General features: G+C 46.0%; 8 protein-coding genes across 14 annotated transcripts; 4 read left to right on the top strand and 4 right to left on the bottom strand.

Annotated features, from left to right (window-relative positions):
- Positions 1–11,603: 11,603 nt before the first annotated feature.
- Positions 11,604–24,397, bottom strand: Znf3 (zinc finger protein 3). Its single transcript, XM_041649244.1, has 5 exons — positions 24,311–24,397; positions 20,709–20,835; positions 17,483–17,574; positions 16,723–16,849; positions 11,604–13,516 (listed from the first exon to the last, which is right to left on the bottom strand). Exons 2-5 carry the CDS (start codon positions 20,761–20,763, stop codon positions 12,447–12,449), a joined length of 1,344 nt encoding a protein of 447 aa, XP_041505178.1. The 5' UTR covers positions 20,764–20,835; positions 24,311–24,397; the 3' UTR covers positions 11,604–12,446.
- A 10,911-nt stretch (positions 24,398–35,308) lies between these two features.
- On the top strand, positions 35,309–38,304 carry Cops6 (COP9 signalosome subunit 6). The gene is made up of 10 exons (XM_041649007.1): positions 35,309–35,448; positions 35,657–35,779; positions 35,971–36,102; positions 36,451–36,539; positions 36,632–36,694; positions 37,061–37,108; positions 37,444–37,558; positions 37,636–37,728; positions 37,824–37,924; positions 38,057–38,304. The coding sequence occupies exons 1-10, from the start codon at positions 35,319–35,321 to the stop codon at positions 38,195–38,197; spliced, it is 1,035 nt and encodes a 344-aa protein (XP_041504941.1). The 5' UTR covers positions 35,309–35,318; the 3' UTR covers positions 38,198–38,304.
- Positions 38,305–39,072: 768 nt separating this feature from the next.
- Mcm7 (minichromosome maintenance complex component 7) lies at positions 39,073–46,636 on the bottom strand. 2 transcript variants are annotated; one of them, XM_041649000.1, is made up of 15 exons: positions 46,480–46,636; positions 45,084–45,163; positions 44,269–44,433; positions 44,058–44,182; positions 43,801–43,981; positions 43,396–43,533; positions 42,943–43,092; positions 42,645–42,759; positions 42,430–42,561; positions 42,111–42,194; positions 41,609–42,002; positions 41,248–41,331; positions 40,424–40,592; positions 39,556–39,665; positions 39,073–39,431 (listed from the first exon to the last, which is right to left on the bottom strand). In XM_041649000.1, the coding sequence occupies exons 1-15, from the start codon at positions 46,508–46,510 to the stop codon at positions 39,230–39,232; spliced, it is 2,160 nt and encodes a 719-aa protein (XP_041504934.1). In that variant the 5' UTR covers positions 46,511–46,636; the 3' UTR covers positions 39,073–39,229. The 2 variants fall into 2 exon arrangements, with proteins under 2 accessions (XP_041504934.1, XP_041504935.1); XM_041649001.1 differs by lacking the exon at positions 46,480–46,636 and adding an exon at positions 45,595–45,754.
- A 124-nt stretch (positions 46,637–46,760) lies between these two features.
- On the top strand, positions 46,761–52,511 carry Ap4m1 (adaptor related protein complex 4 subunit mu 1). Its single transcript, XM_041649006.1, has 15 exons — positions 46,761–47,004; positions 47,096–47,184; positions 47,558–47,664; positions 47,744–47,840; positions 49,066–49,176; positions 49,260–49,340; positions 50,011–50,073; positions 50,150–50,216; positions 50,306–50,359; positions 50,466–50,572; positions 50,669–50,763; positions 51,042–51,086; positions 51,759–51,809; positions 51,905–52,016; positions 52,108–52,511. The coding sequence occupies exons 1-15, from the start codon at positions 46,947–46,949 to the stop codon at positions 52,330–52,332; spliced, it is 1,362 nt and encodes a 453-aa protein (XP_041504940.1). The 5' UTR covers positions 46,761–46,946; the 3' UTR covers positions 52,333–52,511.
- Taf6 (TATA-box binding protein associated factor 6) lies at positions 52,497–64,351 on the bottom strand. Of its 4 annotated transcripts, none has more exons than XM_041649005.1 (15): positions 64,325–64,351; positions 58,047–58,262; positions 57,729–57,815; positions 57,462–57,615; positions 57,216–57,272; positions 56,986–57,105; positions 56,281–56,426; positions 56,101–56,178; positions 55,897–55,998; positions 55,602–55,784; positions 54,998–55,072; positions 54,772–54,897; positions 53,653–53,826; positions 53,282–53,479; positions 52,497–53,036 (listed from the first exon to the last, which is right to left on the bottom strand). In XM_041649005.1, the coding sequence occupies exons 2-15, from the start codon at positions 58,200–58,202 to the stop codon at positions 52,656–52,658; spliced, it is 2,037 nt and encodes a 678-aa protein (XP_041504939.1). In that variant the 5' UTR covers positions 58,203–58,262; positions 64,325–64,351; the 3' UTR covers positions 52,497–52,655. The 4 variants fall into 4 exon arrangements, with proteins under 4 accessions (XP_041504939.1, XP_041504936.1, XP_041504938.1 ...); XM_041649002.1 differs by lacking the exon at positions 64,325–64,351 and adding an exon at positions 61,309–61,352; XM_041649004.1 differs by lacking the exon at positions 64,325–64,351 and adding an exon at positions 61,223–61,342.
- On the top strand, positions 61,685–67,812 carry Cnpy4 (canopy FGF signaling regulator 4). Of its 2 annotated transcripts, none has more exons than XM_041649008.1 (6): positions 61,685–61,882; positions 64,863–64,989; positions 65,083–65,179; positions 66,060–66,182; positions 66,946–67,063; positions 67,147–67,812. In XM_041649008.1, the coding sequence occupies exons 1-6, from the start codon at positions 61,768–61,770 to the stop codon at positions 67,284–67,286; spliced, it is 720 nt and encodes a 239-aa protein (XP_041504942.1). In that variant the 5' UTR covers positions 61,685–61,767; the 3' UTR covers positions 67,287–67,812. The 2 variants fall into 2 exon arrangements, with proteins under 2 accessions (XP_041504942.1, XP_041504943.1); XM_041649009.1 differs by lacking the exon at positions 61,685–61,882 and adding an exon at positions 62,172–62,330.
- Positions 67,813–69,074: 1,262 nt separating this feature from the next.
- Mblac1 (metallo-beta-lactamase domain containing 1) lies at positions 69,075–70,206 on the top strand. The gene has a single exon (XM_041648834.1). The coding sequence runs from the start codon at positions 69,145–69,147 to the stop codon at positions 69,925–69,927; it is 783 nt and encodes a 260-aa protein (XP_041504768.1). The 5' UTR covers positions 69,075–69,144; the 3' UTR covers positions 69,928–70,206.
- Positions 70,207–79,011: 8,805 nt separating this feature from the next.
- On the bottom strand, positions 79,012–113,826 carry LOC121446352 (NXPE family member 3-like). Of its 2 annotated transcripts, XM_041648929.1 has the most exons (6): positions 113,693–113,826; positions 108,556–108,854; positions 88,039–88,781; positions 86,965–87,047; positions 82,288–82,500; positions 79,012–79,736 (listed from the first exon to the last, which is right to left on the bottom strand). In XM_041648929.1, exons 2-6 carry the CDS (start codon positions 108,610–108,612, stop codon positions 79,204–79,206), a joined length of 1,629 nt encoding a protein of 542 aa, XP_041504863.1. In that variant the 5' UTR covers positions 108,613–108,854; positions 113,693–113,826; the 3' UTR covers positions 79,012–79,203. The 2 variants fall into 2 exon arrangements, with proteins under 2 accessions (XP_041504863.1, XP_041504864.1); XM_041648930.1 differs by lacking the exon at positions 108,556–108,854.
- Positions 113,827–114,840: the final 1,014 nt, after the last annotated feature.

Raw genomic sequence — 114,840 nt, 5'->3', positions numbered from 1 at the left:
AGAAGAGCAAAGGAAGGGCTCTTTCCCTTCTTATGTCCCCTCTACTTCCTAACTAGCTATCCAGCCTCAGACCTGTGAAAGAATTGATAAGCTGTAGCAGGTGTGGTGGCTCAACCAGTGAAGGTGTCTACGGTCAAGTCTGACAACCTCAGGACCCACGAGATGAAGGAGAGAATCACGCCAAAAAACTGTTTCTGTCATCCACGTGCTTGGTGCACAGAGATACACTTGTGTCCGTGAATTCTATAATTTTTAAGGTTTGAACCATTTATAAGATGGGACTGGAGAGATGGCTCAGTAGAGCACTGGCTGCTCTTCCAAAAGACCAAGGTTCAAGTCCCAGCACCCACATGGTGGTTCACAACCATCTGTAGCTCCAACTCCAAGAGATCTGCCACCTCTTCTGGCCTCTGAAGGTACCAGGCACTCATGTGGCCCACAGACGTACATGTAGACAAAAAAACCCATACACATAAAGTTAATTTAGTCATTAATTTTAAAAGAAAGAATAAAGGCTGAGCATGGTGGCACATGCCTTTAATCCCAGCACTGGGGAGGCAGAAGTGGGTGGAACTCTTCAGTTTGAGATAAGCTTGGGCTACACAGAGAAACCCTATCTCAACAAAACAAAACAAGATAAAGAAAATTTGTAGGGCCATATTATACAGGTCCATATTTCTACATTGTATGGCAGCCAGACTTTCAGGCCCCAGTTCGCACAGAAGGCGGTTACCTACCCTTTCCAGACAACTGTCAACTGTCCAAAACAAAGGGTCAGGATCTCTAATGTCGCTCTGCTCCTTCTTTGTAATTATGGAAGATCGCCTGGGGAAGAGGTGTAAATTCAGTCTATGTGACAAAGCAGCCATAGTTGCAGATGTGACCTATGTCCTGCTACCCCGGAAACAGGATGCTGATGAATTTCCCTCAGTTTACCTTTAGATATAAAAGCTGTTTGGAAAATAAACGCGGAGGAATTTTCGGGATGTGAACTCAGGATTTCATGAGGGATCACTGAAAATTCCGCCCCCCCCCCCCATCAAAGATGCGAGTTGTCTCAATTCCCACACTTCCCCGCTGGTCTAAGGAATCATTTATGGTCCAGGTTGATCCTGGACCACAACAAAATTTTTTTTTAAAAAAGGAGTAAGGTGGAATTTATTAAAATTTACAGCTGGGCAAGGCAGCAAGCAGCCTCCTATATTCCAACATGTTTGGGAGGCTGAGGCTGAAGGATTGTGAGTTGGAAACCAATTTGGACAACATAGTAAGATCTCTTTTTAAGATTTACCTTTATGAGTGTATGTCTGTCTGTGAGTGCTGTGTGTTTCAGGGCCTGTGGAGGCGAGAAGAGGATGCCTGATCCCTTGGAGCTGTAGTTACCAGTGGTTGTGAGCCCCTGATATGGGTGCTGGGAATACAACACAGGTCCTCTGAAAAAGCAGCAAGTGCTCTTTGCCACCGAGTCATTTCTCCAGTCCCAAGAGCCTATGTTTTGTTTAACAAAATATCTATAAAATTGTTTGCTCTATGAAGGATCCTGTTAAAGAATAAAAGGCCAAGCTGCAAACTAGTAGAAAATACTTGGAAAGGACACATGATAAAGACCTGTCTGTCCTCATTGCCAGAAGAGGGGTTTTTGTAAAATACGTTAATTCTAAGTTTTCGAAAAATACAGTTTCGCCAAGTTAAATTTCCATTAACAATGTTCAAAAGTCCCAAGTTCTCCAAATTCTGATAATTGCTACCATCTTTTTGTGACAGTAGCCACGCCTGTCGCTGTGGTTTAGATTTACATTTCTGTCAAGATTAATGATCTGGAGCATTTTTTTTTTTTTCAAGCCAAGTGTGGTGACTCTGTCCTGTAATCTTAGCGTTTTGGAGGTGGAAGTAGGAGGATCAAGATTTCAAAACCAGCCTCACCTGCACATCTCTACCCCACTGAAATTCAGTCTGCAGTCTGCACTGCTGGAGACCTGTGTCAAAAACAAGACAAAACATTTCTCATGTAACTATGGGGCTTTTTTGGAGAAAAGTCTATTCAAGTCTTTAGCTCTTTTTAAGTTGCTTAGGTTGACAGCGAACTTGGATCCTCCTGCCTTTCCTAACCTCATAAGAAGTTGGGATTGCAAGTCTGCATCCCCATGTTAGGCAACCCATTATTTGTCTCATGTTAGACTCCTGATTTACAGGTGCTTTTGTTCTTCTGAGAGGTTAGCCCTGTATCGGATACCTGGCTAACAGTCATCTTTCTGCAGCTTACTGACTACTGCTGTGTAGTGGGTACTCTAAGGGATCCTCCATCTCTGGAGTGGTGAGGGGTAGGGAAGGTGCTAGGCAGCTTAAGAGCTGGGATTTAGTAGAGGGTCCCTAAGTCACATAGAAGCTGCCATAGAAGGAGATTAAACTGACTTTTATCGGGCTCCTGAGCAATTGCAAGAGGATATAGTTAAACTAGAAAGCTTGACTCTATTTTGTGATGTGGCGTCTCACTTGCACACACGCTTCAACCCTTGTGCTATTGGATCTTCACCAGATGTCAGGTCAGTGAGGCTTCGCAGTCGGGGCTCTTAGCCTCCAGAGCTGTGAGCAAAATAAACTTCTCTTCTTTATAAATAAAGCAAAAAAAAAAAAAACATTGTCACTCTCAGGACACACAACTATCATTCTTCCCAACTATGAAGCAATACATAGTTGTGGTAGGATGGTATAAGGATAAGGATATAGGGGAAAATTACCCCATCACAATGAGGGAATCAGGTATATTAAGAGCAAGGGATGGGCTGGGCAGTGGTGGTAAACGCCTTTAATCCCAGCACTCGGGAGACAAGGATGGATCTCTGTAAATTCAAAGCCAACAAAGCTAGTTCTAGGATAGCCAGGGCTACACAGAGAAACCCTGTCTTGAAAAGCAAAAACAAACAGAAACAATGGATGGAGGAGGCACACTATCAGGAACACTTGCAGTAACTACAGAGGCACCTGGTGGGAAATTCTTAACTTGGTGGGGATGGAAGCTGGTGTGCACTGTGAATTGGAAAAGGTTCCACAGAAAATGTACAGTAGGGATGGTGGGGCTCAGGTGGTGTCGACGGCCATGTTGGAGGAGCTGCAGTTGGCAGTGGAGCTTATGGACTACAACTCACCAGGCAGCAAAGGTATGATGGGTGCACCCTGGAAAGGCAAAACCAGTGGGATGGGAGTGGGGTTTCCAGAATGCTCCTTGCTGCTGATGTGTTCTTGCTGTATTTGGTATGGTGTGATTATTATGTAACAGGATCCCACTGCATCTGGTATAGTGTTATTAGTGTTATTGCTTGATGGGAAAATCCCACTCCTCACTAGGCAATTTGCTTGCAGATCATAACGAAGATGAGTTTTAGAGCAATGATGAGCTAGGCAGTGGTGGCGCACACCTTTAATCCCAGCACTTGGGAAGCAGAGGCAGGCAGATCTCTTGAGTTCAAGACCAGCCTGGTCTACAAAGTGAGTTCCAGGACAGCCAGGGCTACAAAGAGAAACCCTTGTGTAAAATAAATAAATAATAAGAGCAATGATGCTTAGTTGGATCAATGATCTAATTAGACTTTCTGAGACAGCCTAAAAGATACAGATGGCTAAGAGTGAAAATGATTAGTGAAATGGTTTAGGTTATTCTGCCAGTTGCTCCAATAAGAGATACTAAAAAGGCAAAGATAGGCTAGAAGTCACCTTCCCCTTTGTTAGATGTGAGATTTGCCGAGAATGGAAAATAAAGAAAAAAAAGTCTCATGCATTATAGACCCATGAACTCTGCCTGTGGGGAAGCAGGCTGATGATCAAAGGAAACAGTTATGTCCCTACACCCAGGGTTAGGCCTGGTTCCTCGGTCATGTAGGTTAAAGAATTAATCACAGGCCCCAGTATGCACCCCGAATAAACGAAGTTGTGAATGGAAATTAAATGACCTATTGTGTGTACAAAAATAAAAGAAAAAAATAGATGGTTAGCTAGAAGACTTGAGTAAAGTTTTGTGGAAGAGAAATAGGATAGAAATCCTGTATGCTGACACACAGCTCCTGTCAGTACAAAAGGATTGGCTGAAATATACATGGCTTGCTGAAAACTATTTTTTTTTTTGATTTTTCAAGACAGGGTTTCTCCGTAGCTTTTGGTTAGACCAGGCTGGCCTCGAACTCCCAGAGATCCGCCTGCCTCTGCCTCCCGAGTGCTGGGATTAAAGGCGTGCGCCACCACCACCCGGCTTGCTGAAAACTATTAATCAAATATATAAGAATCATTGCTTTGGGATGAAGATGCTATGGTGGGAAAATTAATACAAAGAAAAATGTTCACTGTGGGCTTCTAAGAAAAATATGTAATTTGTAATCAGAATGTTGATTTCCTTTTTTTTTATTTTTTATTTTTTTATTCTTTTGGTGTAACAGTCCAGGCTCTCCCGGAATTCACTTGGTAGGTAGACCAGGCTGGCCTCGAACTCACAGAGGCCTGCCTCTGCCTCCTGAGTGCTGGGATTAAAGGCCTACGCCACCACCACTTGGCTTGTGATTTCCTCTTGTGTAAAGATTTTTGTTCCTGGAAAATATGTAACTTGTGAAGTAATCTTTTCTTGCATAGAAATTTTTGTCTTAGGTCGTATAAAAGGGATAAGAGAAAAATAAACAGAACAGAAGAAAGTAGCCTCCTTGCCTAGCTTGCATGAGGCTGGGCTCAGTCCCCATTGACAAAATAGAGAATGAAACAGTGAAGTTCCCACGGGAATTCCTTAGGTGGGTAGAGTGAGAGGACACTCGGGGAGAGCAGGTGCCACGGAGGCATTAAAGTGTTCTTGGTACTATGGTGGCTTCTGTATCATCAGGGCAAGGTCTGGGGCGGTGGCGGGGGTAGGAAGGCTGTGAGGGAGTGGAAAGGGGCCCAGGGAACAGAGAAGTAGGCAGGGCTGTGAAGTGGGTGGGGAAACCCTGTGGCATGATACAGAATTTAGACTTCTGGGCAGTGAGATGGCTCAGTGGGGAAAGGCACTTGCCTCAAAGCATAGCAACCTGTTCGATCCCGTGGACCCAGGGAGTGGAATGAGAGAATCAGTGTCTCAAAGTTGTCCTCTGGTCTGTTCATGTGACCTCGCACTACACACATAAGTTAATAAATATTAAAAAATTAATTTTGGCTTTTCAACCAAGGAAGGAGACACAGAACTACACTAAACATGCTGTCAGTGTAATTCACACACACAGTTACAATGTGAGTATGGCATTCCCTGTTATTAGCTCATGTGTTGTGTTTGAATTGATGGCACCGTTTGGGGAAATAGTGGGAATAGGGAAACTTTGGGAGGTGAAGCCTAGCTGGAGGAAATGGGTGGCAGGGTCCATTTCAACCCCTTCTCTCTCTTCTTCCTGGCTGCCATGAAGTGAACAACCCTCTCCACACATTCCCACTGCCATGAATCAAGGATTGGTTTCTGGCCAGACTGAGCAGGTAATTGGGTTTGTTGAAGGACATTAGCTGTGGATTTGTGGCATAGGCAAAGCACTTTTTTGTTTCACTGTTTATTCAGATCTTATCTGTTCAGACGTGAGGAGTAGATTCCAGCATCACAAAGACCTCCAGGGACTAGCATCAACTCCTTTCCATAAATGATCTCTTCTACCACCTTCCATGGAAACCTTAGGTCATTGAAGTCATAACAGGGCCAGAAATGGTCTAGTTCACTGGTTTGTTTGTTTTGTTTTTTCAAGACAGAGTTTCCCTGTGTAGCCCTGGCTGTCCTGGAACTCGCTCTTTATACCAGACTGGTCTTGAACTCACTGAGATCCACCTGTCTCTGCCTCCCCAGTGCTGGGATTAAAGGTGTGTGTCACCACCACCCATCCAAGTTCACTGTTCTTAAAAAGTATTTCAACTTTTTCCCCCCCGAGACAGGGTTTCTCTGCAGCTTTGGTGCCTGTCCTGGAACTAGCTCTTGTAGACCAGTCTGGCCTCAAACTCACAGAGATCTGCCTGCCTCTGCCTCCCGAGTGCTGGGATTAAAGGCGTGCGCCACCACTGCCCAGCAAAGAATTACAACCAAACCCAGTATCTTTTCTTGTTTTTGGAGACAGGGTTTCTCTGTAGCTTTTGGAGTCTGTCCTGGAACTCACTCTGTAGACCAGGCTGGCTTCAAACTCACAGAGATCCACCTGTCTCTGCCTCCCGAGTGCTGGGATTAAAGGTGTGCACCACCAACCGCCCGGCCTAAGTATTTCAACTTTTTTTTTAAATATTTATTTATACAGTGTTCTGTCTGTGTGTATGTCTGCAGGCCAGAAAAGGGCACAACACCTTATTACATGTGGTTGCTGGGAATTGAACTCAGGACCTTTGGAAGAGCAGGCAATGCTCTTAACCACTGAGCCATCTCTCCAGCCCCAGTATTTCAACTTTTTAAAATGTATTTGTGTATGTGTACAGGTACCAGCAGAGGCCAGTGGAGGGCCTGAGATCCCCTGGAGCTAGAGTTACAAGTGATTGTGAGCTGCCCCACATTGCGTGCTGGGAGCCAAACTCAAGTCCTGTGGGAGAGCAGCAAGTGCTCTTAATCACTGAGCCATCTCTCAAACCCCTGTATTTCAATTCTTAGAGTGTCATGGGTAGAATGGATTATGTACTGGCCACAGACAGAGGAACAGCTTTGATGGTCTTAAAAAGTTTAAATCTAAAAATCCACAGCTCTGAAAGCAACATAAACAGATTCTAAAATGTCTGACCTCATCTGTTAAATTTCCATGTATGGAGAGGTAATGTCAATTCATCATGTAATACTTAATTTATACAATAAAAGAATAACCTGCAAGAAGGAAAAAAAGGCCCCAGAATTGTGAACTATGCCTGTGAAACTGTGAGCCAAGATTAATCTTCCATTTTATCTATGTCAGCTATTCGGCCAGGGCACCAGTACAGTAAGGAATATGTGGGTAGGATGAAGAGTGTAAGAGAAAGAATGCAAAGACCCGCTGTGAGGCTGGTACCAGAGTCCTGGAATGAGGTAACAAAGACCCATCTGAGGAAATGGAAGAAGGGATGATCAGATGTTGACTGAGAAGCTGTAGGGATGAAAGGGATAATTCCCATGTTTGTAACCCGCCTCAACAGGCAGTTGGTCCTAAGAGTTAGTATTCTAAGGTGGGAGAGATGGCTCATCATTTAGGAGTGGATACTGCTTGTGATGGCTTGAACAAGAATGGCACCCATAGGCTCGTGTATTTGCATCCTTAGTAGCCTTGCTGGAGGAGGTGTATCACTGAGGGTGGACTTTGAGACTCTCTCTCTCTCTCTCTCTCTCTCTCTCTCTCTCTCTCTCTCTCCTTGCTGTCCGTGTGGATCAGGATCCACATCTACTGCTCAGTGTGCTTGGCCTGTTCCCTGCCATCATGGTCAGGGCCTAACCTCTAAAACTGTAAGCAAGCCCCCAGTTAAATGCTTTTCCCAAGGCAACATACCAGGTGGTGGTGGCACATGCCTTTAATCCCAGCACTTGGGAGACCTTAGTCATGGTGTTTCTTCCTGGTAACAGAACGGTAATTAAGACACTGTTCTAGCTGGGCGGTGGGGGCGCATGCCTTTAATTCCAGCACTCGGGAGGCAGAGGCAGGCGGATCTCTGTGAGTTCCAGACCACCCTGGTCTACAGAGTGAGTTACATACAGGTCAGGCCCCAAAGCTACAGAGAAATCCTGTCTCAAAAATAAAATAAAATAAAATATAAAAAATACAAGAGGTCACTATTTCTTTACCTTTACAGGACCTAAGTTTGGCAGTTGTGAACCCATGTCAGACAGTTCATAACTGCCTGTAACTCCAGCTCCGCGGAATCCAGTGCCCTTATACAGCTTCTTTGGGCTTATACTTAGGTGTAAAAATAAAATCTTAAGAAAAAGCAAAATAGCTGGGTGGTGGTGCCACACATCTTTAATCCCAGCACTTGGGAGGCAGAGGCAGGCAGATCTGAGTTCAAGGGCAGCCTGGTCTACCGAGCAAGTTCCAGGACAGCCAGGGCTACACAGAGAAACCCTGTCTCAAAAAAAAAAAAAGCAAAAGAATTGTTATTCTAAAACAAACTTCTGGTAACCACAATTATCTTTGTGTGAAAATAAGTCTATACAATTTTTGATTCATTACTGACATTTTAAATAACGCACCTAGCTGGGTGCATCATTTTGGTGGGGGCAGGGTTTCATGTAGGTCTCTGGTTAACCTCAACCATATATAACTGTGCATACCCTTTAACTCCTGACCTTCCTCAGCGTTGGGAATAAGCCATGCCCAATTCATACATTGCTACAGCTCAAGCCCAGGACTTTATCACATGAAGCAAAAATATTCTACCAACTGTGTCTCTAGCCCTTGAACTTTTTTTAAGTGAAAAAAATAATAAAATAGGGCTGGAGAGATGGCTCAGCGGTTAAGAGCACTGACTGCTCTTCCAAAGGTCCTGAGTTCAATTCCCAGCAACCACATGGTGGCTCACAACCATCTGTAATGAGGTATGGTGCCCTCTTCTGGCCTGAAGGCATACACACAGACAGAATATTGTATACAGAATAAATAAATGTTTAAAAAAATAAAATAAAAGACTCAACTGTCTAAGCAATTTACAACAAAAATGTCTGTGGAGAGCTTTTTAAAACTCTTTTTAACCGGATATGACAAATTAATTCCAGAATTTAAAAAGGTTGCAACAGAATTTAGTTTAAGGATAGACTGGGCTCCATAACAAGATACCACCTAAAGCACAAACCAAAGCAAAATAACTTTTTCCTCTTCTTTTCATTTCGTATTTTTTGCTAAAAGAGAAACAATTCAATAAGAAGCTTATCATCATCACTTCATGGTTCATCCTGTTACTGAAAAGTGCACGTGAACCTGGGCTCTGTGCTGTTAGAAACTTGATTATATAGCATACTTTCCCAGTATCATCTGAATGGGATCTCAGAGATGTCACTGGAGATGCAGATGCAAGGATTCAAAACCAGATCCTAAGCAGGTGTGACAGCATATGCTTGTGATCCCAGCACTTGGGAAGTAGACACAGGAAGGTCAGCTCAAGGTCAGTCCTGGCTCAAAAACCATAAAAGTAAAATAAAATAAAAATGCCTGAATCAGAGAGATGGCTCCACAGGTAGAGGCTCTTGCCCTTGTCAGGCCTGGTGACCTCGGCTTCATCCCTGGGACCCACACTGCAGAAGAGCCAACTCCTCCAAGTTGACTTCTGACCTCCATATGCATAGCATGGCACATGTATGCATGCATGAACACACACCAAAAATAAATGCAAAAAAAAAAATGCTGGGTTGAGGTACTTAGTTCTTGCCCAGCATGAAAGGGACGCTGGATTTGATCCCCAGAAAAGGTGGCGATCAAAACAAACTTCTTTTGCTATGAATGAAAATGTTCACCATGACAGACATAGTGATGCACACCTTTAATCCCAGCAATCGGAAGGCAGAGGCAGGCAGATCTCAGTGAGTTCGAGGCCAGCCAGGTTTATAGAGCAAGTTCCAGGACAGTCAGAATTTCACAGACAAACTCTGTCTCAAAAATAGCAAAAGAAAAAAATGTTCTTCAAAGTTTTGTTTGATAAAGAATTACGTGCTGCTTGAAAAGGCAGAACTAGAAGCTGATTGTATAACTGGAAAGGAGGCAGACTCGGCTCAGCTTAATTCCCAGTAGTTAGAAACAAACAATGGAATGTTCTCCTTACTAACTTGTCCAAGCTGACCTTAACCTCATTTTATAGTGCAGGAAGGCTTGGAACTTGGGATCTTCTTCCATCAGCCCCCCCAAGTAGTTGACATTAGAGACCTGAACCATTAGGCCTGGAAATGTCAAAGGAGCCAAAGATGATCAGTTTCAAAAACTTGTGAAATTAAAGACACATATTAGATGACCCGATACAATATCCTACCAACAAAAAAAAGTGAGTTCGTGGGTTTTTTTTTTTCAAAGACAGGGTTTCTTTGTGTAGCCTTAGCTGTCCTAGAACTAGCTTTGTTGAACTCACAGAGATCCACCTGCCTCTGCCTCCCAAGTGCTGGGAGTTCACAGCCATCTTAATGCTAACCTCTTCATCCCATTCCCAGCCTGCCACTCTCCATAGCCATATCTTTCTACAAACACCAAACCAAGACAGAGATGCTCCTTGCTCCAAAAGAGCCAAGTACACTTTTAGTTTTCGTTGTCAGTCTTAGACATTGTATCACAAAATGACTACAGCTCATGAAATTCTGATTTGTTGTGAAGGTGGGAGTAGCTGCAGACGTCTATATAGTCTACAAGAGTGTCTACAAGAGTTTGAGAGAGCTGTGTCAGACAAGAAAAATCTCACGTTTATGACAAAAGGTGGTTATCAAAGTTTACTTTTGGGTTCCATTTATGGTTTCTGTGCTATTTTAACTGACATAACTTTGATTCCTATACAAACACACACTCCATCTCCTCTTCTGAGAGACTATTCTGTTTAATGGTGTATTTCTTTTAAGCTACAGGTTGAGCAGGGTTGGAAAAATATGGAAAGCCATCTGTTGGTTAGAGCACCACCCGAACCCAGCAAGGTGCCCTGCTGCCAAGCTTGGGCCTCAGCGCCCCTCTGAATTTACTGTTTGTGTACTCTCAAGTAGCTGAAGTCAGATGGAATCTGGAGAGGTGCAGCTGCTGAGGCCAGATGTTAGAGGTGAGAGGGCAGGACAAGCTAGGTAGATGAGCTCCCTACAGCATCCTTAATAACTAGAGGTTGACATCAAATTACCTTTCAACACAGGAATAGGAAGAAAGGGGGCAGGAGTCAGGCCAGTATTAAATGCTTCTGATCTACTGCTCCAGTGAGATTCCTTCCAGTCAGTCCTATTACAAGGGAGGATGTGGGGTCTGCCTACAGTGTTGTGTATAGTGTTCTGTCTGCATGCATGCCTGTATGTTAGAAGAGGGCACCACATCTCATTATAGATGGTTGTGAGCTACCATGTGGTTGCTGAGAACTGAATTCAGGACCTCTGCAAACGCAGTGAGTGCTTTTAACCTCTGAGCTGTTTCTCTAGCCCCCAGACTGCTCATGAAAACATGTTATCACTGCTTCAAGAGTTCCAAGGGTCAAAAATCCATTGCCATTGTTCTTGAGTTCTCAATAGTCCTCATTGTCCGCTATGTTCAGAGTCCGGTTTTATCCCAGGCTTTTCCAGACCCAGGCCAGCTGGTCTTGGTGAGTTCCCAGTAGAACATCCCCACTGTCTCAGTGTGTGGGTGCACCCCTCGCGGTCCTGAGTTCCTTGCTCGTGCTCTCTCTCCTTCTGCTCCTGATTTGGACCTTGAGATTTCAGTCCTGTGCTCCAATGTGGGTCTCTGTCTCTGTCTCCTTTCATCGCTTGCTGAAGGTTAATATTCAGGAGGATGCCTATGTTTTTCTTTGGGTTCTCCTTATTTAGCTGGCTTTGTGGGAGCCTAGGCAGTTTGGATGCTCAACTTACTAGACCTGGATGGAGGTGGGGGTTCCTTGGACTTCCCACAGGACAGGGAACCCTGATTGCTTTTCGGGCTGAGGGGGGGGACTTAATTGGGGGAGGGGGAGGGAAATGGGAGGCGGTGGCGGGGAAGAGACAGAAATCTTTAATAATTAAATAAATAAATAAAAAGAGTGGAAAAAAAAAAGAGTTCCAAGGGTGGTCACTACAGACCCTTGTTGGGGTCCTTCCCCCAACCTACCCCCAATAAAATGATCCCATTACCATCAAGTTTCCTAAATTCATGAAGTCATGTACCAAAGCAGCATATTCCTTGTCCTATCTCAAAACTGGATTAGCAAGAGTGGCTTGGAGATGCAGCTCCTGGCCTGGCATGGTTGTATATACGCCTGTAATCCCAGCACTTCAGAGGCACAGGCAGGCAGGTCTCGCCGAGTACAAGGCCAGCCTGGTCTACACAGTGAGTTCAAGAAAAGCTAGGGCTAGACCTAGCTCAAAAAAAGAAGGGGGGGGGGAGGGAGAAAAAGAAATACAGCTTGTTTCCCTTTCTAGATGACCCAGAATATCCTTCCCTCTGTCTTCTGTGCTCACCAGATTGACCCCAACTAGTGGAATCCTTGGAATTCTATTACTAATAAATGTCCACCCCCAACTCAGAAAGGCTCTTCTGGTGTGAGAAAACTGGTTTAGTGCAAACCCTTCCTTAAAAGGGGATGGCTGGTCCCCAAGCTTCCTCCCTTTCCCAGTGCTTAATCTGCTACTTGCCTCACGATTTTTCAAGACTAGTATCCACTCCTGGGAAATCCTGCTCATCACTGTGCCAGGATGTCTTTCCCAATCTGCCCCACTCTGAGTGAAAGGTTTGAGGAGGGAAACATCCTAAATTGGTGCTATTTATAAAGTAAGGCAAGAGCTCCTTAGACTCAGGAAGTGAGGGAAATGGGATATGGCTCTTTCATGTGGAGTCTCTGACGTTTAATTCAGCAGAAACCCTGAGGGAATTTCTGCTTACACCCATTACACTCAAAGGCTTCTCTCCAGTGTGAATCCTCTGATGGCGAACAAGAGCTGAGCTATACCTGAAGGCTTTCCCACACTCGCTACATTCATAGGGATTCTCCCCTGTGTGGATTCTTTGATGCTGAATAAGGCCTGAACTGTAGGTAAACTTCCCCCCACACTCCATACATTCATAGGGCTTCTCTCCAGTGTGAATTCTCTGGTGCTGATAGAGGTGTGAGCTCTGGCTGAAGGCCTTCCCACACTCATTACATTCATAGGGTTTTTCTCCAGTATGGATTCTCTGATGATGGATAAGGGTGGAACTCCGGCTGAAAGCCTTCCCACATTCGTTGCAAGCGTAGGGCTTCTCACCAGTGTGGATTCTCTGATGGTGAGTAAGAGTGGAGCTCCAACTGAATGTTTTTCCACATTCATTACATTCATAAGGTTTCTCCCCAGTGTGGATCCTCTGATGTAGAATGAGAGCAGAGCTACAACTGAAGGTCTTCCCACAATCTTTACATTCATAAGGTTTCTCTCCAGTGTGGATTCTCTGGTGCTGAATAAGATGTGCACTCTGGCTGAAGGCCTTTCCACATTCACTACATTCATAGGGCTTTTCCCCAGTGTGAATTCTCTGATGTTGAATAAGGTCTGAAGTTCGATTAAAACTCTTGTTACATTCATCACACTTATGGGGTCTGTGTCCCATGGGAAACCTCTGGTGTGAAATGAGGGTGGAATTCACAGTGAAGCTGTTCCCGAACTCATTATACTTGTCATTTCTTTGTCCCATATGGGTAAGCTTTTCCTCAACTGTCACTTGATGGAACTCCTGTATTCTTCTATTCAGTCTTCCAGCAGAGGAGTTCCCTAGCTGTCTCTTCAGATTGACTTCTTGTTCATAGGCTTCTCCAAACTTAAGACCCTGAGAAACATCCGTTTGGAACTGTCCCAACATCATCTCATGTGACCCCATGCCTTCAGAGATTACTTGGTCATTTCCAGTTTTAGATTCACAATCTAGCACAATAAAAAAAAATTCAAGTGTCATGTTATTTGTGAGAAAAAGAATAAAAGTCAGAGAACAAGATAATCATGTGTCTGACATTTATAGTGCTAAAAGCACATGTCCCTTTGCTGGCCTGAAGAAAGGCCTTCCAGCCTGTATGTATAACTAAAGCAAAGTAGGGCAAATGGGCTAAATAACCAGAGAAGGAACAAGGGAGAAAGAACATCAGTGAGAAAAGACGTGAACCCAGAGGAAGTCAAGGATGTGCTGGGGATGGGAGGAGATAGGCTACTTTGTTGGGAATAAAAACTAGGTAAGGGAAGCTGAAGAGTTGGCTCAGAGGTTAAGAGTACTTATTGCCCTTGCAGAGGGCACAGGTTTGAGTTCCACTGCCCACATGGAGGCTTACAGCTGTCTGTAACTGTAGTCCCAGGAGATTCAGTGCTCTCCTCCGACCTTTAGAGGCACCAGGATCACATGTGGTACACACATACATGTAAGCAAAACATTCATACATATAAAAGAATAAAATAAAACAAACCTAGGTAAGAAAGACTTGTTACTTAATGAAGTGCCAAAGTCTTCAGACAGTCAGAGGCTGTGGACGTGTCTGGGAAGATGGCAAGAAGAAAAGAAGGAGGAGGATGGTTGAAGTAATGAGTCTAAGAATGACAGGAAACTGAAGGGGGTGACATGTGTTTATTAATTGTAGCACACAGTAGGCTGAAGCAGAAAGACCATGAGTTTGAGACCAGCCTGGGCTACATAGGAGACACAATCCAAAAAAGGGGAAGCCTGATAGGTGGAGCAAGTGTATAAGGAGCTTAACAGACAGCTGAAGAGAAAGGCAGGAAAAACACAAGGAGCAGAGGACAGATTAAGAAACCCCCAGGTGAGAACTAACCTGTCTGTAGTCCAACCCCATATACCACCAAAAAGACAAAACAGTTTTAGCCCAGCTCTGGGCTGTAGCCCAAAAGGTGATGTTATGTTGCAAACTATGTATATAAATAATCTCCATGTCTGCATTCTCATTTTCACTGTTTACCGAGTTCCTACAGGAAACTCTAGGCATGGAGGATGATTCCACTGGGTCCATGTAGTATTTTTAGTTTGTCAGTATTTTGGAAAATAGACAGACAGGGTAAGGACTCACTCGAACAGACCTCCCCCGGCAAAGCCTTCTCTTTTTTTTTTTCGAGACAGGGTTTCTTCTCTTTTCTCAGACCCCCCAGTTCCCATTCCAGCCAAGAGACTGTGGAAGGACTCAGAAAGAACCCACTCATAGGCACAGACATGGCCATATTAAGTGTTCCCTGAGCACAAACCTAGCCCCCAGGTCTGCAGGGGACAGAAGGAAATGTATTTGGACATCTCAGCTGGCAGTTAGGAAGATACCCTGGTGCTGCTTGGAAAATATGTTCTCACTGAAAGTGAGGTAAGAGGCAAGTAACTAACCTGAAACATTAAGAAGGTAATTTCTACTTAAAACAAGTAATTGATTTTGTTTGTTTATTCTGAGACAGGGTCTCAATATGTAGCCCTGGCTGTCTGTCCTGGAACTCACTATGTAGACCCAGCTGGCCTTGAACTAACAGAGCTCTACCAGCTTCTGCCTCCCAAATGCTGGGACTAAAGGTGTATAGCAATGCATTTCCTTTAAAAAGTGTGTGTGTGTTACTGGTGGTAGTTTTGGAACCCCCTGCTGTCGCTGTTAGGAACTGAACTGTAGCCCTTTTAACTCCTGAGCCAGCTCTCCAGCACCACAACAACACATTTCTGTACATGGTACATAAGCTCCTAAACAAAACAGTAGATCCTTGGAGTAATCCAACAGAGACAGGAAGAGTAGAGAGCTCTAGAAGACTAGAAAAGACTCTGAAGGATTAACATATTAAGTCCTAAAATTAGATGGCTAAATCACCAGGCTTGGTGTTAATAGGGCAGGGGCTCAGCAGCACTAGAGTAGCTGATGTGCAAGGATTACAGAACTTAAGGTCATCCTGGGGCTACTGAATGGGTTCCAGGCCAGCACAGGCAGTGTGAAACCCGGTCTCATATAGATAGGCAGATAGACAGGCAGGCAGGCAGGCAGATAGACAGACAGACAGATAGGGATATCTACAAAGACATAAAAAACAAGAAATAACACTGGAGCTTAAGCTTTGTCATTCACAAGTTCTATCACCATGCAAAAAGTGTCTAAGTTTGCCTGATTGTTTGAGGTTGGGTCTCATGCAGCCTAGGGTGGTCTCAAACCCATAGTGAATATGTAATAACTGGTCAGCCTGCCTCTACTTCTCAAGAGCTGAGATTACAGGTAAATGCCACCATTATATGCCTACCATGCCCAACTGGCTTCTAAGGGTCTTTTTATTTATTTCTTTTCCATATATGTATTTTGCCTACATGTTTGTATGTGTATCACATGCATGCCTCGTGTCTGTGGAGGCTAGAAAAGGTCATCAGATTCCTAGGAACTGGGACTACAGACGGTGGTGAGCTGTTGTGTGGGTGCAGGGAATAGAGCACAGATTCTCTGGAAGAGCAGCCAGTGCTCTTAACCACGCAGCTGCCTCTCTAGCTCTGCTTTTGCACTTCCTGACCTCATGTTTCACGCCTATAAAATGAAGCTAACACTAACCACCTCAACTATGGGGCGACTCAACTATGGAGTTAAATGCAAGGATATCTGTGAAACCTCCTTAGAAGAAGCAAGTTATGCTATAAATGTGAGTTATCATTCGTTTGTTTTTGTTTTTTCAAGACAGGGTTTCTCTGTAGCTTTGGAGCCTGTCCTGGAACTAGCTCTTGTAGACCAGGCTGACCTCAAACTCACAGAGATCTGCCTGCCTCTGCCTCCCGAATGCTGGGATTAAAGGTGTGCGCCACCACTGCCCAGCTGGCACACGGCTTTAATCCCAGCACTCAGTAGGCAGAGGCAGGCAGATCTCTGTGAGTTTGAGGCCAGCCTGGTCTACAAAACGAGTTCTAGGACAGGCTCCAAAGCTACACAGAGAAGCCCTGTCTCAAAAGAAAACAAAACAAAATAGTAGTGTAGTGCGGTGGTAAAACATCTGCTTAGCATGCACAAAGCTGGGACTTTGATCCTCAGCACCGCCATGTGAAAAGAGTATGGCATTCATGAAAGCAGAGACTAGCAAACCCCGAAGCCTAGAGAAAGTAGATGTTGTGTTGAGAAGGCCCAGGTCCTTACCCAGTGAGAACACATTCCCATAATTCTCCAGCATCACATCCCTGTAGAGGTCCCTCTGTGCAGGTTCCAAACGTTTCCACTCTTTCCAGATGAAGTAGACAGCTACATCTTCAAATGTCACCAACTCCTGGAACAGTCATGAGGCCATAAATGCAATTTCATGGCACGGGTCAGGACTGGCAGCACCAAAGAGCCACCAGGATGATCTTTGGGATGTGGACAGGTCTGAACAATGCCAACATGAGCATCCAAAACAGGACACAGCACTGAAAGTACAGCGATAAGTGTAACTGCCTTCCAAGAGTCCATAATGGAAATAACTTTTTATTAACGTGCATTTATTTGGGGAGGGTACTATGCACACATATGGAGGTCAGAGGACAATCTGTGACAGTCAGTCCTTCCCTTCCAACATGTGGATCCCAGGGACTGAACCCAGTTGGTAGGGTTAGCATCAAGCACCATTTTTGTTTGTTTTTCCAGACAGGGTCTCTGTGTAGCTCTGGCTGTCCTGGAACTCACTTTGTAGACCAGGCTGACCTTGAACTCATAAAGATCCCCCTTCCTCTGCCTCCCGAGTACTGTGATTAAAGGCATGCACTACCACTGCCCGGCTGGCAGCACAAATCTTTATCCACTGAGTCATCTCACTGGACCCAGAACCAGTTTTAAGAATTAGAGTTTAGGTCATTAAAGGATACGTCACTACAAAATCTATTCACAGAACAAGAGGGAAAGAATGAAGGGGAGCATGGCTTACCTGGGACTTGGCCTTCAGAAGTGCAGCAGCCAACATCTCATGCCCCAGACTGTCCTTGTCAGCAAAGGAAGGGACTTCTGAAGAAGAAAGAGCTAAAGGACAATACCAGGGTCAGGAATCAATCTGCCTGCTTTCTGACCCAAGGTCACACGCCTAAAAACAACCACCCAATCTCTGCTTCCATGAATGCCATACTCTTTTTCTCATGGTGGTGCTGAGGATCAAAGTCCCAGCTTTGTGCATGCTAAGCGCTACAGCAGCAGCCACCACACTACAGCAGCAGCCACCACACTACAGCAGCCACCACACTACAGCAGCAGCCACCACACTACAGCAGCAGCCACCACCACACTACAGCAGCAGCCACCACACTACAGCAGCAGCCACCACACTACAGCAGCAGCCACCACACTACAGCAGCAGCCACCACACTACAGCAGCAGCCACCACACTACAGCAGCAGCCACCACACTACAGCAGCAGCCACCACACTACAGCAGCAGCCACCACACTACAGCAGCCACCACACTACAGCAGCCACCACACTACAGCAGCAGCCACCACACTACAGCAGCAGTCACACTACAGCAGCAGCCCAGCCACCACACTACAGCAGCAGCCACACTACAGCAGCAGCCCAGCCACCACACTACAGCAGCAGTCACCACCACACTACAGCAGCAGCCACCACACTACAGCAGCCACCACACTACAGCAGCAGCCACCACACTACAGCAGCCACCACACTACAGCAGCAGCCACCACACTACAGCAGCAGCCACCACACTACAGCAGCCACCACACTACAGCAGCAGCCACCACACTACAGCAGCAGCCACCACACTACAGCAGCCACCACACTACAGCAGCAGCCACCACACTACAGCAGCCACCACACTACAGCAGCAGCCACCACCACACTACAGCAGCAGCCACCACACTACAGCAGCAGCCACCACACTACAGCAGCAGCCACCACACTACAGCAGCAGCCACCACACTACAGCAGCAGCCACCACACTACAGCAGCAGCCACCACACTACAGCAGCAGCCACCACACTACAGCAGCAGCCACCACACTACAGCAGCAGCCACACTACAGCAGCAGCCACCACACTACAGCAGCCACCGCACTACAGCAGCAGCCACCACACTACAGCAGCCACCGCACTACAGCAGCAGCCACCACACTACAGCAGCAGTCACCACACTACAGCAGCAGCCACCACACTACAGCAGCAGTCACACTACAGCAGCAGCCACCACACTACAGCAGCCACCGCACTACAGCAGCAGCCACCACACTACAGCAGCAGCCACACTACAGCAGCAGCCACCGCACTACAGCAGCCACCGCACTACAGCAGCAGCCACCACACTACAGCAGCAGTCACTCAGACTGCTCATGCCTGCTCTTCAAGCGTGGCCAGGAACCAGTTCCGTTCTCATTCTCCTTCTACTAACACGAACTCTCGTAGATCTTAGGCAGAGGAAAATAAGCAGCTTCCCTTAAGGCCTGACAGAAAACACAACACCCACAACTCTTTCTTCGTCCAAAGACCAAACACACAAACACGAGATAGAAATGTTTCCTAGCTCTGCACTGGACTACATACCTTTCCCCATCAGCCATAAGTTTTGTGCTTGTCTCTCAGGTCTAACCCACTACACATAACTAGATTTGACAAAACGGATTCTAAAAGCTTCTTCCTAGTAAGCATGGAAACATCATTCAGGTTGAAATTGTTAGCTCAGTGCTTAGTGCTTACCTAGCAAATGTTTGACCCTGGGCTCCATTCCCAGGAAGTTCCCTGTAAGTCCTATTCCCACACAACTTTCTAATGGTCTGGGAATTTTTGTGTAGGAATGTCTGTGTGAGGGTGGGTGCATACAGGCCACAGTGCACATGTGGCGGTCAGGGGACAACCTCAAGTGTCACTCCCTGCCTTCCACCTTGTGAGACTGGATATTTTGTTGTTTTTCTGCTCCATGTGCTATGCTAGCTGGCCTATGAGCGTTTGGGGCTTTCCCTGTCTCTCGCTCCATCTCACCATAGGAATGCTGGGATTCTAGACATTCTTACTACACATCTAGTTTCATGTAGACTCTGGGGATTCAACCTCATTCTCATGCTTCCGTGGGAAGATCTTTTACCCACTGAGCCATCTCTCCAACCCCACAACTCTTTAAAGTTTGAAAAAAAAAAGCATGAAAACATAATGAAACCCAATAAATATCCTATTTAATTACTGTCGATAATACAAAACGTTTCAAGAGTTCTGGGCAGGTAGACGGCTCAATGGGTAAAGGCACTGGGACAAAGCCTGACTACCTGAGTTTGATGCCCACCAGCAGCTCACATGGTAGAAGGAGAGAACCAGCTCCAGAGGTTGCCGACTCACCTCTGTCTGCATAGACTTCGGTGCACGGTGGCATACATGTCTATATTCATAACACACAAAATAAATAAACTTAATTTAAAAAAAAAAAAAAGATGCTTCAATAAAAGTTTATTTTGGTTTGGGTGTGGTGCCACATGCCTTTAATCCTGGCACCCCAGGGGCAGAAACAGGTAGATCTCTGGGAGTTCCAGGATAGCCTGGCCTACATAGAAAGTCCTTGGTCATCCAGGGCTGCAGTGAGACCCTGTCTCAACACACACACACACACACACACACACACACACACACACACACACAATGAGGCAGGGCATGGTAACAGATATCTGTTTAAACCCATCACTCCAGATACATGTGAAGAATATAGAAAATTCAAGGCCAGCTTGGGCTACATAATGAGACCCTATCTCAAAAGACAAACAAGCATACCAAGTGTGGTGGCCCACACCTTTAATCCCAGCACTCAGTATGCCAGGCAGCTGGATCTGTGAGGTTCAGACCAACCTAGTGTACATAGTGAGTTTCTGGTCAGTTATGGCAAAATAGAGAGGAGCTGGAGAGATGGCACAGCAGTTAAGATCACTGACTGCTCTTCCAAAAGTCCTGAGTTCAATTCCCAGCCACCACAGCCATCTGTAATGAGATCTGATGCCCTCTTCTGGCCTGCAGGTGTACATGCAGGCAGAATACTGTATACATAATAAATAATAAAACATTAAAAAAACAAAAAACAAAGAGAGACCCTGTCTCAAAGGAAAACAAAAAACAAGCAAGTAAACAGCAGAAAAAGATGAGAACAACCCCATTTCCCAAGCCCACATCTTACCACTCTCCAGCAAGGGTGGAGGTTCCTGAGATGCAAGGTCAGCCTGAGTTTCCATAGGGAGAGTGAAATGTTCTGGTCCCTGCTCTCCCAGGTGTAGAGGCAGCAGGAAGCAGGTTCTGAAGGAGCACTGCAGAGGCAAAAGGCCCACAGCTGAATTTTAAAAATGCCTCCGAACTTCAGAAAGGGAATCGCAGCTTAATACACAGGAATCGTGAGAGGAAACACAGAACTGCTCTCTCAGATCCCTGTGGATATGGACATGTCTGTGATGAGACCACACAAGGAATCCTGATTTCCAAATTTTGCCCCACCCACCCAGCACTTTGAGTGACAACTATAGGAGGGGGGGTGTCACCAGAATGAGATGACTGACCTTGAGCCAGGTTGGTGGCAGGCAGCACTAGGGAGGTGGGGGAGGGATCAGGAGTTCAAGGCCAACCTGTGCTGTAAGAAACCTTATCTTGCTGGGCAGTAGTGGCACAGACCTTTAATCCCAGCACTTGGGAGGCAGAGGCAGATCTCTGTGAGTTCAAGGACAGTCTAGTCTACAGAGTGGGCTTCAGGGCAGCTAAGGCTACACAGAGAAAACCTGTCTCAAAAAAAAAAAAAAAAGAAAGAAAGAAAAGAGAAAAGAAAAGAAGCCTTATCTTGGGACTAGAGAGGTGACTCAGTGGTTAAGAGCACTTGCTGCTCTTCCTGAAGACCTCAGTTTGATTCCCACCATCCACACAGCAACTCACAGCATCTGGAACTCCAGTTCCAGGAAACCCAATGCCTTCTTCAGGACTCTGAAGGCACCAGGCACATACATGGTGCAGAGACATATATGCAGGCAAAACAGCAGGCACATAATATAAAAGTAACTACTACACACCTCTTTTTAAAAAAAAAATCAGATATCATAGCCCTTTATGAGATTCTGTCTCACAAAACAAACAAGGGACTAGATGGTCAGTGAGTAAGAGCACTGGCTGCTTCCAGAGGACCCAGGGTTTGATCTCTAGCACTCACGTGGTGGCTCACAACCACCAGTAACTCCAGTCCCAAGGGATTTGACGCCCTCTTTTGGCCTCTGGAGACACTGCATGCACATGGCACACAGACATACACACAGGCAAAACACCCATTCACATAAAAAACAAAACAGGGCTGGAGAGATGGCTCAGTGGTTAAGAGCATCGCCTGCTCTTCCAAAGGTCCTGAGTTCAATTCCCAGCAACCACATGGTGGCTCACAACCATCTGTAATGAGGTCTGGTGTCCTCTTCTGGCCTTCAGGCACACACACAGACAGAACATTGTATACATAATAAATAAATATTAAAATAAATAAATAAATAAAAAAACCCAGACCAATCTGGCAACACTATGAGACCCCATCGCAAAAAAGACAAAAACAATAAAATTATCTCCTTTTAAAAAGACAAATCAAAATTATCTCATTTTAAAAAGGCAAATCAGTCAGGTGGTAGTGGTGGCACACGCCTTTAATTCTGGCACAAGAAAAGCGGTGGCAGGCAGATCTCTAAATTTGAGGCTAGCCTGGTCTACAGAGCAAGTTTCAGGACAGCCAGGCTACAGAGAAACCCTGTCAGGGGCTTGGTAAAGATCAACAACTTGACATAGGTGGCACGGGCCTGAAATCCCCAGCACCTGAGAGACTGAGACAGGATTGTGAGCTCCAACCCAGCCCGTCTCCCAGAAACACACACACACACAGGCTCTGCAAGGCTGACTCCAAAGTAAAAGGCAAGCTGGCATAGTGAACCCATGCCTTTGATCCCAACACTTGGGAGGCCGACTTTAAGGTCAGCCTGGTCTGTGTAGGAGTTGAAGGACAGCCAGGGCTTTGTACAGAGATCCTATCTCCAAAAACAACAGACATCAGAGTAAAAGGCAATGCTCTCCATTCAAGGCTGGGTTAATTGAAGCTGGAACTCAAAAGCATACTGTTGAGGACAAATCCCCAGTGTCTAAGTCAGTAAACAATGTTTCTCATAGAAACTCTGGTGCTCCCTGCCATCTGGATGTGGGCAGAGCCATTCCCCTGCCATGTTGCCAACTCCACTCCCTCAAGCTGCTCAGCCAACCAAGAAAGACACATGACAGTGAGGACGGGTCAAGAGAGGCCTCCCTTCCAGGACCCGTTCTTCTAAGAACTTAATCCCTGTAAGTGTAAGAGTAAAGTAGCAAAGAAAATGTGGCGCCTTTTGTTCAGCTCTTGTGGTTTTATTTATTTTTGGTCTTTTGTAACTGGGTAAGACCTCATGGCATACCCCAGACTAGCTTAGAACTCACTGTATCGTACAAACTGGCCTCGAAATTACATTCCTATTCCTGCTTCATTTGCATCTGTGCTGGGATTACAGGTGTGAGCCAGCAAGCTTCGCTAATTGCAGGAAATTCATTTTAGGTTAGCAGTTTCCCAATGTGAGGGGGTATCAAACGACCCTTTCACAGGGGTCACCTAAGACCATCAGAAAACACAGGTGTTTACATTACAATTCATAACAGTAGCAAAATTGCAGTTATGAAATAGCAACAAAAATAACTGTCTGGGCTGGGCGATGGTGGCGCACGCCTTTAATCCCAGCACTTGGGAGGCAGAAGCAGGCGGATCTCTGTGAGTTCGAGACCAGCCTGGTCTACAGAGCTAGTTCCAGGACAGGCTCCAAAGTCACAGAGAAACCCTGTCTCGAAAAACCAAAAAAAAAAAAACCAAAACCAAAAAAAAAAAAAAAAAACTGTCTGGTTGGGGTTCACCACATCATGAGGAACTGTATTAAAGGGTCGCAGCATTAGTAAGGTTGAGAACCACTGCTTTAGGTGATACCAGTCCCGTATGATTAAGGGAGCAAAATGGAAAAAAACTTCACGTGAAGTTTATTTCTAATAGAGATGCTTAAGAGGTATGGAGGAGAAAAGGATATATTCTAATAACTACCAACGAAGACCATCACATGTTGTCTTTTCATTGCACCCTAGGGAGCTGAAAGGAACTGAGCGTTCTGTGTCGATCTAGGTTCTTAGTGTCTTAGTCAGCCACTGCACTGGACATACTCAGCCACTTTCTGCAGGGAGTCCGCTCCAGCGTTGTACAGTTTTCCCAGGAAAGAGTAAACTAAAACCTACCTATAGGACATTAGGTCTTGGTGAGGTCCCCGCAGGATCTTTCCGAGGACCTGAGTTCGCACCTCCTCCCAAGCCCTAGTTCTCAACTGCGACACAGAACTACTCTCACTCTCCAATTCAGCAGAGGGAAAACTTCCTTCTCCTGCCCCAGCACAGAAAACGGTGCACTGAGAGTACCAAGTTCGGAAGGCTGGCTGTCATCAGCTGTTTTAAAGAGAGGGACCTCTTGCAGCGACGCTGGGAATTTCAAACACTGGGGCTGGCGGTGGAGGACACGAGCAGACCCGGAGTCCCAATCCGCGACACGCGGGAACCCACTGCGCTCGTGGAGCCGGGCTTGCGGAGCTGGGCAGCGGCCGCAGGGGAAAGGAGTGCCCGGGGACCCCGCGAGCCACAGAGGCGTGAACACCAACCCCCTTCCCGGCGACCACACTTCCGCCTCACCGCGAGTCCCGAAGACGACCCACTCACCCTGGGGACAGGGACGTAAGACTTAGGGGCCGGACACGGACCAGGCCCTGTTGGAACCTGTCACAGACCCACACAACCGAGTACAGAACAAAGAACGGAAGTTGCCCCTCCCCATTTAGTTTCCGGGTCGTCCTTCTTCACCACCCACTACAACCCCCGTGAACCAAACGCCCATTTGATCTCTCTAGGAAAGTGGGAGGTCTTCGTCTCTGATGGTTCGCTCACTCTCAGAGGACTGGAGTACGGGAAAACAAGTGTCCCCGACGGCGTCACCTGCTGGCCAGGTCGGAAAGGGACGATGAGCAGGTGGAAGAAGCTGGAGGCCCTGGGAATTCAGGGCACAAGTTCGGTGGCAGAGAGTCCCGCGGCTCTGGGAGAAGGTCCTGTAGGTAGAGACCAGCCAACACCATCACGCAAACCTCCACAGTAAATATAAGAAACTTGAAGAATCTGCTAAGGCCGGGCGGTTGTGGCACACGCCTTTAATCCCAGCACTTGGGAAGCAGAGGCAGGTGGATCTCTGTGAGTCTGAGGCCAGCCTGGTCTGCAGCGTGAGTTCCAGGACAGACTCTTAACGGTACAAAGAAATCCTGTCTTTTTTTGTTTGTTTTTTTGTTTGTTTGTTTGTCTTTTCGAGACAGGGTTTCTCTGTAGCTTTGGAGCCTGTCCTGGAACTCCCTTTGTAGACCAGGCTGGCCTCGAACTCACAGAGATCCACCTGCCTCTGCCTCCCGAGTGCTGGGATTACAGGCGTGCACCACCACTGCCCGGCAAGAAATCCTGTCTTAAAAAAAAAAAAAAAAAAAAAAAAAACAGCCCGGTGGTGGTGGCGCACGCCTTTAATCCCAGCATTTGGGAGGCAGAGGCAGGTGGATCTCTGTGAGTTCAAGACCAGCCTGGTCTACAAGAGCCAGTTCCAGGACAGGCTCCAAAACCACAGAGAAACTCTGTCTCGAAAAAACAAAAAAATCAAAAACAAAACAACAACAACAACAAAAAAACCCAAAACGAAAAACAACAACAACAAAAAATGTACATCATGAACTGAAGGATTAGCTCAGTTTTTAAATTTTTATTTATTTGTTTTGTTTTTCGAGACAGGGTTTCCCTGTATAGCATCGGAACCTGTCCTGGAGCTCACTCCACAGACCAGGCTGGCCTCAAACTCACAGATCTACCTGCCTCTGCCTCTCGAGTGCTGGGATTAAATGTGTGCCACCATCACTCGGCTAACACAGATTTTTAAAAGATCTGTCTGCCTGTCTATCAAGTTTTTCGAGACAGGATTTTCTCTGTAGCTTTGGAGCCTGGATTAAAGATGTGCGCTACCACCACCCAAGTAGCTCAGTTTTTTTTTTTTTAAGATTTATTTATTTGGCTATTTGGTTTTTTGAGGCAGGATTTTATCTGTAGCTTTGGAGCCTGTCCTGGAACTCACTTTGTAGACCAGACTGGCCTTGAACTCAGAGATCCACCTGTCTGACTCCTAAGTACTGGGATTAAAGGCCTGCGCCACCACCGCCCGGCTAAAGATTTATTTTTTTAGTATGTTTTCCCTGCTTGTATGTATGTACACCTGATGTAGGTGTAGGTCAGATGAGATCAACACATCTGGAACTGGAGTAGACGGTTGTGATTGGCCATATGAGTGCTGGGAATTGAACCTGATCCTCTGGAAGAGCAGTCAGTGCTCTTAACTGCTAAACCATCTCTCCAGCCCTTAGCTTTGCTTTTAGAATGCTTGCCTAACTTGGCTAAAGTCCTGGGTTCCATCCACAGCACTGCACAAACAAGACAAGATGTCACAGGACTGCATTCCTAGCATCTGGGAGGTAGTTGCAGGAAGATCAGGAATTTAAGATCATTCTTCAGTACATAATGAGTTCAAAGCCAGCCTGGGCTGCATGAAAGGTCTCACTTAAATAATAATTGATTTTTATTTTATTTTATTTTATTTTATTTTATTTGGTTTTTCGAGACAGGGTTTCTCTGTGGCTTTGGAGCCTGTCCTGGAACTAGCTCTGTAGACCAGGCTGGTCTCGAACTCACAGAGATCCACCTGCCTCTGCCTCCCGAGTGCTGGGATTAAAGGTATGCACTACCATGCCTGACTCAAACAAAATCTTTGTTTGACATAAAATGCTCTCCCTGGGCGAGCATGATGGCTCAGGGAATGGAAGCTTTTGGATGGTGCATAACTACAGTTGTCACCTTCATGAGAATGAGAGGCTGCAGTTGGAATGTTCTTTGGGCCTCCAACCAAATAAAGACACAGAGATTTATTATTAATTCTGAATGCTTGGACTTAGTTTAGGCTATCCCACCAGCTCTTTTAACTTAATAAGTTTCTATTAATCTACATTTTGGCTTGGGGCTTTTTACCTTTCTTTCATTCTGTATATCCTTCTTTCTCCATGTCTAGTAACTTCCTGCCATCTCATTTTCTTTTTCTTTGAGCCTAAATTCCTCCTCCTCCTTACTCTTCCTGCCTGGAAGTTCTGCCTATACCTCCTCCTATGCTATTGCCATTTAGCTTTTTATTAGATCAATCAGGTGCCTTAGGCAGGCAAGGTAAAACAGCAACACGTCTTTACATAGTTAAACAAATGCAATACATCTTAAACAAATATTCACAAGATAAACAAATGCAACATATCTTTACATAGTTAAACAAATATTAGGCAACATTTCTCCCTTTTGTCTAAATAAAAAAAAGGTTTTAGCTTTAACATAGTAAGACTATATACAATAAGAACAATTATCAAGTAAGAATTACACTTACATGGGGCTGGAGAGGTGGCTCAGAGGTTAAGAGCACTGACTGCTCTTCCAGTGGTCCTGAGTTCAATTCCCATTAGCTATGTGGTGACTCACAGACATCTGTAATGAGATCCAGTGCCCTCTTCTGGCATACAGACATGCAAGCAGACAGAATACTATATATAATAAATACATAAAATTGTTAAAAAAGATTTATTTATCATGGATACAGTGTTCTGCCTGCATGTACACCTTCAGGGCAGAAAAGGGCACCAGATCTCTTTATAGATGGTTATGAGCCACCATGTGGTTGCTGGGGATTGAACTCAGGACCTTTGGGAGAGCAGCCAGTGTTCTTAACTGCTGAGCCATCTCTTCAGCCCAAATATATAAATCTTAAAAAAAAAAGAATTACAATATCCAGTCCATTCACATTTGGCAAATTCAGAGAAAATACTCCATTATCTGTCCTATCTTGGTGAATCCAAAGTCGTGTACCTAACTTACTTCCCATTGTAGCTTCTATTACCAACCCAAAATTATCTTTTTAGACCTCAAACCATTTTCTTAGATAAACAATATAAGCTTTTATGTTTCTCGACCTTATAAACTTTACATCTCTTTTATTTTTCTGAATTTGGTAACCAGAAAAACTGTAACTATCTCATCTTCACCTCCATCAGGGACCAGAGAAGAATATACTATTACCTGAGTAAACAAGAAAGCAGAGCGAGCAACTTCCAATACTATAGAAGTCATCCAAGGTTCCTCTGTGCCATTGGAGCATCCACCTTTAGCCTATGGGCCTAGAATATCTGATGGACCTTTCTGTGAAACAGGAATTTTGAAGGACTGTTATACTTTGTCTTAGCAAAGTTCAGCAACAATCTTTTTCCTTTGTGTCCTGCTTGTCCAGTTTGTACAGCACACTGTTAGCAGTCAAGGCAAGGGCATTTTCTTGCCCAAATTTCTAGCTTTGCCACAATGAAAGCGAACTCCGTATGGAGGTTCTTCAACACCCATCATCCTTTAATGAAGTAAATTGGTACAGCCAGGAGCAGACATCACTCACTGTCATAAAAAGCTTAAGTTATTAAACACCTTAAATGCCATGTTTAAAGGCTCTGAAGCATTTGAAGATCATCTATCTATATAAAATATTTCTGTTTAACCTTGAAAACATACCTAACATGACTACAAGTTTGATTGTCATAAGTGATGTAGTCAGAGACTAAACGTCCATTACCGGGCCTCCCAGACTTGAATAATCACATAGAAACTATATTAATTACAATACTGTTTGGCCGATGGTTCAGGCATATTCTTAACTAGCTCTTACATCTTTTTTTATTTATTTATTTATTTATTATGTGTACAATATTCTGTCTTGTGTATATGGCTGAAGGCCAGAAGAGGGCACCAGACCTCTTTACAGATGGTTGTGAGCCACCATGTGGTTGCCGGGAATTGAACTCAGGACCTTTGGTAGAGCAGGCAATGCTCTTAACCACTGAGCCATCTCTCCAGCCCTAGCTCTTACATCTTAAACTAACCCATTTCTATTATTCTATTTGCCACATGGCCGTGGCATTACCTCATTTTCTACATGTCTTGTTTCCTTGGCAACTGGCTGGTATCTGCTTGACTCCACCTAGTCTCTGTATCCCTATCTCTGTTTAGATTTCCCTCCTGACATTACTCTGCTAAGCTATTGGTCAAAACAGCTTTATTCATCAATGAATAAAAGCAACATATGTACAGAAGGACATCCCACATTACGGTGACTAATTACTAACCTGCATTTCTTTATTATCCTAAACAGTTTGTAATAATAACTTTCAAGGACTAGAAGTTTACAAATAAAATTACATTGTTAAATGAGTTGCATAGGTACAATACCTTAAACAAGAGTAGCAATGTGGGCTGGAGAGATGGCTCAGTGGTTAAGAGCACTGGCTGCTCTTCCAAACGTCCTGAGTTCAATTCCCGGCAACCACATGGTGGCTCACAACCATCTGTAATGAGGTCTGGTGCCCTCCTCTGGTCTGCACCACAGATAGAATATTGTATACATAATAAATAAATAAATAAATAAATAAATAAATAAAAAAGAAGAAGTCGCTGCAGTTTAAAAAAAAAAAAAGAGCACTGGCTGCTCTTCCAGAGGTCCTGAGTTCAATTCCCAGCAACCACATGGTGGCTCACAACCATTTGTAATGAGATCTGGCGCCCTCCTCTGGCGTGCGGGCATACATGGAGGCGGAATGTTGTATACGTAATAAATAAATAAGAAAAAAAAAGAGCCGGGCGATGGTGGCGCACACCTTTAATCCCAGCACTTGGGAGGCAGAGGTAGGCGGATCTCTGTGAGTTCGAGACCAGCCTGGTCTACAAGAGCTAGTTCCAGGACAGGCTCCAAAGCCACAGAGAAACCCTGTCTCGAAAAACCAAAAAAAAAAAAAAAAAAAAGAAAAAGAAAAGAAAAAAAAAAGAGTAGCAATGTGTGTGCAGTATGTTCTAGCTAAAAAAAAAAAAAAACCCTTCACTTTGTATATGTACAAAAATCCACACCAATGTAAAATATTTGAGATGAATAGTTGTCCTTTTATCCTATATTTCTATTTCCCCATTAAATGATGACAAACATTTATAATCCACCAAATGACCAAAACCCACCCACCCCACTTGTTGGGTATGTGGGCATTATGTTCTCTAGACGGCTTCCTGTTGTATGGGGGCAATAGCATCTCCAGAGGACCCTGAGAAAACTGAGATAAAGGTCAAGTTCTAAGAATACTAGCTATAACAACTGCTGCCCAGTCTCTGTGTAATGGGAAAGTACAAAACTTATCTGAAGTCCTGGCTAGAATAGTTTGTGAGGCTGGACCATTTCAACTGGCAGCCTTGAAGTTGTTCTGAATGCAGAACCCCAAGGAAACTGCAACAGAGGCACTCTGAAAGTCTGGGTCACCTGGACCGCTCATTTTCATTGGTGGCTGGTCTCCTTGCTCTGAAAACACACGAACTTTGAAAGTAACAAATATGGACAAATATGGTTAAGTCAACCAAAGAGACTTTTTTGTTTCATATTTGTGTTATATTTTGTTAAAAGAGCTCTGTCAACTTTATAAGTTTGTTTGGACTGTATAACCAAACCTCTGTCCATACCATTTGAAAGAATGGCATGTAATAACAAGTCATAAGGACTCTCTAACCAACAAGATTTACCATGTCTCACCCAGTCTCGAGAGGTAGTTTATTCTAAGTCCTAGTTGAGTGATCAAGGCCCAGGAACACAGATTTAGGTTACCCCAAATTCCATGTTCCCACATGGAAGCAGTTTCATGTAATGTTCTAGTTGGACAGAACAATGAAAGTCACACATTAAGGCCAATTAAAAATACATTGATGGGGCCGGGCGATGGTGGCACACGCCTTTAATCCCAGCACTCGGGAGGCAGAGGCAGGCAGATCTCTGTGAGTTCGAGACTGGCCTGGTCTACAAGAGGACAGGCTCCAAAGCCACAGAGAAACCTTGTCTCGAAAAACCAAAAAAAAAAAAAAAAAAATACATTGATGGGTACATTAGCGAGAGGACTACGGCAAGCTGTAGCAAGCTTTTCTATAGGCCTCAGAGGCTGTCTGATGATATTCTTAGCTTTTGGGTTTGTGGCATCTTGTAGAGTATTATAAGATGTGTTCCATTTGTTTATATGGTGGGATATTTGTTTAATGATGCAAAGATGTGTTCCATTCTTTCATGTTGCATTTCTTAACTCTGTGAAGCTGGGTTACTGTGCCCGTCTAAAACAACTGACGGTCTAATAAAGAGCTGAACGGTCAATAGCGAGGCAGGAGAAAGGATAGGCGGGGTTGGCAGGCAGAATAAATAGGAGAAATCTGGGTGGAGAGGAAGCAGCAGCAAGAGAGAACAAGGAGAGGGGATGTTAGGGGCCAGCCACCCAGTTACAGGGCAAGCCACGAAGAAGGAAGTGATGGTGCAGGCCTTTAATCCCAGCACTGGGGAGGTTGAGGCAGGTGGACCTTTGTGAGTTCGAGGCCAGCCTGGACTACAAGAGCTAGTTCCAAGCCGGGCTATGGTGGCACACGCCTTTAATCCCAGAGCTAGTTCCAGGACAGGCTCCAAAGCCACAGAGAAACCCTGTCTCGAAAAAACCAAAAAGGCTCCAAAGCCACAGAGAAACCCTGTCTTGAAAAACCAAAAAAAAAAAAAAAAAAAAAAAAAGAAGAGCTAGTTATCCAGGGCTGGAGAGATGGCTCAGAGGTTATGAGCACTGGCTGCTCTTCCAGAGGTCCTGAGTTCAATTCCCAGCAACCATATGGTGGCTCACAACCATCTGTAATGAGATTTGGCACCCTCTTCTGGCATGAGGGCATACATGGAGGCAGAATGTTGTATACATAATAAATAAATCTTAAAAAAAAAAAAGAGCTAGTTCCAGGACAGGTTTCAAAGCTACAGAGAAACCCGGTCTTGAAAAATCAAAAAAAAAAAAAGAAGAAGAAAAAGAAGAAGAAAGGTATACAGAAATAAAGATAAAAGCCCAGAGGCAAAAGATAGATGGGATAATTTAAGATAAGAAAGGCTGGTTAGAAACAAGCCAAGCTAAAGCTGGGCATTTATAAATAAGAATAAGCCTCTGAGTACATTTATTTGGAAGCTGGGTGAAGGGCCCTGAAAAGAGCCAAAGAGACAACGAGTTAAAACAACATCAACAAAAAAAGCAAAAATAAAAAAAACCTACAGTGTCATGCCTGTGTGTAAGTGAGTGTTCACACACACAGTCAAATAAATAATAAAAGGTTCTCCTATACATACATACTAAAATCTGAAAAATTCATTATGAGATGGATGCAGGGGACCCAGTTCTCCTTGGGTCCTATACTGGTGTTAAGCATTGTTAAAATAGTGCTAAATTGCTGTTAGTGTTAACTTTTCTTTGACTTGCTTTTCTTTTTTTTAATATTCATTTTTTAAATTCATTTTACATTCCAAACAAGGTTCTCCCTCCTACTCCCCCTTGCCCTCCCCTCCCCTCCAGGCCATCCCCATCCACTCCTCCCAACAGGTATGGCCTCCCATGGGGAGTCGACAAAGTTTGGTATATTACTTTGAGGCAGAACCAAGCCCCTAAAAACTTCCCGATGTTTATTTTCCCGTAAGTAAGCAAAGCCATTGGGAATAGAACAATTTCACTCTCTAATTAGCGTCTATCATACTCTTTCCCCTTACTGCCAAGGCTTCCCTGGGGAAAGGATTATCCACCTCACAGTTAGCCAGATTGCTTTATACCAGCCAGATTGCTTTGAGTCTGGGACACTCAACAGAGGTTGAGACAGGTGTTGTAAAGATTGCAGCTGCTCTTAAAAAAAAAAAAAGCTGGGCGGTGGTGGTGCACGCCTTTAATCCCAGCACTCGTGAGGCAGAGGCAGGAGGGTCTCTGTGAGTTCGAGGCCAGCCTGGTCTACAAGAGCTAGTGCCGGGACAGGCTCCAAAGCTACAGAGAAACCCTGTCTCGAAAAACTAAAAAAAAAAAAAAAAAAAAAGATTGCAGCTGCTTTCCCAAGCTTCTGAAGACTTAGCCCCACCTGTGTGTTTGACAGTTGCTACCAGATATTTTTCTGTCCTAGGTCCCAAAGAACCTGCAGTCCTTTCCACCTTGACAGGAAGGGGGAGCCCTTCCCCTAGTGGAAGGACTACTGTGAATTAGTGCAAACTCAGATTGGTCAAAAGACCCCCTTCAGTGGCTGAGATTGGTAAACAAATGACTGTGATGGGCCCAACATGAATGGCTGGGCCAAATACTCTTTCTTGGCTATATAAGCAGGCTGCTTAGCCTTACTTAATGGTCCAACTAGGATATACACTTGTCTTAGTCCCTGTTCTATTGCTGTGAAGAGACATCATGACCAAGGCAACGCTTATAAAAAGAAAACGTTTAGTTGAGGTCTTGCTTACAGTTTTAGGTCTGCGCGGAGGGTAATTTTAAAATGGAGAGGCTTGTGTTAAGGCTCTGCACAGTCTAAGGCATGAACTGTATATGACTCCTCTGTTTTGAGAACCCGGCCAGTTCTCAGAATTGAGAACGGGGAGTGTTTTTTTGTTTTAAGTAAGACAGAGGCCTGTTGATGTGCTTGCATCCTTGACAACCGGCCAATGTCTGGGGGTGGACGTGCATACTGGACCAGGTGTTTGGATGGTTGCCGATGACTGGGCAATGAGCCCCCCTTGTTCCTGAGGCTTAAAAACTTGCCTCGGAAGGCCTCTAGCTGCTGCTGTTTCAATCCGGGAGAGACAGGCAGTCAGATGAATGTAAGCCTGTTCCCGTGATGTTGTACTGGGGATGCGTACTTCCATGTTGTTCCCGTGATGTGTAAGCCTGTTCACGTGATGTTTACTGGTGATGCGTACTTCCATGTTGTTCCCGTGATGTGTAAGCCTGTTCCCGTGATGTTGTACTGGGGATGCGTACTTCCATGTTGTTCCCGTGATGTGTAAGCCTGTTCACGTGATGTTTACTGGTGATGCGTACTTCCACGTTGTTCCGGTGCCTAGTGGTAATTCCCGGGTGAAGCCCCCTCTCTTGGGGGCTTCCCACTCTTCTTTGTTTCAATTAAGCTTCCTTGTAGAATAACTCTCTCCTTATTAACTAATTTCATGGCTTGTGGAAGTTCTTTCTCACGGATCAAACTGAAAATAAAAGTCTGTGCACAGCAAAGTGGCTGAAATCATTTGCCCTTAAAAGGGGTCAGTCCATTGTCGTGGCTGGGAGAGTGGCAGCAGGCAGTTGCTGGAGCAACAGCTGAGCGCTACATCCTGATCCTTAAGCCGAGAGAGAGACTGAGCTTGGCATGGGCTTTTGAAACCTCAAAACCCAACCCCAGTCACACACTTCTGCCATTAAACTCACACCTCCTAATATTTCTAACCCTTCTAATCTTTTCCAATGGTGACACTCCCTGGTGACTAAGTATTCAAATATATGAGTCAATGGGAGCCATACTTTTCTTTTTTAAAAAGATTTACTTCTATGTGCATTGGTGTTTTGCCTGTGTGTAAGCCTGTGTGAGGGTGTCAGGTCCCCTGGAACTGGAGTTACGAACGGTTGTGTACTACCATGTTGGTGCTGGGAATTGAACCCAGGTCCTCTAGAAGAACAGCCAGTGTTCTTAACCTGAGCCATCTTTCCAGCCCTTTGGCGGCCATTCTCATTCAAACCACCACGACACTCCACCTGCCCTGTTGGTACAATCAGGCCTGATAAAGGCTTCTCTTACATGGTTTGCTGGTGGCGGCTTGAAGGCTAAAGCATCCTCTGCATGAGTGCTTGACTGTTGAAAAGATGGGGAGACTTCTAGGAGGTTGATCGATCCCTTAAGAGGTTGTGTTAGTAAGCAGCAGATGCCCATACCAAAGTGACCCCAGATTTACTTGGCACCCATCCCACTGTGTGCCCAAAGCCCTGCCAGTCAGTAGCAGTCACTAGGTGGCAGTCGGAGTCAGGTTGCCATGCAACTGAAGAAGCATCTGCTCAAGAGCAGTCAGAGTTGGGGAGACGACCCAGTGAGTAAAGTGTCAGGACCTGAATTTAAATCCGCAGTACACACATTAAAGCTAGGCGTGCTGGGCGTAGTGGTGCACACCTTTAATCGCAGCACTAAGGAGGCAGAGGCAGGTGGATCTCTGTGAGTTTGAAGTCAGCCAGCTCTAATAGCAAGTTCCCAAGCAGCTGGGATACACAGGGAGATCTTTTTCTCAACAAACAAGCGACCAAGTGCCTGCATACAGATTATATGCAACGCGAAAACTTTTAGTATCTTGAATAAATTTGTCTTCCCCATTCTCCTAACAGCCTTGCTTTCTTTTGGTTGCAATTTTCTCTGTCTCCAGTATGTAAAATGCATCTCTGAACCCTGGAAACTAACAGCCCTACTCTCCAGTGACTTCTGGCTGACCCATGGCTTAGTGATTCAGAATCTCTGGGCTTTGAGCATGAAATACCAGGGCTTGTTGTGCACACCTGTAATCACAGCACTTGGGAGGGATGGCAGGAGGAACAAAGTTTGAAAGTTCAAAGTCATCCTCCGACACACAATACAGAGTTCAAGGTCACGGTGGGTTACGTGAGAACCGTAACAGCAACAGAAACACAGCACAACACACATCCAGAGAGATCAAGTACTGGCAGACGCCCCGCCCTTCAGCAGTGTCAAGCACATACTGAGCATGCGCTACTCGCCTACAGAAGCCGGGAAGGAAGGGGGCGGGCCGTGGCTGGCGGGCGCGAGGAAAATGGCGGCGGCGGCGGCGGCGAACGGGAGCGGAGGCAGCAGCGGCATGGAGGTGGATGCAGCAGGTAACCGGCTGTGCGGAGCGACTTCTGGAGTCGCCTTTGCGGAGTATCTTTAGTACTTCTTAAACCCGGGAGAAGCGACATCTCTCCCAGGATAACTTGCGGGCAGGGATGGACGGCCCGGCTCTGCCGGTCCCCTACTCCCATGTCTAGGAGAGAATGTGTGGGCCTGAGCTTTTCACCCGCTATGTTTTCCTTTCACCCTTAACAGTCCCCAGCGTGATGGCCTCCGGAGTGACTGGGAGTGTTTCTGTCGCTCTTCATCCCCTTGTCATCCTCAACATCTCAGACCACTGGATCCGCATGCGCTCCCAGGAGGGGCGGCCTGTGCAGGGTGAGTGTTGCGTGTAAGTTTCAAACCCTCCTCTTGGAGACCTCCTCCAATCACTTTTCCTCTGCCTCGCCTTTCTTCCAAATTAGTTTCCCCAATCATTGATTCACACTGACCTCAGAGCCTCGGGTTATTAGGAGAGGTTTGGAATGCCTGTCCCTCACCAATTTTCCGTGTGTTTCTCTCCCTCTCAGTGATTGGGGCTTTGATCGGGAAGCAGGAGGGGCGAAATATCGAAGTGATGAACTCCTTTGAGCTGCTGTCCCACACCGTGGAAGAGAAGATTATCATTGACAAGGAATATTATTACACCAAGGAGGAGCAGTGTGAGAGGGGAATAGAAGTGGGTGGGAACGAGAAGTGGGAAGATTTTTTTTTTTGTTTGGTTGTTTGGTTGGTTTGGTTTTAAGAGGGCTGGGGATGTGGGTCAGTGGGTAGAGGGCTTGCTCTAAACATGCAGGAAGCCCAGAGTTCAGTCCTCAAGTACCATATAAACCAGGAGATGGAGACAGGAGGATCAGAAGTAAAATGTAACCTTCAGTAAGTAAAGGATGAGCGATGGCAGACTAGAAAGGTGTAGTTACTCTAAACTGAGCCAAAAGAAATACATCAGGTCAACCAAACTAAGGAAGAGCGATTTAAAGAAATATTGTTTACTCTGGCCCCTTCTCCAGTTAAACAGGTGTTCAAGGAGCTGGAGTTTCTGGGTTGGTATACCACAGGGGGGCCGCCTGACCCCTCCGACATCCACGTCCACAAGCAGGTATACAGGCTCAAGTGTGTACATGTTGGGAAGAGGACAGAAGATGAGGGGAAGAAAAGTGGACTCTTTCTGGGTCTTGTCTTTTCTTCCAGGTATGCGAGATAATTGAGAGTCCCCTGTTTCTGAAGTTGAACCCCATGACCAAGCACACAGACGTGAGTATTGCTGACTCCGAGTCCCCTTTGTCTTGATCAGCTACCACTATGCCTGGTTTTTCTCCTCATGCTCTGCTCTAGTTTACTCTGTGACATCATCTGTTAGTGAATGCTTCGGTTGCATCTCCATGCTGCTAGTTACCCATCAGTTGTAGGACTTAGTCTCTTAAGGGCCATATTCATATGTAATGTGGGTAAAATCGACTCCAGTAGGTTCTGGGGAAATCAGGGGAAATGTGAGCCAACCATTGTGACACACTTGTAATCCATCTTCCCACTCAGGAGGTTGAGGCCAGCGTGGCACACGTGTAAGTTCAAGTGCGTTTGCTCTTAGTAAGAGTTGTTCCGTCTCCATCTGTTTTACAGCTTCCTGTCAGTGTTTTTGAGTCCGTCATTGATATAATCAATGGAGAGGTAATACCCACCCTGTAATGTTCAAATCCTATTTCCTGCATGTCATACACATGTGTGCATGTCACAGGACAACCCTGGATGTCCGTCCCAGCTTTTTGCCTTGTTTGCCAGGCCGGTTGTCATGTGAGCTCCTGGGAATTCTGTCTCCACTTCCCATCTTGCTGTAGGAGTGCTGGGAGTCCAGACACATGCTATCACATCTAGCTTAGCGTGGGTTCTGTGGCTCTAAACACACATCTCAGATTTGTGCAGCAAGTGCTCTACCCGCTAAGCCACCTGCCCAGTCCCATTTCCCAATTCTCACTCTCCCTATGTGGGAATCCTTTACTCTGCAGGCCACAATGCTGTTTGCCGAGCTCACTTACACGCTGGCCACTGAGGAAGCTGAACGTATTGGTGTAGACCATGTGGCCCGGATGACAGCAACAGGCAGTGGGGAGAACTCCACGGGTAAGGGAGGTGAATTCTTTGGAAGCGTGGGAGGTTATGGTCGCATACCTTCTTTCATTTGCCCCATTCCCCTGCAGTGGCCGAACACCTGATAGCTCAACATAGCGCCATCAAGATGCTGCACAGCCGCGTGAAGCTCATTTTAGAATATGTCAAGGCCTCTGAAGCAGGTAGGACAGGTGCCTCTCTGTCGCTTTTAACCATTTTCCCTCCCTCCTGGAGAAGTGACAGTATCCACATCAGTGCAGCCTCATTATACCCTTAGGAGAAGTTCCCTTCAACCATGAGATCCTGCGGGAGGCCTATGCCCTATGCCACTGTCTTCCGGTTCTCAGCACAGACAAGTTCAAGACAGACTTTTATGATGTGAGTGTTAATACCTGTGATGGGGTGGTGGGGCTCACAGCATCACTCTTGCAGGCAGGAGGTGAAACTCAGTTGTCCTTGGCCCTAATGTGAGGGATCCCTGGGGAACTGGTTCTTTCTGTTCCCTCCCAGCAATGCAATGACGTGGGGCTCATGGCCTACCTCGGCACCATCACCAAAACGTGCAACACAATGAACCAGTTTGTGAACAAGTTCAACGTCCTCTACGACCGACAAGGCATCGGCAGGCGAATGCGGGGACTGTTTTTCTGATGAAGGTTCTGGAAGGGATGATGTACAGGGCTCAGATAACTGTTCACTGGGACTGGGCACTACATTCCCCTTAGAGAAACTGTCATTAATAAAAGAGCAGCCCCTTAGCAGCCCTTCCATGGCTTTGTCCTACCAGTACCACCCTGGTTTTTCAGCTTGGAATTCTCAAGGCAGCCTTGCTCAGAGGCAAAATCCAATCACCCGCACTTACCCACCTTTTAAGGATTTGAGGTAACCCCTTGTCTAGGTAGGCAGAATGTGGTAGGACTGCTTGTTTCCAGTTCTGTGATATGAACTTAAATAGGCCAACCCACAGAAATGAGAAATGACTGCTTTCTCAAGCTAGAAAGGGGAGGGATACCAAACCCGTCTTCGTAATTATGGATAATTTGCATTAGCAAATCCTTGGTCCCGTGGACACCGGAAATTAGCAAGGGGCAATGATTTATTTGCATCTCGGCTTTAACATTTCAACCCAGCTATGAGATGTCCACTTTAGTCATTTCTTGTGCCAGGTGCTACTTTTTATGTTCTCCTTCACCTGCCATTCCACCACCCTGAGTTAGGCAGGGATTCAAAACATTTCAAGAGGGCTGGAGATGGCTCAGAGGCTAAAAGTACTGACTGCTCTCCCAGAGGTCCTGAGTTCAATTCCCAGCAACCACATTTCAAGAAAGGAGTGGGCAATGGGCCCCTGGACCTCATCCTGACACATAGATTAGGGGAAGAGAGACCCAAGAGCTCCACGGGCTCCATTTAGCCTGAGTTACTGACTGGGCATGTGGCAGGGCAGCATAGAAACTTGCCTTGGTAGAAGAGAATATGCTCAGAAGGGTGTAGCTCTTTCCTCAATCTTAACAGAACAGAGGCCCAAACATGATCAAAACACTTTATTAACAAACACAATTAAAAAGTGCAGCATGGGAAAATGGGATCTTCCCCTCTGGGGCATCAAGCACACACTCTTGGGGTGGTGGGTGGGCAGCAGGGCCTTAAAAGCTGGCCATTGAAGGTGAGCCTCAAAGGTAGCCATCAGACAAAAGTGATCCTTGTTCGAGAAGTATTGACTTGCCAGACGTTTAGCTCCTCATATTCATCCAGAGCTGCCTGGAATTGGGCTGGTGTGAAACCACGTGATATGCAACGCTGCTCAGCCTCAGAAAACCGGACACTTCGTCCCCCTGAGACCAATTCACGGACTGTGGCAAATATCACATCTGCTGGCCTCTGGGTCCTGAAACATGGATGGAAAAAAAAAATCAGGGTACAGGGTACAGTGCAGAAGCCACAAAGCCAGTGACCAGCTCACTATCAATAAAGTCAAGCGGCCCAGTTTCATTCTACATTAAGACACGCACCTAGCTGTTGGTCCCTTTTCACCCAGAAGGGAGTCCTTTGACATCTCCATCAACCTTATGGCTTCATTTACATCTTCCTTTTCCACGATATCTACCATTCGGAGGCGAGCCTAAGGGGGGAAGGCAGGAAAAAGATTGGGATAGGAGGGGAAGAAAGGGAATAAAGTCAAGAATCTTCCTTGCTCCAGCTTCAAGGTTGGGCAAGCCATGTTTTTGCCTACTAAAAACAAAAATGGGGACTCCTCCCTGCCCCCCACATCTGCAGTGTTGGGCCGGCACTGTCAGACCGAGACAAGTGCAATGCCCAGGGCAGCTTCCAGCAATTGCCCAAGTCTCCGCCTCTCAACACTGGCCAGTCCCGGTGGGTGTTCAGCTGTCCTGTGAGGGAGACCAAACCCTTCTGAACTCCACTAGGTTCCCCATCATGACAAATGGAGCCTGGGGAGCTCAGCTAGGGTCACTGTCAGAGAGGTTGTGTCCTGGGGGCTCGGGAAGTGCTAGCTCAGCAGTAGGTCAGGTAATTACACTACCTGCACGAACAGCACTTTGGAGCCCCCATGACTAAGATCCAAGAGGGACGGACAGAATGGAGATTTCTAAGACCGTATCTAGGACATCAGGAATTCAACAAGTCCTTCTGCCCCTCTTGGATTTAAGTAGCAAGCAGCCTTTCCCTCCATGGGTGCTGTATGTGCCCTGCTGGAGCAGCAAGTACCCACAGTGCGGTAGCACAGAGAGGACCACTATCTGCACTGTCAGCACTTTAGCCCCAGCAGGGCTGGTGGGAGGGAGCAGGCAGCCTGAGGGCCATTAAGGTGAGGTGGCAGGCAAGGGTCAGCCTTCCAGATGACAGGGATACTGCACTCACCAGAGCAGTAGAAAGTCGGAGAATGGCCAGCAGGGTCCGGGCAGAAGTATAGGTGGCATCCTTACTGGCCCGGGCCTCTCGCCGCATCTCCACATATGCTGCTGTGATGTAGTCAGCCAGAGATTCAGGCACCGTGGGCTGCCTCTCGCGGCACATGGCTATGTAGCGTCTGTGGGAAAGCAGAACACAGGCATGCTTTATAGATTCCCTACTTAATATTCTGTGCAGGAAGTGGACAGCTATTTGCTTGGGCATCACTGAGGGACTTCTCCAAACAGGGCTGCAATTGCTTAAGCAACTTCCAGCTTTTCAGGAAAATGACATTTACAAAAGCAATGGAAAACCACCTGTATTGGTTCTGAACTTCACAAAGGAAAGAAACTTCAGAGACCCGGTGGGAAAAAAACCCTGAAGATGACTGAGATACTCAGGACCTCTGGAAGAGAAGCCAGTAGGCCCTAAGGTCTCTTTTTTTTTGGGGGGGGGGGCGCTCCATCCCCACAGATTTTCTGAGTATAGCTCTGGCTCTTAGAACTCATTCTGTAGACCAGGGCCTTGAACTCGGAAATTTGCCTGCCTCTCTCTCCCAAGTTCTGGGATTAAGAGCATGTGCCACCACTGCCCAGCAGATAGTTCTTTTATGTATAGGGAGGGGTAATTTTTGGAGACATTCCTAAAAGATCTCAGAAGATCCTCCTGTCTCCATGGTAGCTAGGATTACAGTCCTGCTGCTCCATCACCCCAAACCAGAAAAAACTTCTGATGATGCCCTGCCTTGTGTGGCTAGGCTACAAAGTGAGACCTGGATTCACTCCCCACCCTACCTCATAAGCTTCATGTCCAAAGGCTCAAACTGGGCAGGGGGCTGCCGGCTGTGCTGGTGAACATAGGTGATATGCTGCGCCAACCTGGAGAGAACAGGCAACATTCTTAAAGAGCTACTACACACCCTGAGGTTCCGGCGCAGGATCCCTTCTTCTTAGCCCCTCGTCTTCGCCACAGTACAGCAGAGATAGGCCTCCAAGAACCTCATCTCAGCCCCAGCCTTCCATCTCCCTAGGAACTGTGACAAGAAATAGTGGCTGATGTGTCCATGCAGACAAGTTGAGCAGCTTTGGGATTTTACCTACCCACCACCCAAACCACTAAAATGGACTGTTTCTATGGGTATTGTACTTCATTCACCGGAGGTCATTGTCTCGGTCAGGCCGGTCCTGAATCAGCCAGAGAAGGTCGAATCGGGAAAGCAGAGCAGCAGGAAGCTGTATGTTCTGCTCCAAGCTCCGCCGGGGGTTGTATCGTCCATAGGCAGGATTGGCAGCAGCCAGGATAGAGCATCGGGCATTGAGTGTGGTGAGAATCCCTGCCTTTGCAATGGAGATGGTCTGCTGCTCCATGACCTCATGGATGGCTGTGCGGTCAGCTTCGGCCATTTTGTCAAACTCATCAATGCAGCACACACCTTGGTCAGCCAGCACCAGGGCACCACCCTCTAAGGTGAGTTCCCCACTCACAGAGTCTCTCAGCACAGCTGCTGTGAGGCCCACTCCAGAGGAGCCCCGGCCTGTTGTGTACTGACCTGCAAAGAGAAACAGTAGACCATTAAAGGAAGGAACCACTTTCCCAGGCCTTCCAGAGGCCTTAGTGTTTCAAATAAACACTAAGCCCCATTCCTGCCCATACTCACTTCGGGGGGCAAGACGATCAATATAAGATAGGAGCTGAGATTTGGCCACACCAGGATCTCCCATAAGGCAGATGTGGATGTTTCCTGGAAAATGGGAAGGAAGCCTAAGTGACATGCTCAACCCAAGCCGTCTACCTGGTTCCCCTCCTAAACTCCATACTATTTCTTCTAAGACACAGACAACCATGATGAAGCCAAATCATCCATTCTTTACAGAACACTTAGTCATGTGATTCCTTTTCACCTCTTTATAGAACACTTGGTCACATGATCCCCTTTCACACTTCCAAACCACCCCAAGTCTCTCTCTTGTCCTTACCCCTGATCTTCATGCCTTGAGGAGACTGGTCTACCCCACCCACTAGGAGCAGCAGCAGCGCTTTCTTCACATCTTCATGCCCGTAGATCTCCGGAGCAATAGAAGCAGCCAGCTTTTCATAGAAATCCTCTTCTGCAAAGTTAAGCCACAGCATTTACCCCAGGACAAAAGCTCGGTTAAGTCTCAACTCTCACCTTGACCTTGCAGCCTCTCACCTGCAATCTGCTTTAGTTCCTCCCTGCTCAGCTCTCCGGTCCCAGCTGCATCATCCTCACTCTTTGTCATCTTCACAATCCGGTGGGCTTCCAGAAAGGTCTCTGACAGTAAACCCTGGGCAGAAGAATGGCAGCATGGGAAAGGCTTCTCTTTAAACTGTCATCAGCAGAACCCCTAAGAATTTTTTTTAACAACCACAAGTTCCACCTTACTGGTTTTACTTTTTGAAGGGTGTGAAGAGAGTAAGTGGGTGAATGAGGCAAAAAGGGAACAATTTTCTCATTTCAAAACTCTCACCTGTGCCATCTGTTGGAATCCTGTACGCAAGATTGGCAAGAAGATACCAGTGACACTGACATGGTCCCCAGGCTGGGCAGTCCTTGTGTTTTCTCCTTGTAAAACCACTGTGATGCTACGAGGTATGTTTCCCACAGGAACTTGATCACTCTAGGAGATCCGAGGACAGAAACATGAGACAAGGAGAAAGAGAGGCAGACAAGGACCATTTTATGGTAAGACTCAGCTAGTCCAACCTAGAAGACTTCAGGAGGGAAGCTGAGCTTACTCTCCTCCCAGCTCAACCTGAAAACTTCAATTAAATCATTTCTTGACTTCCTGCCTAAAAGCAAGAGTACAAACTTCTAGTTTAACTTTATTCCCACTATAGATGACTTTTCCTCCCCAGTTCTTCACTTATCTTTCTTCCTGCCACTTATATCTGACTGCAGGGTTCACATCTCCCAAACTCACATGTTCTTGAATCTTCATTTCCTGGAATTTAACAAATTTGGAACCACGAGTCTGCAGGTATAGCCGCCCTCCTGAGCGGTTGGTTTGGCACTCCTGGCTGGGACACATGATCAAAGGCATGAAGGTGGGAGATTGGATCTAGACATGAAAGGAAATAGGAAACCAAAACCCCCTTACTATCACCATAGGAATCACTTCTGCTCTGTAATGAGACATTCTGAAGGCACAAGAACCCCTTGAAATATTCTGAGTTAAACAAAAACACCGATAAAATGACCAGAGAGAACAGACCACTACCAAAGAATTCAAGAATGAATACCGCAACACTTTTTGTAATTGTTAGAGAGAAAATGACAGACACCATGAACCCAGACAGTATTTTCCTATTTCCTACCGTATACATACCGGTTGATAAGTCTCTGCCCCACACTGATCACAAGTGTATGTGGCCACCACCATCCGGGGCTTGACTTCAGAGACACGAGTGACGATCCCACGCACAGTTACCAATTTCCCCACAGAATCAGCCCGTACTTCCCGGATCACTCGAGGCTTGCTGCTACTTGGGCCTTGGAAATACAACTCGCTAAGAGAAGGAAACATTTGTCAGCAAGGTCCTGGAGAACAAGTCCCTGGCCTTACCCACAAAGACACTCACTCACAATCTACGCATGAGTTCAGAAGGATACTGGTTTTGAGGGTTCCGGACTGCTCCAGGGTCTCTGCTCCGCTGCTCCATCATTAGCCGGTGCTCAATGTATACATCCAGGACATCTTTACTCACCACCTAAAGAAAAGGAACGTGAGAGGCAGGAGAGAAAAAGAAGAGTACAGGGGAAACCAGGCAGGAGAGCTCAGAAGCCAGCAACCCACCTCCTTCTCCTTGTACTCAGGCAGAAGCTCTTGCACAACATCAGCAAACAGCTTTGAGTAGCGCTTGGCATTCTCGCAAATTGAGTCGACCAACTCAGGGTCATCTTCAGCTACGTCATCTAGGTCCACGTATAATGCCACTTGTTCCCGATGAGCCAGATGAACCTGAGGCAAGGAAAAAACAGTAATCTTTAGGGTCAGGTTTTACCTCACAAAAGCTCATCTAAGTCACTGGCCACCCCCCAGAGAGTAAAGAAACACAGTAGAGATACTTTTCAGCTCTGAAAAGAATTTCCTCACTCCTAAAAACATTTTTGTTTTTATGAACGTGGTGTCATACCCACGTATGAGGCAAGTACTCTGCTAAACTAGCCACTCGGTCTAGCATGGTGGTGTGCCTGTAACCCCAGGATTTGGGATGCACAAGACAGGAGGATCAGGAGCTCAAAGCCAGTCCAGGCCACACAAACAGTATCTCTGAAACCCAATAGCTAGGAATGGAAGAGATGGCTCAACAGGTTAGGTACTTGCCAACCAGCCTGAAGAACTGAGTTTGATCCCAGAACCCACATGGTGGGCAAATGGACCCCCACAAATTGTCCGTTAAACCTCCACGCTTGCTATGACATGTCCATGTAATTCCACACACATTCAAACAAATATAACACCCACACCTAAATAGAAGTAAAAATCTTTCTACAAAACAACCAAACTCAAGCCATTCTCCAAAAGCCATACTTGCTGTAACATGGTAGGCCGCCCCCATAAGTTCTCACATTGCACTCCAACTGCCCATAACCAACCCTGGGACTTACCAACTGGGTCCCATACTTGAACTGCTTCTTTCCAAGTTCATCATCATAATAAAACTCTTGCAGGAACTTCCTAACTTTTTCTGTAAACAAACGTTAGAATCAAAACCAAATCTTCGGGGACAGTGAGTTGTAAAGATCACTGCTGCCAAGCCTCAGGATCCAGAGTTCAATCCCCGAGCCCACCCACAGTTAGAAGAGAACCGACTCCCGCTGCTGTCCAACACCCACGTGTAAGCCGTGATATACTCGTGCAGCACACACGCGCGCTCGCACACACAATAATGTACCAAATATTTCAGACACAATCTTTCTTTTGGGTTTTTCACATTCTTAACGCAAAACTAAGAACCCGGTTTCATTTAAGATGGGAGCTGTAAACTCATCAGTTAAATGAACATTCAAAACAAGCCTAGCTAGTTCTCCCCCAAGTAGGCAGTACTCCTTTCACAAGTCTGCTCTTTCCTGGGGAAGAAGATAGGTCCCCGGGCAGTTACAAGAGTCTTACTCCAACCTTCTCAAGAGATTTTCGCTCACTGCCTTAGTAGTCTGTTTCTTTAATTCTCTCAGCTCGCACACAATCGACTCTCAAGAGTCGGCTCTCTTCCATCAGGACAACTCTTTTTCTTCTGCTCCCGCCAGGACGTCCGCCACTAGGCCTCCTCGGCACCCCACACCCCGCTCCCGCCACTGCTTCCGCTCTTAGTAAACAAAGAAGCACATGGGCCCGGATTCCAGCCGCCTCACAGCCCAGGATTCCTCCGCCCGAGGCGGGTGGCCGCACGGCGATTGGCCAACACGCCAAAGGGCCACTCGGGTCCACTTCACTGCCATCTCTCGCCGCCGGGGGCTCAGGCTCACAACCCCAGGCACGCCCCTACCCACGGCAGCAATCGCTGAGGCCACGGCGCGGAAGGACACTGTTTACACACGACACTCCCTCCGACAGAGCAGCGCCACTTCCGCCCGCCTCTACTTCCGTTTGGAGGGCGGCCTGAAACAACCAATCCCGGCGCGTAGCGGCCTGGCAAGCCCCGCCCCCGAGCCCCGGCGCGGCTCGAGTGGGCGCGGGAATTCTCTAGCGCCCCAAAAGCGCAGAGGCAGGCCCGGTTTCCCGGGGCCTCAGACCACGTATGGAAGGTTCCACGTCAACCAGTGTCTCTCTGGAGCGCCCCTCCTCTCCGCGGCCTCCGCTGGGTCCTCCCCGTCACACCACCACATCACCTTCTCCAGGCAGGATCGCTCCCGTCCTGATGCCCCCTACACTTGTCCCAGGCGCGGTCCGCCTGTCCCCAGAGTCACAGACCCCAGCTGCCCGCAAGACCCCAGCTCCCCCCAACAGGTGCAGGTAGAGAAGTTTCCCTCGAAGAACGCCGCTCCCTGCCCTAGAGCATATCACCTTTCTCGATCGCGTAGTCCTTAAGCGCCATCGCTGCCGGGGACCGTGAGACAGGAGCGGGCGAGCTGAGAACTCTCACTCCGGGGAAGCAGAGACCGAGCGCGCGGCGCGATGTAACCCGACCAACCGAAATTGGCGCGAAACGTCGTCACTCACGTGACCCATGCCGTTGAGTACCGGCCAATCAGAGCGGTGTTCCCCCAACCGCTGCCGACACCCAGTTTTAACCAATCACTGTCCGAGAATGTGTTGAGTGACAGACGACAAGAGGGCGGGCCGGAGGAAGATTGCCAGGCCCTGTCGGGTTGGGCCCCGCGTTTCCCGCGGTTCAAAATTACTGCTTGCCTGTGTGGGTGTGGGAGGAGTGTTTCTTAAAGCGCCAGCCTCCGTGCGTCCTTTTGTTCCGCGACTGCAGGGCGGAGTGGCTTCAACTTTCACCGTCTTCTTGTCTGCCCTCCAGAACGGCCATGATTTCCCAGTTCTTCATTCTGTCCTCCAAGGGGGACCCGCTCATCTACAAAGACTGTATCCTTGACCCGCGAGCTAGGGAGGAGTAGCTGGTAGAAATCGAACCCAGAGTCATCCTGTGTCGCCTGCTCCTTAACTACCCTTGCAGTTCGCGGGGACAGTGGTGGTCGTGATGTGGCCGAGCTCTTTTACCGGAAGCTGACGGGACTGCCTGGAGGCGAGTCCCCGGTTGTCATGGTAACCACTCGTGGCGGGCGAGCAGGGGTTTAGGAGTGTGGAGCGTGGTGGGTGCCTCATCTCTCCCCTTCAAGGGCTGCTCGATAGAAAGCTTCCAGGAGGGGGAGGGGAGGGGGTGCGTTTTCCCAGGGAAGAAAAATGTTTTGAGTGCTAACAAGACGCCAGAAACGGAGCCTTGCTCCCCCGTCTCGCGACTGTCAACAACTCTGCGAGGTAGGTTACACGTTAGGAGGCCAGGTCTTTGAGAGGTCTCAGGGATCGCCCAAAATCGCACTGTCTACGTCACTAGTAGAGACCCTCGAGTGCCATCTCGCGGACCACATTACTGCAATTCTGGTCTTTTAATTCTGGTCTCTTCCCAACTCTGCCTCAGTATCATGACGATCGTCATTTCATTCACATCAGACACAGTGGTCTCTATTTGGTGGCCACAACCTCCGAAAACGTCTCTCCTTTCTGTCTCCTGGAGCTGCTTTCCCGGTGAGTCCGACTGGGACGGACACCTAAAGCGGGCCTGCGAAGTTTATTCGTTCACACGTTCTCACCTGTGTTTCCTTAGGTTAGCCACTCTCCTGGGTGACTACTGTGGCTCTCTCAGTGAGGGAACCATCTCACGGAATGTGGCTCTTGTCTATGAACTCCTGGATGAAGTGCTGGTAAAGCCCAAAGATTGTCCTCTTTTTCAAACTATGTATGTATGTGGTTGCACGTGTGTGGAGTTCAGAGGATAACTTGCTGGAGACAGTTTTCTTCTACTCTCTGAGTCCCTGGGATTGAACTCAGGTTGGCTGGCTTAGTAGCAAGCACCTTTATCAGTTGAGCCATCTTACAGGGTCCCTCTCTTTCTCTCTCTTTTTGTTGGACAGTTTGGGTATTGGCCCTTACCTTCTACCTGTTCAAGACAAAGTCCTTTGCTAGTCATTTTGGTGCATGCCTTTAATATACTAGCACCCAGCCAGGCAGTGGTGGCGCATGCCTTTAATTCCAGCACTTGGGAGGCAGAGGCAAGCGGATCTCTGTGAATTTGAGACCAGCCTAGTCTACAGAGGGAGTTCCAGGACAGGCTCCAGAGCTACAGAAAAATCTTGTCTTGAAAAACATATATAGGCCGGGCGGTGATGGCGCACGCCTTTAATCCCAGCACTCGGGAGGCAGAGGCGGGCGGATCTCTGTGAGTTTGAGGCCAGCCTGGACTACAACAGCTAGTTCCAGAATAGGAACCAAAAGCTACAGAGAAACCCTGTCTCGAAAATCAAAATAAATAAATAAATAAATAATATATACCAGCACCCAGAAGCAGATGGATTTGATTTTGAGGCAAACGTCGTCTACATAAAGAGTTTGAGGCCAGCCAGGGTTACTTACATAGTGAGATCTTATCTCAAAAAATTGGAAAAAGAAGTCAGGTGTGTGAGGTGGTGCACTGGGTGGCAGAGGCAGGTGAATCTCTGAGTTCAAGGCCAGTCTGTTCTACAGAGTGAGTTCCAAGGCAACCAGGGCTACACAGAGAAATCCTGTCTGGAAAATTGGGGGGAGCTGGGGAGAGAAGAAAGGGAAAGGCAAAAAGAAAAAGGGAAGGTCTCTTTGTTCTGCCATGCGCGCACACTAAACTAGCCTGCAAGCTTTCTGGAGTCTCCTGTCTCCATCCTCATCCCTAATGAGAACACTGGGATTACAGAGGCTCGTTATGTCCAGCGTTTTTTAACTTGAGTTCAGGTCTTCGCACTTGTTCAGCAAGCCCTTTACCCACTGAACCATCTCCCCAGTCCCAAGGTCTTCCCTCTCGTTCCCTGCTACCCTGAAGAAATGTCCTCTCTTCTATCACAGCGTTTTGTGGTTAGGAGGTTAAATTCACTCCATTTCACTCTTTCTGCCCATTAGGATTATGGCTATGTGCAGACTACATCCACGGAAATGCTGAGGAACTTCATCCAAACTGAAGCTGTGGTCAGCAAGCCCTTCAGTCTCTTTGACCTCAGCAGCGTCGGATTGGTCAGTGGCAGGGAAAGAGGGGGGCCAGGAGGGTCGGCTATGAGCGTCAAAGCTGAGGATTGATTGCCTTGGCTGCCTTACAGTTTGGGGCAGAGACACAGCAGAACAGAGTGGCCCCCAGCAGTGCTGCCAGTCGTCCAGTCTTGTCCAGTCGCTCTGACCAGGTAAGAGACAGATCAGTGGGGCCAGAACTGATTTTATTTTTTTATTTTTTTGTCCTAACACCTCAGAGTCCAAGAACTTGCTTATCTTTTCATTCCTTTGACATGGTATTCCTTCCATTATCCCTGGGTTTCTGTTCCAGGACTCTGCTTCAACTACCCTGTCCCTTCTACTGCCTCTTTTATTTTATGCATGTATGTATATGTGTGCGGTGCATGCATTTTGTGGAGGCCAAAGGACCAGGCCTTTGATGTCATCCTCAGGAGCGCCATTCACCTCCTTTGAGGCAGGATTTTCATTAGCCTGGAGCTTGCTGACTAGGCTGGGCTGGCCAGCCTGTCAGTGAGCCTTGGAGACTGTGTATCTTCACCTCCTAGTGTAGCTATTATAGGTTCACATCCCCACACTTGACTTTCACAGGGATTTGGAGGATCAGACTCACATGGCAAGCGCTTTACTGAGCAAGCCATCTCTGTAGTCCCTGTTCTTTTGTTGAGACATCTGGTAAATCAGGCCCTTACACTGTAACCCAGGCTGTCCTTGAATTCATGGCAGCCCTCCTACTTTGGCTTCCTAAACACTGGGATTACAGGCATGTGTGATTGTGCGTGGCATTGCCTATCCATTTTAGGACAGATTTTCAGTCTCTACTACTTACTCCCTCTCTTTTAGAGCCAGAAGAATGAAGTGTTTTTAGATGTGGTCGAGAGGCTGTCTGTATTGATTGCATCTAATGTAAGTCTGGGTTTTCACCCCTGGAGTTGAAGGGCCATGGTACTCGGGGAAGACTTAACTTCCTTCCCACCCCCAGGGCTCATTGTTGAAGGTGGATGTTCAAGGAGAGATACGGCTCAAGAGCTTCCTTCCGAGCGGTTCTGGTGAGGACCCATGGTTAAGTGTGGTACAGGCTTCCTGGTGATGTGTGTAGTGGTTTTTGATTCCCTTTTCTCATGTCCTTTCTTCCCAGAGATGTACATTGGCTTGACAGAAGAATTTTGTGTGGGAAAGTCAGAACTGAGAGGTAAAAAGAGCATGAATTTTTTTCTCTCCAAAAATATGGAAAAATGTTGGAAATGTCTCTTCCCTTCTGAACACAGTTCGGAAGAGCTACCTTCTTTTCTTTGCAGGTTATGGGCCAGGAATTCGAGTTGATGAGGTGTCATTCCATAGCTCTGTCAATCTAGATGAGTTTGAGTCTCATCGGATCCTCCGCCTGCAGCCACCTCAGGGCGAGGTCAGGTTCAGGGTGGCCTGGTGTATTCCACTCAGCAGAGGGGAGGGAGGAGGTGCCAGTGCAGGGCCATGCTGACCTCTTCCTCTCTGGCCTCAGCTGACTGTGATGAGATACCAGCTCTCTGATGACCTCCCCTCACCACTCCCCTTCCGGCTCTTTCCCTCTGTACAGTGGGACCGAGGCTCAGGCCGGTGAGACTAGTTCCTGTGTTTTCGAACTCCTCTAAGCCAGGGTTTAATCTGGAAGGGTTAAGGTTAATCTGGAAGGGTTAAGGTTAATCTGGAAGGGTGGCAGTAGAGATGATAGGACACAGGCTGGAAAAAGTATTGGCTAGTGTTATTGGGGTGGCTCTCAGCCCTTATTCTTCTTGGGGTACAACTTATACAGCCTCCTATGGAGGCCCTGGATAAGCAGTGATGGAATGCCAATAGGGTACAATGTAAGTAATTGTGTATGCCACCTTTTCCAGGCTCCAGATTTACCTGAAGTTACGGTGTGACCTACCCCCAAAGAGGTAAGAGTTAATTTGGGCAAGGGGGCACACACTTATAGTCCCAGCCCTTGGGAGATAGAGACAGAAAGATCAGGAGTTTAAGGCCAAATACAAATACATAAGGAGTTAGAGGCCAAGTTGGGTTCCATAAAGCCCTGTCTCAAAAAACAAGATACAAAAGAGTGGTGTTACTAAAGCCCAGTTCAACTGTATAGGATAGGAAACAGAGCCAAGGCCCAGTTAGTTCTTCCTGCAGATGGACCTACTAAGAGTGTGGTATGTGTCTGTGATCCCATCAGTTGGGAGGCTGAGGTGGGAGAATCACCAATGTGAAGCCAGTCTGGGCTTAACAGTGAGACTCCATCTCAAAACAAACCAGTGTTTGTATCCACCAACTTTAAATTCCACTTGAGTCCGAGGTTGTGGCATTTGGGAAAGCGTTAGAGAAGGGACTGCATCTGTGCTGAACTCCTGTTGGGACATTAGGAGGAACAGGAGCTAGGGATGGAGATGGAAAGCCCTGGTCCTCAGCACTACACCAAGTGTAGTGGTGCATACCTGCAACCCTTGCACTGGAGGAAAGAGAATCAGAAGTTCAAAGCCATCCTCAACTGCATAAGACTGTCTCCAGTACAATACAAACAGGGTAAGACACTGCCATCCTGGGGCTGACTCTTTTTTTCCTCTTTGCAGCCAAGCTCTCAACATTCATCTGCACCTTCCCCTGCCTCGGGGGGTAGTCAGGTCAGCACGCTTGCTGGGAAGATTTCCTGGGTGTAGCCTCTGCTCTACCAAGGAAGTAGCCACTTAGTACAGCATCTTCCCTGTCCACCCTCCAGCCTGTCTCAGGAATTGAGCAGCCCAGATCAAAAGGCAGAACTGGGAGAAGGAGCTCTCCACTGGGACCTGCCCCGGGTACAAGGAGGCTCTCAACTCTCAGGCCTGTTCCAGGTATGCATTTTCCATCCTCATGAACCTCTGGCAATAGCCTAGTCCTGGTACCAGGTAGCTATCTAACCTCACATCTTCTGTTTACTTACAGATGGATGTCCCTGGCTCACAGGGGCCTCCCAGCCATGGGCCTTCTTCCTCGGCAGCCCCCTTGGGGTTGGGTCCTGCCAGCCTCTCCTTTGAACTCCCTCGGCACACATGCTCTGGCCTCCAGGTTCGCTTCCTTAGGCTGTCCTTTAGCACCTGTGGTAGTGCCAACCCTCACAAGTGGGTACGACACCTGAGCCACAGCAATGCGTACGTAATTCGGATTTGAAGCTCCCCAAACAAGGATATGGACAGCAAAGTCAGCAGCGGGCAGTTGAACAGGAAGAGGACATTTGCTTTCTTGTGTCTTTGGATCTGGAGAGAAGAATCCCAAGACCAGGAAGGTTCCACGGACTCACCCTTTCCGTTGTATGTGACGCACAGAGGCTTACAAACTTACAAATCCAGCTTTTATTCTGAGGAACTTACTGTACAGTATCTAAAAAGAAAGTCACTGGGGGAAACAGCCTACTACTCCCTCCTCCCTCACGCATTCTTTGTGCGTGTAGGACTCCACAGAAGAGGAGGTCAGCAGATATGACGTTATCGTTATCACAGAGCAGGTTGCGGGGAGCCAGGTCCAGTAGGCTGGGAGCCATTAGCCTTTGGAGTCCCTGGAGCTGGAGGAGGGCTGTCTCCAGCGTCCTGCTTCCCCCCACAGAGGGCACTGCCCCCAAGTGGGGATGGTGAGGAAGATGGAGGAGGGACTGGAGAAGGATGAGAAGGGGGTCCTCCTTTGCCTTCCCCTGTTGGGGGAAGGGAGACCACGATGTATTTCTGAACACTACCAGGACCAGCAGGGGCTGTGCTTGGGGGTGCAGTGGTGGCAGTGGAGACCAGCTTGACGATGGGCTGCACGCTGGGAACTGTGGTGGTGACAGGAGAGGTAGTGGTAGAGCCTGAGCCAGGAGCTGAGGTGCTGAGGGACAGGACCTGGGGTAGAAAGGAAGGCAAGGTGATTGTAGCGATTGTGTGCTGTCTACCTCACACCTGGAAGGCCTTGGTCATGCTGTTCTTGCTTCCCTCTGCTCCCAATGAAGGATCAAGATCCAGGAGAGTGCTGCTAGCTTGAACCCTCTAAGATCCTGACCAGACTCCCTCCTACCTTCTGAGTTTGGGCCTGGAAGGATTAGGCCTCCATTTGGTGCCCCTCACATCCTTCACCCGGCCCCACATACCTGCTGGGTCGATGAGGCACTGGAAGATGAGGACATGACAATAAACTTGGTTGGAGGAGGAGAAGGCTGAGGAGGGGCAGCAGCTCTGGCAGACACCAGTGTCTGAACAGGCAAGGCAATGGAGCCAGGGACCTTCAATAAGCCAGGGGTACGAGGGCCTGGCTGAGGGGCCTGTGAGAGGGTCAGCGTGGGCCGAGGCTATGAAGAGGAACAGGAAGAAAATGTCAACATTGAAGGCAGACCTGGGTTGTGCTTGCTCTTAGCTCTTCACTGGGGGTAGGAGTAGGGTCAAGCTCCCTGGACTGCTGGCTATGGCAAGTCCTGTCCCAAACCTGCACAATCCTGTGCAGCCTCCTCCCTCAGCAGCTGACCTGGGTGATGGTGAGTGTGGTCCTGTTGACTTGCTGGGCTTGTAGAGCAGCCTGGGCCCTGGCCTTCACCACATGGGAGCAGAGAAGGGGCCCAAGGGACCCAAATTCTCCTCGGTAGGCATCCTGATTGTCAGGCGGAGGGCGCAGCTTCGCCAGTACTGGGGCACAGTGTTTCTGCAGAGACGGCAAAGTGAGGCTGGTACTCTGCAGCAAATGTAATCACCCACTGCTACAGTTAGAGGCCACAGTGAACTGAGCTGGGTGTGGTGGTTCCTGCCTGTAGGCCCAGCATTCATGCTGAAGCAGGAGGATCACTGAGTTTTAGGCTAGCCAGAGCTATAAAGAGAATTTCGGGCTAACCTGGGCAGATGAAATGTCTCAAAGTTGTGTGTGTTGGGGGAGGGGGGCAAGGAGACTGACTATAGCTCAGTGGTAGAGCATTGTGAAAATAGGCATGTGGCCCTAGGTGCAATTCCCAGCAGCACACACAACACACAAAAAAAGAAAATGGGGGACAGGAGGTGGGGTTCAGAGGTTTAGAACACTTGCTCTTCCAGAGGTTGGTTGCTCAAAACCACCTGGAACTCAAGGCATTTTGTTGCCCTCCTTTGGCTTTTGTGGGTACCTGTACACATGGTGTACATTCATAAAATAAAAAGGAGTGATTTCAGTGGGTGTGGTGGTGCACTCCAGTAATCTTAGCACTCAAGAAAGCAGAGGCAACAGGATTGTCACAGGGCCAGCATAGTCTACCTCATAAGTTCCAGGCTAGCCAACACAAGAAAGACTCCATCTATTGGCGTCAACAAAAAACTAAAGACTACTTCCTGCATAGGGATCAGCTGGTAAGAAGAGGATTTGCTGTATCTAGTGACGACCTACATGGGGTGCTCATGAGCCTTGTGTAGATGAGGGCAGTGCAGTCCAGAAGTTAGGAACTTCTTAAGTTAAGGCCTCTGTTTCTATTTGTGTCTAGCTTTTCATGTGCACCACAGTGCTGACCTCTGAAGAGTAAAAGAGTTAAGATGTGCCTCGTGCTTGCTAAACACTGTAGCTATGTTTGTGGGAGCTGGGAGTGGAACTGCTGGGAAAGGGGAGGGTATAGCGGGGATTCGTCACCAGGAGAAGGCTCTGCACATGATCTGCTCCAATACGGTCAATGTTGCTCAGCACAGGCCCATCCAGGACACTGCGGATCCGTTCCCCTTCCTGTTGCAGCCTTGGCAGAATCAGTGTCTTAATCACCTTGTGGGAAGGAAGGGGAGAAGCCAGACTAGGTCACCAGGGGGCTCTCCCATTCCACATGTAACCGCCCCTCTCCTAGCTCTTCGCCCTGGGTACTAACATCATGCCCCAGCTCTGCCAGGCCTGCAATGGAGCCATATCGAGTTGTCCATGGGGTCTTCTCATCTACCCAGCTCTGTAGAAAAAGAAGAAAACTGAAGATGAGAAGATTTGAGAAGACTGCTAAACTAGGCCTGGTGGTACATGCCTGAATCCTGGCAATAGGAGGTACAGACAGGAAGATGAGAAGTTCAAAGCTGCCAGGCAGTGGTGGCACACACCTTTAATCCCAGCACTTGGGAGGCAGAGGCAGGAGGATCTCTGAGTTGGAGGCTACACAGAGGATCCCAGTTTCAAAAAACAAAACAAAGTTTGAAGCCATCCTCAGTTATACAGAGTTTAAGGCTTGCCTGGGATACATGACAACCCCTTTCAAAAAAGAAAAGGCTAATTGCTAAGGACTAACATCACCTATGAGCACTTATAAAGCAGTAAGACATAGATAGAGGCTCAAGTCTCTTGGACCCAATCGCCCTGGCTTCAGTTTCTGCCCCATGTTCTGGGTATCTTTCCACTGCCAGACAGGTGAAGTTCTTTCTTTCCTGGGGATAACCTGAAGGATAGATTTGCATTATCTGAGCATCTGATAAATTTTTGGCACTCACCTTGGTAAAGGTCTTGGTGATCCGAGACTGGATGTTGTTGGTGGTTGTGCTGAAATGCTTACAGATTTGGGCCACTAGACGGGCAGCAAAATCTCGGAGTGCCCAGTGATTGTCCACATCCGGTCGCAGGCACAGCTGTCTACTCACAATGCAGGTCATTACTGCTGGAATCAGCTCATGCACCTGATTGAGACCAGGCAACGTCAGCCAGTTTTGATACCTGACCTTCTGTGGAGCAGTCCGCAGAAGGGGGCCCTGGCCTTGGAAAAGACAGGAGGTAGGCAAGACCACTCACATATTTCTCTAGATACAGCGTGGGGTTGTCCATCAGGGCCTTCACCATGCGCATCAGGTAGATGAGCAAGGCCAGGTTATTCTGAACCACATTCACACGGACCTAGGAGAGGCAAAAGTGGTGGTGGTGGTGGGGGGGCACAGACAGACCCCTTAGACAGACTCCCCCTGCCACCCCCTTTCTGGCCTTTTCCAGTTCTCTCACCCCCTCAGAGATGAAAGTACTGAACCGTGGTAGCATCTGATAGAGCCCTGGATCCGTGGCAATGCTCTGCAGAGCTTCCTGTTGGAGGGGCAATGAGTCAGGCGAGATGGTTTACTGTAGGAAAACTACGAGTACTCCAGGATTCTCCCTCTGTGAAGGCAGGCCAGAGGGCAGGCTTACCGCTCTCTTGGCTTCACAGGATCCCACGCAGGCTTCTGTGATTTCCTTGTAATACAGTTGCTGTTCCACAGACAGCTCATGGATGCTGCGGGGTTTCAGGCGGAAAGGGGCTCCCTCCAGCAAGGGAGGTGCTTTCTTCTCTTTTCCTGTGTGAATTGGGGAGACAGGCTTAAAAAAGAAAGCTGAGGCTGGAGAGTTGGTTCAGTCAGTAAAGTGCTTGCCTTATAAGCACAAGGACCTGAGTTCGATGCCCAGAACCCATTAAAAAATAAAAATAAAAAAGGCTGGCCATGGTAGTGTATGCCCTAGGGAAGTGGAGACAGGAGGATCCCTGGGACTTGCTGGCTAGTCAGCCTAGCATAACTAAAGACTTCCAGGACACTGAGACCCAGTCTCAAAAACAAACAAACAAAAAACTCAAGGTAGACAGCACATGAGGACTGACAGCTAAGATGGTCCCCTGGTTGGTAACACACATACCTAACACCTGACACAGGAACACACATACACATGTATACACACATGTACCAAAAAAGTAAGCTCCAGAAGAGGCTTCTGTACAGGACAAACCCTCACTGTAACATGTAGCCCTTCTCTAGGCTTCTAGGCCTTTCTGGGGTTCATTCATCCATGACCTCACCCCCTTCACTGAGGACCATCTGGTTCTGGGGTAAGAGCAGAAAGAGGCCTGGCCTGAATCCTGACCTTTGCCATCAGCTGCAGCTGTCCCTTGACCTTTGCCTTTCAGGGGTCCATCTTCTTCTTGGCCTGGCTTTGCTGACTTCAAGGGTTCTGTGGCCTCAGCCTTCTGCTGTTCTTTGGGTGCTGGTGGGAAGGTGGTCACAGGAGTGATGAAAAGGTAGGAGGAGCCCCCATAGGACCAAGGACGAGGGAGGAGAGTAAGAAGGCTTGGCGCTGGGCACGGAAAATGTTACCTGGGGGTGGATTCTCTGGTATAGCTGGCTGGCAGCCTTCAATGCTTAGCCAATGGGCTGTAAGGAAGATGTGGAGCTGAGTTACTGGGCACGGACACTGGGAAGTCACCCCATACGACGGAAGGTGTGTGTTCCCTCCTGGTCCCCTTCTTGCCATTCACCAGGATTTCACACTGGATGTTTGTTCCTCCCAGTCACATGCCCCCTTCCCTCCTCCCTGTGCACCCAGCTCTACCCTCCCTCCACCTTTGAGGCAGACATCCAGAGGCACCCGAGGCAGAGGGGTGTTGATGATATCGCTCAGGTCCACTTCCTTCTCCTCATAGAAGTAGAGCTCCCGGCCCCCACCAGAGGCAAAACGGAAAGGGATGAATTCCTGAGCATGGAAGCCATACAGTGGCTATATTGGAGAGACAGAGAAGGACATGAGAAATAGCCAAGGGAGGCATGGCTACATGTGCATTGTCTCCCCACTCTGAAGCCTCCTGTCCCCTTTGAGTCCCTCCAAATCACCTCCACATTCTTTAACTTCAATGCATAGTCGATGTCACTGGTAGTGAGCTTCTGTCGCTTCCCCATGTGCATGAACTTCAAAGCATCCTAGGGGTTGGGAAGAGAAGAGATGTTAATCTAAGACCCTCGGGAATATAGCTCAGTGAGTAAAACACAGGGACCTGAGTTCAATGCCCACCATCACATAAACGACATGGTGGCACAGCCTGCAATCCCAGCAGTGGGAGGTAGAGGCAGAAGGATCAGAACTTCAAGGTTAGCCTCAGTAACTAGTAAGCTGAATCTTTAACACAGAGCAAGGCTGGGCAGAAGGATTACCTGAGCAATCTCCTTGATGCGGTAGCTGACCTCATCTGTCAGCAGTTGGCAAGTCTCCTCCTGAATCTGGGCAATGCCCATGGACTCTGCCACCACCTTCATTGACTCAGAGGGCAACACAGTATTGCTGAGTTTCAGCTTCTTCTCTTCGGCCATGCTGGAATTCCAACTCCTGTCCCTGGAAGGATGCCACCCCAGGGTGGAGAGGTGGAGCCACTGGTAATGGGATGGGGCAAGATAAAAAGAAAAACAATTCAAAACCTAAACCTGAGCTCCCTTCCTACTTGCTTCAACTTCAGCTCATCTTCAAAACATTGCTATCACCCAACAACTTGGCTTGTCCTTTTATTATTTATTCATTTATTTGGGCACAGGGGCTATGTAGCCCAGACACTTCCAATTCCAGCTTCGTGCTTCTGCCTTTCTTTTCTTTTTCTTCTCTCTCTCTCTCTTTTCGAGACAGGGCTTCTCTATTTAACAGTCCTGGAACTTGCTTTGTAGACCAGGCTGGCTTTGAACTCAAGGGATCGACCTGCCTCTGCCTCCTGAGTGCTGGGATTAAAGGTGTGTGCTACATCCAGCTTCCACTTCTGCTTTTCAAGCACTACTATGACTAGTGACAATTTGGTTTGCTTTTTTGTCTTACTTTTAGGGATAGAATTTCTGTAGCCTAGCCTAATCTCAATCTCTGCAACAAAAGATAGACTTGAGCCTCGATCCTTCTACCTTTACCCTCCTAATGCTGGGACTATAGACATGCACCTTTATACCCCGTTTGTGTGGTGCTGGGGATGGGACCCAGGGCTTTGTGTCTGCTAGGCAAATACTCTCAGCAACTGAGCTACATCTCCACACTAGTACTTTCTTTTCTTTCACTGAGGCAGGGTTTCACTGTGTAGCCCTAGCTGACCTGAAACTTGCTCTGTGCCTCCTGGGTGCTGGGATTAAAGATATGGGCCATCACTACCTGGCTTTTTTTTTTCTTTTAAGTAGGGCCTCTTGTAGCCCAGGATGGCCTCCTACTCCAAGGTTGAAATTGAACTCCTGATACGGCTATCTACACCTCCCAAGTGCAGGGACTATCGGCATGTGTCATCACACCCAGCACACCTCATTCTCATCTGGACCCTTGAATCCAATCCACTGGGTCAGGGCTGGAGGATGCGGCTCAGTGGTAGAGTACTTGGCATGCACAAGGACCTGGGTTTGATTCCCAGCACTGTTTCAAAATGAACCAGGCAGCCCAACCAAACCCTTTTTGGCCCAGGTGACCATCACCTATCACCTGCTGAACTCTAAAAGTCCCTAGACAAGGTGTTCCTGTTTCCATCCGAGCCTCCCTGCATTTACTCCTTAAAACCAAAGTGCTGCTGTCGAAATATAGTCTAGTTTACCATCTCTTTGCTGTAATTGTTGCCTCTTTGCCATAAAACCCTCCCCAAACCCTCCCTTCAAAATGTCTTCTGTCGCTGGGTGGTGTGGTGGCACACGCCTTTAATCCTGGCACTCGGGAGGCAGAGGCAGACGGATCTCTGTGAGTTCGAGCCAGCCTGGTCTACGAGAGCTAGTTCTAGGATAGGCTCCAAAGTTACAGAGAAACCCTATCTTGAAAAAAACAAAAACAAAACAAAAACCCAAAACACCATCTTTTAATTCATACTATGATAGAAAAAATGAAAACCAGGCGGGCTGTGGTGGTGCATGCCTTTAATCCCAGTACTCAGGAGGCAGAGGCAGGTGGATCTCTGTGAGTTCAAACCACCTTGGCCTACAAGAGCTAGTTCCAGGACAGGTTCCAAAGGTACAGAGAAACCCTGTCTCAAAAAAAAAAAAAACAAAAAAAAAACAAAAACAAAACAAAAACAAACCAAACCAAAATGTGTTCTGTCCAGGTGGTGTTGGACTGTCCTGAGTATCATAACAGGATATGCTTCAGAGTGAGACCCTACATAGTGTACAATTGTAATCCCAGCATTCTGAAGGCTGAAGTAAGGAGACAGGAAGTTCGAGGCCAGCCTGGGCCATGCAGTAAGCTCCTGTCTGAAGTGTTTCTTTTTCTTTTCAATTTTCTTCCTCTCATCATATCTCTGATTATCTATCCTTCCTTCTCCCACTGATTCTGTCATACCATTCTCCTTGCTGTCCTTTACGTCTGACAGACATGCACTTGGTTTTATAGCTTTTGCTGATGTCTTCACAAATGAGTTTGGCTACATGACCCCACCCCTTTAGGGACAGGGTCTCATGTAGCTCCGACTGGCCTACAAATTTGCTATGGAGACAACACTGATCTTATCTCTCTCTCTCTCTCTGTATATATAATACATATACACACCCTTCTACATGTTAAACAACTCCTCTATACTGGGTCTCAGTAAGTTACTGAGGCTTGTCTGGAACTCTCTCTGCAGTCTTGAAATTGAGATTCTCCTGCCTTTTACAGCTGTGCAGCATCAAGTCCAGCTATTATTTCTTCTAGTTTATCATCCTGACCTCACCAGTGGACAGGAATGTCTGTTATGTTTACTGACCTACTTGGTACCTGGAACATGGTTAAAATAAATAGATTTTAAGTCTTAAAGGTGTAAGTGTTCTCTAAATACTTGGTATAACAATTTCCAAAATGAAAAAGACACAGACTCAAGCTTAGAGTTTACTCTGTGGCCAAAGGAAAGGCGCTTGCCTGACACTGGACATGAGGAAGAGCAACCTCAGGAGTGTTCAGAACTGAGCGCTAGGGAGACGGGGGGAAAAGAGGCCAAAGGGCACTGGTTCTTTTCAAGCCATCCCATGTCTTCTCAGACTTTTGTTAACTCTTGTCTACAGGGAATACAATTACTCAGCACATACTCTGTACCTGGTGTCAGTATACAAGAAGTAGTCGTGTCCCAGTCCCCTGCGGTACCCTCTGCCACTAGGGTTCATGAAACACTCTAACAGCCTCAGGAGCGTCTCAGATCAGTGGAAGCGACAGGAAGACTTCTCAGAGGGCGGATAATTTGAGCTAGATCTGTGCACCATTTTCCTCAGAAGAGAACTGATTCGAAGACTTCCCCCGGCAGCGCTACAGGAGGTTCACAATCCACTACATCTCCCCAACATCCTTTCAGTGCAAACACGCACAGAGTCCCCACGAGCACGGACACACAACCAACCGGCCTCTTCCCAGTTCTCACATGGGCCCTTTCAAAGGGTCTCCTCACGGATACACCTCAGACCTTCCCCCGCCAGCCAAGCACTGGGAGCAGTAAAAGACTCTCACCGCTGCCAAAGCGCCGCTCACCCGGCGCTCGGCGCCATCTTGGCCCCGCCCCCTGGCAGGAGTAGGTCCTGGCAGAAGCCAAGAGTTTATCGCTGCTCTTCCGTACGTCAAAATAGATCATCTCGTCTCACAGTCTTAAATTATACAAAATTTACATTCTACGTAGATGTGTAAAGATGATATTATTATAGTCTAATTACTTAAATCTGTGTCTTCAATACCCAGCTGCCAGGACCTGCAGGAGGCGCCACAAAATTGAGGCGGGGAAGTCCTGAGCCATGACGCTCCACCCACTTTCGGGCTAGCTCTGAGCATGCGCTGACCGTTCCACGGTGGATTTTTTTTTTTTTTTAAGAGAGCTTGTGGCCCGCTGCGACCAAATTTAAAGGGCCCGCTCCTTCCCAGAAGTTAGTCTGAAGGGACCCGGTGGTTGTGTGTCTGTGTGGACAGCGTTTTGTCATGGGACCTGTGCGGTTGGAAATACTGCTTTTCATCCTGGTAGCGTACAGTGCATGGACTGAGACGACGGAAAAAGAGGACGATGATACAGAACGTTTGCCCAGCAAATGTGAAGGTATAGAAAAGAAACTTATTTACATCTGTCTGTCCCACCTCCTGCTTCTCTAACTCTAGGCTGGATCAAATGGACTAAGATAGATGGGTCACTCGACCCTCTTGATATAAGTTCTTTTGGAGCTTGGTAACTCTTGAATGGGAACAAGGGATGGGGGGGGGGGGGGGGGAGGGATCAGGGTTCTGGTGACACTACATTTCCCAGGCGGCATCCAAAAGGAGCCAGGTTTTTCTTGCAGGCTCGGGCCCAAATGGATTGTGGGAATTGTAGTTCCAGAACCTGTAGCGCGGATCCTACCGAGCATCTTCCTCTGTGCGTTTCCCGCTTTGTTAGCCAGACCTAAATCTGGACATCCTGCATGGGTGGGGTGTCATACCTTCTAGACATCCTGTGCCTCGCCCAGGCAGAGACGCTAGCAAATTACAGGCTTGATGACAGGGGTTTAAAGGTGAGTAAGTCAGTGGCTGACGCTCATAAACAAAAGATGGAGACACCACACCACTTAGAAGTTCCCCATCGGTGTGAGGCTTCGCAGTTGGGGTGTACTGAAGGGATTTTACAGCAAGCAGCATGGTCTCTGGCTGTATTAGTCAGGAGCCAAGTCACTGAATACCCTGTAGTTCCCTAGCTTGTTTTCTCCCCGACATTACCTGTTTTTCTTGGACTCTTTTTCTCTTCACCTTACAGCCAACTGCATTTTATCATTGTTACTCATTATTTGATCCTAATCTTTCATTTCTTTTTGCATCTGTGCACCACTCTTCTCCTGGGGCTGTTATTTTCTTTTCTTCTTTTTTGGTTTTTCATGACAGAGCTTCTCTATGTAGCGCTGGATACCTTGGGACTTTCTCTCTAGACGAGGCTGGCCTCAAACTCAGAGATCTGCCTGTTCTGCTTTCCAAGTGCTGGGATTAAAGGCGTGCGCTACCATGCCCTGCTCTCCTAAGTTTTATTGTTTTTTTTTTAATGTTTTTTTTGAGAAAGGGTTTCACTGTGTAGTTCTCAAACTAGCTCTTGTAGACCAGGCTGGCCTCAAACTCAGAGATCCTCCTGCTTCTGCCTCCTGAGTGCTGGGATTAAAGGCATGCACCACTACTGCCTGGCTCTCCTAGGACTCCTTAATCTTCCTAAACACAGGCATAATGTTGGCCTCTTGCTTTATCACTTCTGTTATCAGACAAAGACCCCGTGTGTGTCGCTGGGTGGTGTACATGTAGAGGTCAGAGGACAACCTCAGGTGTCATTCCTTCACGAGAGACGTCTACCTTTTGTTTGAGACAGGTTCTCTCATTCCCCTGGAACTTAGGTACAGAAGTGAGCTGTCTTCTCAAAACACTGGGATTACAAGTGCCACCTTGCCCAACTTTTTCTGTAGGTTCTGAGGATCTGAACTCAGGTCCTCAAGCTTGCAAGCACTTTACTTGCTGAATGGTTGGTTTCCCAGACTCTAAGTCAACCTTCTTCTGGGGTGGGGGGGCAGGGTCTGTAAATGTCTTGTATTTGTAAATGTCAAAATCCTCACATTTTCTTTTCTTTTTCTTTTGTTTTTGTTTTATCACTATGGGGTTTCTCTGTAGCTTTGGAGCCTGTCCTGGAACTAGCTCTTGTAGACCAGGCTGGCCTTGAACTCACAGAGATCTACCTGCCTCTGCTTCCCAAGTACTGGAATTAAAGGCGTGTGCCACCACTGCCTGACCCATCCTTACTTTCATACTTCATTCCCATCCTAAAATTGACTATGCTCCAGACACACCCAACTTCTCACAGTCAATGAGTATGCCTTGTCTCTCCCTTCCCTGTTTCCCCCCTTTTCTGTGTTTTCTTCTTTCTTTCTTTCTTTCTTTCTTTTTCTTTCTCTCTCTCTCTCTCCCTCCCTCCTTCCTTCCTTCCTTCCTTTTTTAAAGTTTTTCAAGACAGGGTTTCTCTAACAGTCCTGGCCATCCTGGAACTCCCTTTGTAGACTAGGCTGGCCTCGAACTCACAGAGATCTGCTTGCCTCTGCTTCCTGAGTGCTGGGATTAAATTCGTGCACCCCACCCCACTCTCCTGTGTTTGCTAAGCTCCTCGCCATTCTTGTGGAGTTTAATGTCTCCTTTGGACTCCTTCCTTGCTGCCACCTGCTGTGTTGTGTCCTAGGGAAAAGCGAGTGCCTGTGTGTCTCAGGTTGTAGCAGGGTAAACACTATTGTTACTTACCCGTGTAGCTTGTCACTTCTAGAGGAGACTCTTACTTTTGAGAACCCAGTCTACTGTGCCAGATAAGGTACTGAGGAAGACAACAGTGGAAAAGATATGTCTATCCTTATTGAAATTATAGTAGAGGAGGTGGCCTTGGATGAATTCTGCATTTTTCCATTTCCTGTGAGATTAAGTCTCTTTTTGTTTGTTTGTTTGGTGTATGTGTGTGCGGGTCAGAGAATAACATGGAGGAATCGGGTCTCACCTTCCACCATGTAGGTCCTCTAGGTTTGGCAGCGGGTTCCTTTACCTGTCGAGCCATCTTACCAGTTCTGGAACCAGGTTTCTTGATTGTAACCCTGGAGCACTACCACTGTGTCATCATTGTTTATGTGACAGTCCCAGATTATACTGGCAGTTTCGTGGCCACGTCGTGATGGGTTTTATGCTATCTGCACTCTAGTATCCATAGAAGAGTAGCTCAATGAGTAAGGTCAGAGTGGCACCACGTACCTACACAGTGCTCACTGTATGCCAGACACGACCCTGGGGGTTTTCCATTTGCTGATGGCCCTAAATTTTCATCACACGGTTATAAGGGACACAGTCTCACCCCCGTGTTAGAGGTGAAGAAGCTGAGATGCAGCAAGTGTCACACAGCTACTGAGATGGAGTCAGTATCATCTTCCGGTCTTCCTGACTCCAGCATGTTCGCTTCTGTGCTCTGCTGCCTTGGAGCATGGGCAGAACGACGCTGGTGGGGTCACTTGTCCTCATCCCCTTGGGTCTCTCCTTACTACCAGTGTGTAAGCTGCTGAGCATGGAACTTCAGGAAGAGCTGAGTCGCACGGGTCGATCTCGAGAAGTGCTGGAGCTGGGGCAGGTGCTAGACACGGGCAAGAGGAAGAGACACGTGCCCTACAGCCTTTCGTGAGTCTCTGTGCTTACCCACTTTCTAACCAACCTCGGAGGAGCTGCCGGGCTCCTGACACGTCACGGAGTCTTATTTCCTTGTTCCCACAGCGAGACAAGATTGGAAGAGGCTTTGGAGAATTTGTGTGAGCGGATCCTGGACTACAGTGTTCACGCCGAGCGCAAGGGCTCCTTGAGATATGCCAAGGTCAGGCGTTTCCTAGGAACGGCCCTGCAGCTTTTCGTTTCTTTCCCTCAAGGCTTTGCATGTGCCCTTGTGTGTTCATGTATGTGCGCACAGGCATGTAGAGAGGCCCCAGAACAGCTTTGGGCATTTTTTCCCCCGGACCCATCCACCTTGTTTTGTTTTTCCACAATTATTTCATATGTGAAATGTGTCCCAACACACTACTCAGGTCAGAGGACAGCTTGTGGTAGTTGGGTCTCTCCACCATGTGGGTCCTGTGGATAGAATTCAGGTCACTGGGTTTGGTGGGGGACACCTTTACCCACGAAGACATCTTGCCATACCCAACTTGTTTGTTGTTTTTTTTTTCCCGAGACAGGGCTTCTCTGTGTAATAGCCTTGGCTGTCCTGGAACTTGCTCTGTAGACCAGGCTGGCCTTGAACTCACAGGGATCCAGCTACCTCTGCCTCTAAGAGTGCTGGGATTAAAGGCTTGTGTCACCACACCCAGTTCCTACCTTGTTTTTTGAGACAGGGTCTCACTGGCTTACTGACTTTCTAAACAGGCTAAGCTGGCTAGTTAGAGAACCCCAGAATCGACCTGTTTGTTCTCCAGCGGTGCAACTAAGCTTGGGCTGCCATGCCTTTTTTTTTTTTTTTTTAAATATGGATTCTGGGGATTGAACTCAGGTCCTCAGGTATTTTACCAACTGAGCTTTTTTTGCCAGCCCAGGACCTGTTTCTCAGACACAGAGACCTATATCATCGAAGATCTTCGAGGAATGACTGGCAATCAGACTCCCTCACAGAATACACTATGGAGACTCCAGCAGTTGATAGGGCTGATGTGGTGAAAATGGAGAAGATGGGTGGGACTGATACCAAATTTTCCATCCCGCAGGGTCAGAGTCAGACCATGGCGACACTGAAAGGCCTGGTACAGAAGGGAGTGAAAGTGGATCTGGGGATCCCTCTGGAGCTGTGGGACGAGCCCAGTGTGGAGGTCACATTCCTCAAGAAGCAGGTAGGATGGGACGTTACTCTGTCCAGAGGTGAGAAGAGCTACATCCTGGAACTCAGTGCAGGGGATGTCTGCCTTTGAGCAGGGAGGAGACAAAGAGTGAAGGCAGTGCCATTTATCGAGAAGTTATATTGCGGGGCTGGAGAGTTGGCTCAGTGGTTAAGAGCATTGCCTGCTCTTCCAAAGGTCCTGAGTTCAATTCCCAGCAACCACATGGTGGATCACAACCATCTGAAATGCGATCTGATGCCCTCTTCTGTCCTGCAGGCAGACACACAGAATATTGTACACATAATAAATAAAAAAAATTTTAAAAAAAGAAGTTATATTGCAAGGCTGATAATATCTCTCACTGCTTACTGGGTGCCTACTATGTTCTGGGTTCTGGGCCACACACTGCTGCCTTGTGTTACTCCCATGTCCCAGGTGTGATTACCAGTTCCTACTTTACAGGCTAGAATTGGAGACATACTGAGTTTCTGAGACAGGATTGCACGTAGTCCAGGCTGGTCTGAAAACTCGCTATGTAGTTGAGAATGAGCTTAAATATATGACCCTTCTGCCTTCACCTCCCCCCTGGAACTACAGACATGGCCACCTAGCTGCGTAGATATACTGTGTATCAGAGAGTAATAGATCCTGGCAAATGTTGTATGAAGAGAATCACACATCTAGTAATACAGTCAATGGAGAAGGAAGACAGGGAATGAAGAGCAGAGGTCTTCCAAAGCCCGTCTGAGCAGATCCTCTTCCTGCTCTTCCCCAGTGTGAGACAATGCTGGAGGAATTTGAAGATGTTGTGGGAGACTGGTATTTCCACCATCAGGAGCAGCCCCTGCAGCATTTTCTCTGCGAAGGTCATGTGCTTCCAGCCTCTGAGACTGGTAAGTGTAGAGGTTGGGCCTCTCCTCTCCTGCTTCCCACACCCCAGCATTACTACTGAATTGTCTGCTCTCATTCCACCTAGCTTGTCTACAGGAAACCTGGACTGGAAAGGAGAAGATCAGTGATGGGCAGGAGGAGGAAGAGGAGGAGGAAGAGGAGGAGGAAGAGGAGGAGATCACCAAGGCTTCAGGCAATTCCAAGCATGACCCAGAGGACCTTTGAGCCCCCAGGAGCTCAAAACTCACTCTCCTTTCCCCACGTCAAGGCTTGTAACCGTCCTTTCCCTGTGATCTCAGGCATGATCCTGGGGACCCAGAACGGCAACATGAGAGGAGAAAAATGTGCAAAGAAGCGGGGGCAAGTTTTGCCTTCAGAGATGAGCCACATGCCGCCACATAATTGACCCAATGCGTGTGGTGATGGTGTTGAAGCTTTCTCTGTATTTTTTGGTCCTCACCTGCACCAATTGGTCAGTGATGGTATGAGCTGTGGGAAAGTCTCTTTGCTTTTTGAAGGGGGTCTATTTTGACCTGTTCAAGAGGCCAGAGGACGGCTACAGATGTAGCTCAGTTGGTAGAATGTCTACCTAGTATGGACAAGGATGTGAACTGGATCACATAAAACCTGATGGTGGCCGGGCGGTGGTGGCGCACGCCTTTAATCCCAGCACTCGGGAGGCAGAGGCAGGCGGATCTCTGTGAGTTCGAGACCAGCCTGGTCTACACGAGCTAGTTCCAGGACAGGCTCCAAAACCACAGAGAAACCCTGTCTCGAAAAAACAAAAAAACAAAAACAAAAAAAAAAAACTGATGGTGGCAAACCCCTATAATCTCAGCACTTGAGAATTGGAGGCAAGAATATCAGGAGTTCAAAGCTATCATCCAGCTACATGGCAGTTCAAGAGCAACCAGAACTACATAAGTCCCTTTCTCAAAATAAGAAGCCGAAAAGGGACGCTCACCAGCCCATATACACAGCCTGCAAACATGAGACTGTACACCATCAGTCTGTGAACAGGGCAGTGTAAGGTATGCTGATAGGTTAGGTGGGTAGATATGTGATCTGTTTCATATTTTACAGGTGCCATATTTTCTATATCGCGATTAAATCTTTTCTGTATGACTTGACTGAGCCCCGTTTCAAACAGGTACACATTATCCGAGCACCCAACAGTGGAGTCTTTGGCCTGCTGTCTATCAGCAGCTAATGGTGCTGATAATTTCGCGCCCCAAAGATACTGGCAGGGGTTGGGGAAGCAACCGTACCAGAGTAGAGGTACACGTTTATAAGCCTAGCACTTGGGAGGCGGAAGCGAAAGGATCAAGAGCTTAAGGTCTTCCTCAGCTATATAACAAGTTCAGGACCATCCTGGGCTACATGAGACCCTGTATCAGAAAATACAAAAAAAAAAAAAAAAAAGGGACTGGAGAGATGGCTCAGAGGTTAAGAGCACTGACTGCTCTTCCAGAGGTCCTGAGTTCAATTCCCAGCTACCACATGGTGGCTCACAGTCATCTATAATGAGATCTGGTGCCCTCTTCTGGCATACAAACATACATGGAAGGAATGTTGTATACATAATAAATAAATAAATCTTTTTTTAAAAAAAAAAACCAACAACAAAAAAACGAAGTTCGTGCAACACATGGTGTAAACTGTACAGAGATTAGAGTTAAGCAACGTGGCTAGCGCTTCAGCTGCCAAAATTTGTACGGGAGCCTGTGAAGAGCAAAATTCCTCCCGTTTTCCCGACTTTTGAATTTTCCCAGAGTAAAAAAGACTTAAGAACAGCGATAGTTTGTTCCAAATTAGTCAACGGCTAGAGCTAGAGGCGAAGGAGAAAAAGGTACCTTAAAATGTTGATGGGTGAAGAGCTACGGACTACCAGCCTTTGGGACCTTGGCCAAGAAGTCTAGGAAGGCGAGGTCGCGTGGAAAGGCGGGTTGGGCGACACCATTTTAGGCGAGGGGTGGAGGACGATACCACTTTAAGTACTGGGGGTGGCAACGAGTTGAGAAGGAAAGCGTGGCAGGGCTTGCCGTAAGAATTGGAGTGTACTGGGCAGTCGTCCGTGTCTGCCATGAGCGGTCCAGTGCGGACTGAGCCTCTGCACGGTGAGACCTCTCTGCTGGCGACCAGCGACTCCTACTCGGTGATGGTTCTGCAGCGCGGCTATGCGGAGCCGCAGGGGACGGGCAACGCGGTCCGTGCTGATGGCACTGTGACCCTCGTCCTGCCCCGGGCCTGGGCTTCGGGTTCCAGCCGCCCAATGGCCCCGTCCGCAGACGGCAGCACGAAGACTGCCCTGGAGGAGGCGGTGCGTGGCCCCATTCTCGTCGACACCGGAGGCCCCTGGGCTCGGGAGGCGCTGCTGGAAGCCCTCGCTAGGCAGGGCGTGGCCCCCGGAGACGTGACTCTGGTGGTGGGGACCCACGGGCACTCAGATCACATCGGGAACCTAGGGCTGTTTCTCCAGGCGGCTCTGTTAGTGTCCCATGACTTCTGCCTTCCCGGGGGCCTCTATCTGCCTCATGGACTGTGTGAAACGCAGCCCTTGATACTAGGCTCCGGATTGCAGGTGTGGGCCACGGCGGGCCACGGAGGACAGCGCGATGTGAGCGTCGTAGTGGAGGGCACCAGCCTGGGCACCGTGGTGGTGGCTGGCGATGTGTTCGAGCGCCTTGGGGACGAGGACTCTTGGCAGGCCCTGAGCGAAGACCCAGTAGCTCAGCAGCGGAGCCGGGAGAGGATCCTGGGTGTGGCTGATGTGGTGGTGCCTGGTCACGGACCCCCCTTTCGGGTGGTCAGGGAAGCGGTGAAGAGAACGGAGGATTTGGTATGTGAAGACAAGGAAGCTACTTAACTGGACTCCCATTAGGAAAGTCCTTCCAGCGGAACTGGAGTCCAGAAAACCGAAAGGACACAGGCAGAGCAAGCAAGACTTGTCATGTTCAGCCTTTGCAGGAGGCAGCTTCCAAACAAGACGGAATGACTGACATCAGCCACCATTAGCACTGTCTGCAAACTAAGTAGGACGAAGGACTGGGTCAGCCCTGCATCCTCTGTGAGCCTCTGTAAAACACAGGAAAATTTTTTTCTTTTTTTTTTCAGAGAAAATATTTTTTTTAAATTAAAATATTGATGTGTGTGTGTGTGTGTGTGTGTGTGGCCGTGAAGGACTGAAAGCAGCTTGGAGGAGTTGGTTCTCTCCACCCTGTGGGTCCTCAGGATTAAGTTCAGATCATCAGACTTGGCGGCAGGCACCTTTACCCACTGAGCCATCCTGATGAATATTCTTGTAAGATCTTCCAAAAAACAAAAACAAAACCCCAAAACTAGACGACACACTGCCCTGATGTAAATGCAAAATATTGATAACAATGATCGTTGGGGGACTATAACCAGAACCTGCAAGAGAGGAACATTGTGGCCAATGGCTTGTCTCTCCCAGAGGATGCTTGCTGGTGAGAAAGTGCCAGATACAGAGATGAGATGACCCCTTAGTCACCTGACACACACACACTCTCTCAAGAGTCTCCTGTACTCTAGTCTGATTCCTGATTCTCTTACCTCCACCTCCCAAGTACTGGGATTACAGAATTACAGGCCTTCACATGATGTTCATTCACTTATTCATTGAATTCACCCGGTGGGCAATTATTTAACACCTGTGATGTCTCAAGCACTGATGTAGGTCATGTGATACCACTACAGTGAGCATGTGGCGGATCGCTGCCTCACACAGAAGTCAGATGTTCCATTCAGAAGACAGATGAGTAAACACAATAGTAGCAACCAAATAATTACGGGTTGAGGACAGGCTAGAGAGCAGGGCTGGGGGAGGCTGCTTGATGTTGAAAAGCCTCTGAACGATGTTGCTTCTTTGTTTATTTTTACATTCATTTGTTTATTTTAGAGGGTGTATGTGCAAAAATTTGAGCTATATATAGCTTATACATGGATGTCAGGACAAGTTGCAGGAGATGGATCTCTCCTTCAACCACAAAGGTTCTGAGGGTCAAACTTAGGCCATCAGGCTTAGCAGTAAGCATCTTTACCAGCTGAGCCATTTCTGTGGCCCCTGGGTTTTGTTTTTGTTTAGGGTCTTTTGTAACTCAGGCTGGCCTTGAACTTGGTATAGTTGAGGAAGGCGTCCTCTTGCCTCTACCTCCACCTCCGACGTGCAAATGAGTACACTCACAGGAAGTGCAGGTGAGCACTCCAGGAAGCTCAGATGAGCACTTGCAGGAAGCACAGGTGAGTACTACCAAACATTTTGTTTTTGAGACTACCTTGCTCTGTAGCCCAGGCTCACCTAGAATTTACTGTGTAACCCCAAATGGCCTCAAAATTGTCAATCCTCTTGTCTCATCTTCCTGGTTGCTTTGATTTCAGGGGTGAGGCAGCAACCATATCCAACTTGTGAGATGGAGTTTGACTAAAGAACTGAATGGGGACAAAGCTGCCTCCCTGAGGATCTGAGAGAAAGGTGTCTGCGGCAGCAGTACAGTAGATGTAATTCTCTGAGCCACAACAGTTTGACTGATTTGAGCAGCAAGAAGACCTATGAGGCCTTGGGAAGTAACTTAATACAATGCTTGCCCAGCATGCACGAAGTACCTGGTTCGATTTCCAACATGGCATAAAACTGAGTGTATGACATATACCTATAACCCCAGTACTTAGGGAGTGGAGGCAGGGGGATTAAAAGTTTAAGGTTATCCTCAGTTACAGAGCAAGTTGGAAGCCAGCTTGGGCTACATGAGACCTAGTCACAAAAATAAAAAGGAAGACTCATGGGGCTGGCCTGCAAAGGGATAGGGACGTGTTAAGGAATGAGGGTTCACATCGGTAAGCCTGGGTATCAGAAGCCATTGAATACCAGCCTCAGCACTCCCTCAGGGTTCAGAACAGGACTTCTAGGGCAAAGGAAAACTGGCTTACGAACTGGATCCGAGGGGTAGGACAAAACTGACTGACTTAGGCATATTTTTTCCTGCATGTTTCTTTATTCCTTGGGGAAAGATGAAAGAAGGGAGAAGAAAAAACAGAAGGCAGAAGGGGTAATCTCTACAAAACTTTCAGTTTATATAGGTGTACAGACAAGTTAGTAGTTCCATAGGTGGTAACAGGAGTACCAAGCATGCATTTTCTTTTTCTTTTCTTTTTTCCCTTTGGGCATAGTCGAAGTAATATCAAGCATGCATTTTCATCTGGCAAGGAGACACCTTATGTTTCAGAAGGGGCATGGCTGTGAAGTTCCCTGGCAGCTGGGCATGATTTGTATGAGAGTCTAGCTGGTTGAGTTAAAAGGAAAAAAGAAATCTCTACTGGGGACCCAGTTTTTGACTCCAGCAGGGTGCCCAGGTGAGAATTTTTCTCTCTGAAGCTAGTTTTAGTGACTCAGCCTTTTCCCTGTATAAACAGTTAATTTCCTGGGCTATGAACTTATGTTAGTTGAAATTAAGGTGAAGGGTAAATTCAGAATATTAATAACTTAGAGCAAGGGCCAGTAGATTACACCTTCCTGAGTCTGCTGTTAGAACAGATATAACCTCCTGTAATATGAGGCTCCTTTCTTATCAGTGACTACTGTCAGTAAATATAGTGTGGAGGACTATTTTTATGTAGATTTTGGCTATAAAAACAAAGGCTTGACTGAGCAAATCCTTTTCACACCATGGCTTCATGTTGTGAGGGCAGGTATCCAGTTACCCTACAGGAAAAGTCAGTTTTACACTGCTGGGATACTATAGAAGGGGAAAATGCCATGATTTCACAAGATTTCTACAGAATTGACAGTGACTTATCCAAAGGACAGGTGTTCACGTAGCTCTGCAAAAATGGCTTAGTCTGGGGCTGAAGAGATAGCTCAGTGGTTAAGAGCATTGCCTGCTCTTCCAAAGGTTCTGAGTTCAATTCCCAGCAACCACAAGGTGGCTCACAACCATCTGTAATGAGGTCTGGTGCCCTCTTCTGGCCTGCAGACATACACACAGACAGAATATTATATAAAATAAATAAATAAATGAATATTTTAAAAAAAGCTAGAAAAATGGCTTAGTCTAAGTGGATGTGTATGTGTGTGTACACTTCCCGTGGATAGTTCAACCTGATGTGGGAAGGTCATTGGTTAATTAATAAAGAAACTGCTTGGCCTCATAGGTTAGAACATAGGTGGGTGGAGTAAACAGAACAGAATGCTGGGAGGAAGAGGAAGTGAGGTAAGACGCCATGCTTCTGCTCTCCAGGGCAGATGCGATGAAGCAAGCTGCCAGGTCAGACATGTTGAATCTTTCCCGGTAAGACTGGTGCTACACAGTTTATTAGAGATGGGTTGATCGGGATATGAGAATTAGCCAGTAAGGGCTAGAGCTAATGGGCCAAGCAGTGTTTAAAAGAATACAGTTTGTGTGTTGTTATTTCAGGGCATAAGCTAGCCAGGCGGCCGGGAGCTGGGTGGCAGGAACACAGCCTGCAGCTCCCTTCTACACCAACTGACCTGTCGGCTGTACATTTAGTGTATAATACTTGTGGACTCACTACACCTGGGAATCATTGTAACGTGGAAGCCACTGGTTTAGAAATAGAACAACTTGTTTTCAAATAATCATTCTTCCAGAGCTCTTTGGCTCACTTCTCTAATCCCAACACTCAGGAAGTAGGGGCAGGGGGATCAAGAATTCAAGGCCATCCTCAAGCTGCATAGTGAGTTTGAGGCCAGCCTGGACTAGATCTCAAACAAATAAGTAAAACACAAATAACCACTTGATCTGAGTGGAGGAGGTCTTAGTGCAGAGCAAGAACAGGATTGGATAGATTAGTAGGAAGTGTTAGAGCAGTGTTTCTCAACCTCTGGGTCTCGACCTCTTTTCTTGGGGGGGGGGGTGGGGGTCAAATAACTCTTTCACAGGGAATGCCCTAGGCTATCAGTAAACACATATTTCCATTACGATTCATAACACTAGGAAAATTAGAGTTGTACAGTTGCATCAAAAGTGATTCTGTGGGGCTGGAGAGATGGCTCAGTGGTTAAGAGCACTGCTTGTTCTTCCAAAGGTCCTGAGTTCAATTCCCAGCAACCACATGATGGCTCACAGCTATCTGTAGTGATATCTAGTGCCCTCTTCTGGCCTGCAGGTATACATGCAGACAGAATACTGAGAATACTGTATCTATAATAAATAAATAAATCCTTTAAAAAAGGTAATTCTATGGCTGGGGGGGGTCTCCACAACATGAGGAACTGTATTAAAGAGTCTCAGCATTAGGAAGGTTGAGAACCACAGTCCTGGAGTGAGAGAAGTTATTGGTACCTGCCCTTATTCCAGTTTTATTGTGGCTCTGAGTGTAATGGTTTGTCCTTTCCCTTTAAGAGACAAGCCCCACCCTCTCCCTCCCTGGTGGGCCAAGGCAAGCAGATTTTCCTTCTGCTTCCAGCCTGAGTCCCTTCCTCCCTTCCTTTCTATCTCTCCCCACTTCTCCCCTTCCCCCCCTCTCTCCCTCTCTCTGTTTTTCTTTCTCTCTCTGCTTTTCCCCATTCTCTACTTCTCCCCTTTCCCTCTATAACCCACTAAATAAATATCCAACCTCACTCTGCATGGCATGCCTGTCTCTGTAACATACTTTTTGACTTAAATTTTGAAGTCAAGGCATTTTCAAAATATTTATGTTGGATTAATCCAGAAGCATTTATAATCAAATATCTTTTAGCAGCTTTTGCTCCTTCCTCAGCCATCAAACAATTCAAAGACAACACAATAACATACAGTATCCAGACTCTCTGTATATTTTTCATCTTTATGTGTCTTTATTTTAAACTCCATTTCTTTTATTTTTATTTTTAATTTTTGACTTTTTGAGACAGGATTTCTCCATGTATCTTTGGCTGTCCTGGAGCTCACTCTGTAGATCAGGTTGTCCTTGAACTCACAGAGATCTGTTACTTTGGAGAAGAGGTTTAGCTTTTGTTTCCACAGGAAATGAGAAGCTGTGGATTTATTCTGGGCTAAGAAAAATCAGGTTTGACGAAGGAAGACCCCCTAAAAGAATCTCCAATAGGAGCAGGTGGTCCAGATGATCTAACATTTCAGAGGGTCTCTGTTGGAGTTTCCTCTGAGTTCTGCATCCAGAACAGTTTCAAGACTGTTGGCTGAGATGATCAAGCCTTACATAATATTCCATTCAGGACTTAACCATAATTCAAAATTTTCTTTAGGTCCACATAAGATTATTAGCACCCCCAATCAGCAGGAAGTTGCTTAGAAAACTATGCTCACATTCCCAAAAAATGGTTTATGGATGCTTGCCTTTGTTTAGAATGTTGGTTACAAGTTGTTATGGATAATGGTCAGGAGAAAAGCTAACCAAAGGAGATTTGATTCAGAGTTCTTTTTTTTTAAAGGGGGAAGTGCTGTGGGACAATGGTTTGTACCCTGTCAATTGTATTTTAATAAAACACTGATTGGCCAGTAGCCAGGCAGGAAGTATAGGCAAGGCATTGAGAACAGGAAAATTCTGGAGAGAGGAGAGGTTCATTCTGCAGTTGTCACCAAGATGCAGAGGATTCAAGATGTGACTGCCTCGCCAAAAAAGTTACCAAGCCACATGACATGGCTAACACAGACAAGAATAATGAATGGGTTAATGCAAAATGTAGAATTAATTAATAAGAAGCCTGAGCTACTAGGACAACCAGTTTATGATTAATGTAGACTTATAAACGACTGTGGGACCTGGTGGGATGTCAACATCAGTCTTAAATAAAAGTCTGCCCCTACCCGTGGTTAAGTCAATGGAGACCGTAGAGGGGTAGTGAGAATGGAAAGGGACAAGAGACACAAGAGATGGAGACAAGACAGAATTCTGATTAAGTTCTGTTTATTTAAGGGAATAAGCAAGGTAAATATAGGGTAAGGAAAATGAGAAAGTTCTTCATGTGTGTATGGGTAACTAGGCAACTTACTAGGCAACCTAACCATGGTCTGATGGTCAGGCAGAAAGTCCCTAACTGCAACATGCAGAAAAGTCAGAATGTTCAGAACACAGGAACAATGGAGCAATAACTCCTTGCAGAGTTAGTGTCTGACAGATCAGAACAGCAGGAGAAGCCAAGCGCAACAGGGTGGGCGAAACTGATCCAGGGAACAGTAAGTCTCCCACAGGTAGGTAGGGAGCAGTAAGTCTCCTACAAAAGTTGTTTTGGACTTTCTCTTTATGACTGAATTTTCAGCTTTTCTTTTTATACACACAGTAAAAAGTATATGTCGTTTAATCTTGAAAGGTGTGTGGGAATGATTTATCTCTCAGCTATGTTCAAGGACACAATGTTTTTATTCTGCCAATTACTCTCTCTTTGTTCTGAAGGATGTGGCATTTCCACTTTTAGGATATTTCCTTTGCTGTCTCAAAGTTAAGGGGTCAGCTCATCTGTAGACAAGGTGGACACTTGGCAGTAAACATGACTGGATCTGTAAAGGGGTAGGGGCAAATTTGCTACTACTCTGGTATTTGAACACTTGATCCCCAGTGGATGGCACTGTTTTGGGGGAATGTTATAGACCCTTTAGAACAGTGGTTTTCAACCTTCCTGATGCTGTGACCCTTCAGTACAGTTCCTCATGTGGTGGTGACCTCAACCATAAAGTTATTTTCGTGGCTATTTCGTAGTTGTAATTTTGTTACTGTTAGGAATTCTAATGTAACTATCTAATATTTCCGATGGTTTTATGTGACCCCTGTGAAAGGGTCATTCAAACCCCCAAAGGGGTCATGACCCACAAGTTGACAACCACTGCTTTAGGAGGTACTGCCTTGCTGGAGGAAGTACATTATGAAGGGAGGGCTTGGAGGGTTTATAGCTTCAACACGTTTTCAATTATATCTCTACTTCCTAATGTAATTTCTCCGCTTCCTGCTCCTGCTTCCATGCCTGCAGCTTGCTCCACCATTTAGATTCTCCCTCTCCTACTTGGACTCTTTTTCCCTGAGATGCTTTCATCACAGCAAAAGGGAAGAAGCTGACACACTAGTGGACCCGCACTAATGGAGCAGCTAGAGCTGTGAACCACCAAGTCATCGCTCCTGGCCAATCGGTTACTCTTTTCCTCTAAACTTGGAGTTTGTTGAGGGCTAGTTAGATTAGCACATGCTAGCAGGCTCCTCGGGGTTCTGTTATTATTGTTGTCCGGACCTAGGCTGTCGCATGTCTCCTTTGGAAATGGGCCATTCTTCTTTCTGACACACACAAGTGTCCACAGCGGAGCCTCACTAGAGTCCAGGAAATGTTCTCATTTTATCTTTTGTGTGGCTTTGCTTGTCTTCCTAACTTTAGACATCGACACTCTAACCACTGACAGGACTGTGTTTGGAAATCCTGACTTGGAGAGGGTATCACAGAGGTCTGCCTGCCTCCTGAGTACTGGAATTAAAGGTGTGAGCCACTGTGGCCTGGTGATTTAACTTAAATCATAAGTAAAGTTTAGATGAGATGTTTTGTTTTATTTTTCTTCTTTCTAATTTGGTCTTGAGTTCTTTCCAGAGAACTGGTAGGAGATAGGGTGGTTGCATGACCATGATCCCAGTACTCAGGGACTGGAGGAAGGCATGAAGACTTGCCTTTTTTAATGATTTATTTTTATTTCATGTGCATTGCTATATTTATTTTTATTTCATGTGCACTGATATTTTTCCCACTTGTATGTCTGTGTAGGAGTGTTGGTATATGCTGCCATGCAGTGGGGGCACACACCTTTAGTCCTAGCACTCAGGAGGCAGAGGCAGGTAGATCTCTAGTTTGAGACCAGTCTGGTCTACAAAGTGAATTCCAAGACAGCCAGGGCTACACAGAGAAACTATGACTGGGCGGGGGGAAGAGTGTCAGATCCCTGGGAACCGGAGTTACAAAAAGTTATGAGCTGCCACGTGGGTGCTGAGAATTGAGCTCAGGTCCTCTGGAAGAAGCAGCCAGTGGTGTTTTTTTTTTTTTGTTTTTTTTTTTTTTAGAATTCTTTTAAAGATTTATTTAACTTTATTTTATGTGCGTTGGTGTGAAGGTGCCAGATCTCCTAGGAACTGGATTTACAGACACTTATGAGCTGCAACATGCTGGAAGTTGAACCCCGGTCTTCTGGGTCCTCTGGAAGATCAGTCAGTGCTCTTAACTGCCAAGCCATCTCTCCAGCCTCCAGCCAATGCTCTTAACAACTGAGCCATCTGGGCTGGAGAGATGGCTCAGTGGTTAAGAGCATTGCCTGCTCTTCCAAAGGTCCTGAGTTCAATTCCCGGCAACCACATGGTGGCTCACAACCATCTGCAATGAGGTCTGGTGTCTTCTTCTGGCCTGCAGACATACACACAGACAGAACACTGTATACATAATAAATAAATATATAAAAAAAACAACTGAGCCATCTCTATAACCCTAAGACTTGCCTTAAAAAAATAAAATGGGGGGCTGGAGAAATGGCTCAGTGGTTAAGAGCACCGGCTGACCTTCCGGAGGTCCTGAGTTCAATTCCCAGCAACCACATGGTGGCTCACAACCATCTGTAATGAGATCTGGCGCCCTCTTCATGCAGGCAGAATGTTGTATACATAATAAATAAATAAAATCTTTAAAAAAAAATAAAATGAGTGGGTAAGGATGCAAACATGAGGGCCTGAGTGTGAAAACCCAACACCACATAAAAAAAAACTGATATGAACTTTGTGCTGTAAGCCCAGGGCTGTGGGTGACAGACACAAAAGGATCCATGAGGCTTCTGCCTGCCAGCCTAGCTCCAGGTCCAGTGAGAGACACTCTCTCGAGGGAATTAGGTAGACAGTGATACAACAGGACACCCTAAGATCTCCTCTGGCCTCTGTGTACACACGGGAGAGGGCACCTATACGCACATGTGTGCATACACCAAACACAACCTTTCATGTTAAAAAAGAAGACACTATGTAAAATATCATCTCATTTATATAAAATTAGACTTATCCGTGTGGTCCATAGAAAGATGTATAAAATATGGAGACCCGAGTGTTATAGCGGGTGATTAGGGGTAGCCTCAGCTACCCTTCATTTGCTGTCCACCATTTTGATGGCCCCCACTCAGGCTCTGCCTCCATTCATTCTCAGGTCCCTCAGGAGCACTCAGGTGGGACAGATGAAGGACAGGAATAATTCTACTTCATTGCGGACAATAAGCTTCTTTGGGTGGATGTTGTCCGGTACAGCCAAGCTGGAGGTCATTTCCCATGCATCCACAAAGGCCACTTGGAGACCATCAAAGGCAGCGCGGAGGAACCTGTTCACCTGGATTGTGAGCCAGTCACTGCCATACACGGATTTGTAGCCAGTATTGGCCAGTTTGATAACCACCAGAGTACTGGGTTCCCTGTCCAGCAGGGCTTTCACAGCTTCCCGAATCCCTGCTAGTCTTTGAGCAAAGATGGATGGAGGGAAGGTGGTGAAGTGGGCTCCCATACCGAGCACCACCACTGTGTAGGGACCCCCGGCCAGGCCATGCAGAACTCTGGCCACAGAGTGCAAGGAGGCCACTGGAGTGCGACGAGAGCGCAGGGGCCAGCTGTGGGCCCTCCAGTGCAACACTGTCCCCCGAGTTGTGTCCACAGCCATCAGGGGACCTGCCTGGTATTGGACATGTAGATCAACTGGCTTCAGAGCTGTCGGGAGGAGGAGAAAGAAAATATTAACATAGGGAATCAGGAAGATGTCTCAGATGACAGCCCTGGTGCCTTGAGTTTGAACCCCTAAGATTCATAGGGTGGGAGGAGAGAAACAGCTCTTGTACATTGACCTAGGATCCCCTCACACACATGGTAGCAAGTGATTGTTCATATAGACGCCAAATAAACAAATGTTATGAAAATTTAATAGCAGAATTGTCAATTATCTTCCTGTATAAATATACATTCCTACTTTTGGGGGTGGGGAACAAGGCCTCACTGTGTAGCCCTGGCTGGCCCAAAACTCTCTATGCAGACCAGATTGACCTTGAGGTCACAAGTCTGCTTGTATCTGTTTCCAGATTGGGAACATTAAAGGTGTGCAACACTACAGTATGTGTGTGTGTGTATATATATATATGTGTGTGTGTATATATGTGTGTGTGTATATATATGTGTGTGTATATATATGTGTGTGTATATATATGTGTGTGCATATATGTGTGTGTATATATGTGGATAATATATCACATGTACATATGTCTCAAAAACATGTTTAATATACATATTACACATATGTAGAAACACAAGTCCTCTGCAAGCACTCATCCCTGAGCTGTGTTCAAGCCCTTAATTCTATAAAATTTTGGCTCTGTTACACACTTTTCTTCTTTTTTCTTTCATCTTCGTTCCCTTGTTGTTGGAGAAGGGGCTATCTCATAGCCCAGGCTGATTGATGGTGACCTTGGACTCTTGATGGACCTGTCCCCACCTGCTGAGATTACAGTCAGGCCCTACCAAGGCCCATGTTGCCACCTGTTTTTCCACCTCTCCTTCCCTCCCATCCTTTCCTTTCCCTGCCCTTTTCTCCTCCTCTCACCTCTTCTCCCTGCTTCCGTTGTGTTGTTGTGTGAAGATATGTGTTTATGACATAAGTGTGTGAGCGTGCACAGAGTGTACCATGGAGTGCACATGCACATGGAGTCAACTTTTGAGAGTCAGCTCTCCTTGCACCACAAAGGTTCTAGGATTTGAATTCAGATCACCAGGCTTGCATAGCAAATGCCTTAACCTGCTGAGACGTTTTTCTGGCCTCCGCCCATTTTTCTTTACCATCTTTACCTGCAAGGAATCCAGCCACTTCCTTCTCTTGGGTTTTTGTTGAAGAGTTACTGACTCCTGCGTCTCATTCCATACTTCAAGAGGAACATTATCTAATGTTTCTCTGTTGCCTTAAAATGCAGCATGGATAAAAGAAGCCTACTGTCTCTACCCAATTTGCTCTCAACTTCCTGAATTTCCCCTGCATCCCAATCAACTAATATCTTGATAATGACCTCCAGATGTTTTTGTTCTCATTGCTTGTTTTTGTTTTAAGTCAAGGGCTCATGTAGCCCAGGCTGGCCTCAGCCTCTCTAGAAAGTCAAGGAAGACCCTGAACTCCTTATCCTTCTGCTTCTACCTGAGTGTACTACTAAACCCAGTTTTTTCCTCTTCTTTTCTTTCTTTCTTTTTATTTTTTAGAAGGATCTCACTGTATTGTTCTGTCCTGTCCCTTTAAGAGACAAGCCATACCCATTCTCTCCCCCATCCACCAAGGCACGCTGATCTTCAGCTTCCAGCCATAGCCCCTTCCTTTTTGTCTCTCTCTCGAAGAGGCAGCTTCTGACTCTCCCTTCTCTCCTTCCCCTTCTCTGTTTATCTCTCTCTTTGCCTCTCACTCTCTGCTCTTCCTCCTTCTCCCTTTTTCTTCCATAACCCACTAAATAAATATCCAACTTCACTCTGCATGGTGTGACTATCTGGCTCAGTCTCTCACTTGCCAAGCGGCTTACTGCCTGGGACCTGGCTGCCTTCGTGGCCTACCATGGTCTCAGGACCCACTGTCCACTGCCTGCTGCCACTCGGGGACCTTTGTCATGGTCTCATGGCTCACTGCCATTGCCGCCACTTGGGAACCTGCAGCATTTTACTTAAACCATTACATTCACGGTGTGTCCATGGCTGTCCTGTAGCTCACTAAGGTGGCTAATTCTAAGTTACTTAAGTTGTGGACACATTTGGTAATCTGCTTGCAGTGCAAACATGAGGACCTGAGTTGGAGCCCCCAGAGCCTATATTAAAAAGCTAGGTGTGGGGGGCTGGAGAGATGGCTCAGTGGTTAAGAGCATTTGCCAGCTCTTCCAAAGGTCCTGAGTTCAATTCCCAGCAACCACATGGTGGCTCACAACCATCTGCAATGAGGTCTGGTGCCCTCTTCTGGCCTGAAGGCACACACACAAACAGAATATTGTATACAAAATAAATAAATATTTAAAAAAATAAAAAGCTAGGTATGGTCATATATGCTTGGAATCCTAGTGCTGGACAGTGGGGATGGGTTCTCAGGTGTCCTAATTTGCTTTTCATCAACTTAGTACAACCTAAGAGAATTTGTAATTGAGAAAATGCCTCCATTGAGGCATGGGAGTCTCCTTCAATGTCAGTGTTGCCTGACTTTCCCATCATGAGTCCTCACAGGCCCTCCTCTGACCCCATGGTCACTCACAGGGCACGGTGTCTCGTAGATACTCCCACCACTGCCGAAGGGTGGAATCCCCCATCATGTAGACAATGCGGCCAGCCAGGCAGTTCAGGATGCTGTCCACAGTGGGGAAAGAGCGGCTAGAACAGAACGTTGAGTGCCATCTGTCTTGGTAGTAGAAGCCAGAGGGTTTTGGAGACAGGTGGCCAGGGCGGCATGGGGGCCGAGAAGGCAAGGCTATAGGAGGGAGAAAAGCAGAGCAGAGTAACTTAGCAAAATATGGGCATCTTATAAAATGTCAATATTCTTAGTGTTTTTGTAAATGAATCTTTATTTACACTTGTTTATTTGTGTGTGGATGTGTGCATGCCAAATCACACATGTGGTACTTAAAGGACAGCATTTGGGAGTCAGTTATTTACCTTCACCTGTATATCCCAAGGTTTGAACTCAGGTCATCAGCCTTATCTACAAGCCCCTTTGCACAGTGAGCCATTTCTATGCTCCAGTCAGGCATTCTTCTATATACCATATATGTAGCATATCAATGCCCTCTTACAGAACCTGTGAAGTGTGTGTGTGTGTGCACATGAGTGTTTGAAATAGTCTTATGTAGCTCATGGTAGCCATAAACTTCCCATGAAGCTGAGAATGGTCTTGACTTTCTAATCCTCCTGCCTTCACCCCTAGAGTGCTGGGACTACAGGTTGCTTGTTCACAATCGCAATGTGGCACTCTCTGTAGCATGTAGCAGGCTTTTTCTTTTGGGCCATCAATCAACTCCCAAATCATAACACAGAAACTAACTATTAGTTAGGAATGCTAGGACTTACCTTATTTTTCTCCCATTAGCTCTTATAACTTAACATGTTTCTCTTCATATGTTTTGCCTCAGGGCTTTTTAACCTTTCTATATTTTTGCCCTTTCTTTCTTTCTTTCTTTCTTTTTTTCTTGTCAGTTTTTTTCTGTAGTTGTTTTATAACCTGTCCTGCAACTTGCTCTGTAGACCAGGCTGGACTTGACCTCACAGAGATCTGCCTGCTTCTGCTTTCTGAGTGCTGGGATAAAAGGAGTGCACCACCACCACCCAGAGGTTTTTTTTTACCTACCTACCTTTCTTCCTTCCTTCCTCCCTCTTTCACTCTTTCTTTCTATCCCTTTCCTTTTCTTTTCTTTCCTTTCCCTTCCCCTCCCTCCCTCCCTCCCCCTCTCTCTCTTTCTTTCTTTGTGTATATATTACTTTCCTGCCATCTCTATGACTGGCTGGTGGCTGCCTGACTTCTGGCCATGGGCATGTCCCTCTCTCCCTTGTTCACATCTCTTTCCTTTCTTGTTCTCTGGAGCCTAGAGTTCTCCTCTTACTTATTCTCTCTGTTCTCCATTTTTTCTCTGCCTAGGTATTGGCTGGTTAGCTTTTATTTATAGACCAATAAGGCACCTTAGGCAGGCAAGGTGAAACAGCCACACATCTTTTCTGTGGGGGCACGGAAATGGGAGCCTATTTCCACGCTGACCAAAGTTAGAGAGTTGGAACTTACCTCTAGGCCTTCAAGGTTATTGTGTTTCTACCTCAAAGGTTCTCTAGATTTAAATCAGAGAGTTCTGCTTTCTCAAGGTTATTGCCAACAGGTGTAGCTAATAGCCAGTCTTGTATTTCAAGAATAGAGAAGTAAATATCTTTCTACCTTAAAGAAAAGTCTATGGATCCAACTATGTTCCAGTTCCCTTAAGGAGATAACTTTGGATTCCATCCAGGGAGTGTTTTGCCTACAGAATGTTTTGGTCTAGGGTGTGAGGGTGACTTGTTTTGTTCTAGCAACAAAATGTTTAACTATAGATGTAGCCGGCTACCTTCAACTGGTCTGTTCATTTCCCTGTATGATGTTAATACAGTTTTTTTGTCTTATTCCTACCTTTGGGGTCAGGGGTATTTTAAGCAACGGGAAATTAAATGCGGGTGAATTCCAGTACTCACTGGAACTCCCTTCTGATATTATTCTATGTTTCTCTGTTTCATTATTTTCATTGGTGTCTTCATATTCTTTACAATATTTTCTAAATCCCCACACCTCTACCCTGGCAAGAGGTATTTTTGTTGAGGCTGGTCTCCAACACTTTCATAATTAGACAAATGCAGCATAAGCAAATGTAACACATCTTTATATCGTTAACAAAGGCAGCAGAAACAAGTGCAACACACCTTTACACAATTAAAGCAATATTCCACAGCATAAACAAATGTAACACATCTTTATATCGTTAACAAAGGCAGCAGAAACAAATGTAACACACCTTTGCACAATTAAAGCAATATTCCACAGCATAAACAAATGTAACACGTCTTTACATAGTTAAATATTTCACAACTGTCTGTATCCATTTATAGATGGTGACACTGAGATCCTAGAATGTTAAGTGACTATGGTGATCAAAACAAGGATGATGGGCCAAAACAGTAGGAATGACATTCTGTACCCTGTCCAAGTTAGGCAAATACTCTCCCATTAAGTTTATCTCCAGTCCATCAAGATTTGTTTTTTAAAGTTCAGTGACAGACAGAGATAGCATTTGAAGCCAGAAAGTATGCTGTTATAGCCCTAGTACTAAACACTACTACACTTCCCTGGCAGGAAAGTCCTAAAGTACCCATCTAAGGTGTAATGGTCTGTCCTGTGTCTTTAAGAGACAAGCCACGCCCCCACCCATCTGTTGAGGCAGGCAGATCTTCCTTCCTGCTTGCAGCTTGAATTCCTTCCTTTTCATCTCCCTCTCGAAGAGGCAGCTTCTCTCTCTCTCTCTCTCTCTCTCTCTCTCTCTCTCTTTCTCTGACTCTATGCTCTTCTCTCCTCTCTGTTTCCTCCATAACCGACTAAATAAATATCCAACCTCACTTTGCATGATGTGCCTATCCGACTATTTCTTGCCCGCCATGTGGTTCCCTGCCCAGGACCAGCCACCTTCCAAGACCTGTGGCATGGTTTCATGGCATGCCCACTTTAGAGGCCTGTGACATGGTCTCATGGCCCACTGCAGCCACGGGGGACCTGCAGAATTTTACTAATCCATTACATAAGGGCTGCAGAGCTGGCTCAGTGGGTGATGTACAGGCATGTGCAAGGGTGAAGACCTAAGTTTGACTCTTAGAACACATGTAAACACTGGGTGTAGTATGCCTGGAACCCAAGCACCTGGGGAGGTGGAGACAGCAGATCCCAGGAGCCTACTGACCAGTCAACCCCAGGCTTGGTGAGAGACTTTGTTTGAAAAAATAAAAAGAGCCTTTCTTTATGTGACCCTTTGTTTACTGTTCTAGAACATTGACCAGCTGTCTAGGTCCTTCCTACATACACCTGGAACCATTCTTCCAGCCTGGCGCTGATGGCTGACAATCAGCTCCTTCCCTGGCACGAGTGGTTGCCCACACCTGGGAACAACTCAAGTATTTCCCTCAGTGACCATCCATTTTGGGCTTAGAGGGTGCTGGGAGTGGGATAGATCTCTGCCTCAGACACTTCAAGCGACTGGACACATGCATCCCAAGGCTGCGTGGCTGGCCACTTGTGACCTTGTGCCTGAGGCTCTAGACCCCCCCTGCCTCCTCTAGGGACTCTGTATCTGGTATACTCCAGCCAAGAGCACAAACAACTGATATGTTTCACCCTGTGCCCAGTGTTCTTTAGTGGTTGAACAGAATTTTTACATAGATTTCATTCTGATTGTGTGTGTGTGTGTGTGTGTGTGTGTGTGTGTTCATGTGGATTTTTTTTTTGAGACAGGGTTTCTCAGTAACTAATAAGCCAGTACTGGAACTCACTGTGTAGATCAGGCTGGCCTCGAACTCACAGAGATCCCCCTGCCTCTGCCTCCAGAGTGGTGGGATTAAAGGTGTGCACCACCATGGCTGGCTTCATGTGGACTCTTAAGGACCATCCTGATTGGAGCTCTATGTGCTGCTGGGAGGACCCTACAGATCTTCCTTGTTTACCACACAGTCTCACCTTTGGGTTGGGCATATGATGGCTCCAGGGGTTCCTTACTTCTTTGAGGGAGAAACTAATGCCTTCAGTTTTTTTTTTTCCCCATTATGAGGGAAAACCAAGAAAGAGACTGTGTCCCTCTGAATACCATGGGTTCCTGGTCAGTAAAGGCCTCTAGGTAGTCACTGTGCAAACATCGCATTTGGAACCTCTATGAACAATAATATGTGTACTTGGGTCCTGCCTGACTCCCTTGCTTTCTGGATGTGGCTTGAAAGAGCAGAATTAGCTCCCCCACCTACTTGAGTTCTGCATACTTTGGACTGGCAGAACGCCACATTTATGCTCTGATTACTACTGATTAACAAAATACTGAAAAACCCAGAAAAGAAAGGAAACAGAAACAACAACAAAAGCCTACAGTGAGATGGTCCAGCATGTAAAGGCACCTGCTTTCAGGCTTCATGACCTGAGTTCAAACCTTGGGACTACAGATACACACGAGAGTACATAAAACAAGGAAATGAAACTCAATACCACTTAAAGTCAAATAAAACAAAATAGAGAGCAATTGGGGCAAGCGGTCTGATGAAAGCCCGACCTCATACACTTCTGCACAGCAAGTGTGCGCACACACATACACTCCAACTCAAAACAAAAGTCCACAACCCATCTCAGCTGATGACCTTCCCGTCCCCACCCCCATATTCCAGCCTCACTTACCCACATCACTCATGTTCCCAATGGCTGCTGGTGTCACCAGGACGGGAGATATGCCTGAAGGGAGTGGCTGGTCAGTCACACTCCTGAAGAAACACTGAGCATGAACTTTGACGGAGGTTGACCAGGTGAAAATTTGATTTGTAAAGAACGACTGGTTATCTCTCCTCTGCCTAATCCCAGGGCACTACACTAAAGGGAGCACTGATGGGCGACTGTAACAGTTAGGGGGGAACACACACGCAAGAGAACAAATATCAGGTCACTAATAGTCAAGATAACAAAGGGGTTATGTAGTTCTTTTTTATAGTAAACGGACCACCACAGGAAATGAAAACTACAATTTTCCTGGTGTTAGAGTCTAGAAAGTACAATAACTTTTTTGCTGATGTTACACAAACACTCAATTACTCAATTAATTTTAGCCCAGCCCCCTCCCCACAGGGTGTAATGCCCAGGCGTCCCAGGCTGGACTTGTATTCACTATGCAGCCAAGGGTGACCTTGAGCTCTTGAGTTTTCTGCCTCCCTTACAAGGTCATCCTCTAGCAAACATAGGAATTTTTTTTAAAGATTTATTTATTTATTATGTATACAATGTTCTGCCTGCACATATGTTTGCAGGCCGGAAGAGGGCACTAGATCTCGTTACAGATGGTTGTCATTGCTGGGAATTGAACTCAGGACCTCTAGAAGAACAGCCAATGCTCTTAACCTCTGAGCCATCTCTCCAGCCCCTCAAACAAAGGAATTTAAATTCAACCTGGGCTGCAGGAATCACTAAAACACTGCTGATGACGCCTCAGCAGGGAAAGGTTCTTGTTGTCAAGCATGATAACTGAGTTTGATAAATGGCCCCACATGGTGGAAGAACAGACTTCCTCAAGTTGCCTTCTGCTTCCACATGCACTCTATGGCAGATACATGAACTGCCCACTCGTGTATGTACACACACAAACACACAAATGTAAACAAAAGAAAAGAAGGAAGGAAAAAATAGAAAGGAAGGAAGGGAGACAGAAAGAAAGAGAGGGAGAGAATGTAGGCCTGGGATGCATTCAGTATCTAGATGTCTTACCCAGCCATCAATTCTTCATCATGCCGTGTGGTCACCTTCAGGTAACTTCCACTGGAGTGACCGACTAAAGCGTCGCAGGGCAGAGTAGAGGGTTGAGCACAGAACCAGAGCTCCCCAGAGACCACATCCCTGTACTGGCAGGTGGGCCCTTGGGCTCCAGTTGACTGGGGGTCCACGTTGCAGATCACGGTCTCTTGAGCGCCATCCCTGTCTCGAAAATACCCCCTAAAGTCAACGGTGGCCCGTTTTCCTTTCCAGACCCTCTGTAGGACCCTGACTACCTCACTGGAGTGGATCAGCCTCACTTGCACCTGGGCCGGTCCAGCCCAGAGCAGGGGGAAGGACAAGAGGTATGTGCCATTCTCCAGATCCTTCACCTCCCCTGGGACTCCTGCTTTCAACTCCTGCCCCAACAGCTGTGCCCGAAACAGATCTCCACCATGAGTCTTGGGCCTACCCTTGTGGTCCCTAGCCACAAGAATGGCCTCTAGATTACTTCCCAGAGTATAGTTGGTCTGAGCAGGACCCTTCAAGCGGTAAGTTGAGGTTCTGGGGCTGGTGGAAGCCAAAAAGTCATCCTTGTCGCCACCAGTTGGAGGCCAGTACAGAAGTCTGGTCAGGTTGGTGAATTCTTGAGGGAGAGAGTTCCAGTTGTTGGGCTCAGAGGCATGTTTAGAGGCACGATGAGGTGGTGGGATCCAACGGTTCATGGGCTCAGGCCAAGACATCATGAGATAGAACACCTGTGGGAAAAGAAAGAGGACTATGGATCTGGAATCACCGGAGACTTGGCACAGGCTGCCCCTGGAGAGGTAAACATCTGGATTCTCATTTGGAGCGCTCTGCTCTCTAGGCCCTTGCCCTGGGAGGAACATCCCATTGCCCCACCCCCACCCACCAAGCCCCAGAGACCCTGAGCAACCTCCACACACTCACCACCATTCTCCACCACATCTGTGGCCACTGGAGCCTTGGGCCAGACTGTCCCTGGACAGGAGCCCCAGAGCCTATCAGCACCCACTAGAGGCACGGATCCGCCTACAACCGGAGGAAAAGCAACCACCTAAGCCACAGGCCCTACCTTTATCAATTGGAGGAAGAAGGATCCCCTGAAGCATAGGCTTCACCTGCACCCACTGGAGGAAAGGATGGGCAGAAGGCTGTTTCAGAACACATCCAACAATATAAAGACGAATATGGCACCACCAAAACCTAGGGGTCTTACAACAAGAAGACCTGAACATCATAACCCAGAAGAAGCAGAAGAAAATGACCTTCAATATAATTTTATAAAGATGATAGAGATCCTTAAAGAGGATTGAAAAATTCCCTTAAAGAAATGGATGAAGAGACAAACAAAAATTGGAAGAAATCACTAAGTCTTCTAAATAAACCCAAGAAAGAACAATCAAAGAGGTGAGGCAAACATTTCAAACAGATCAAGACTTGAAAACTGAATAGAGACAATAAAAAAAACACAAACGGAGGGAATTCTGGAAATGAAAAATCTGGGTAAGTGAATGGGAACTACAGATGCAAACATAATCAACAGAATACAAGAGATCAAGAGATGGAAGAGAGAATCTCTGATGTTGAAGATACTATAGAGGAAATAGATGTATTAGTCAAAGAAAACATTAAATCCAACAAATCCTTAAGACAAAACATCCAGGAAATCTGGGACACCATGAAAAGACCAAACCTAAGAATAATAGGGATAGAAGAAGGGGAAGAACTCCAGATTAAAGGCACAGAAAGTGTATTCAGCAAAATCATAGAAGAAAACTTTCCCAACCTAAGGAAGGATATGCCTATGAAGGTACAAAGAAGTTTTCAGAACACCAAATAGACTGGACCAAGAAAGAAAGTCCCCTAGACATATATTAATCAAGAAACTAAACATACAGAATAAAGAAAGAATATTAAGAGCTGCAAAGGAAAAAGGAGAGCCGGTACACGCCTTTAATTCCAGCATTTGGGAGGCAGAGGCAGGCGGATCTCTGTGAGTTCGAGACCAGCCTGATCTACAAGAGCTAGTTCCAGGACAGGCTCCAAAACCACAGAGAAACCCTGTCTCGAAAAACCCCCCCCAAAAAAAAGGAAAAAGGAGAAGTAACATATAAAAGCAGATTCATCAGAATTACACTTGACTACTCAATGGAAACCGAGAACTAGAAGGCCCTGGTCAAATATGCTGCAGAAACTAAGAGATCAGGGATGTAAGCACAGACTATTATATCCAGCAAAGCTTTCAATCACCATAGATGGAGAAAACAAGTTATCCCATGACAAAACCAAATTTAATTTTTACCTATCTACAAATCCAGCATTACAGAAAGTACTAGAAGGAAAACTCCAACCCAACGAAGTTAGTTACACTCACAAAAACACAGGCAACAAGTAACCTCACACCTCACACTAACAAACCTCAAAGAAGGGAAACACATGAACACTACCATTGAAAAATGACAGGAAAACAATCACTGGCCATTAACATCTCTTAATATCAATGGACTCAATTCACCTATAAAAAAACGCAGGGTAACAGAATAGATACAAAAACAGGACCCATCCCTCTGTTGCATACAAGAAATGGACCTCAAACTCAAAGACAAACAGTATCTCAGAGTAAAGGGTTGGGAAAAGATTTTCCAATCAAATGAATCTAAGAGACAAGAGGATGTAGCTATTCTAATATCTAACAAAATAGACTTTACACTAAAGTCAATCAAAAGAAATGTCGGAGGACACTTCATACTCATCACAGGAAAAATCCATCAAGATGAAGTCTCAATTTTGAACATCTATGCCCCAAATACAAGAGCATCTACATATGTAAAAGAAACATTACTAAAGCTTAAATTGCACATCAAACCACACACACTAATAGTAGGAGACTTCAACACCCCACTCTCCCAAATGGACAGGTCTGCCAGACAGAAACTTAACAGAAAAAATAAGAGAACTAACAGATGTCCTGACTCAAATGGACTTAACAGACATCTACAGAACATTCCATCTAAACACAAAATAATATATCTTCTCTGCTCCTCATGGAACCTTCTCTAAAACTGACCACATACTTGGTCACAAAGCAAACTTCAACAGATACAAAAAAATGGCATAACCCCCTGTATCTTATCAGATCACTGTGGCTTAAAGATAGAATTCAACAACACTAATTGCAGAAAGCCTACAAACTCAAGGAAATTGAACAGTGTTCAATTGAATCACCCCCGGACCAAGGAAGAAATAAAAAAGAAATTAAAGACTTCCTAGAATTCAATGAAAATTAATATACCCCAATGGGACACTTTGAAAGCAGTGTTGAGGATACTTCATAGCACTAAGTGCCTACATAAAGAACACAAAGAAATCTCACACAAGCAACATAACAACACATCTGAGAACTCTAGAACAAAAAGAAGCAAACTCACCCAGGAGGAGTATATACCAGCAAATAATCAAACTGAGGGCTGAAATCAATAAAATAGAAACAAAGAAAACAATACAAAGAAACAATGAGACAAAGAGTTGGTTCCTTGAGAAAATAAACAAGATAGGCAATCCCTTATCCTAACTAACCAAAAGGCAGAGAGGGAATATGCAAATTAACAAAATCAGAAATGAAGAGGGGACAAAACAACACTGAGGAAATACAGAGAATTATTAGGCCATACTTCAAAAAGCTTGTACCCCACAAAATTGGAAAGTTTAAAGGAAATAGACAATTTTCTGGAATACATTAAGAACAGATAAACAATTTAAATAGACCTATAACCCCTAAGGAGATAGAAGTAGTTATCAAAAGTCTCACAACCAAAACAAAACAAAAGTCCAGGGCAAGGCAATTTCACCATACAATTCTATCAGAATTTCAAAGAATACCAATATCCCTCAAATTATTCTATGCAGTAGAAACAGAAAGGACAGTGCCAAACTCTTCATGAGGCAAAAGTTACTCTGGTATCTGAACCACACAAAGATGCAATTAAGAAAAAGTATTACAAAATACTCTGTCTCATGAACACTGTTGCAAAAATACACAATAAAATACTGGCAAACTGAATCCAAGAACACATCAAAAAAATCATCAACCATGATCAGGTTAGTTTCATCCCAGAGATGCATCTATGGTTCAACATAAATAAACTGAAAGAAAAAAAAACCACATGATAATCTCATTAGATGCTGAAAAAGCATTCAACAAAATCCACCAACCCTTCATGATAAAGGTCTTGGAGAGATCAGGGATACAAGGAATGTATCTAAACATAATAAAAGCAATATACAGCAAGTTGACAGCCAACATTAGATTAAATGGAGAGAAACCCAAATTGATTCCACTAAAATCAAGAACAAGACAATGTCCACTCTCTCCCTACCTATTCAACATAGTACTTGAAATTCTAGCTAGAGCAATAAGACAACAAGAGGAAATCAAAAGATTCTTTTTTTTTTGAGACAGGATTTCTCTGTAGCTTTGGAACCTGTCCTGGAACTAGCTCTTGTAGACCAGACTAGCCTTGAACTCACAGAGATCGCCTGCCTCTGCCTCCCGAGTGCTGGGATTAAAGGCATGCGCCACCACTGCCTGGCAATCAAAGGGATTCAAATTGGAAAGTAAGATGTCAAACTTTTGCTATTTGTAGATGATATAATAATATCCATAAGTGACCCCAAAAATTTGATGAGGGAACTCCTACAGCTGATAAGCAGCTTCAGTAATATGGCGTGAATCAACTCAAAAAATCAGTTATCCTCCTATATACAAATGATAAAGGAGCTGTACTGTGGAAAATGGTCTTGTACCCTGTAAAGATTTGTCACTTGTATTGGCTTAATAAAACTATGATTGGCCAGTAGCCAGGCAGAAAGTATAGGTGGGGTTACCAGAATAGGAGAATTCTGGGAAGAGGAAAGGCTCAGTCTGTAGTTGTCACCCAGACACTGAGGAAGCAAGATGAGGATGCCTCACCGATAAAAGGTACCAAGCCACATGGCTAACACAGATAAGAATTATGGATTAATGTAACATACAAGAGTTAATTAATAAGAATCCTGAGCCAATAGGCCAACCAGTTTATCATTAATGTAAGCCTCTGTGTGTTTCTTTGGGGACTGAAAAGCTGTGAGGCTAGGCGGGACAGAAACCTCTGTCAACAGAGCGGAGAAAAAAATCAGAGAAACACCACTATTTACAATAGCCACAAATAACATAAAATATCTTGGGGTAACACTAACCAAAGAAGTGAAAAACTTTTATGACAAGAACTTTAAGTCTTTGAAGAAAGAAACTGTGAAAGATACCAGAAAATGGAAAGATCTCCCATGCTCTTGGATAGGTAGGATCAAAATAGTAAAAATGGCAATCTTACCAAAAGCAATCTACAAAGTCAATGTAATCCCCATCAAAAACCCAGCACAATTCTTCACAGACCTTGAAAAAACAATGCTCAACTTCATATGCAAACACAAACAAAAAAAAAAACAGAAACACCAAAACAATCCTCTACAATAAATGAACTTCTGGAAACATCACCATCCCTGACATCAAGATCTACTATAGACTGCGCGGTGGTGGTGTATAGCTTTAATATCAGCACTTGGCAGGCAGAGGCAGGTAGATCTCTGTGAGTTCAAGACCAGCCTGGTCTACAAGACCTAGTTCCAGGACAGGCTTCAAAGCTAATGAGAAATCCTGTCTTGAAAAACAAAAATCTATTTTAGAGCTACAGTAATTAAAGCAGTGTGGTATTAGCATAAAACAGACAGATGAAGCAATGGAACTGAATTGAAGACCTGATATTAAGTCACACACCTATGAACAACTGATTTTTGACAAAGAAACTAAAATTATACAATGGAAAAAAGAAAAAAAGTATCTTCACCAATTGGTGCTGGCATAACTGGATATCAACATGTAGAAGAATGCAAATAGATCTATATCGATTGCCATGCACAAAACTTAAGTGCAAATGGATCAAAGACCTCAACATAAATCCGCCAACACTGAATTTCATTGAAGAGAAATTGGGAAGAAGCCTTGAACATATAGGCACAGAAGGCCAATTCCTAAATATAACCCCAATAGCACAGACACTGAGAGCAACAATTAATAAATGGGGCCTCCTGAAACTGAGAAGCTTCTGAAGGCAAAGGGCACTGTCACTAAGATATAGGCAGCCTACAGAATGGGAAAAGGTCTTCACTAACCACACATCAGACAGAGGGCTGATCTCCAAAATAGATAAAAAACTCAAGAAACTAGACATTAGATTATCAAATAATCCTGTCAAAAAATGGGGTACAGATCTAAACAAAGAATTCTCAATAAGAATCTCAAATGGCCGAAAGACTCATAAGGTATTGCTCAACAACCATAGCCATCAGGGAAATGCAAATCAAAATACTCTGAGATATCATCTTACACCTGTCAGAATGACTAAGATAAATAACACCAATGATGGCTTGTGCTGGAGAGAATGTGGAGTAGGGGAACACTCCTCCATTGCTGGTTGGAGGGCAAACTTGTACAGCCACTTTGGAAATACGTGTGGTGGTTCCTCAGAAATTTGGGAATTAACCTGTCAGGATCCAGCAATACCACTCTTGGGCATATACTCAAAGGATGCTCAATCATACTACAAGGATGTTTGTTCAACTATGTTCATAGCAGCATTATTCATAAAAGACAGAACCTGGAAACAACCTAGGTGCCTCTCAACTGAAGAATGGATAAAGAAAATGTGGCAATTTATACAATGGAGTACTACTCAGTGGTAAAAAAACAATGACATCTTGATATATGTTACTTCCATGAATGAAACTAGAAAAAACCATTTTGAGTGAGGTAACCCAGACCCAAATAGGCAAACATGATATGTACTCACTCATAAGTGGATGTAAAGCAAAGGATAACCAGCCTGTAGTCCACGATCCCAGGGAAGCTAGGTAACAAGAAGAAACTAAGAGAGACATACATGGCTCCCCTGGGAAGGGAAAACAGACAAAACATCTTGAGAAATTTGAGATGGGGACAGAAGAAAGGGTAGGAGGGAAGGAGGAGGGGAGGGGAGAAGGTGAAGGAGGAGAATATGAGGGAATGGGATGCTCAAGAAGGGGGAATGACAATGAGAGAGAGAAAGGAAAGAGATATCTTGCTTGAGGAAGCCATTAAAGGGCTAGCTACAAACATGGCACATGGCAAATTCCCAGGAATCCACAAGGATGACCTCAGCTAAGACTCTAAGTAACCGTGGAAAGGACGCCTAAACTGGCCTTCCCCTGTAATCAGACTGATGAATACCTTAATTGTCATAATAGAACCTTTATCCAGCAACTGATAGAAGCAGATACAGATCCACAGTTAAGCACAGTTAAGCACTGGGCCAAGCTACAGGAGATTAGCCCAAGAGAGGGAGGAGTAATAATATGAGCAATGGGGTCAAGCCCATGATGGTGATACCCACAGAAACAGCTGACCTGAACTAGTGAGAGCTCGCTGACTCTGGACTGATAGTGGGAGAACCAAACCCAAACTAGGCCCACTGAATGTGGGGGACAGTTGTGAGGCTTGTTGACTTGTTGCCAGTGGTAGTGGGACTAGGATTTATCCCCAGTGCTTGAACTGGGATCTAGGAGCAAATTCTCTTTGGAGGGATACCTTGCTCAGTCTAGATAAAGTGGGGGGAGGGCCTTGGTCTTGCCTCAAAATGATGTGTCAGGCTTTGTTGGCTCCTACGGGAAGCCTTACCCTTTCTGAGGAGTGAATGAGGGATAAGGGGAAGGGTGGGCAGGAAGAAGAGTAGGGAGTGGAAACAAGGATAGTTATGTAAAATGAGAAAAGATTGCATTAAAAATATTAATAAAAAACTCCCCTGACTCTGCCCTTTTTCCCAGCATTCTCTCTGCCCCCAAAATCCTGCCTAATCTTTGGTCAATCCGCTTTTTATTAACAATGAGAGCAATACATATTTACAGTATACAAAGAATGTTCCACATCACTCTCCCACACCATCTCCCATTTCATCCCTTCCCACCTCCCCCCACCATCTTCACACACATACCATTCACCACCACACACCATCCCCCAAAACTAATCTCCACCCCACACCATCCCCATACACATACCATCTCCCCCAACACCAGTCTGCCCTCCATCCCCCAACTTGTCCCACCATACACCATCCCCCAGCTCATCCTACCACACACCATCCCCCCACACCATCCCCCACCACACTATGTCCCCTATAGTATCCCCACACCATCTACCTCATACTATCCTGCCACACTGTCCCCCCACATCATCCCCCCACAAACACCATCCTCTACCCTTCCACATACCATCTCCCACATATATACCATCCCCCGACCACCTCACACCAATCCCCCCATATACACCATTCCACACATACAACACCCCCACACTATTCACAATATATATATATAGTTTTTGCCCTGTCCTGGAACTAGTTCCTGTAGACCAGGCTGGCCTCGAACTCACAGAGATCTGCCTGCCTCTGCTTCCTAAGTGCTGGGATTAAAGGCATGCACCACCACTGCCCGGCTGTAAAACAAAAATAAATTTTAAAAAATATCAATCAGGAAGATGAGGGCTCACTTCCTCAACTGCAAGCATGAAGCAGAGAAAGAAAACTGGAAATAGGGTGAAGCTTAAGCTCTCAAAGCCCAGTGTCAATGACACATGTCCTTCCACAAAGTCACACCTTCCAAACCTTCCCAAACACCACCACCAAATAAGGAGCAAATTCAAATGAGGAGCCTGGAAGGGACATCTCTCACTTAAACTACCACACATGAGATGATAAGTTACAATATCATGTATGCACACAGTCATGGGGATAGAAAGATGGCTTGGTGCCTGAGAACACATACTGCTCTTGTAGAAGACCAGAGTTCAGTACCCAGAACCCACATTAGGCACCCCACAATTCCCTGTTACTTCAGGTCCAGAGGATGTGACAGCCTCTTCTGAACTCTGCAGACACCTGGACTCACGTGCATGCATATGCGTGCACATGCGCGCATGCACACACACCACACACACATCAAAGAAAATCTTAAAAGATTCTCAGTCATTAAGGTGATGAGTTTTAAGGTTACTGGTGCAAGAATAAATAAATAGGACAGTAGGACCGAGTGCCTAGAATAGACCCACACTCTATGATCATGTGATGGAAAAGTAACACTTTAAAATAATCAGGAACAAGCAGGGTTATGTCCAAATGCGTAGTGTAAGACAAGAATATAGTTAATAATAAGAAAACTTTGAGCCAGTGGTAGTACATGCACGTATGTAATCCTGGAGGAGGAGGCAAGGGGATCCTGAGTTCAAGGCCAGCTTGGGCTTCACAAGAACACCATTATGTCTAAACAACAAATAAGCAAACAAGAAAATATCAAGGACTTGGAGCTATAGAGATGGAGCAACAGTTAAGATCAGGTACTGAAGCACAATTAATAAAAACTCAGGGATAAAAACTGGGGTTTAACCTAAAGAACAGAAAAGCAAAACAGCCAGCCACTGGCTTTTACCTTGACCTCAGTCTGAAACTAAAGGCATGCACCACTCGGTTTCTATGGTGTGGCTACTGGATTAAAGTGTGTGTTACCACTGCCTGGTCTATAAGGCTGACCAGTGGGGCTGTTTTACTCTCTGATCTTCAGGCAAGCTTTATTTATTAAAATACAAATGAAATGCCACTACAAGGTAGTGTTTTGCACAAGATCCAAGATCACCGCTGGGCGGTGGTGGCGCAAGCCTTTAATCCCAGCATTTGGGAGGCAGAGGCAGGAGGGTCTTTGTGAGTTCAAGGCCAGCCTGGTCTAGAAGAGCTAGTTCCAGGACAGGCTCCAAAGCTACAGAGAAACCTTGTCTCAGGGGGAAAAAAAAATCAGTTCCCAGCACCCTGTCAAATGCCTCAGAACCTGCTGTAACTCCAGCTCCAGGACGTCTGACACCGGCTTTTGACTCCATGGGCACCCAAACTTATGTGCACTTACCCCCCACAGACAGACACGCGTGTACAAATAACATTTATAACTTGATAAGGAAAACGTAGGCTGTTATGGTTTTGGTCCCTTTAAGAGACAAGCCACACCCATTCCCCTCCCCATCTGCTGAGGCAGGTTGATCTTCAGCTTCCGGCCTAAGCTCGCTCTCTTTTCCATCTTCCTCTCGGACAGGCAGCTTTGCTTCTGCCTCTCTCCCCACTTCTCTCTTCCCCCCTTCTCTGTCTCTTTCTCCTCTTCTCTCTCTCTCTCTCTCTCCCTCTCTCTCTGTCCCCCCTTCACCCTTCCTCCTCCATAACCCCCTGAATAAACATTCAACCTCACCCTGCATGTCGTGTCTATCCATGTTTCTGTCTTCTGCCCGCCCACCATGTGTCTCCCTGCCTGGAACCAGCCATTGCTCGGGGACCAGCAGCCTACTCTGCCTGGGGCCCACTGCCTGCTGCCACATGGCCCGTCACCACTGCTCTGGGACCAGCAGCTGTCTCTGCCTGGGACTGGCTGCTCCCAGGGCCCGCTATCTGCTGCCACATGGCCCGCTGCCACCATTTGGGACTTACAGCATTTCTGCTGCCTACTGCCGTGGGGATCTTGCAGCATTTTTAAAAAAAGAACAACATAGGCAATTTAACTCAATCAAAAACAAGCAGGGGGGCTGGAGAGACAACAAATGGTTAAGAGCAATGCCTTTGCAGAAGATCCATGTACAGTACCCACATCAGGTGACTCAAGAATTCCTTTACCTCCAGTTCCAGGGGAACTGATGCCCTCTTCTGGCCACCACTGGCACCTGCACTGATATGGTGCATTCCATTAATTAATTAATTATTAATGGATTGCACCAAAAGACCAGCTTTCCTTCCTTCCTTCCTTCCTTCCTTCCTCCCTCCCTCCCTCCCTCCCTCCCTCCCTCCCTCCCTCCCTTTCTGGTTTTTGTTTGTTTGCTTGCTTTCTGAGATAACCAGAGGGTGGAGCTAGCCACTAGCTGACCAAATTTTTTTTTTTTTTTTTCGAGACAGGGTTTCTCCGTAGCTTTTGGTTTCTGTCCTGGAACTAGCTCTTGTAGACCAGGCTGGCCTCGAACTCACAGAGATCCACCTGCCTCTGCCTCCCGAGTGCTGGGATTAAAGGCGTGCGCCACCACCGCCCGGCTAGCTGACCAAGATTAACCATAAAGTCTTTAGAGGACTGAGGACAGATAAGAGACAGGAAGTAGCAACGCCGGGCTGAGGGAGGATCTCAGCGCTTTAGGATGAAGGAACTGCAGAGATTGGAGGTCACTGGTGGCTTCTCCACGGCTTCTCTGATCATTCAGGTTCTTACCCCAATCTCTGTATTAGATAGATACATCATCCGGTAACCCAACTCAGGGCACAAAGTCACAAGATAGCTGCTCAACCCACCCCCACGCCCAACCCCGGTTTTGCCACCACCGGAGCCATATTCGCCAGACTCGCCACATCGCTGCTAGCTTTTTCTTTATTGTGCCAAGCCCTCTGAGTCTGAGATTTTCTGGTTGCAATCTCTCTATAACAGCTCCCAGATGCCTCCCAAACTCCACAGATGCCTGGGCTCCAAACAGAGTTAATTGCCCACAACTGGCTGGCCTTGCCTTCAGGCAGCTGCTGCCACATATGCTTCTGCCGCACATTCGCCTGTGTCTGATTTTCAGACGACTGACTCCTTCTCCCCATCGGTTGTGGACCACCCCTGTATCCCACTCCTTTTTGCCATCACCTCACTAGGTCAGCCGCCTCGACACTCACTCGTGCTTCCCTTGGTGCTGTGATTGCCACATACTCTCAGCTCACACCTACAGGCGATCAGCTGCAGCTGCCTTCAGCCAAGTGGCGAACCATCTGTTCTCTCTGCCCAGCCATGCTACGCAGCAACAGCCAGCCTCACACTTCACTTACTAAAGATTGCATCTTATCAGTTAATATCAAGCAACATTTTTTTTAAAGAGTTTTATTTATTATGTATAGTGTTCTGTCTGCATGTATGCCTACTCGCCAGAAGAGGGCACCAGATCTCATTACAGATGGTAGTGAGAACCACATTACATGTAGTTTCTGGGAATTAAACTCAGGACCTCAGGAAGAGCAATAAGTGCTCTTAACCTCTGAGCCATCCCTCCAGCCCTCAAGCAACATTTTTAGGGACAAAACATGAATTACCAAAGTGATGAAACTATGTCAATCCCAGCTAAGTTATTTTCCTTTCATTTAATTGTTCCATTTTCAAAGCATCCATTGTGGAACTATACTGAAACCTAACCGCCTGCATTGTAATATTTCCCATTTTTAATGTGGGAAAAATTTTTTAAACTGATTTTCCCCCTTAGAAATTCCCAGTTGTCCCAGCAGCACAGACACTAAGGGCATCATTGAATAAATGGGACCTCCTGAGACTGAGAAGCTTCTGTAAAGCAAAGGACACTGTCACTAAGACAAAAAGGCAACCCACTTACTGGGAGAAGATCTTCACCAACCCCGCAACTGACAAAGGTCTGATCTCCAAAATATATAAAGAACTCAAGAAACTAGACCGTAAAAGGCTAATCAACCCAATTATAAAATGGGGCACTGAGCTGAACAGAGAATTCTCAACAGAAGAACTTCAAATGGCCAAAAAACACTTAAGGTCATGCTCAACTTCCTTAGTGATCAGGGAAATGCAAATCAAGACAACTTTAAGATACCATCTAACACCTGTCAGAATGGCTAAAATAAAAAACACCAATGATAGCCTTTGCTGGAGAGGTTGTGGAGAAAGGGGTACACTCACCCATTGCTGGTGGGAATGCAAACTTGTGCAACCACTCTGGAAAGCAGTGTGGCGGTTTCTCAGGAAATTTGGGATCAACCTACCCCTGGATCCAGCAATACCACTCTTGGGAATATACCCAAGAGTGGCCCTATCATACAACAAAAGTATATGCTCAACTATGTTCATAGCAGCATTGTTTGTAATAGCCAGAACCTGGAAACAACCTAGATGCCCTTCAACGGAAGAATGGATGAAGAAAGTATGGAATATATACATATTAGAATATTACTCAGCAGTAAAAAAACAAGGACTTCTTGAATTTTGCATACAAATGGATGGAAATAGAAAACACTATCCTGAGTGAGGTAAGCCAGACCCAAAAAGAGGAACATGGGATGTACTCACTCCTATTTGGTTTCTAGCCATAAATAAAGGACATTGAGCTTATAATTCATGTTCCTAGAGAAGCTAAATAAGAAGGTGAATCCAAAGACAAACACATAGGCATCCTCCTGAATATTAACCTTCATCAGGCGATGAAAGGAGACAGAGACAGAGACCCACATTGGAGCACCGGACAGAAATCTCAAGGTCCAAATCAGGAGCAGAAGGAGACAGAGCACGAGCAAGGAACTCAGGACCGCGAGGGGTGCACCCACACACTGAGACAATGGGGATGTTCTATCGGGAACTCACCAAGGCCAGCTGGCCTGGATCTGAAAAAGCATAGGATAAATCCGGACTAGCTGAACATAGCGGACAATGAGGAATACTGAGAACTCAAGAACAATCGCAGTGGGTTTCTGATCCTACTGCACGCACTGGCTTTGGGGGAGCCTAGGCAGTTACGATGCTTACCTTACTAGACCTGGATAGAGGTGGGCAGTCCTTGGGCTTCCCACAGGGCAGGGAACCCTGATTGCTCTTCGAGAAGATGAGGGAGGGGGACTTGATCGGGGGAGGGGGAGGGAAATGGGAGGCGGTGGCGGGGAGGAGGCAGAAATCCTTCATAAATAAATAAATTAAAAAAAAAAAGAAATTCCCAGTTGTCTTCCCAGAATGTGTGGGGCTGAAAGGACAGAGAGGAAAATTAAAGTCATATATGGTTAACATAGCAATGAATTTATATGGATGCGATTTGTTACAGCAATGGAAAGCCCAGATTAGCATTCCTGCAATCTCAGAAACAAACCATAAACTAACACAAAGAACAGTCAAAACCATTCAAAACCAGGGCACAATAGCTCCTGATCTTTTTTCACTTCTATTTATTTATTTGTTTATTTTTATTATTAAAAAATTTCCTCCTCCTCCCCACCTCCCATTTCTCTCCCCCTCCCTCCACTCCCCTCCCCCTCCCTCTCCAGTCCAAAGAGCAGTCAGGATTCCCTGCCCTGTGGGAAGTCCAAGGTCCTTCCCGCTCCATCCAGGTCCAGGAAGGTGCGCATCTAAATAGACTAGGCTCCCTCAAAGCCAGTACATGAAGTAGGATCAAAACCCAGTGCCATTGTTTTTGGCTTCCCAGTCAGCCCCCATTGTCAGCTACATTCAGAGAGTCCAGTTTGATCCCATGCTTTTTCAGTCCCAGTCCAGCAGGCCTTGGTGAGCTCCCATTAGATCAGCCCCACCATCTCAGTGGGTGGGGGCACCCCTCACAGTCCCGACTTCCTTGCTCATGTTCTCCCTCCTTCTGCTCCTCATTGGGCCTTGTGAGCTCAGTCCTGCGCTCCAATGTGGGTCTCTGTCTCTATCTCCATCCATCGCCAGATGAAGCTTCTATGTTGATATGCAAGATATTCATCAGTATGGCTATAGGATAGGGCCATTTCAGGCTCCCTCTTCTCAGCTGCCCAAGGAACTAGTTGGGGACATCTCCATGGATACCTGGGAACCCCTCTAGAGTCAAGTCTTTTGCCAACCCTAAAATGGCTCCCTTAATTAAGATATCTTTTTCCCTGCTCCCATATCCACCCTTCCTCCATCCCAACTATCCCATTCCCCCAGGGTCTCCCCATCCTCCCCTCCTCACTTTTCTCTCTCCATCTCCCCTTACCCCCACCCTACCCCCACGATCCCAATTTTTGCCTGGCAATCTAGTCTACTTCCAATATCCAGGAGGATAACTATGTTTTTCTTTGGGTTCACCTTCTTATTTAGCTTCTCTAGGATCACGAATTATAGGCTCATTGACCTTTATTTATGTCTAGAATCCACTTATGAGTGAGTACATACCAAATTCATTTTTTTTGGGTCTGGGTTACCTCACTCAAAATAGTATTTTCTATTTCCATCCATTTGCATGCAAAGTTCAAAATGTTATTGTTTTTTACTGTAGTACTCTAATGTGTATATATTCCACACTTTCTTTATCCATTCTTCCATTGAAGGGCATCTAGGTTGTTTCCAGGTTCTGGCTTTTACAAACAATGCTGCTATGAACATAGTTGAACAAATGCTTTTGTAGTATGATAGGGCATCTCTTGAGTATATTCCCAAGAGTGGTATTGCTGTATCCTGGGGTTGATCCCAAATTTCCTGAGAAACCGCCATACTGATTTCCATAGTGGTTGCACAAGTTTGCATTCCCACCAGCAATGGGTGAGTGTACCCCTTACTCCACATCCTCTCCAGCAAAGGCTATCATTAATGTTTTTGATTTTAGCCATTCTGACAGGTGTAAAATGGTATCTCAAAGTTGTCTTGATTTGCATTTCCCTGATCACTGAGGAGGTTGAGCATGACCTTAAGTGTCTTTTGGCCATTTGAACTACTTCTGTTGAGAATTAGCTACAGTACTGAAAACAGCTTGGTATTGGCATAAAAACAGAGAAGTTGACTTATGGAATCGAATAGAAGACCCAGATATTAACCCACAATCCTATGAACACCTGATTTTCGACAAGGGAGCTAAAAGTATACAATGGAAGAAAGAAAGCATCTTCAACAAATGGTGCTGGCATAACTGGATGTCAACCTGTAGAAGAATGAAATTAAATCCATATCTATCACCATACACAAAAATCAAGTCCAAATGAATTTAAGACTTCAATATCAATCTGAACACACTGAACCTGATAGAAGAGAAAGTGGGAAGTACTCTACAACACACGAGCACAGGAGACTACTTCCTACGTATAACCCCAGCAGCACAGACATTAAGGGCAACATTGAATAAATGGGACCTCTTGAAGCTGAGAAGCTTCTGTAAAGCAAAGGACACTGTCATTAAGACAAAAAGGCTTCCTACTGACTGAGAGAAGATCTTCACCAACCCCGCAACAGACAAAGGCCTGATCTCCAAAATATATAAAGAACTCAAGAAACTAGACTTTAAAATGCTAATTAACCCAATTAAAAAATGGGGCACTGAACTGAATAGCTGCTGATCTTTAAAGGTACCAACAGCTCTACCTTTAAAATGGTTAATTGACAAAACTGACTGGGTGGAACAATGGCCTCTGACACCAAAAAAATTCCAAGCCTTAGAACAGCTGGTACAGGAGCAGCTAAATGCTTAGCACATAGAAGAATCGAGCAGCCCCTGGAATTCTCCTACATTTGCCATTAAAAAGAAATCTGGAAAATGAAGACTGGTAACAGAACTAAGAGCTCTGAATAGGATTATTCAGCAAATGGGCTCTTTACAGTCTGGAATTACCCTGCCTTCTCTGTTGTCTAAAGAATGGCCTATTATAGTGATTGACTTAAAAGACTGTTTTTACTATGCCTTTACAGGAACAAGATAGAGAAAAATTTGCCTTCCCAGTGCCTACATATAATAACTCCCAGCTTGTTAAAAGATATTATGGAAAATTCTTTCACAAGAAATGTTAAACAACTCCACCTTATGCCAATATTTTGTACAACAGTCATTGGAAATAATTCATAATCAATGTCCTCAATCTATAATTTACCATTATATGGGTGATATCTTACTAGCTGATTAAGATGCAGATACCTTAGAGAAAATGTTTGAAGAAGTAAAGAAATTTTTTTTTTTGTTTTTTGTTTTTCGAGACAGGGTTTCTCTGTGGCTTTGGAGCCTGTCCTGGAAGTAGCTCTGTAGACCAGGCTGGTCTTGAACTCACAGAGATCCACCTGCCTCTGCCTCCCGAGTGCTGGGATTAAAGGCGTGCACCACCATCGCCCGGCAAGAAATTTTTTTTGCCTTGTTGGGAATTACAAATTGCTCATGAAAACATGCAAAGAGGAGATTTTATTAATTACCCAGGATGTAAGATAGGTTTTACAAAAAATTCAACCAAAGAAGGTACAAATCAGGAGAGATCAATTACAAACTGTTCATGATTTTCAAAATTTGCTGGGCTATATTAATTTGCTATAGCCCGCAATTGAGTTGACAATTCAAGAACTAAGTTATTTATTTCAAACTTTTCAAGGTGATAAGGATTTAAATAGCCCAAGAAAATTATCAGCTGAGACTGAGAGAGAATTTATTTTGGTAGTAAAGAAATTGCAGGATGCCCAAGTGGATCGTTTGGATCCACAGCTTGATTGTATTGTGGTTGTTTTACCTTCTACACAGTTTACCACTGGAATTTTAATGCAGAGAGAAGACAATATCTTAGAATGGATATTCTTTGCCATAAAAAACAGAGTGAAAAATTAAACATAAAAAATTATGTAGAAAAGGTTTCTGAACTGATTCCGAAAGGAAAATTGAGACTTTGTTAATTGACAGGAATAGACCCAGCGGAAATTGTGGTACCTTTTACTAATACTGAACTTTCCTCACTATGGACAGAAAATGAACTTTGCCAAACAACTTGCAGTCATTTTTTTTTTTGGAGAGATAGCAACAAATATCCAAAAAGTAAGAGACTTTAGTTCATAAAGAGAACTAACTGGATCCTTTCTCTCATTGTATGGGAAACACCAATTTCTGGAGCCCCTACATTCTAGACTGATGCAAATAAATCAGGAAAAGCAGGTAATAAGTCAGGAAATTTAAGTAAAATGGCTCAAAGCCCTTATGATTCAGTTCAAAAGTCAGAATTATATGCTATTCTCATGGGTATTATTAAATTTTTTCCAGAACCTCTTAATATAGTTACTGACTCTCAATATGCAGAAAGAGTTGTTTTACAGTATGAAAATGCTGAATTTATTCCAGATGGCTCAGAATTAACTTCGTTATTTGTTCAATTACAAGAAATCATCAGAAATAGAAATCATCACTTATACATAACACTTATCAGATCCCATACAGGTCTACCAGGCCCTTTGCACAAGGTAATGATCAAATTGCTCAGCTATTGGTAGGAAATGTTCTAGAAGCCTCAGAATTTCATAAGAAACAGCATGTTAATAGCAAAGGTTTGAAAAAGAATTTTCCTATCACTTGGCAACAAGCATGGAAATTACAAGGAAATGTCCTACTTGTTCTTTTTATAACCAAACTCCACTACCTGCAGGAAGAAACCCAAAGGGTACATGAAGAAATGGAATTTGCAAATGGATGTGTTTCATTTTGTTGAATTTGGGAAACTGAAATGTGCCTGACACACCACGTGTACATACTCAGGATTTCAATGGGAAACTGCTTTAAGTTCTGTAAAGTCTGATTATGTAATTATACATTTATTAGAAGTCATGGCCATCATAGCGATAGACTGACAATGCTCCAGCATATGTCTCTGGTAAAATGAGATAGCTTTTGCATATTACAACATAAAGCATATTACAGGTATACCACACAATCCTACAGAGAAAGCAGTTATAGAAAGATCTAATCTCACTCTAAAAGAAATGTTTAATAAGCAGAAACATGATTAATAAACAGAAAAGGGTAATGGAGACCCTTTTTTAAAGAACCCTTTCTACACAGTCCATCAGAGGCTGGACCTGCCTGCTGCCACACAGGCCTAAAAATTCATCTTGGAGTGACCGACCTCTTTCTTCGACCTCCTTACACAACATAGAACAGCCCAAGTTTAATTACGGTGACTAACAAGTGCATAGACAACTTCCCAATGGCTCCACCACTGAAGGAAATCGCCTCCTTTCCCCACAGAGTCCACTAAACAGCCTGGAGATCCAGGAAGAGGGAAGTCCTTCTGAACTGCGTATGCTACAGTGATTGCTTTTATGTTTGTTCTCCCCTTTCTTTGGGCGTTTTTAAGACAGGTCTTAGGAACTAGCCTGAAGCTTGTTCCATAGGTCAGCCTGCAACTCATAATTCTCTTTCTCTGCCTCCATACGGAAGGCTACCATTTCCGGCTTGCCTGGGTTATAGTTACATAGACATGTGTCTTTAACCTCTTTGGACATTAGATGTATGTCCCAGTGTAACTCCTTTCAGTATATGCAAAGATGTGCAAAGGTTGAAGGGAGGGCACACAACACGAAGTTGCTATAGAAGTGAAGCCAGAAACAACAATGTTGGAAAGAAGGAATTCATTTTTTTCTTAACCCTTTTCACTCTTTTATTTCTCTCAGAATCATGTCCGATTTGTCTTCTCGTATTTCAAATCATACATTTTCTAGAAAAGGTAAGAAACCTACACTTTCATGCCAAAAAACCCAAAAAAAACCTTGCTGCTTAAATATCAATAACAACATCCCGTGACCTAAAATTTCACTTTCAACAGACAGACAGGAAGAACCTCCTCCCAAACAGTCTAGACTTTTTCTTGTACACAGCTTCAAAGAGGAAACACTGGGTCATGCTAAACTCTTTTTCTTGCTTTTGCTCCAGGAAGGGTTTAATTCTTTCTTATTTACGGTGTCAGTTTCATACACATATACAATGCATACAAACCATATTCACCCCCGTTCTTGTCACTCATTCTATCACTCTCACTGACCCCTTTACTCACCCAGTCCTGTGTGTGTGTGTGTGTGTGTGTGTGTACAAGACCTTTTCTGTTCCCTGACTTTATTTCCCTCCAGGCTAAAAACAGAAGCAGACACCAAAAGACTTTGTTCTCTTAAACTGGGACAGAGAGAACAACTTCTAAAGTCAAGAGAATTGAGAACTCGAATTGCTGATGTGGAACAGGGCCATGACCGTCTCCATCAGAGCCACTGTGATGACAGGCAAGGCAGCCTCAACAAGGGCCAGTCAGTCCCTAGACTTTTGCCTGTGGAAGAACGACTGGGGGACGGTCATTAGATCCTCCCCTGGAATTCAGCTGCCCCCACCCTGAACCTTTTCCAGTTCTCTGCAGTTCTGCTCCAGCTTCTCACGGTGTCTGGAGGTGCTGGAACATGCAGAAGGTGGCAGCTGGAGCAGGGACAACTCCATTTATGCAGCTATAGGGAAGTTGTTTGTGGAGCCCATTTGTTGATGTGGTTGTTTGGAGATTATGTGTGCTCCTTAAGTAAGCCCAATAAACACCCTTATTAAGCTATCTAGACTTGGGTAGAATTGTTCTTTTGTCTGTTGGCACTGCCCTACCTAGGGGGAGCAAACATCTGGTCATTTCTTCCCAACCAAAGTCCATAGACTCACTCCTATTTTTTCTCCTTGGGGACTTCCTAAAAACTGCTGACTTTAGATTCCCTGATGACACCAACACACAGCTGCTCACACTGTTCTCCTCTGCAGCTGATGTTCCCAGATGTCTCTCAGGGGTGAGAGGAGGAAGAATGAGTGCTTCCCTCAGTTCACTCTCCAATGTTAAAGCACTTAAACAATCCAAACACAGAGAAGCAATAAGGATGCCAATAAGAGGCAAGAAAAGTACTTACCAAAATCAGAACAATTAACCCCACGGTCAGGGTCTTGTAGCTCTTGAATTGTCCCATGGATAGATCCACACGGTGTAGACTCTTGTGGAACTATAAGTACGAATCCAGGTCTCTCAACAGCATCAGAAGTTTAAGAGGCCCTCCCATTGTAAAGGAGATGATTCACTGTGTTCAGTTCCAATTTCCGTGAACCCTTTCACCTTGTGTATATTATTACATGACATCAAATAGAGGGACACGGAAATAACCGCAGCAATGGCCATAAGTGAGGATGTCAGGCTGGCTCCATAACCTAGGTGCTGAAGTAGAATTCAGGGGAAAAAACAGGATTTTTAAAATTTACATATGTACTTCTATGTGGTAAGACTCCTGGCTCCCAGTGAGTGAGTGGGAACGTGTGCCCAAATGATTGTTGGGGAGCACAAAGATCCTTGGACTCAAGCTGCCCTGTGGACCTAACCAGTACCTTGTCGGGCAGAGCACAGATCCGGACCAGATCCAACACCTGGGTCCAAGATGCGGAGCTCACGGGTGTGTGGGGGATCTCCTCTGCCCCTTGAAATATGGCTTAGCTGCTTCAGAGGTTAATTTTTGTTTATTTATTTGTTTGTTGTTTGTTTTTCTTCACAGATAGATTAACACAATATAGACTGATCAATGGTCCCTTCATGGGGAAAAAAACTAATGGGCCCAACATTTAGCAGACAGTTGCAACTAGGACACAAAACACATAAGCCTGGGCTGATTACATCTCCTGAGTTTTGGTCAGTCATCATATGGGTGCATTCTCCACTCCTGCTTTTCTAGTCAATACCAAAATGAGTGATGAACTTTCATTTTAACTAAACAAATGAGCAAAATTTCGTACAAATCTCGTACAAAGCGACCACCTTGTAATTGTTTAGGGTATATTATTACTCAACAACAACGTCACCACCATTTTTTTCAGCTTAAAAGTTCCTAAACGGTGCACCCTTGCTTACTTATGGCAAGTTTTGGGCCATGTCAATAGGGAACGTTCTTATCTGCCTACGCTGTGAAGGATTTTCCTCTGCTCCCTAAGTTGCTTTCTGGGGAATCTCAGTTCAATTCCATTAGAAAAATAATCCCCGAAGCAGAGCGGATTTCTGGTTTATTAAACAATGCTGCTTAGTTCATTGAATTAGTTCCTCACTTAGCAATCACTTGTCCTTCTTTCTGCCTCTTTACCTACTGAAGTTATGTACCAACAAGATGTAGAAATTCATACAATTCACAGTTCTCCTATATATAACTTTGTAATTCTTTACTTATAAGAAATTAAGACAGATCTTAGGCAACTCACTGGTAAAAAGCCTGTAGAAATAATTGTGCCACTAAACAAAATGCATGTTGATTATTTGTCCCACAGTGATAATAACTGGCAGATGCAATAGCATGCTCCTCCACATCTATGGATAATCATTATCCAAAAGATCCCCTTTTAAGATATTTTGAAAATGCCTCATGGGTATTGCTTAAAATTACCACTAAAAATCCTGTAGAGATTGGTTACATGATTTTATAGATGGCTCTTCAAACAGACAGGGAGCATATGTTTTATATACATGCTCCACAAAAAAAAAAAAGATTGTACCCTCCCCTGGTTATACAGCCCATCCTTCCTAACTTGACAGAAATGATTGTGAATATAGAAAGAGTGGAACGGAAGGATGGAAACATTTGGAATGAGGTCCTCGAGGATGGAGTCCAGCAAACAGAGAGTTGGAATGGATGGCTCATGAGCAGCTTGAGAAAGAAATGGGAGAAAGGTTTAGTGTGCTCTCTTCTTCTGCTGAGAATCCTTGCCTTGAAAATAAAGGGATAAAAAGCATCCAATCTTATTGAGACAGGACAGTAATACTCAACTGCTGGGCTCTCTATCTAGAGAGCAGGGTGAGTTGGCCCAGGAGGAAAGCCTGAACAGTATTGTTCAATCCAGCAGGAGGCTGCTGCAAACAGTCTTATCTGTTACTGAGACTATAAATGCCTGGTTGGCTTGGCTTACACATCCTTTCATGGCTGTGCTCTCAGCAGTGGCAAGTTAAGGACTTGTATCCTGTCCTTTACATCAAAAACAGGCTTTTTCATTTCAGGCCTTTTAGGCACAGAGCATCCCAACCACCCAGATTCCTTTGTGTTATGACTACTACAGCGTCATTTCCTAAGTTCATACTTTTGTACATCATAGCAAATAGTTAAAAATGACAGTTGAACAGTTTTGGGGTGGGTTTAAAAGGGAAAATAATAGCAATTTGGAATCACAAAAGTTTTTTGTTTTTAGAATATTTACTCTAGATATTACAGAGGATCAAGGAATGCAAACACTATTACATGTTTATCAAATTCCCTTGGAGGCCAAAAGGGGTTAAACCAAAAGTGCAATCAATAAGAGTTAGATTCTTTCAGAGTTTTCACCTTAAATTGTTTCTGGTACTGCCTGAGAATTTGTTTCATCAACTGCCTACAGACAGCGGTAGCACCTCACACTCAGCTCTTCCGCCAAGAACTGCTGTGCTTTGGTACTATGCACACTTTTATTTTGTTTACAGCATCAGCTGGATATAGTCTTATTCTTTTCCTTTCTTTCTTTCTTTCTTTCTTTCTATCTTTTTCAAGACAGAGTTTCTTTTTGTAGGCTTGGCTGTCCTAGAACTCCCTTTGCAGGCTGGCCTTGAACTCATAGAGCTCCATCTCCATAAGCCTCTCAAATGCTGGTTTTAAAGTTGATCACCTCCACTGCCCAGCTGATTATATACTTTCATGCTTACATGAGAAAATGCAATTGTTTTCTCCTTCTGGATTTTTTATAGGTACTTCTGAGTATGCTGTTACCTTGTAGAAGAGCCTTCTTGAGTTCGAAATTCAAATTATTTGAGTTTTAAAGCTCCCAAATCTTATAACCTATCTTAGTTAGGGCTACTATTGCTGTGAAGAGACACCAGGACCATGGAAACTCTTATAAGGCAAATATTTAATTGAGGGAGCTTACTTACAGTTTCAGAGGCTCAGTCCATTATCATCATTGAGCGGAGAGTGAGTGACCCTGAGAGTCCTACATCCTGCAGGCAATAGGAAGTTGGCTGACACTCACACTGAGGGAAGCTTGAGCAAAAGAGACCTCAAAGCTACCCTTACAATGACACTTCCTCACACAAGGCCACACCTACTTCTAGTACCACTTCCTTTGGGCGCCATTTTCTCTCAATCACCACATAGCCTTAGGTTTAAATCTTTAAAAGTTAATGATTATTGTTAATCAAGTGGACTTTGCTTTTTTAAGTTTTGTGCTTGTCCTTGGTCTGATATGTGACCAGACCCTGGCAAGGCAGGAAGTTAGAGGAGGCTCATGAGAGCCCATCCTCTATTAAAGGCATTATTTTATACACTATTTCAAACTTGCAGTTGTAATTAGTAGTAAGGTTCTCACATCAGCCTGACATCTGAAACTACGGCTGTCTGTGTCTGTCTCTGCTGTCAGGAAGATAGAGATCTGTGTTGGGATGCACTACAGGCAAACACAGTGCCTCTCCCTAGCTAGTCACTGACTGAGCACGGCTCCAGGCATGGCATGGGGCCCTGGTGGCTCCAGGAAAACACCACTGTGTCATATCTAGAATTTGACTTTGTCAAATAGACATTCATGCATTTTCTTTCTAGGATTCCTATTACAACTAAAAATTGATAATGGCCTTGCTTATACTAGCAAACTCTTTGAAGACTTTGGAAATTTATGAAATATTGGTCATGTTACTAAAATCCCTTACTATCCACAAGATGAAGCTATGTGAAACAACACTTTGAAATACTTAATTGGAGAATTTTAAAAAATAAAAAGTGGTTCTATATACCCACCCAAGTCCCCACATACTATGCTCCATTCAGCTCTGCTAACTTTCACTCTTCACTTTGAAAGATCATGCTTTTTCTGCTTCCCCAAAGCCAGACAAAGCCTAACATATATGTTAAAAAAACAATAACAACAACAACAAAAAACTCTAGAAACTAACCAACGGAAAGGGCCTGATGTTCCTCTAATATCAAGGTGAGATCATACTTATGTCTTTCCAGAAAATGAACAAGGTCTCAAAATGGCTCCCACTCTCATGCTTCTGACCAGGACAGCCTCCCAGAGAGTACTGGATCAATGACATATCTCAAGGCAGACAATGAACCTATCAAAAGTAAGCTGAGAACTTGGGGAGACATCAATACTCACTTAACCCCACATGGTCCTGCAGAACCTCAACAGCTAGTGAAAGAGCCTGCTCTTCCAGGACATGGCCAGCACCCCAGCTTTCCTGATCCCTATCCCCAACAATGATGCCTCAGTGCAAACAGGAAGTAGTTGTATAGATTTCATTACCCCTTATCTTTATCGATTATCAGCAAAAAGACTGGGATGTAAGGTTTCAAACAGACAAACGGCTGAGGTGCCTACTTCGTAAAGATAGATGAAAAAGAAACCTACCTATCGGTGGGCCCTGCCAAGGTACGCCAGGCCTTGAGTGCAAGAGGTTTATTGGGGGAGGGAGGAAGCTGGGAGTGAAAGGCCATGTCGGGATGGGGCCATGGGAGAGTGGGGCAGACAGACAGAGAGACAATGGGAAGAAGAGAGGCAAGAGAGGAGAAGAGGCAAGAAAGAAAAGAGGAGCGAAGAGTGGAAAGACGAGGCAAAAGAGCAAGCTGTGCCTGGCAGGCACTTTTGAGGGGTGCGCATGTTGCATAGCTGACGTAGAAAGGCACCTGGGTCCTGGCTCACTTGCTTCGGAGACAGACGCAGGCTGCTGCTGCAGTGGAAACTAACGGCCTCCATGTTCTCCCTGTATCCCTCAGTCCCTACCTGTTACATGACCCTCCTGGCTGGCATATCCTACCCCCTACCCTAAACTTCCCCAAATCAAAAAATCCTCAGCTCACTGTTACCAGAGAGATGAAGTTGGTTCCTAAAACCCACAGCGAACTGAGGGGGAGAGGGATGGGAGTTTGGGGAGCCACCATTTGGACTCGTACCCACACCACGGGGCTCCCCGAGGAACGAAGACAGGAAGGTCAGTGGCTGTGTCCCCACACTGTGTCCTCCCCCATGACTCTGCGTTTCTCTGGCTTCTCCACTTACTTTAGAGTCACAGAGGGTCAGCAGCGATGAGAATAGGACCAGGGCCTGGACCTGGGCCACATCTGTTTCAGGGACGGCGTTTGTTTCTGTTCTCGTGGCAGACGGTTTTTACTTTCATGTTATCAGCCGTTAGAGTAGATGTTCTCACAACCTAGTCCTATTTCATTTCCTTTTTAAAGGGCCTAGTGGTAGTCAACTCAGGGTGGGGGGGGGGGGGAGTTCTCACACTTAAAGTTACAGTATCAGGATTTGCTTGCCACTTCCTGGACCTGAAATGATGGGGAAGCTGCAGGGGTTACTGCCAGTCAGCTCGTTGCCTCAGGGATAGGAGGGTGCATGGCTGCTCCCGAGGCATCCAGCCTTACCCAGGGAAGGGGCAGGGAATGGAGCTACTCGAGAATGCAAGATCTTACATCCAGGAAAGCCACCGGAGAGTCATCCAGGAGCCAGCCTGAATGACCCAGCACACTCTCCTTATTACATGCTGCAAGTTTTTACGTCCCAATAAACCTCTCGGTCGACACAATAATCCAAATCAAACCAAATTAGAAAAAGCCCAGGTATAATGGATGCCGACGCTCCGGGTAGGCCTTCCAGGCCCCCCAGGGATGGAGATGGGAAGGAAGACCAAAAAAACCACTTGTTCCGTCTCTGGGGGACAGTTTAGCCCGTGGGAGTGGTCTTGACCCTCTCTGGGAAGGGGTCACCGTTTGGTGGGCTTTTTTGAAGATGGAGTCTGGACTACAGGCAACTCCCAGGGGAGGGGCCTTGGGGCAGAGCTTTCTACTCAAGCATTCAAGACTTCTTGGATAGATGGGTGTCAGGGCTGGGATGAAGCCTTAACCTAAACACATACTAGCAGTCTGCAGTTTGAGTCTGCAGCCCACTGTCCCTCCCCAGCTCCTGTCCCATGTCACCCAGAAACCCAAAGGGAGACTTCACTTGCCCCTTGTAGAGCTCTGCTTGTTGGCAGCTGACTTTGAGCTGCTTCGACCTGAAGCATGGTCACCTGAGACTTTTTGTTCATCTCCATCCTGCTGACTCCCATTCTAATCAGCTGACTTCCCTCAGCCGCCCTTACCACCATCAACCCATTTATGTCCTCATCTTCTGGGAAGAGAGAAGTGACAAGTTGGCTGGCTTGTCAC

Source organism: Microtus oregoni, unplaced genomic scaffold (assembly GCF_018167655.1).
Source record: "Microtus oregoni isolate MIOR12 unplaced genomic scaffold, Mior012 000003F_ref0000135, whole genome shotgun sequence".
In the NCBI taxonomy this organism is placed as follows: Eukaryota; Metazoa; Chordata; class Mammalia; order Rodentia; family Cricetidae; genus Microtus; species Microtus oregoni.
This window is presented reverse-complemented; position numbering and strand designations above follow the sequence as displayed.

Excerpts from the sequence above, each read along its gene's own strand:
- Znf3 (XM_041649244.1), bottom strand. The coding sequence starts at position 20,763 with ATGGAAACTCAGGCTGACCTTGCATCTCAGGAACCTCCACCCTTGCTG. Across the intron at positions 16,850-17,482 it reads TTCTGAAGGCCAAGTCCCAG|GAGTTGGTGACATTTGAAGA; the intron begins GTAAGCCATGCT and ends TGACTGTTCCAG. Across the intron at positions 13,517-16,722 it reads TGGGAATGTGTTCTCACTGG|ATTGTGAATCTAAAACTGGA; the intron begins GTAAGGACCTGG and ends TTATTGTGCTAG.
- Cops6 (XM_041649007.1), top strand. The coding sequence starts at position 35,319 with ATGCGCTACTCGCCTACAGAAGCCGGGAAGGAAGGGGGCGGGCCGTGG. Across the intron at positions 35,449-35,656 it reads CATGGAGGTGGATGCAGCAG|TCCCCAGCGTGATGGCCTCC; the intron begins GTAACCGGCTGT and ends CACCCTTAACAG. Across the intron at positions 36,540-36,631 it reads ACATCCACGTCCACAAGCAG|GTATGCGAGATAATTGAGAG; the intron begins GTATACAGGCTC and ends CTTTTCTTCCAG.
- Mcm7 (XM_041649000.1), bottom strand. The coding sequence starts at position 46,510 with ATGGCGCTTAAGGACTACGCGATCGAGAAAG. Across the intron at positions 42,760-42,942 it reads GATTCCAACAGATGGCACAG|GGTTTACTGTCAGAGACCTT; the intron begins GTGAGAGTTTTG and ends TCTTCTGCCCAG. Across the intron at positions 42,195-42,429 it reads TCAAGGCATGAAGATCAGGG|GAAACATCCACATCTGCCTT; the intron begins GTAAGGACAAGA and ends CCCATTTTCCAG.
- Ap4m1 (XM_041649006.1), top strand. The coding sequence starts at position 46,947 with ATGATTTCCCAGTTCTTCATTCTGTCCTCCAAGGGGGACCCGCTCATC. Across the intron at positions 47,005-47,095 it reads CCCGCTCATCTACAAAGACT|TTCGCGGGGACAGTGGTGGT; the intron begins GTATCCTTGACC and ends CTACCCTTGCAG. Across the intron at positions 50,764-51,041 it reads TGGGACCGAGGCTCAGGCCG|GCTCCAGATTTACCTGAAGT; the intron begins GTGAGACTAGTT and ends CACCTTTTCCAG.
- Taf6 (XM_041649005.1), bottom strand. The coding sequence starts at position 58,202 with ATGGCCGAAGAGAAGAAGCTGAAACTCAGCAATACTGTGTTGCCCTCT. Across the intron at positions 55,999-56,100 it reads GTACTTTCATCTCTGAGGGG|GTCCGTGTGAATGTGGTTCA; the intron begins GTGAGAGAACTG and ends TGCCTCTCCTAG. Across the intron at positions 53,480-53,652 it reads CCACACTCACCATCACCCAG|CCTCGGCCCACGCTGACCCT; the intron begins GTCAGCTGCTGA and ends TCCTCTTCATAG.
- Cnpy4 (XM_041649008.1), top strand. The coding sequence starts at position 61,768 with ATGGGACCTGTGCGGTTGGAAATACTGCTTTTCATCCTGGTAGCGTAC. Across the intron at positions 61,883-64,862 it reads TTTGCCCAGCAAATGTGAAG|TGTGTAAGCTGCTGAGCATG; the intron begins GTATAGAAAAGA and ends CCTTACTACCAG. Across the intron at positions 66,183-66,945 it reads TCACATTCCTCAAGAAGCAG|TGTGAGACAATGCTGGAGGA; the intron begins GTAGGATGGGAC and ends GCTCTTCCCCAG.
- Mblac1 (XM_041648834.1), top strand. The coding sequence starts at position 69,145 with ATGAGCGGTCCAGTGCGGACTGAGCCTCTGCACGGTGAGACCTCTCTG.
- LOC121446352 (XM_041648929.1), bottom strand. The coding sequence starts at position 108,612 with ATGGGACAATTCAAGAGCTACAAGACCCTGACCGTGGGGTTAATTGTT. Across the intron at positions 87,048-88,038 it reads GATGAAGAATTGATGGCTGG|GAGTGTGACTGACCAGCCAC; the intron begins GTAAGACATCTA and ends GTGTTTCTTCAG. Across the intron at positions 82,501-86,964 it reads TGGGAACATGAGTGATGTGG|CCTTGCCTTCTCGGCCCCCA; the intron begins GTAAGTGAGGCT and ends TCCCTCCTATAG.